The 144,179-nt window shown below is 43.3% G+C and overlaps 1 protein-coding gene across 6 annotated transcripts; it reads right to left on the bottom strand.

The window, feature by feature from the left end:
* Positions 1 to 51,337: 51,337 nt before the first annotated feature.
* FBXW11 (F-box and WD repeat domain containing 11) lies at positions 51,338 to 128,989 on the bottom strand. 6 transcript variants are annotated; one of them, XM_033142814.1, is made up of 15 exons: positions 128,891 to 128,957; positions 115,752 to 115,831; positions 100,572 to 100,673; positions 83,608 to 83,670; positions 81,086 to 81,311; positions 73,091 to 73,277; positions 72,053 to 72,143; positions 62,748 to 62,885; positions 61,398 to 61,516; positions 60,184 to 60,433; positions 58,735 to 58,853; positions 57,738 to 57,848; positions 57,365 to 57,443; positions 56,301 to 56,488; positions 51,338 to 52,301 (listed from the first exon to the last, which is right to left on the bottom strand). In XM_033142814.1, the coding sequence occupies exons 3-14, from the start codon at positions 100,620 to 100,622 to the stop codon at positions 56,327 to 56,329; spliced, it is 1,596 nt and encodes a 531-aa protein (XP_032998705.1). In that variant the 5' UTR covers positions 100,623 to 100,673; positions 115,752 to 115,831; positions 128,891 to 128,957; the 3' UTR covers positions 51,338 to 52,301; positions 56,301 to 56,326. The 6 variants fall into 6 exon arrangements, with proteins under 6 accessions (XP_032998705.1, XP_032998704.1, XP_032998703.1 ...); XM_033142813.1 differs by having other exon boundaries at positions 115,752 to 115,995; positions 128,891 to 128,936; XM_033142812.1 differs by lacking the exon at positions 115,752 to 115,831 and having other exon boundaries at positions 128,891 to 128,984.
* Positions 128,990 to 144,179: the final 15,190 nt, after the last annotated feature.

Raw genomic sequence — 144,179 nt, 5'->3', positions numbered from 1 at the left:
GGTCTGGTTATGTCTGTTTTGAAAGGCAATAACAGTCCAGGACCTTAAACTGAGCTACCTGGTACCCAAGAACCTTCAAATCAGGAATGGGAAATACGTAGACCTCTAGATGTTGTTGAACTCCCAGCTCCCATCAGCTCCGTTTCGCATGGCCAGTGGTGAAGGTTGTTGAGTCCAGCAACAACTGGGCAGCCTCAAATGGAGATATCTTCAAATATCTCAAGGGCTGTCACGTGGAAGAGGGGACAAGCTTGTTCTCTCCTGCTCCGGAGGGCAGGACCTGAACCAATGGCTTCAAGTTATAAGAAAGGAGATCCCAACTAAACATCAGGGAGAACTTTCTGGTGGCAGGAGATGTTTGACCATGGAACAGACTCCCTCGGAAGGTGGTGGACTCTCCGTCCTTGGATGTTTTTAGGCAGAGGTTGGATGGCCATCTGTCGTGGATGCTTTAGTTGAGATTCCTACCTAATAGGGGTTGGACTAGATCACCCTCAGGGTCTCTTCCAATTCCACAATTCTGTTTTTTATGGCAGGGATTGGCCATAGAACATTTTGAATGCAGGATATGGGCCTACCCCTGAGCTGTTACCCCCACCCCACCCCCACCGCATCAAGATGCCATTACTATGGTGAAATAAGTAAAGGTAAAGGGACCCCTGACCATTAGGTCCAGTCATGTCCGTCTGGGGTTGTGGCGCTCATCTCGCATTACTGGCCGAGGGAGCCAGCGTACAGCTTCCGGGTCATGTGGCCAGCATGACAAAGCCGCTTCTGGTGAACCAGAGCAGCACACGGAAACACCGTTTACCTTCCTGAAGGAGCGGTACCTATTTATCTACTTGCACTTTGACATGCTTTCAAACTGCTAGGTTGGCAGGAGCAGGGACCGAGCAACGGGAGCTCACCCCGTCACGGGTATTCGAACCACTGACCTTCTGATCAACAAGCCCTAGGCTCTGTGGTTTAACCCACAGAGCCACCCACATCCCTATGGTGAAATAAACATTACTACAAACCTGTATTAAAAATCTGCTGTGGGCTGAGGGCAACATCCAGTGTCTGCAAGTGGACATCTGCTAGTGCAATGATATTTCCCTTACAGCCTACGGTGCCCCCAGAAATCTGCTCTAGAGGGTCCGCTCACATGCCGGAGCAGTTTTGTGAAGAGGGTGGCTGGGATATATATGGGAAATGCATTCTTCCAAGCCATTGGTGGGCAGACCAATCTTACTATACGCTTGTGAAACATGGACCACTTATAAACGCCATCTCCAACTCCTCGAAAGATTCCATCAAGGGTGTCTCCGAAAATTTTTACACATCACTTGGGAAGACAGGCGAACTAATATCAGTGTACTGGAATAAGCAAAGGTCACCAGTGTTGAAGCAATGATTCTTCAACATCAACTTCGTTGGACTGGTGATCGTCTTCCAAAGCAACTACTCTATTCCGAACTTAAAAATGGAAAGCGTAATGCTGGTGGTCGACAAAAGAGGCTTATGGAAGACAATCTTACTCGGCTACAAGTGATCACCAAAGAAGAAGAAGAAATAAGCTAAACAAGCTATAGCTTAGGGCCCCACTCTCTTGGGGGATCCAAAAAAAAATTAAAGGGGAAAAAACTGGATGTACATTTCCAAAATATAAGATAAAAAACCAAATAAAATACAGCAACAGTGTTTTGTGTTGTGTAGGCTCCTATGATGTACATATTTTGTTATGTGCAAATGCCTTTAGATACCTATTGTGTCCATAAATTACCATGTAGCATATATTCAACACAAAAAACAGTGACAATTTGTTGTTGACAAAGGACAGCTAGACATATAAAGGGCCCCATTACTTTCAGTAGCTTAGGGCCTCATCAAACCTAAATCCGGCTCTGCATGTATCAGGCAAGTTTATTTTCTGAATAAAAATGGTTGCTGTGTTATCCAAAGGGGCTTGGCTAAGGAGGCGGTCAGTTTGCATTGAAGGGTGAATCTAGTTCCTACTTCCTGAAGCAATATTCAAAAGCCCGGTTATCCTTCATAATTTGCAATGCTGTTCTTCCAAGTATTGTGTGCAAAAAATGCATATATACACACACACTAAAACCACCCCACTTTTTTCAGGTGGACAGAACAGAGTCTGCCCTAACCCTTCCCATCTCCCTTTTTCTTTCTCTCACTGTGAAACCATGCCACGGACCTTTTTCTCCTGCAAGACTGTGGCTGCATAGGGATGCGGGTGGCGCTGTGGTCTAAACCACTGAGCCTCTTGGGCTTGCCGATCAGAAGGTTGGCAGTTCGAATCCCCGTGACAGAGTGAGCTCCAGTTGCTCTGTCCCTTAACCATCCAGGGGTCATTTACCTTTACCTTTACCTTTGCCTATACATCATACATGTAAAGCACACACCCCAAGAATCCTGGGAACTATAGTTTGTTAAGGGAGCTCTGTTTGTTAACTGTAACTCTGTAAAAAGTGAAGTACAATTCCCAGAATCCTTGGGGCAGAGTCCTTGGGGCAGAGTGTGTACCCAGCCTAGAATATAGCAAGAAAGATACAGTGGTACCTCGGGTTAAGAATTTAATTCATTCTGGAGGTCCGTTCTTAACCTGAAACAGTTCTTAACCTGAGGTACCACTTTAGCTAATGGGGCCTCCCACTGCCACCACGCCGCCACCGCACGATTTCTGTTCTCATCCTGAAGCAAAGTTCTTAACCTGGAGTACTATTTCTGGGTTAGCGGAGTCTGTAACCTGAAGCGTCTGTAACCCGAGGTACCACTGTACTGTTTGTGTAGGTTTGCAGTTACAGCTACAGCTTAATTCAGGGCCTATGTTGTTGTTGTTGTTCAGTCGTTCAGTCGTGTCCGACTCTTCGTGACCCCATGGACCAGAGCACGCCAGGCACGCCTATCCTTCATTGCCTCTCACAGTTTGGCCAAACTCATGTTAGTAGCTTCGAGAACACTGTCCAACCATCTCATCCTCTGTTGTCCCCTTCTCCTTGTGCCCTCCATCTTTCCCAACATCAGGGTCTTTTCTAGGGAGTCTTCCCTTCTCAAGAGGTGGCCAAAGTACTGGAGCCTCAACTTCAGGATCTGTCCTTCTAGTGAGGGCTGATTTCTTTAAGAATGGATAGGTTTGATCTTCTTGCAGTCCATGGGACTCTCAAGAGTCTCCTCCAGCACCATAATTCAAAAGCATCAATTCTTCGGCGATCAGCCTTCTTTATGGTCCAGCTCTCACTTCCGTACATTTCTACTGGGAAAACCATAGCTTTAACTATACGGACCTTTGGCGGCAGGCTGATGTCTTTGCTTATTAAGATGCTGTCTAGGTTTGTCATTGCTTTTCTCCCAAGAAGCAGGCGCATTTTAATTTCGCGACTGCTGTCACCATCTGCAGTGATCATGGAACCCAAGAAAGTGAAATCTCTCACTGCCTCCATTTCTTCCCCTTCTGTTTGCCAGGAGGTGATGGGACCAGTGGCCATGATCTTAGTTTTTTTTATGTTGAGCTTCCGACCATATTTTGCACTCTCCTCTTTCACCCTCATTAAAAGGTTCTTTAATTCCTCCTCACTTTCTGCCATCAAGGTTGTATCATCAGCGTATCTGAGGCCTATACCTATAATCAATTTCAGCAGTGGTATCATCTCACAATCTACTCTGGCAGGGTGAGACCCAAAGGTTTTACTTGTAGCCAACCTGGTGTCCTGCAGATTTTTGAACAGCAGTATCCATTCCCCCCCCCCCCAGACAATGTCCCTGTGCTGGCTGGCTGGGCTAACGGTAGCTGCAGCCCAAAACATCTGGGGGACACTAAGTTGGGCAAGATTGGCATTCTGTTTCCAAACCCAGCCTGGCTTGTCTTGGTCAGCATTAGGAAACATGATAACAAGACAGTAAAAATCCTTTAAAAATCCTTCTTTGAGGCTGGCAAATGCCAATGCCTTTCTATGGTCCAACCGATGGAAAAATATTCTAAATGTTTATATCAATCCCAAGGAAGTGGCAGTGCTCTTTTATTTTATTTTTTTGCTTGGCTATAGGTATGAGCCACAAGCATGTCTGGAATGTGTTTATTGTGAATGCAATGAAGCCGGGAGAAGAGGAGATATTCCTGTCTGGTGGAACTAGGGGGAAGTCCGACAGCTTCACATTTTCTTGCGTCAGCCAGTAGAATCAAGGAAAGCAATTGTTTCGTTCAACCCAAGTCTACGGCAAAAATGTGCACAGCATGCTTGTCTCCCATCCATGTGTTGGCATTATTACTAACACATTTGCACCATCAAAGCCCAGCATATCTGGGCATTGGCCAGGATTCCCTACCCAATCCCCCCCCCAGCTGTGGCAGCTTCCCTGTCTGCCCCCCATCAACAGGTGGTGGGAAATTATGGGACCCTCCAGACGTCATTTTCATCATGGCTATTTTTTCTTTTTTAAAAAAGCATTTTTATTTGATTTTCCGATACAAAAATTATATTAAAAATATCAAATACATATCCATATACAGAGAGTCCTCCGAATCCCTGGACTTCCCCCACCCCTCCCTGGAGTCCCATTTTAAACATTTAAAACTGCATCTTCTTCCAAACTCAACCTATTATATCAATCCATATTTTCCATGGTAATTATTAGACTACAAAAGAAATAAAAATCCTGCCAATGTTTCCATCTGCTTAAATAACTTATAAATTCTTCCCATTCTCTTGTAAAGTTTTCCAGTCTGTGCCATTTCGGCATAGTCCATCAGCTTGGTATGTCATTCTTTTCTGGTAGGAACTTTGTCATCTTTCTATCTCTGGGCTAGTAGCATCCAGGCGGCTGTTGTTCCATACGTAAAAAGTCTTTTCTGGTCCTTTGGTATGCTGGTACATGTAATTCCTAATTTAAAAAAGCTTCTGGTTTTTTTTTAACAAAGTTATTTTATTTTATTTTTCATTTTGTTATATATCATCTCCCAGAAAGCTTTTACCACCTTACAGGACCACCACATATGATATAAAGTACCTTCTTTTTCTTTACATTTCCAGCAGGTATTTGTACTTGAGAGCCAGTGTGGTGTAGTGGTTAAGAGCGGTAGACTCGTAATCTGGGGAACCGGGTTCGTGTCTCCACTCCTCCACATGTAGCTGCTGGGTGACCTTGGGCTAGTCACACTTCTTTGAAGTCTCTCAGCCCCACTCACCTCACAGAGTGTTTGTGGTGGGGCAGGAAAGGAAAGGAGAATGTTAGCCGCTTTGAGACTCCTTAGGGTAGTGAAAAGCGGGATATCAAATCCAAACTCCTCTTCTTCATCTTCTTCTTCTTCTTTACATTTTAGCCAGCTTAGGTAAAGGCAAAGGACCCCTGACAGTTAAGTCCAGGCGCGAATGACTCTGGGGTTGCGGCGCTCATCTCACTTTATTGGCCGAGGGAGCCGGCGTACAGCTTCCGGGTCATGTGGCCAGCATAACTAAGCAGCTTCTGGCGAACCAGAGCAGAGCACGGAAACGCCGTTGACCTTCCCGCCGGAGCGGTACCTATTTATCTACTTGCACTTTGATGTGCTTTCGAACTGCTAGGTGGGCAGGAGCAGGGACTGAGCAATGGGAGCTCACCCCTTCGCAGGGATTTGAACCGCCGACCTTCCAATCGGCAAGCCCTAGGCTCAGGGGTTTACACCACAGTGCCACCCGCACCCCAACTTTAGCCAGCATAGTAGGAGTTAAATGCCATTGGTACACCATTTTCATATGATTCTCTTTCAAAGTACAACTGGCCGTAAATTTCAGTTTCATGGTTGTTGTTTTTCCCTTATCATGGTCAGTAGCAGATGATGGCAGGTGAGATCCAGGCAGTTGAGTCCCAATTATTGCAGAGAAGAAAAGGTGAGTTATTAGGGTGGGTGATGCAATTGTAACACACCAGCAGGAGAGAGAGGTCATCCTAGAATTTTCCATACCCTAAATGCTCAAGAAAGAGGGGGTTTCCTTCTTGAGTTTTGCTATAGGACAAGGATGCACCTCCAGATGGCAACAAAGCAGTAACATTGGGGCAGTATCGCAGAACAACTAATAAATGTTTTGGGGGTTTTTAATGTGTGGATAGTCCAGTATAAATTTACCACAAATGCACTGTTATTGCATCAGTGAAATATGACAGAATTCACCTGCACATGCAAAAATAAACAGTCTGGAGGTGCCTTATAAGCCACCACTGTAAATTTACCAAAGCATCTCAAAGCACTAGGAATGAAGGAGGATTTCAATTTATTTTGCATTTAAAGAGGAATCTATCAAATGCACCCTTTCTGAAACATGCAAACCGACACACAGCAATGCTTAAGAGATTTGCACTTACCTGAAATTTGCAATGAAGTTCTCCAACCAGTTTGGAAGAAATAATAATTAATGTATACATTAGGGGAAAGGTTTGTATTTAAAAAAAAAAAGACATTGGTGAAGATAACACGGACAAAATATTAGAGGAAATTGCTTGCGAATCTGTGTACATTACTCAAAACAGCATATACAATGTGAATTTTCGTGGGGGTTTTTTTAAAAATGCAAATTGCTGCAAAATGAACTGAATTAAAGATTAGAAAAATGAGAAACTTGGAGAAGTGAAACTGACAAGTCTTTCCAACCCCACAGAACACGTGAGGTAGCTGGAAATTCTGGGAAATTTAAAACAGCTGCTTGAGGCCACAGGTACATGAATCTCTCGATTCCCAGAGTAGTTTAGTAATCAATCCCTCCTCCCAGGAAACTCCAGGAATTGCAGCTCTGTGGGGAGAATGGGGGTTCTCCTAACAACTGTCACATCCATTAATAAACTACATTTCCCAGGATTCTTTGAGGGAAGCCATTACCGTTGAAGTGGTATAACAGAACACTACATTTACGTATGTGGCAGGTGTGACCTCTGTCACTTCCATTCTGTATTGTGTTTTTTCAAATTAGATTTTTGCTGACATGTGTAAATGGCTTAGAGATTTCCGCTGAAATAGAAAGCAACGTACAAGTTAAATAAATAATAATAAATCAGAGAGAGAGCATAGATTTCCCAACATGAGATTCCAAATGTGTACCTGCCCACTCTCTCAGCTCTTACTTTTCCACTCCCAAAAAAATATTATTTTAATATTTCAAATATTAAAATATCTGACCTAATGTTATTGGCTGAAAAATCGATGTGAGTAAGCCATAGGTGCTAGGTGTGACAGGAATGAGGCCTTTTAATATTTAGGGAAGGAGCCTAGAAGATATTTTCACTTTTGAAGTGTTGGCAGGTATGCAGTCGTCTAGAAATTTATTGATATTGTGTAATAGGTCACCTAAGTCATATGATGTTCCTTGTGATTACTGGCTGAACGGCAAACATTTAAAAATAGGAGTATCATAAATAGCACGCACTAAATAGCCTTTTCATGTCTTTCTCGATGAAGAAGCGCCACTCCCTGCCACAAATGTCCTGTCCGTGCAAAAGGTTCATAACATAACAATAAATAGGGCAGGAGCAGAAGGAGAATCAAGCAGCAGATTGGAAAATTCCCATGCCAGAAGGAAATATCTTTAGAAAGTTTTGCATGATTCTACTTAGCCTTTTCTATGGAAAAATATTTCAGCTGTCATTTAAATAATAAAAAAAGCCCGCCCCCCCCCTTCATTTTGGTGTTTGGATAACTCAGCAACGGCTTTGATTTAAAGCTTCAAGCTTTGCTATTTCCCCTATATGAGGTAAGATAGCCATTACTTGTTTAAAGGAGGGGGGGAGTAATTGATGGCTTCGAATGCTCCAAAACGTGTTTTTTGCAGTGCAGTGAGAGCTTCGGACGCTAAGAAAATAAACTGTCAGGCTTCGGCCTTCCCTCTCCAAAGGTGAGAGGAAGTCACTTGCTTTTCCATTTCCTGCTGTACAAATAGCCTCAGCATATCCTTGGTCTGGCCAAGGACTCAACCTGAACTGGCCTACTTTTCTTTCTCTCCTTCCTTCCCCTGCCAGCCTCCGTCCTTTCGGAGGGACTTCAGCACAAGATAATAACATCCAAGAGTTCTCCAGTGTGATCTTTTCCCATATTCCTGTGAGAGATCACCACAGTGGTGCCTCGCAAGACGAAATTAATTCGTTCCGCAAGACTTTTCGTCTTGCGGAAATTTCGTCTTGCAAGGCACCGTTTCCCATAGGAACGCATTAAAATTTAATTAATGCGTTCCTATGGGGGGAAAAGTCCGGGCTGTTCGCTCGCTGCAGCCTTAAAACGCGGTGCGGCGCAGCTCCGGTGCCGGTGCCGGTCGGAAGGGTCGTCGGCCGATCGCGCCCGCCATCTTGGGTCGACTGCGCATGTCCACCCAAGATGGTGGGCGCGATCGCCGACACCCCTTCTGACCGGCACTGGACCGCGCCACATCACATTTTAAGGCTGCAGTGGGCGAACAGCAGCGCTGCTGTTCGCTCGCTGCAGCTTTAAAACGCGGCACGGCGCGGTCCGGTGCCGGCTTATAGTGGTACCTCGCCAGACGAATTCGTCTTACAAAAAACAGCCATAGACGAATTCGTCTCGCGAGTCAACTAAAAACTCGCAAAACCCTTTCATTTTGCGAGTTTTTCGTTGTGCGGGGCATTCGTCTTGCGGGGTACCACTGCACTTCTATAGAGGAGCAACTCACTCCTTGCCATGTTGGATAATAATAATTATTATAATAATTCTGGGCGGCTTACAATGCCTAAAACACCCCATCAACCGTTAAAAAACAAGATATCCTAGATAAGCAACAAACAAACAAACCAATAAATCAATAAAAACCAATAACAATAATAAACAGTTTACAGTTATACCCAAGTTGAAATAACCACCAACCCCAACTGAACATTTAACCAACACCAACCCGACGAAAATGAAACAGAGGAACCAAAATTTAAAACGTTTAAAACATTTTAAAACATTTTTGACAGTTTAGAGCAGGCATCCCTAAACTGCGGCCCTCCAGATGTTTTGGCCTACAACTCCCATGATCCCTAGCTAACAGGACCAGTGGTCAGGGATGGTGGGAACTGTAGTCCCAAAATATCTGGAGGGCCAAAGGTTGGGGATGCCTGGTTTAGAGAGATGGATGCTCCGTTGCTATGGCAACTGCCACTTCCTTTGCGACTTCCTTTCCTGGATAGACCCTACTCCCTGCATAATCTTCTTACATTAGTCGCAGTCACAGTCGCAGTCGCAGCCGCATTAGTAGTTATAACTTGCCCTTTCCCCCAATGTCCCAGGGCAGGTCACAACAATTAAAACACTAAGGTGACCATTTATATATTGACCGAAAAGAGGAAATGCAGGACTAATAATAATAATAATTCTATTATCTATATGCAGCCCACTCTGTGCGGTTCCCAACAGATATTGGAAACATAATAAAATATCAACCATTAAAAACTTCCCTGAAGGGCTGCCTTCAGATGTCTTCTAAAAGTCAGATAGTTGTTTATTTCCTTCACATCTAATGGGAGCGTGTTCCACAGGGCAGGCGCCACCACCGAGAAGGCCCTCTGCCTGGTTCCCTGTAACCTCACTTCTCGCAGAGAGGGAACTGCCAGAAGGCCCTCGGAGCTGGATCTCAGTGTCCGGACTGAACAATGGGGATGGAGATGCTCCTTCAGGTACACTGGGCCGAGGCCATTTAGGGCTTTAAAGGTCAGCGCCAAGACTCATTCCATATCTCTATTTAGGTAGTACTGAAAGCTTCCATGTTTCATTTCTTAGTCAGATGTATTAGGTTCCTATATGCACACTTACTGCGAAATCCTAACCGTGTCTCACATCGTAGAACTTGGTAAGGACCACAAGGATCATGTAGTCCAACCCCCTGCAACGCGGGCATATTTTGCCCAGTGTAGGACTCAAACCCATGACCCTGAGATTAAGAGCCTCATGCTCTACTGACTGAGCTATTCGCCATCTCAGAAATCCTATTGAATTCAATGGGGCTTACTCCCAGGTACACGAGGTTAGGACTGCAGCCTTACCTGGGAAATGAATTTCATTTAACTCAATGGGACTTACTTCTGAGTAGACACGGCTAGAATTGCACTGAAACCCCAAACCTTAAGAATTAAGCGAGGAACGCAGCTGTTTCCTGTTTTCCAGTTGCCACTTATGCCAAAACACCTCAGCTTTGTCCAAATCCCTCAAAAATCTGCCCAAACTGAGGGAATTTAAGCCTGACGGAATATATTCTTGTGGGTTTCCTGGATTTGGTAGTCATTTAGTTGAATGCTGGCTGTGAATTTTCTTAACAAAAACTATTTAAAAAAGAAAAGAAAAATGACCTAAACCTACTTTTATGTCACGTTTTCAGTAATGCAGTAAAGTAAGCAACAAAAAAAATAAATGATTTTTTTTTAAGTGGGGGGAGGGAGGGAGACTGCTCCACCTGCAGAGTTTTTACCAGCTCACATTACAAAGGCCTCTCTGAAGTGGTTGGGGAGCTATTTCCATTGCAAAGCAGCAAGTGTTCTTGAAAGTAACTCAAAGAGCCAAATTAGACAGATTACATCAGAGTATATTTCCCTGCAGCAGAAGGAGCTTTTGAAACACCTGCCTGACATATTTGAAACATCCACAGAGGGTAACGGGAGTATTGACCAGTTTGAGGAATGGTGAAAGCACCAGCAAAAGTACAGTAAAGTGAAAATGTCAGGTGGATTTTAAGGGGGGGGGGGAGAGAGAGAGAGACAGACCCTTGGGTTGGAGCCAGACTAAAAAACACAATCCTGTACAGTACTCAAATTGGCTTGACTGAGGCTGCCACAAAAGATACATTGGTACAACTGCTCAGATGGCCAAGAAAAGCACCAACAGAACAACACACACATACACAAAGGGAGTGGGGTTCTAGGTGGGATTATGGCAGTGCATGGAAGGAACATGCAAGTGCCAATCCTACACTCACTCAGCCCCTGACCCTGTTCACAGTACTCTGATTCGATAGCCTTTTAGTTGAATGCTGGACGTGAATTTTCTTAACAAAAACTTTTTTTAAAAAAAATGAAAAATGACCTAAACCTATGTTTATGTCACGTTTTCAGTAATGCAGCAAAGTAAACAAAATATTGATTTAAAAAAAAAAGTGGGGGGAGGAAGGGAGTGTCAGGGACTGGACTTCTCAGTTTGTATTGTATTATTTTATGTTCTATGGCTTGCCATTGTTTCGTTGATTATAGTTTTGAAATTATTTATTGCAACTGCTGAGTGGATTTCTGTTTAACTTTTTTATGTTGATATTATTATTATTTTATACTATCCTCAAAACAAAATCGAAAATTCTTTCTAGTAGCACCTTAGAGACCAACTGAGTTTGTTCCTGGTATGAGCTTTCGTGTGCATGCACACTTCTTCAGATACCTGAAGTATCTGAAGAAGTGTGCATGCACACGAAAGCTCATACCAGGAACAAACTCAGTTGGTCTCTAAGGTGCTCGTATCTGAAGAAGTGTGCATGCACACGAAAGCTCATACCAGGAACAAACTCAGTTGGTCTCTAAGGTGCTGGTATCTGAAGAAGTGTGCATGCACACGAAAGCTCATACCAGGAACAAACTCAGTTGGTCTCTAAGGTGCTACTAGAAAGAATTTTCGATTTTGTTTTGACTATGGCAGACCAACACGGCTACCCACCTGTAACTTATACTATCCTGTTGTTGTTGTTGTTGTTGTTGTTGTTGTTGTTCAGTCGTTCAGTCGTGTCCGACTCTTCGTGACCCCATGGACCAGAGCACGCCAGGCTCGCCTATCCTCCACTGCCTCCTGCAGTTTGGCCAAACTCATGCCAGTCGCTTCGAGAACACTGTCCAACCATCTCGTCCTCTGTCGTCCCCTTCTCCTTGTGCCCTCCATCTTTCACAACATCAGGGTCTTTTCCAATGGACTCCACCGAGATCGTGATCCCACCTGTTGATCACCAGGTAAGCCACTTTCTACTTAGAAACTGCCATTTACAATTTTGTTACAAAAGTCCCATTATGTACGTAATAGTGTTTGTCAAGTAGTTACTGTGATGTTTGAATGTCTGCCTGATGCCTGGTGACATTTATAGTGCCTCTCATGAGCTTCACGAGGTTCGCATCTTTTGCCAAGTTCTTGACAGCATTCATAACATCCGCCATACATCTCACATAATGTTTAATAATGCCTGCTAAATGCTTCATGATGTTAATGATGTATCCGCCAAGAGCTTTGCGCCATTTGCCAAGTCCTTGACCACATCTGTAACATCTGACTCATGGCTTGTGGCGTTTAAAGGACCAATCTGAAGCCTGATGTAATTTCACAGAACCACACAGTGATAGATGAACTTGGCCTGTAATCTCTTGGTGCTTTCCAGTACGGTTGACACCAGAAGGAGGTGATTCCGACAGAAATGGCTTGTTTTTTTCAATTAACTTTGACAGGTCATAAATAAACCTACAGATCAGTACAGAGATGGGGAACCTGTGGCCCTCCAGATGATGTTGAACTGTAAATCCGATCATCACTGACCATTGGCTGATGGGAGTCAGAGTCCCTGGGATTAGTAACCCTTGAGAGTAACATAGTTGGCAATATGGCGAAGAGCGTGGGTTGAGGAAGACACCAGCTCCTTATTTTGATTTTTGGCATTGCCCTTAAATATTGGGTTGTGTGCTCCTGCAAAAGAACTAACATTCACGTTTCAGAGTTTACCAATTGATATTAAAATATCAGAACTTCCATTTTCTCTCCTCCCCCACTCCCATTTGTTCAGGAGTTTTCTCCTCTTGGGAGCTGGGTATATACTCAGAAAATTAAGCAGTGCTCTAACTCATAGAAATATCTCTGGAATAAGAAAAGCAGAAGGGTTAAAGTAAATACCCTGGATGATGAGAAAGAAAGGAAGGAAGGAAGGAAGGAAGGAAGGAAGGAAGGAAGGAAGGAAGGAAAGAGAGAGAGAGAGAGAGAGAGAGAGAGAGAGAGAGAGAGAGAGAGAGAGAGAGAGAGTGTTCTGGCAATCACAAATCTGAGTTCGTATTATATCACAAAGTACATAAAATGGTGAAATAGATAATCCCAATTCAGCATCTCAGTTTGAGAGAGATTTGATAAGAACCCCATTACATAAACTGCTTTGAGGTGATAATGTCATTAGGATAAAGTCAGTAAAAGGTAACTATATAATCGGAAATTGGCTAAATATATGGGATTCTTCTATAGGTTTATTAAGCCCATATAGATCTCTCTTAAAATCTAACCTGGAAGGTTTGGATTCTGATAAAGGCTTTAGAATACAGAGAAAGAAGAAACTATTCAAATATAAACTAATCAGTTGTAAACTATTCAGGCTATGTCAAAAGAAATTATATGATTGCCTATTCTGAAATTAGAAAATATATACACTCAGAAAATCCACCATAGTTTGAATAGCTTCATATAACAGCTAATCTTATTAGAGAATTAACAGAATTCAAGGTACTGGTTATAAAATCTGACATTTATTATTTGGAATTTATTTTCTGCTTTTGAAATATGGTTAGGAGCCTGAACAGGAGAAAGAATACATGATCGAGCAGCACAAGATGTCAGAAATAATATCCTCATTGCAACCTTGGAGGATCTTTGGAATAAAGCTCACAGGCTCCCCAAAAATATAAAGGGAAACTGTTCTAAAATAACACTGAGGTGACATATAACTCCTGACATGGTAAGTAGAATAAATAAGAATTACTCAAAAACATGTTGGAAAGAATGAGATAATTAACATATGTGGTGGAAGTGCAATTTGATAAAGGAATTATCTATAAAGATTATAGATTTAATATTTTAAAAAAATTGGGATATGAAATTACACCTGAATAAAAAAAATTAGTAGTAGTATTGTAGCCTTCTTGCAGACCTTTCCGTTAACCTTGGGTTCGCGTTGCGCCAAAGGGAGGGATCAAAGGAGTCAAAAGACACTTCAAGTGGATTACTTCAGAGAAAGAGTTTATTCTGCATGCAGAAGGTAAATGCTGTGTTCAAGCACACAAGCATGTACAAAGCTAGTCAGTTTTCAGACAGTTCTTATAGAGGTCTTTGGCTCATCTCCCCATCCCAGGAATCTGCCTCTTGTACATAATATCCTTGTCCATATAAGGAACATTTCCTGTTCTTGCAATCTTAAGGCAAAGGACCTTTAGCCCTGTGCCCATATAAGGAACATTTCCTGTGCCAGCTTGTTTTCATACGCACTTTAGCAAGGCCATCTTATCTTGTCTCTGGCCTAGGCAATTCTTCCTGTGCAAGGTTGACCTTCCACTGTTATCTTCAGGCCCTTAGTCACAGCTTACACAGTAACATGCCAATGCAGATCAAAGTTCACAGCTTACATTTTAGCAGCATACAGGAAAGCTTCTACTTAAAGAGTTTCTAAAAAAGAAAGGTTTCTTAATACTTCTTTTACATTACTGGACTAACAGTACATTGTACCTTTAGGTAAATATATACTGTACAGGTTAGCTAACCCTCTCCTTAAGTATTGGTATTATTAAACTCTATGGATGACTTAAGAAACAAAGGATGCAGAAAATTATTTTCTTATATAGCAGCAGCCACCAGCATATTGCTTGCAAAGAACTGGAGGTCTCAGGGACCGCCAAGTATTAATGACTGGAGAAAGAACAGAAGAAGAAAAAGAAGAAGAAGAAGAAGAAGAAGAAGAAGAAGAAGAAGAAGAAGAAGAAGAAGGGGAGGAGTTTGGATTTGATATCCTGCTTTATCACTACCCGAAGGAGTCTCAAAGCGGCTAACATTCTCCTTTCCCTTCCTCCCCCACAACAAACACTCTGTGAGGTTGGTGGGTCTGGGAGACTTCAAAGAAGTGTGACTAGCCCAAGGTCACCCAGCAGCTGCATGTGGAGGAGCGGAGACGCGAACCCGGTTCACCAGATTACGAGTCTACTGCTCTTAACCACTACACCACACTGGCTCTCAGTATTCCCCACTGAAATCAGTAGGGTTAGCTTCTAAGTAGACTTGGTTAAGGAGTGTGCTATTAGTTGGCTTACTTTCTGAGGTCAAAAGAAACATCCTTCTTCCCAAGATGTAATGTGGTTTTGAGAAGTTCTGAATTCTGAAGAACTGTTTGTGCTTGGTTTCTTTTTGTAAAGATGGTTTAGCTGGCAAACCAAACAGCAAAATTTGGGTAAGTGCACATTTTGAAGGATAGCCGTGTGTTCAGTTTGTATGTTGTTTTGGAAACTGTGAATCTGGTAGATTTTACTTCAAGTGAGACCTAAATCAAATTTGCTCCCTCATCCCTAGTCATGGCAGGAGAGAGAGATGGAGAGATTGGGAGAGAGAGAGAAAGAGAAAGAGAGAACTAGGAAATGTATAAGAGAAAAAGTTGGTTCTTCTCATCTGAAATTGACTCTGGACATGTCACATTAAACTAAACACAGTGAAGTGAAAAAATCAGAGAAGAGGTGATGTAAGTATTGTCACTTACTTGCCAATAGCACAGTGATCGAGGCTGACCACATTTCCCTGTCTCTGCTAGCACTAAGACTGTCAAGAGGACAGCCAGAGAGACGTGGAGAGGCCCAAGAGGATTGGTTGGATGTTCTCCAGTGGGTGGGTTGACTAAACAGGAAATCAAGAGAGCAAAAACCTGGAAGTCAGGTCCATGCAGATCCGGTCTTGGCTTCCAAACTGATGCATGCATGGCTTCAAGCCACCCATCTTAATGGCCTCTTGTTGGCTACCTCTCTTTTGAAAACTTCCAACTGTTTGAGAAGGGGCAAGTTGTCACAACGGGTTTTAATGACACTGCAACGGGTGGGCTGCATGTGGGGAGCGGTTCAAGCATGTCGATGGAAGGAAGCGACCAATGACAGCATTAAAGGAAGGACGCATCGAGCACATGGGTGGTGTGCTGTATGTACAGTTTTGACTGTCCCCCTCACATTGGAACAGAGGGAGCAGGAAAATGAGGAGGGTTGTAGCAAACAATCTCTAAAATGGAGCAGACCCACTTCTTTTCGTGTTCATTGGCTTAACATTTTACTGTTTCCTTCGCATCTGAAAAAACAAACCAATGGGGGGCACCATGTGGCATATTTCCTTTACATCTTTCCATAGTAAAAGCTTTTTATTTTTAAAAAAAATATTACTGGAGATTATTTTATTAAAAGAATGATTTGCAGAAATTCCATGAATATTCTGCCAAACATTTGCGGCCTATATTTGATACAGGTGCTTATTTGTAAGAGGCTGGAGACAGACAATCTTTTAAGACAGCTGAGAGCTGCTTTGCTTCCCTCATGGCAGGAATCCCCAACCTTCGCCCCCCCCCAGCTGTTTTGGACTACAATTCCCATCATCCCTGACCACTGGTCCTGTTAGCTAGGGATCATGGGAGTTGTGGGCCAAAACATCTGGAGGGCCGCAGGTTGGGGGTGCTTGCCCCATGGTATATGCAGATCTCCTTTGTCCTACTGTGTTGCCTCTGGTCAAACGGGTCTGGCAAGCTTTTGAAATATTACCAAACCTACCTCTGGAATGGAAAAATGCTAGCTTTCCGCTTTCACCTAGAGTGGAACCTCTCTCTCGATGGAAACTTCTCCACTTTGCAAATGCAAACCTGTACACAATTTTTAACTTCCGTGCATACAGACATTACATTTTATGAAACTTTGTAACTTTGCTCTTCATGGGTGCAGCCAGAGCACTTGGTGAAACTTTAAATAACAGGTTGCAGACCCAGATCCCTGGCCTGCGGTGTGGGGGGAGGACAAGCATCAGTACTGTGTGTGTGGCCTGTGTTATATTAAGGCTCAACGGTGCCATGTGCTAATCCTGGGTCTGAGTGACTGTGAATTCAAAGTCTGGCGAATATTAGGTTCCCTCAACCAAACCTGTAGTGTATTTCTGGTTTATGAGTAGCCACACAACTACATTACAAGATGCATCCCTCCTGAATGTTGGATAGTCCTCAAAGGGAATATGGGCTGGCCCTTGACCTTTATCCATTTCCAGGTACCTTTGAGCAAATACTTTCTGGTGCCCTCATCACTGCTGAAATTTTCTTTTGCCCAGTTGCTTCTTCCATTTGCCTCCTTTGAGACCGAGAACCAGAAAACAGATCCAAGAATGGTAGTCAGCCAAAGGCACAGTGACATTTTTATTCCGTGTAAATAATACCTAGGCATATGGGCAGAGTGACATAACTTCTGAGTCAAGGGTATCTATGGTAGGAAAAATAATAAAGGTGACCCATTAAGTGCTTCACCATTTTTTCCTAAAGACTTCATGGCTGTCGCTTATAAATCACGGGCATTTGTTTCCAGGCTGGCATTGCTAATTACGGCGCTGAACATCTTTGAGATTTCCCTATGACACAATGGCTTGTTGACTGGAGTTATTTACATCAAATTCTTTCCTTTGGGCCCAAATGTCAGTGATGTAATAATAGCTCTCTACAACAATTATTAAGAGGGGGCGGGCAGCAAATGCTAACCTGCAGGCCAAAAGTCTCATATAATCGTCTTCTTTTGGAGGTGGGGGGGGGGGAGGAAATGCTCCCACCCAGAGATTATATTTGCTTCCTAATCAGGCAGTACGACGATGCCAAACGGATCTGACCCTTTTTTAAGTCAGAGAAGAATTTGTTAAACTCCCAGAAGTGGGATCAGAGCGTGATACATTTAAATCTTTCCAGGCATGTGTCAGCCAGCTCAAAAAAAGAAAAAAAAATTGAACTCCAGGTTCCTATAAAGTCATAAAAGTTACCACTCAGCACTTAACAGCAAGCAGTAGGAGAACAGAAAAGACGGCAGATTAAAGAAACTCCAGAAAAGAAATGTCGTAATTTGCTGTGAATAATCACTCGTATGAAAGCCTTAAGATGTGAGAACTCACCCCGAGGCATCTTAAGTGTCCTCGTGGCAGTAGAACATTGGATTTATAGATGTGGGTTCAGAAGAAATGGCAGCTTGGTTTCACTTTCTTTCATTTCCATTCTGCCACGAGTAGGAAGCTGCTTGATTCTGAGTCACTCAGGCCGGTGGGTTCGTCTAGGCCAGTATTGTCTGCACTGATTGGCAGCAGCACCTCAGAATTTCTCAGCCCTGGAAGGAGTTGAACTCGGGTCCTTTTTGCAGAGAAAGCAGTTGCTCTACCCATGAGTTACAGCCCAGCAGCCTGAAAAAAAATATTCCCATTTGTGGTCCCAAGATTTCCTACAATGCCATGTCTGCTACTCTTTCGTGTGCTTGAACAGAATCCACATCACATTAAAATCATCCGTCAATTTCCTACTGATAACAATGTTTGTGATTGCTCTGCTCATCCCTATTTAGGATTCCAGTTTTTGATCTGGTGGCTACACTTTGCACAGAAACAAGGCCAAGGCACACAAGCATCTGACCTAGGCTTCATTATGCTTTGGACCACTCAAAGACCTGATTTCTGTGAGTATTCACTCCACTCAATGCTAAACAGGATCAGGTTAGCAAATGAAATGCATGTCTTACAGACCTTTTCCACAGACCCTCCAAGCGTCCCTATTTTCCAGGGACATTCCCGGATTTACAGAAGCCATCCCAGTTTCTGATTTGATCCCAGAATGTCCCGCTTTCCCCTAGGACGTCCCTATTTTCATCAGAGAAATGTTGGAGGGGATGGAGTTTTGTGACCCCCAAGCCGAGGAGATAAGGAAATATACAACCTTTAAAAGACATCTGAAGGCAGCCCTGTATTGGGAAGTTTTTTAAATGTTGTGTGTGTGTGTGTGTGTGTGTGTGTGTGTGTGTGTGTGTGTGTGTTGAAAGCTACCCAGTGGCTGGGGCAACCCAGTTAGATGGTCGGGATATAAAAATTTTTATCATCATCATCATCGTTGAATAGGACACCCCTATTTTCATCGGAGAAATGTTGGGAGAGTATGACAGATGCTCTATGTGTCCCTATTTTCCAGGGACAGTCCCAGATTTACAAAAGCCATCCTAATTTCTGATTTGATCTCTCACATCGATTCCTATAAACTCGCAGCATCATTCACCAGTAGGGATGGGAAAGCAATTAGATTCAGGTTCCATTTAAAGGTGTACTTACCTAATTCACATTTTCCCGAAACAAAACATGAACCAAAACATGTCCTTCCTTCGAAATTCTCACTTCACTGTATTTTCTGCAGTGCATTTCTCCAGCCAAGCATCGTGCATGAAGATGTGGATAAAAAATAAATAAATCATCTGTTGGTGAAAAAGAACATGCAAAAATGCTGTATATTAGGCAAGGTTGCACACAAAAATGTGTATCTTAGGAGATACCCTCAGACTTGCAGTCAGATGCTGGTGAATTTTCACAGAGACTTTTCTAAAAAATGCAAACTGATGTGGAAATGTGGAGATCTGAATTTGTGATGTGAAAATGGAGAGAAACCGAAACTGACATTTTCGCCCATCCCTAGTCATGAGCCAGACTGTCATCAGAGTTAGGTTCTGGGCAGCAGCTGGAGGTGAGCTAGAAAGGGGAAACCATGAGACCAGCCAGTAGTCAGGACTGAAGAGCCAGCCAGGACCAAGGGAGAAGCCAGGAGGCAGGAGAAAGAAGCAAGCCAGGATTCAGGACCTGAGGATAAGCAAGGAACGTGACAGAGCTCAGGGATATCTTTTAATACTTGAGCAAGGCTCGGATGGGACAGGAAGTCCTTCTTTACCTTTACCTGGGAGGAGTCAGTTTGGGACCTGAAGAAATACTTAACTGAGAAACTGACCCCTGCAGTTCACTGGTTCTTCTTTGGCGGTCACTCATAGCCAAGTAAGATTGTCTTCCATGAACACGGTTTTAACAATGAAAGGAAGACCTTTCATCGCCTACAGACAGCCACCCAATCTTAAACTCCTCACCCACAATAATACAACAACAGGACTCAATATGGACACTGGTACCAGAGCCTGCAATAAACCCAGATGCCAACTTTGCTGCCACATACACCCGGACAACACCATTACTGGCCCCAACAGCATCAAACATACCATCTCAGGACTATTTAATTGCTCATCTTCTAACATTGTGTATGCCATCAAATGCCAACAGTGCCCTTCAGCTCTCTATATTGGTCAAACAGGCCAAACCCTACGCCAAAGGATAAATGGACATAAATCTGAAATCAGGAACCACAAGACAGAGAAACCAGTAGGAGAACACTTCAGTCTCCCAGGACATTCTGTACAAGATCTCAAAGTAGATGTCTTACTACAAAGGAATTTCAAAAATAGACCGGAAAGAGAAGTTGCTGAATTGCAACTAATTACCAAACTTAAAACCATGGAGAGACCTGGTCAGAACAAAGACATTGGATTCTTATCTCATTATACATGACAAAGCTATCTTTAGCCATCTCACCCCTTGCCTTTTCCTGTAAGACCAATTGCAGTCGTTAAGAGTCGTCAACAGGTTTTCCACACCTATTAGCCTATCACCCATTCCCACCTCCCTTCTGAGTAATACCCCTCCCAACTCTCTCACTATATATAAGGGTCTGGTGACTTCTGTTTCAGTGTATCTGAAGAAGTGTGCATGCACACGAAAGCTCATACCAAGAACAAACGTAGTTGGTCTCTAAGGTGCTACTGGAACCAATTTTTGTATTTTGTTTTGACTATGGCAGACCAACACGGCTACCTACCTGTAACGGTTTTAACAGTGAGTCCGTAAGTGACTGTGGAGGCCAGTTCTGGATCCACACGTCTTTCCACAGTGGGGACATTGGTTTCTGGGCGGGAGTTGATCACGGTGAGGGTTTGCCAAGTGTGCCTTCCTCTTAGCTCATTTCTCCCTTTCATCCTGAGTTTGAGTGTCTTCAAAGCCCATGACACCTTCTGGGGAACCGGGTTCGTGTCTACACTCCTCCACATGCAGCTGCTGGGTGACTTTGGGCTAGTCACACTTCTCTGAAGTCTCTCAGCCCCACTCACCTCACAGAGTGTTTGTTGTGGGGGAGGAAGGGAAAGGAGAATGTTAGCCGCTTTGAAACTCCTTCGGGTAGTGAAAAGCGGGATATCAAATCCAAATTCTTCTTCTTCTTCTTTGGTAAAGGCTGTTCTCCAACTGGAGCGCTTGTAGGCCAGTGCTTCCCAGTTGTCGGTGTTTATACTACAGTCCTTTAGATTTGCCTTGAAAGAGTCTTTGAACCTCTTTTGTTGACTACCAGCATTACACTTTCCATTTTTAAGTTGTGGTGGTGCACTACACTGGGTAGCCACAGTGGGACCCAGCAATTCCCAACGACAACCTTGGGTGGACAAGTTTGGTGGGAACCATGCGCAAAAGCTTTTGCCGTGTGACTGCACTCATATGCGCCTGCCATATTACGAGATGCATCTTTGCATAAACAACAAGGTCATGGAATAGCAGAGTGACAGACTGCAAATTCAACACTAATCCTCAACTATTAAAAACACCATTGTGGCATCTATTTGAAACCAGCCTAACATCTGGAGATCAAGTTGTAAGAGAAGCTGTCAGACTGGTGTCATTTCACAAGGAACAGCTAGGATGCTTGCCAGGTTTTTTTGTTTTTTGGGGGGTTTTTTCTTGGTGAGGCATTAAAAAGTATTACAGATTTTGGCCTCTTCCAAGGGGCAGGAAAGTCACTCCCACCTGTCAGCTCCCATTAACCAGGAGTGCAACCTTTCTTCTCCCATCTCTCAGCTATGTGTTCTAGCTGGGTTTCAGGGGACCCCTTGAAATGGTGAGTAATTTGGGAATACTAATCGAAAGCCCACATCTGCCAGCAATTACACTAATTCGCCGAGGCACAGGGAAATTTTGCTAGCTTGCGTAAAATGGTAAATGCAACATGGCACTGGGATTTGAAGCCTACAGATAAGTCTGTCATTACTTCAGTCGCGCAATGCGCATTGTCAAATGCGTCTGAGCGATCCGGCAGCGTGTTCGCCTCGACGGCGCTCTTTGCTACTTCCCGATGTTCTACCCGCAACTCAGAGGAGGCCCATTGCTCAGTGGCAGAGAGCACATTCCTTTGCACGCAGAAGGTCCCAGGTTCAAATCCCAGCACATCTTTCAAGGTTCTGTGGTAGCAGAACAGGGAACAGTCTCTGGCTGAGATCACGAAAAGCTGCTCCGAGAGTCAACAGTACTGGGCTATTTTTGTTTTATTTTTTGACTGAAGAAGACTCATATAGTGCTTCATCAACAACAAAAAAGTAGTTAGCATAAAGTCTACCACTCCCTAGCTGTCACAGGAGTGTGCCAGTCAGTAATCACACAGTTCAGAGTTGGAGCTTCTTAAGATTTAGTGTCAGGAGTATAACGTATTCCTGGACACCGCAGAGTTAGACGCAGACTTTTCTGGAAGCTTCTGGCTGTTGTGTAATTGACTGGACAGCACAACGCAGGAACTCAGCAACTCACTGGATAACTATATACAGTATTTATTGAAGCAACTAGTTTCCATAAGTTACTATGTACAGACTTTACAGAATAAAAGAAACAAAACATAAAATCTTTTCCTCTCTGTCTCTCTCTCTCTCTACACTGACCACTTTCTCCACACCAACACCTGCACCACACACTAACCACACTAACCACACAGCTCTCACACAGAGCTGAGTCTTTAGGAACTCATTGACCAATCACAGGTCGTTGCTAAGGGTCTGAGAGAGAGCAGATCTGGGCTTTCTGCCAACTAGTTAATTGCTTGGAGATAGACAGATGAATTTCTGCACATAGGCAACTCTGAAATCTCTAACAGAGCTAACTCTATATTAACAAAAACATGATCTCCACAGACTTGGTTGTCAGGCCTAATGAGCAGAGCAGCTCATTCCTGGTGGGTCCTACTCCATGAAAATCAGTTGCCGAGACTGAAAGTTCCTACCTCAGGGCAAAGGAGGGGCAGAAATCCTTGCACTGACAGAACGATCAAAAGAGTGCTATATTGAATTCCTCCCTTAACGATCAAAGAGAACCAATACGAGAGAAGGACTTTTTCAGCTGCCAATTTCAGAACTGTAGAATGGACTTATAGAACTTCCAATCTGGCCATTACATAAAAGCAACTCCCCAACCCATATCAGATGAGCCCTATCATCCAGAAGCATATGCATGCGCAGGGAGTTTGCCAGATGTTCCCAGATACACCTTACTGTTTCCAAACAAAAAAAAAGGCGACCAAGGGAAGCAGATGGAGAGAGGCAGAGGCAGCGTAAAAAGACTGGAATGGACCCGCAGCTTCTGCCTGCATCTGTCTCTGGAAGCAACAGTAAAGTAAAGGGACCCCTGACCATTAGGTCCAGTTGTGTCCGACTCTGGGGTTGCAGCGCTCATCTCACGTTACTGGCCGAGGGAGCCGGCGTACAGCTTCCAGGTCATGTGGCCAGCATGACTAAGTCACTTCTGGCGAACCAGAGCAGCACACAGAAATGCCGTTTACCTTTCCTCCAGAGCGGTACCTATTTATCTACTTGCACTTGACGTGCTTTTGAACTGCTAGGTTGGCAGGAGCTGGGACCGAGCAACGGGAGCTCACCCCGTCGCATGGATTCGAACCGCCAAACTTCTGATCAGCAAGTCCTATGCTCTGTGGTTTAACCTACAGCGCCACCCGCAACAGTAGGGAGCAGTAAAAGAGAAGGGACAGTGGGATAACCTGACCTCCTCGGTTTCATTTGCTTTAAATGCTGCATGTTTCTTATCCTCAGTAGAGGGAACCACACAAGTCTAGCGTGATCCAACACAATCATCCAGCAGGTTAAAATGCATGTGTCTACGGACAGCTGAGGATGGCACGCTGCCCGCAAAGAAAGTGCTGAGGGAGTTCCCGGTGGCCATCGGGGCTCCTTTAACAGAAGATCCATCTGCAAAAGGGCACGGGGCAATTCCTGGCTACTCTTTGCCAGCTTCGGCCAAGAAGGGATTAGTCCCACAATGCATTTCATAGAAATGCTAGCTGAGCATTAATAATGTGGCTGAATTAGAAGCACATGTGGCAGGGAAGATGTGTGATATAATTGGCATGACAGAGACTTGATTAAAGCAAGGCATTGACTGAGAGATTAAATTACAAGAGTGTCGAGTACGGAGGAGGAACAGAGGAAAGAGCAGGAGGAGGAAAGGGAGAACATTGTGTCAGCAGAAGAAGCAAAACAAGGGAAGCAGAGTCAGCAAAATCTGGGGATATTAAGCAAGGGAGGAATATTAAGCAAAGGAGGGCTGCATCATACACTTGCAGCTCAGCTGGGATGAAAAGGAGACTGGAGGTGGCAGAGTCGTTGCAGATCAAGAAGCTCGGCCAACTTCATTTGCAATGTAGGCAAACCTAGATCCCCACAAAAGGGAGTAGCCAGCCACTATCTACTACATAAGGATTTCTTATAATGCAAATTACCATGTATACATTTGGAGAGGATGGCTAGTAAAAAGGAAGCAGCAGCACTCTTTTGGTTTCACGACTCCTTCAATGACAACCCAAGCAGCGTTGCCCCACTTTGTGCTGTATTATTTGTACACACACACATGCACACACACGCACACACACACACACACACACACACAGAGAGAGAGAGAGAGAAGAACTGCATCCTGCAAAACTGTTGTGTGTTTTAAGAAATGCTGAGTGGGAAACTCAAATGAGCTCAAGAAAACAGAGGGCGAAACCATCTAGAGCTCTGCCACCATGGGAATAAACTCCTAGGGGCCAAGGTCCCTTCGCCCCCTCCCTCCCAATAAAATATTTGAGGAGGCTGAGCCTCAAATATATTCAGAGGAGTGGTGGGAGGAACTAGCTCGCTGACCACCAAGGGAAGAAGGCTCAGAGCCCAGGGAGTGGTGGTGGGACAATGATGAGGGAGAAGAGGGAGAAGACTGGGAGATGTCGGAAGCTGAACAGGTAACAGGGCTTAGTGAGCTGGGAGAGTCTAGGCCAGGCATAGGCAAACTCCGGCCCTCCAGATGTTTTGGGACTACAATTCCCATCATCCCTAGCTAACAGGACCAGTGGTCAGGGATGATGGGAATTGTAGTCCCAAACATCTGGAGGGCCGGAGTTTGCCTGGCCTAGGCAGAGAGAAGCCCAGAATCAGACGTAGATGCTGAAGCAGGCAAGGAGGGAGACCAAGAGGCAGAGATGAGTCAGGCTGGTGAAGAGGCACAGGTGTCTCCCCCTCCTGCTGCGACAAGCTTCTCTCCCCGCTGGTCTCCCAAAACCAGAAGAGGCATTAAAAGGATGGAGGAGAGATTTAGGAGGGGACTTAGACAGCTCTGGGGAGACGAGGACCTTCAGTCTCAGCAACTGCTTCATGGGGGCCAGACATACCAGGGAGGAGTTCCTTGCTCATTAGGCCTGACAATCAGCAGATCGTGTTTTTGCTAATAAAGAATTGACTCCAACTTGCTCAGTTTGATGTTCCTGATGCATCCTAGATTTAAACATCTAATGCATCTAATAACAGTTGCCTTCCTTATTGTTTATTTCTTGCTCTGCTCTGTCTGGGACCAGCATGGCTACGAAGACTTTGATCCTTCAAAGAAATTCTCTTTCTGAAGAATTTCTTACATTTTGTAGCAGTAAAGGGTTACTTCCAGTTCAGGGACCAGAGATGGGTGGTGTCAGCAGGAAGGGACACTGTTTGTGCAGTTAGTGGGAATGTAGCACTTAGAAAAGCCAAACCTGTCTTGGCTCACTTCATCATACTCACTGTCAGCATGGCCAAATCCTGCCACCAAGTGTATAGACACACAGATTAGAAAAACTAAACTCAAAGGACCTGATCTATTAGAGAAATTTTCCTTCCTCGGGACAGGCTTGTTACCATGAGCAAATTGTTTGGTTTTTATCGCAGATGCAAATCGGCACCTTTCTATTTCTCTCTCCCAAACTAGCTGTCTTCGTTTAATCTATATAGTTATAAATCAATAGGCTCAGCTGCTAAGTGACAATGATGCATTTACAACGTCCAGGCACTTAAAAGAAAGGAAATGAATAATTACCAGCGTCATCATCAATCTTTCGCAAACCACATAGTAAGTAACAGACTCATTATTCTTAAAGCCAAGCGCAAAGAAAGGCACACTTGGACCATTCCTCTAAAGCTGCCCTTGAAAGGTCGTGAGCAGCCTATGGTTTGAGTGCAACACAACCCCTTTGGGACCTTAGCATCAGTTGTATCCAACACATTTCTGAACTAACCAATGTGCTGATGCAGGCATCTTATCAAGTTCATGGGCGCACTGGAGGATTTGAGATAACCAAACATTTTCAAAACAGAGCTTCAATTAGATTTCAGGCATCATTCAAACTGAGTTACCTTTACTTATATCCTCTCTTTCTTTTCTTTCTTTTCTTATCATTTTTATTAGTTTTACAATAATACTTTCCATTGCAATATCTCCTCTTATAATTATACAGTTTGGCTTTTTAGGGCCCGGACTTCCTTCAGACCTTCCTTGCGATTTTCTATCTTTCATTTCAAACTTTTTCACTATTTAACCATTGCTTTAAAATCAAAAAACATTAAAACATCATACATTCTTATTCTTATCTGCAGTGGTTTTTGTACCTTTCCTTACAAAGCTTCTCACAATCCTACCAACGTATTTGATTGAATACAATTGTCTTTCAAATAATTTACAAATTTGGTCCAGTCCTTGATGAACATCTGGTCCCACTGTTCTCGGATTCTATATCCTCTCTCTTTTTTAAGGGGAACCCCCCCCCCCCCCGGTTATTTTTTGTTTAATGGCATTGGGAGAAATTCAGTGCTGCACAAGAGGAATCGTTCCATCATTTTGGCTTGCCAGATGGCATGATCCTCCTTGCTTTCCCCCAGCATGCTGTCCCAGGGGTTCTTCTGACAGATGCACCCGAGCCAATTTTGGGGGTGCGGGAGGGAGGAGGTGGAGGAAAGCCCATTGAGCAAGTGGAAATCCTCGTGCAGGGCTGCCGTAGGTTGGATCCATGAGCTGAATCCTGTCCATTAAGGTTTAACCAAGTATTGCACTTGTTTGGAGAAGAGCCGTAGCTCAGCAGCAGTATGTTCCTTGCAAAGACCAGAGCTGAGAGTTGAGTTACGGAAGCTAGAAGCCAGTAGGCTGTGGGGATAGCCAGCAGATGGGACGACCAGTAATTCTGGAGTTCCTGCTCCCACTGCGCCGTGAAAAGGTCCGCTGGCTATGATCTGAAGGTTTCTGTTGTGAGTTCTGAAGGTTGCTGGAGTTTCTGAAGGTTTTCTGCAGGGGTCTGGAAGTTCCGAAGATTCCGGAGGTCTCCGGAGAAGAAGATAGACTAAACTAGGTAGCGGCCAAAACTTAGAAGGCCAAATAAAAGCTTTTTAAATAAAATGAAATAAATACAGTGAATGGTGAAGAAGCTCTCAACTGCTCTGTGCGGCTGGTTTCGCTTTCGGTTTCTCTCTGGCTTGTCACGCACCGATGTTCTCTCTGGCTTGTCTCGCGCGTTCTCCACACACACTACAGAGAGCGGAGGCTATTTATTGAAGACTCAAACATCGTCATAACAGTTACATTAACCAATCACAACCTTGTCTCTATGCTAGCTTTTGGGCGGGAAATTAACTACTGACCGTTACATTGGTCAAATTGGCGCGCTTCGCCCAAACGCGGAAGGATCCATGCAGCAAAACTCCCTGCTGGATCCTTTGTCCTTCCTTCCTAACGCGGAAGGACACCTAAAGTAAATCCAAACAAACAGGTGCAGTAGCACCTTAAAAACATATTCCCACAGTAGGCAGCAGGCTGGGCAGATGGGAGACAGAGCCATGCCTGATTTCTGTTGGAATTCAAGGCTCTGGCTATGGGAGAAGCAAGACCCTCTTGGAGTGTTAGTGCTGCGAGCCCCTCCATCGCAGGCTCAGCTTGTATATATGTGTAACTAAACCATATATCCTAAAGACACCACAGTCTCTGCTGTTCCTCGTTCCGAAGAAAACATGAACCCTGGGTGAATGCCTGGAACCCCTTGGAATCTCGCCGTGCTCGGAGACTGGAATCGTACAGCAACACTGAGCTTAGATGTCTTGATGGTCTGACGCAGTGCAAGGCAGCCCCCTACGTCCATATGTTAGCAATTCTGGAATGAGAAGCATACGTTACATCACCTGAGCTGCTGGGTTTTTTTTTTAAGAGAAGATGCCAAGTATTGAAAAGCTCACCAGAAATCCAAGCGAAAATTGTAGCAGTGAGTGACATGGGCAACAGCTGAAGTAATAGAGGGGCTTCATTAAACCAAAGAGAAGGGGAAAGGGTAACATGAAGGCAAAAGAGACGTGAATTATTCTATTGAGTCTTACCATAACAAACACCAGTCACAGTATCTTGGCTCTCTAACAGCGCTTAATAAGAACCTTTTTAGCAAAGGGCGGCGTGTGCTTGTTTTTTGCTCTTCAGATTTCTTTTATTTGTTCGTGTGACGGGCTCGACAAAGCAGCCCCATAGCATCAGTTGTTTAGATTACATCTGGAGCGTTAATCCTAAATGGGGCAACTGTCCCAGGATATCTATTCCATTTGCAGATTGCCTCTGCAGCAGGGATGTTTTCAGCTGCTTTCTGGTCTTGTACTTATTCAGCAGTTTCCAGATACAAAGAGAACTTCGCTAAATGCCAAACGCCGTCCCCAGCCAGGGAAAAAATATGCAGCCAATTTGGAGCCTGACACCGTAGCTGATCTCAGTCTCTCTCAACAACCCTCCAGGAGCCTTCCTGGAGCTTTGCCAGGCCTAGATGGCCAGTGTCCCCGAGAAAAGAAAACTCTGGAGGACATTGCGCACTTGTTCCTTTTGCCCATTTTTTATTTGGATCACAGCTCAGGCTCAAGACAATCCTCTCTGGATCGACCAAGGCAGATGTAAAAATACACAAACCTTTTGGAGATGAACAGATACAATAAAAGGAAATAGACGCTAAAAATAACTGAAAACCTGCTAGATCCTAGACGTTATAGATTGCTTTCACTGCAGTTCAGCGCGACAGAAATTAATTATCCTGGTGGTAAAGTTTCTGAAGGAGCAGGCAGACTGGCATCTAAAAGGTACAACCAGGGCCATCTTAGCCATAGAGGCTAGTGGTGCGGGGAACCACGGCGCCATGTTCTGGAGGGCGCCAGGGAAGAGGAGGAGGCTGGACGCAGCGTGGAGAATGTTAGCCACTTTGGAGAATGTTAGCCACTTTGAGACTCCTTTGGGTAGTGATAAAGTGGGTATCAAATCCAAACTACTACTCCTCCTCCTCCTCCTCCTCCTCCTCCTCCTCCTCCGCCTCTTCTTCTTCTTCTTCTTCTTCTTCTTCTTCTTCTTCTTCTTCTTCTTCTTCTTCTTCTTCTTCTTCTTCTTCTTCTTCTTCCTCTTCTTCTTATTTCAAGGTTTTGGAGGAGCTTCACCAACCATCTCTGGATCCATCAGTCCTACAGATAGGTCATTGGTCACCACCAGGACACCTGTGGGCACCAAGATGGTCTTGAGGTCTTCGTTTGGCACCCACGAAACCTCTGGGCCACCCCACTTTCTGCCATCAGGTGGTATGGGTGATTAATTTTTTATCTTTTGAAAAGTACATGTGGCACTCACTCAAAAATCCAAATCTGCCACTGATCTTAAAGTGTCTGGCAATCTCTGAGGTTGGTACATGCAAGGGTGGGGGAGGAGGTAGGTATCCCAGAAATAAAGTAAGCATAAAAGGGGAGAGAGTATGTTTTATCTCCCAGTAAGCAACATCCCCTTGAAGTTATACTTCCAAAAAAATCCCTGCCCATGGTTAAAATTAGCACATTGGGGGAAAGTCTGCTGCGAACCATGACACTCTAGTTGTCTGCATGCAGGGAGATTCTCATATAAGCCAGCACTCAGATGTGTAATCCCCATCTCTGTAGCCTAAAGTGGTACATTCCAGGAAAAAGGACTTGCCACTTGATTCTTCCTGGACTCTGCCAAGTGTTCAAGGGGGTGGGGGTTGAACAAGAGGGAAGCCTGCATACTGGGGCAGATTCGAGGATACAGGAATATGTATGGAAAAGGGGAAAGTGAAAGATGATAGCCATCTTCAAATATCTCAAGGGCTGTCACGTGGAAGAGGGAACAAGCTTGTTTTCTCCTGCTCTGGAGGGTAGGACTCAAACCAATGGCTTCAAGTTACAAGAAACATCAGGAAGAACTTTCTGACCACAAAAGCTGTTTGAGAGTGGAATGGTCTCCCTCAGGAAGATGAAGATGAAGATGAAGAAGAAGAAGAAGAAGAAGAAGAAGAAGAAGAAGAAGAAGAAGAGGAGGAGGAGGAGGAGGAGGAGGAGTAGTAGTTTGGATTTGATATCCCGCTTTACCACTACCTGGAGTCTCAAAGCGGCTAACATTCTCCTTTCCCTTCCTCCCCCACAACAAACACTCTGTGAGGTGAGTGGGGCTGAGAGACTTCAAAGAAGTGTGACTAGCCCAAGGTCACCCAGCAGCTGCATGTGGAGGAGGGGAGATGCGAACCCGGTTCACCAGATTACAAGTCTACTGCTCTTAACACTGGCTTGGTGTGGACTCTCCCTCCTTGGAGGTTTTTAAGCAGAGGTTGGATGGCCATCTGTCATGGATGCTTTAGTTGAGATTCCTGCATTGCAGAGGGTTGGACTAAAGGACCCTTAGGGTCCCTTCCAACTCTATGATTCTATGGCATATGGAATGGAGGAGACAGTAAGTCACATGCTAGGAAGGAAAGGGGAGAGGATGAAGCATGTTCTCGGAAGGATGAGGAAGGAATACATACACACACACACACACACAAAATAAAAATCTGTTCATCTGGAAGCAGCAGCCACAGCTGCAGCCGCTCTAAATGCTGGGTTTACACCTGCTGAGGATTTGGGCCAAGTGATAGAACTTCAGTACAGTAATGTCAGGACTGCAACCCCCTTCCCCACCCTAAGCAAACAAGCAGCATAACCTGTTTCCTGAGCTGGCTTCAGCCAAGTGGAGAAGGTGCCAAACACCTGAAAATGCCATGTGTTAAATACTGGGCTAATAATATGCCTTCGTCAAGCCAAACATATATTGCCGGTAAAAATCCTTGGCCCCTTTTCAGTAGCGAAACAATGACATCCAGCGGACAGTTCTGTTAATCACAGGGGTGTTGCAGAAGGTGTGTGTGTGTTGATGAATGCCTTCTAATTATAATTTAAAAAAAAAAAAATAGCCCCACCTAATCCTGTTCCCGAAAAGGAAGTTTTCCACCCATTCCTGGCTCTGCTTCATCCCTTGCAAAACTTTACGACTTTCATGCTGCCTGAAGTCGACTCTTTCAGAAACACCTCCCCCCTTTGCCAATTATTATCTTTGTCAGCTGGGTGGTTAACTAACACAGGGAGCACCGAAAAACCCACATTTAAAGAGCTTCGCCCTCAGTTGCCGGTTAGCTCCCAGCTGCAGTTCTAAGTCCTACTCACCTTAAACCCTAAATAGCCAAATTTCCTTGCTGCAAATGGCCATCTAGTCCAGTCATCTGTTTCTGATGGTAGCCAACTAGGTGATTCAAGGAAGCCCCAACCAGGATATGGAAGCAACAGCTCTCCTCTGGCAACTCCTATTCAGCAGCAAGCCTGCTGGGCCCTTGAACACAAAGCTTTTTCATAGAATCATAGAGTTGGAAGAGACCACAAGGGCCATCCAGTCCAACCCCCGGCCAAGCAGGAAACACCATCAAAGCATTCCTGACAGATGGCTGTCAAGCCTCTGCTTAAAGACCTCCAAAGAAGGAGACTCCACCACACTCCTTGGCAGCAAATTCCACTGCCGAACAGCTCTCACTGTCAGGAAGTTCTTCCTAATGTTTAGGTGGAATCTTCTTTCTTGTAGTTTGAATCCATTGCCCCGGGTCCGCTTCTCTGGAGCAGCAGAAAACAACCTTTCTCCCTCCTCTATAGGACATCTTTTTATATATTTGAACACGGCTATCATATCACCCCTTAACCTTCTCTTCTCCATGTATTTAGCTGTCATCGTAGTCCTCTGTTTCCAGTGTCTGGAGGTGAGTGCCATTTCTTAGGCGGTTAAAACAGCACCACTAATGCACAAGTATCAGCAGACTCAGAAAAAAACAAAACTACAACAACACTGGCTAACGCTTTTCAGTTCCTTTCTTAATGTCTCCTGCCATAGAATTCACCATTCACGGAATGCTTACAGGCTAAATCAGAACTTCCCAAACTTGGGTCTGCAGCTGTTTTTGGACTACGGCTGCCATCATCCCTGACCACTGGTCCTGATAGCTAGGCATGATGGGAGTTGTAGTCCAAAAGCAGCTGCAGACCCAAGTTTGGGGAACCGAGGACTAAACATTGGATCAGGGATATGAAAAAGCGGGTGGTTGTGTTGGAATGAAATGGGAGTATCCTGCAGGACAGCACGGCTGGCAGACTGGAACAGGGAGCAAGCGCACTCCACGCTGCAACTCTTTGTTGTGGCAGTACATGGAACTGTCTCCCTAAGTGAGGCACATCAGGCCCGTTTTGCATCTGCTTTTAGACATCTGGTAGAGACTTTTAAAACATTGGTTAACTCTACTGTGCTGCTGCTGCTGCTGCTGGGCTTATTTTTTATTTCCAGCTTTTTAATTTTATTGTTGTTTTACACTGATGGTTTTATTGTCCTTCTTGGGGTTCTTTTTTTTGTTAATGCTTTAAGTTTATGGTATTTATGGCTATTTTTATGGAGCAAACAGCCTTGAGGGACTGGTATGAGCCAAAAGAGCGGGTTTAAATTAACAAAAAAAGTAGCATAAACAGCTTTTGACCTGTTTTGCAGCTAAGAGGGAGTAAAACTGGCTTCCCTCTCCAGACAGCTTCATCACTGGGGTTGAGGGTGCCACGTTGAGCCCCCAATCCTCTCATTTACTTATCCTTTAAGCCAGGGGCGTAGCAAGGTAAATTGGTACCCGGGGGCAAAAAAATTTTTGTCACCCCCCCCCCAGAGGCGCAGGAAGGTCAGGTAGTACCCGGTGTGGAAAATTTATTGTCACCACCCCCCCATTGATTCCCCCCCTGCAAAAATGGTTTTACGTTATTTCATATTTTCTTACAAAGGAATAATAACTAGTAATAATAATAAAAAACTTTTTTTTATATCCCACCCTCCCCGGCCATAGTCAGGTTCAGGGTGGCTAACATCAGATACATAACATTGGTATAAAACCAAACAATAATTAAATTACCTCCTAAAAACACCTCAAAATCAAATTAAAGTCTAATTAGATGGCTTTCCACAGGGTTAGGGTTGGGAACAGTAAGTGCTCCACTGAACTGAAACTTCAGCCTTCACGACATAGGAAAACAGCCAAGTGAACAGCTATTTTGGTGAAGGAGGGTCAAGATACTAACCGATATGCATGAAATTTCATATATAGCTATATAATCCCTAGTATAGTAAGACAAGACCTTTGGAGCAGGCATTTTTCAAAAAAAAGTTTTTTATGAACCGCCCTAGTAGGGCAGTAATTGCTCCTTGATAATTTGTCACCCCCTCCATTATGGAACATGGGGCAAACCGCTTTAAGCAAAGTGAGGCCATCCATTCTGACCTCCCTCCTCTCCATATGTACACCTCTGACATTGGATCATCCAGCCTTTACTGACAAATAATCAAACGAGGAGGAAGTAATGTTTCTCATCACTCTCACAAAGGCAGATTCAGAGCAGTGACAGATTACCAAACAGACAGAGTAGGCCCTGTGTGTTATAGGGCTCCCGTGACAATGGATAAAAATAATACTGATTTGATCTTGAAAGAAAATTGCAATCCAGCTTTCTTAGTTCAATGTTATCCGCTAGACCGCATGCATGTGGGCCTCCCCAAGATTTCGACTGCTTAGGGGCCCCCACAGGGTTTAATCCAGCACTTATTCAGGGTTTGTGGAGGGGGACTATGGGTGATCTCCAACATTAGTCAGACCTATTGAAATCAATGGTCTTATATAACTCAGCCTCCCCCCCCATGTGTCTCTATTTTCCAGGGACAGTCCTGGATTTACAGAAGCCATCCCAGTTTCACCAGAAGTGGCTTGGTCATGCTGGCCACATGACCTGGAAGCTGTCTGCGGACAAAGGCCAGCTCCCTCAGCCTGTAAAGCGAGATGAGCGCCGCAACCCCAGAGTCATCCGCGGCTGGACCTACCAATAATGGTCAGGGGTCCCTTTACCTTTACCTACCGTATTTTTCGCTCCATAGGGCGCACCGGACCATAGGGCGCACCTCATTTTTAGAGGAGGAAACAGGAAATGTTCTTTTGAGGATCAGCTAAAAGTTTTGCAGCTTTTTTTGCAAAGGGAAAAACCCTGTTTTTTTTTGTTTTTTTTTAGGATCAGCTAAAAGTTTTGCAGCTCCTTTTCCAAAGGGGGGAAAGCAAAGAGGAAAAGCCCCATTTTTATGGGGTTGAACTCACATCTCTGCAGCTTCTAAAGGAAAGAGAGCCTTTTCTACAGTTTCCAGACAGATAATCTAATCAGCCAGTCACATGTCGCTGGGGAAACAAACAACCTCCCTCTGCAGCACATTCAACAATGGAGGGTGGGGCTGAAAGGGATCCGGGACTCTTATCTCTCTCCCGATCTCTTGCTGATCAGCTACTGAGCGGGGTCCTTTCAACACCCCCTTTTCTCTTTGTAAAAAGAAAAAGCATGATCCTCTTTTGGCCCCTGGGCAAATTCAGCTCCAGGGACCACCATTCGCTCCATAAGACGCACAGATATTTCCCCTTACTTTTTAGGAGGAGAAAAGTGCGTCTTATGGAGCGAAAAATATTGTAACTCCTCAGACCCCAGTTAATAGAAACAGAAGACGGGGTCTCTTGTCCTTAACCTTAAGCATCCCACATATTAGTTCAACCATTTCCCCCCACAACTTCCTTCCTGACTTGAGAGAGATCCCATGATGAATTGATGGTCCCGGTTGCCACTTTGGGGCAGTTTTAAAACAAAGGGATTTGATGGCTTACACGTTTTCGCTGCTAGCTTTGAGCAGTCCCTAACTTCCCATCGAAGCCTCTCTCTTCCCAAGCAAAACAATCCTTAGCCTCTGCAATTTATCCCCATACATCAACCCCGCCCAGACCTCTAACCATCCTGTGGCAAACGCTTGTCCAATTTCCAAGCCAGGAAAGTTTTCCAGAACAAACCTCCAAAACGTCTGAGGTTTCCCCCATCTCTGCAAAAGCCACTTTCCAAGAGCACACTCCCAGCAATTTTGGACACAGCCTTATAAACTAACCATCATGTAGTCAGGAACATGTCTGGTTATATTTTATAATGAACATCTATGTTCTTGGGAAGCATTAAGCAGTGATGCACAAACCTCAAACGTATTAGAAGCGCTCTGTTTTGATCCGAAAGGCTGGCAAAATGGCAGCGGGGGGCAATTGCTTCCATTCAGCAAAAAGACTTCCTTTTTTCCAGTTGACAACGTCGAAAGCCTCTTCTCAATTAATGCTGCCCACAAGTCTTGTCCTTGGTAGGCTGATACCATTGCTCCAAATGGTACTGTAGAAACTGGGAAAGAAATACTCCTTGTCCATTTTTCTAAGGGCGCATGTGTGTTTTCCTATACTCTTTGTAGAAGGTATATACACACACAGCGCTTTTCTTCTTTAAAAAAAAAAAACGTTTAGGGGTACTCTCATTTTGACTCAAGAAAATCACCATTTTATAGTCGAAACAAAATAGGAAATTCTTTCCAGTAGCACCTTAGAGACCAACTGAGTTTGTTCTTGGTATGAGCTTTCGTGTGCATGCACACCTCTTCAGATACACTGAAACAGAAGTCACCAGATCCTTAAATATAGTGAGGGAGTGGGGAGGGGTATTACTCAGAAGGGTGGTGGGAATGGGTGATCAGCTGATAGGTGTGGAAAACCTGTTGACGACTCTTAACGGCCGCAATTAGTCTTGCAGGGAAAGGCAAGGGGTGAGATGGCTAAAGATAGCTTTGTTATGTATAATGAGATAAGAATCCAATGCCTTTGTTCAAACCAGGTTTCTCCATGGTTTTAAGTTTGAACCATTTTATAGTTCAAATCGGGGGAAATGAATACAGTAAATGTACAAAAGTACAAAGATTCACAAAATGTTTAGGGGTATGCATACCCCTGCGTACCACCAGAAAAAAGCTGTGTGTGTGTGTGTGTGTGCGCGCACATCTGTCTGTCTGTCTGTCTTAAAGATGTGCGCAAACTAAGACATAACCATGTGTAGGGTTGCCATATTTTGAAGAGCAAAAAAGTGGACCAATTTGCTGACTTCTACTTTTAGCTATGTGGGACGCAGGTGGCACTGTGGTCTAAACCACAGAGCCTAGGGCTTGCTGATCAGAAGGACGGCGGTTTGAATCCCCGTGACAGGGTGAGCTCCTGTTGCTCGGTCCCTGCTCCTGCCAACCAAGCAGTTTGAAAGCATGTCAAAGTGCAAGTAGATAAATAGGTACCGCTCTGGCGGGACGGTAAATGGTGTTTCCAGAAGCTGTACACTGGCTCCCTCGGCCAGTAAAGTGAGATGAGTGCTACAACCCCAGAGTCGTTCGCGACTGGACCTAACAGTCAGGGGTCCCTTTACCTTTACCTTTACTTTTAACTATGGATTACTATGATGACTCTCATTTTACATTCCCATGAAAAAAAGGGTGTGTCCTGGAAAAAGAGGGCATATGGCAACCCTACAGAACAATGCATGGAGCATACTGAGTATAAAAAAACAAATTACAGAGATGCAGTTACATATAGCAAAGTTTTCAAGAGGAGTCTATATAACCACCCCATATTGCTGCTGTCTGAACTTTGACTTTGCAGAGAAACGTCGTGCTCATTCCTGAAAAGATCCCATATAAAGCTTTGGCACTTTCGGGTTGGGTGAGCAAAACGATTTCAATCAGGAGGGAGAGATTCTCTGCAAAATTCAAAGACCATCCATATGTGTCTTTGGCAGGGAAAGAGCCCATCAAAAGCCCCTGGAGGAGGGAAAGAAAGGTGGGAAGAGCTGCCACCGTAAAGCAATGGTCAGGAGACAAGACTAAATGCACAGCCCTTCCCCTCTTCTTCCTCTCTGCTCAAAATCACATGGACCCGTAATCAAAGTTACCATTGTGCAGTGGTGGTGAGACCCGCGGCAAGCATTGGCTTGTAAATTTTGTTGTTGTTGTTCAGTCGTTCAGTTGTGTCCGACTCTTTGTGACCCCATGAACCCGGGCACGCCGGGCACGCCTATGCTTCACTGCCTCCAGCAGTTTGGCCAAACTCATGTTCATAGCTTCGAGAACACTGTCCAACCATCTCGTCCTCTGTTGTCCTCTTCTCCTTGTGCCCTCATTCTTTCCCAACCTCAGGGTTTTTTCTAGGGAGTCTTCTCTTTTCATGAGGTGGCCAAAGTACAACTTCAGGATGTGTCCTTCCAGTGAGCACTCAGGGCTGATTTCTTTAAGAATGGATAGGTTTGATCTTCTTGCAGTCCATGGGACTCTCAAGAGTCTCCTCCAGCACCATAATTCAAAAGCATCAATTCGTCGGCGATCAGCCTTCTTTATGGTACAGCTCTCACTTCCATACATAACTACTTGGAAAACCATAGCTTTAACTATACGGACCTTTGTCGGCAAGGTGATGTCTCTGTCTTCATTTCCGCAACTTTCCTGACCCTTCACCACAGTACCTGGAGGGATGGGAGTCCAACCCACCTGGAAGGCCAAAGGGTTAACTATCCTGATCCAACTTTTGACTAAATCTTTGCACAGTATCTACTTGATACACGCCATTACCTGCCAGCAATGCCTTTCTTTCTTTCTTCATTCATACAACAAACATGCCAGACTCTGTGCACTAGTTGCAAGTTCTGGTTCATCTTCAAGCGTAAAAGGTAAAGGTACCCCTGACCATTAGGTCCAGTCGCGGATGACTCTGGGGCATAGCTGTCAACTTTTCCCTTTTTTAAGGGAAATTCCCTTATTCTGAATAGGATTCCTCGCAAGAAAAGGGAAAAGTTGACAGCTATGCTCTGGGGTTGCGACGCTCATCTCGCTCTATAGGCCGAGGGAGCCAGCGTTTGTCCACAGACAGTTTTTCCGGGTCATGACTAAGCCGCTTCTGGCGAACCAGAGCAGCGCACGGAAACAACGTTTACCTTCCCACTGGAACAGTACCAATCTATCTACTTGCACTTTGATGTGCTTTTGAACTGCTAGGTGGGCAGGAGCTGGGACCAAACAACAGGAGCTCACCCCGTCGCGGGGATTCGAACCGCTGACCTTCAGATTGGCAAGCCCTAGGCTCTGTGGTTTAGACCACAGCGCCACAGATTCCCTGTTATCTTCAAGGGTAGTGTCATCTAAAGTACACTCTAACCAACCATCCTGGAGGCTAACAGAGCATCGATAGCTGTAGGCATGCTATCCCTGTCCAGAAAAGGCTATAGTTTACAACAACAACAACAACAACAACAACAACAACATTATGTGCATTTCTCTTTTTTCAACTTGTGTTTTCTACAAATCAGTTTCATTTGTTGTGAGACACCTGCAGTGTTAGGTTAGGAAGAAAAGAGTGGGAAGGGGAGTGGGGAGTGGCGTGGGGTCGGGTGGTTATGCCTCTGTTCTTCTACTTGGTGTAGGTGTGGGGTTTTGTGTCAGCGTTGCTTGTATGGGTTCTCTTACTATTTGCTTGTTGTATTTTCTTGGTGGTGAGAGAGGTTGGGGGTGGCTTAGGGTGTGGTTGGTTGTCTTTGGTTGGCTGTAGTGAGAATTGTTTTTGTGTGAGAGCGGGGTATGTGTGTGTGCATTTTTGAATCAGGTTAGCCAGATGGATTCGTATGCTGTTGGTGGATTCTTATTGTTGTCTTGTTGGGCTGTGTATGTGATCAAGAGGAGCCATACCAGGGTGTAGGCATCTTCTATTTGTCCCCCTGTCAGTTTTAGCTTATTGGTTAGTTTTTCTAATAAGGCTGTTTTCCATACTATTTGATAGCACTGGTCCATGCTTACTCCTGACAGGTCTCTCCAGTGTCTGGCTATGATGTTTCTGGCTGCCGACAGTAGGTGGGTTATGAGCTCTTTATGATGTAAGTGGGCATTATTATCTTGGAAGATGTTTAGCAGGGCCAGTTCTGGAGAGAAAAAGCTATAGTAGATGCACCAACCAAAGACGGACGTAGACATGCCTCCCCACTTGGGCCATTTGAGCTTCAGGTGATCATGAGGGGTCTAGGAGCACCCCAAAAATACAAACCTGCTCCCCTTGGCACCAATTTGGGGCTTTCAATGCCTCTCCTGATAAGGATGGAACAAAGAGGGAAAGCTGGGTGCCATCAGCATATTGGTGGTCTTTCTTTCCAGAGCCCTGCTCCATCTGTATATACACACAGTCCACTTTTTAAATCTGTTAAGCAGGTTCCAGTCTATGAGCAATTTTTACTATCGTGAAGTCCAGCTGAACAATATCTGGTTTCTAATTTTAACTTCTGAGAGGAACTTTTCTGTTTGGCCTGGCCTGGGTGGACAGGCATTGGCCAATGACTGGCGGTGGTGTTAATATGTCAGGAATTTAGGCTGGCATCCCACATCCTCCTGGAGTTGGTGAGGAGATTTATTGCTTCTCGGTGAACTCTCGCTTTTCCTGTCTGCTGCAGAAGATGGTCTGCAAGGAGGTCAGAGAACAGGAGACTTCAAGGGTCAAGGTTTGGAACCATTCCCAAACTATGGGCAACTGGTGAATGAACTTGGTTGCCTGAGTCTGAGCCACTTCCCAGTCCTCAGGTGAAGCCAAGGTCAAGTTGGAAGACGGCTATCTGGGAAATGTCAGGTTGTTTAGTTTTGTGTCAGAGGTCAGGCAAATGTTCATCTGGAGCGTTGCAAAACACAAATTGAACTTCTCTTTTCAGGGTATGTGTGTGTGTGCCAATGGGAGAGTTCAGGATCCTTGTTTTGGCTGGGATGTTTTCTGCCTCAAGGTAGATAAACACAACCACTCCCCCCCCCACCCCCCTTAAACTGTGTTCAGGCAAAAGCATGTGTTGAGTCCTTTACAAAATCAGAAAGGGTTTGGGGTCTCCTGTATGATGTTAAATAGAATGGGTGGGAGCAATATTAGATAAAACCCTCAAATGCATGCAAATATCAGTTGCTACGGGACGAAGGCTGCTCTCAGGGATAAAAGACTTCTTTTTGGTGATGCACAAATTGAAATACTGTCTTCCCTAATCATAATGGTTTCTGGTACTTACACTTGCACAGGGGTTAAATAATATCTTCTGTCAACCAGTAGAGGTTGCCTAGGAGAATAGAGGAGACAGCCTTACTCTGGCATTTAAAGGGTAAGAGAAGAATGTAAGAGATCCAGGGCAGGAGACTTTATAAAGATTTTTAAAATCTTGATACTCTAGAAAGTGGGTGTGGACATTGATGGTGCTAGGAATTCCGAAGGGTGCAAGATGGTGAGGCAGTAAAAATTGCTTCAGAGAATCTGAACCCATCCAGCAACTTTCCTCAACAACTCCACACTTCCCCATTGATCCTTCTGCCATTGTTCCCTACTGGAAGACACCTTGTTAAAAAACAACAACAACATTTCATGACAAATTGACATTTAGTTTGCAGACCTGCCCCAATTTCCTTAGTATATACATCAGTAGAGATTACATTTGGGGAGTTAGGTATCTTTCTTTTCTTCCAACAAAGCCTTGATTTAAGTACGCAGAGACAAGAATAGAGTTTTCAAATTCCAGTGCAAATGATGATTCTTGGCTACTTTGAGCCACAAATAATTTCACCCTCACTACGCCAGTGTGGTGTAGTGGTTAAGAGCGGTAGACTCATAATCTGGTGAACCGGGTTCGCATCTCCGCTCCTCCACATGCAGCTGCTGGGTGACCTCGGGCTAGTCACACTTCTCTGAAGTCTCTCAGCCCCACTCACCTCACAGAGTGTTTGTTGTGGGGGAGGAAGGGAAAGGAGAATGTTAGCCGCTTTGAGACTCCTTCGGGTAGTGAAAAGCGGGATATCAAATCCAAACTCTTCTTCTTCTTCTCAGAAGCCATCTCACAGCATTATCAACAGTCCAGCCCTAAGGTTCTGAGACCACAGAGTGCTGGACCAAATGGGCCTTTGCCCTGATCCAGCAAGCTCTTCTTAAGTTTGTAAATTTAACAGAGACTCCCTCTCCCCTATTAGCCAGAAAGAGAATTCAGAAACCGCATCATAACTTCATTTGTAACGCAGAGCAGCTCCAGATGACTCAGTTGCAATCCTGACATGGTGCAGTGGGAGGGCAGGATCTTGCCATTAAATAGAAGCGTTTTGCGATCCCCATGTTTTGTTCTTTGAGGTTAGCAGCTATGCGACGCCGCAGCCACACGCATCCTTGCCTCGCTGGGGTAGGGTTGCACACAAACCCTGGTTGCGGCCATTGTTATCTACAGCTACAGGAAAACTGTGGCTGAATTGCGAAGTTGTGCCAAAAGAGATCAAGTGAATGAAGCACCCAGTTTGAAAAATTGTACAGGAACAAATGGGAAGACCGGTGAGTGAGTCGGCAGGAGAAGCAGGTTCTAGAGTGGACAAAGGGGAGCGGGGACGAGGAAACAGGAAACAGGAAACAGGAAACAGGAAACAGGAAGAAGGGGGAAGTAAAGCTCCCTCTATGGCTTCTCGCAACACGCCCCACAAGAAACACTTGCCATGTTTCCCTTGTGGTATTGCAGCCACCATTAGCAGTCCTGGAACTGCATCTGCCATTCTGAGCCGAGAGACTGTTATGGATCCAGGAAATATTAAAATCCAACTGCTGTGGAGAAAATGTGTTTTATCAACAAAGCTTTTTAAGAAAAAACCCATTTGATTTATCGTCTAGACTCACAGCTCAGACGAAGGCACTAAGCTGTGCTATCTCATGTGGTCAGACATGGACTTCTGTCTGGGCATTAGTCACTGTGTTTACTTTCCCCCCCTTCCACCGCCTTACTCATGTGACCCCTCCCTACTCATTATTGCTTTAGTCTACTTGATGGATCATAATTTATGTATTATGGGGTGAGGCTTTCATGCCTTTGTCTGTAACCTGAGCTGAGGAATAGAGTTGTTGTTTTTTCCCCCTTTCTTTCCTTTTTTTTGCCTGTCCCTCCTTGCCCGTCTGGTGCTCCCATCAGATGGAATCTTAACGTACGTTTAGAACGTACAGCCGCAAAGCCAACGCCAATAGCTAAGCAGGGTCATTTAATCTTCAGCTTCACTTCCTCCCATTGACAGAGTGTGAATGTGTTAGTGTTGGATCTGTCTCATCGGCATGACTTAGCAACTCCCATCCAGGAGAGAGGAGAGGGTACACCCGTCTGTGAAATGTGCGGTGTTGCGCACACACACACACACACACACACACACACACCAAAAGTTCAAAACAAAATAAAAAATTCCTCCCAGTAGCACCTTAGAGACCAACTAAGTTTGTTCTTGGTATGAGCTTTCGTGTGCATGCACACTTCCTCAGATACACTGAAACAGAAGTCACGAGACCCTAATATATAGTGAGAGAGTTGGGAGGGGTATTACTCAGAAGGGAGGTGGGAATGGGTCATTGGCTGATGGGTGTGGAAAACCTGTTGACGCAACCAAAAGTTAACTCTGTAACTCTAGGTGCAGGCTGTGTACAAAGCATACCTGCACACTGAAAGCACATGGCTTCCTCCAAAGAACCCTGGAGACTGTAGTTTGTTGAGGGTGCTGGGAATTGTAGCTTGGTCATTTACAGGCCTCTGGATTCTTGTGGGGGTGGGCAGGGGAAGAATTCCAGCCATGGCAGGAATATAGGATGCTGCCTTTTACTGAGTCAAACCATTGTCTTCACTTGTTGTTGTTGTTGTTGTTCAGTCGTTCAGTCGTGTCCGACTCTTCGTGACCCCATGGACCAGAGCACGCCAGGCACGCCTATCCTTCACTGCCTCCCAAAGTTTGGCCAAACTCATGTTAGTAGCTTCGAGAACACTGTCCAACCATCTCATCCTCTGTCGTCCCCTTCTCCTTGTGCCCTCCATCTTTCCCAACATCAGGGTCTTTTCTAGGGAGTCTTCTCTTCTCATGAGGTGGCCAAAGTACTGGAGCCTCAACTTCAGGATCTGTCCTTCTAGTGAGCACTCAGGGCTGATTTCTTTGAGAATGGATAGGTTTGATCTTCTTGCAGTCCATGGGACTCTCAAGAGTCTCCTCCAGCACCATAATTCAAAAGCATCAATTCTACGGCGATCACCCTTAAAGATGCTGGGGAATCCATAGAATCATAGAACTGTAGAGTTGGGAGGGACCCCAAGGGTCAACATGTCCAACCCCTGCAATGCAGGAATCTCAACTAAACCATCCATGACAGATGCCTCTGCTTGAAAACCTCCTAGGATGGAGATTCCCCCACCTCCCAAGGAAGTCCGTTCCACTGTCAAACAGCTCTTACTGTCAGAAGGTTCTTCCTGATGTTGAGTGGAAATCTCCTTTCTTGTAACTTGAAGCCATCGGTTCAGGTCCTAGCCTCTGGAGCAGGAGAAAAAGCAGCTTGCTCCATCCTCCACGTGACAGCCCTTGAGATATTTGAAGATGGCTATCATATCTCCTTATATGCAGAATTCATCATACGAAAGGCAGGACTGGATGAATCCCAAACCGGAATTAAGATTGCCGGAAAAAATATCAACAACCTCAGATATGCTGATGATACTACCTTGATGGCAGAAAGTGAGGAGGAATTAAAGAACCTTTTAATGAGGGTGAAAGAGGAGAGTGCAAAATATGGTCTGAAGCTCAACATCAAAAAAACTAAGATCATGGCCACTGGTCCCATCACCTCCTGGCAAATAGAAGGGGAAGAAATGGAGGCAGTGAGAGATTTCACTTTCTTGGGTTCCATGATCACTGCAGATGGTGACAGCAGTCACGAAATTAGAAGACGCCTGCTTCTTGGGAGAAAAGCAATGACAAACCTAGACAGCATCTTAAAAAGCAAAGACATCACCTTGCCGACAAAGGTCCGTATAGTTAAAGCTATGGTTTTCCCAGTAGTAATGTACGGAAGTGAGAGCTGGACCATCAAGAAGGCTGATCGCCGAAGAATTGATGCTTTTGAATTATGGTGCTGGAGGAGACTCTTGAGAGTCCCATGCACTGCAAAAAGATCAAACTTATCCATTCTCAAAGAAATCAGCTCTGAATGCTCACTAGAAGGACAGATCCTGAAGTTGAGGCTCCAGTACTTTGGCCACCTCATGAGAAGAGAAGACTCCCTAGAAAAGACCCTGATGTTGGGAAAGATGGAGGGCACAAGGAGAAGGGGACAACAGAGGATGAGATGGTTGGACAGTGTTCTCGAAGCTACTAACATGAGTTTGGCCAAACTGCGAGAGGCAGTGAAGGATAGGCGTGCCTGGCGTGCTCTGGTCCATGGGGTCACGAAGAGTCGGACACGACTGAACAACAACAACAACATCCTATCTCCTCTCCGTCTCCTCTTTCCCAGGCTAAGCATACCCAACTGGGACCTTCTCCAAGCAAAGCAGATGCTGTATCACGGAATTACAAGCCTTCCTCAACACACTGCATAGACAAAACTGAATCAATGGGAGAAAGTCGACATAGTGAGCTGGCAGTCGTTCTGTTAGTGCAAGCATTTCAGCTTGCCAGTAGGAACAATCCCTCCTCTCCTTTCCCCCCCCCCCACATGCTGTCCTGTTCTCCTGACCCTCCCCAAGCCAATTTGGCAGGTACAAAACATACCGTGCAACTGTCCTGTTATAAGCGGGACATCCCAGGTTGACAGGAACCGCCCCAGTTTCTGATCCCAACCCTGGATGTTCTGTTTTGGGACCAAAAGATGGGCATTTGACCCTTAAGCTGATTGGCAAATTAATGAATTGTTTGTTGGTTGATTATTAAGCCTTGTTTGTCACTTCTTACCCAAAGTTCTCCAAGTGACTTACAACACATTTTGAAATGAAAGCAGCTGAAAACATCCCTCCAGGCATATGGTGCTCACCGACAGCACATCAGCTGGCAAAGGGCTTATTAGTAGGGCCCCAGAAATGGAGTGAAGATATTGAGCTTGTTCCTATAAGGTAAAGGGACCCCTGACCATTAGGTCCAGTCACAGACGACTCAGGGGTTGCGGCGCTCATCTCGCTTTACTGGCTGAGGGAGCCAGTGTACAGCTCCCGGGTCATGTGGCCAGCATGACTAAGCTGCTTCTGGCAAATCAGAGCAGGGCACGGAAATGCTGTTTACCTCTCCGCTGGAGCAGTACCTATTTATCTACTTGCATTCTGACGTGCTTTCGAACTGCTAGGTGGACAGGAGCTGGGACCGAGCAACAGGAGCTCACCCCGTCGTGGGGATTCGAACTGCCGACCTTCTGATCGGCAAGCCCTAGGCTCTGTGGTTTAGACCACAGCGCCACCCGCAAGCCCTAGGCTCTGTGGTTTAGACCACAGCGCCACCCGCAAGCCCTAGGCTCTGTGGTTTAGACCACAGCGCCACCCGCTGCTATAGAAGGCAGGAATCCCAGAGATCGTCTAGTCCCAAGCCATCTTAAGGCTTTGGCATTTGGCATTCAGAGCTCTAGGGGTCTCTCCTGCAAAGTGCTCATCAGGTCCGCAGCTTTGTAGTTTCAGGAATGCTATGGTGCCCAATATCTCTGGGCACCTGAGCAGAAGACAGTTGACCACACAATCCCACCCTCGCTAGTTCATTGGGGAATTCTGCAAGATGTGACTGGCACCAGTTTAGATCGCTTTAAAAGGGGGTTAGACAAAGTCAGATGCATCTTAGCACCAGTCACTGAGGATCATGAGCAGGAAAGGGCTATTGTGCTCTATTCCTTTATTCACTTTTCATTTGAATATTGACATACCATCTGTTTACTTTATGATACATCTGCAGCAGCATAACTGGGTGCCTTCATCTGCCCCACCTGCAACAAAACATGTCTCTCCTGTGTCAAGTCTCTTCAGCCACAGCAGGTGCTGTAAGCTTCCCACAGTTTGACTTCACCCCCGAAGGTGCACTCGTCCATCTGTCTGATCTAGCAAGGTTTTGCTTAGGTCTTTCAGTTCATTCATGGTTTTTTTTACTAATTTTTTGTGTATTAACACTTTATAAAAGGCCACCATTTCTTATAAAAGGCTAAATCTTTGGGAGGGTTTACAACAAAACTGAAAGGGGTGGGGAGGATTGTGAACATTTTGTTTAACTCCCATATATGCATTTGTTCATTTGTTGGAGCATTTCACTTTTAAGACTGAAAGCCTGGTATGTGTTCTTCAAAATATTTCCATATGCTAAAGGTATGCAAGCTTTTGCCAAAAAAACTGGCTATTAGAACAGCAGGCCAGAGTGGTTCTCTCTCTCTCTCTCTCTCTCTCTCTCTCTCTCTCTCTCTCTCTCTCTCAAGTGGGGGAACTGCTGCAGAGACTAGGTATTCACAGAGGAACTAAACCAACCCTAACTACAGTCACCTCGAGATGACCTACAGCTCCTCAGATTACAAAAATGAAAAGGTTGTTAGTAAATCTGAGGCCAATTAGGGGTTCTTTTTCCTGGAGACATGATGAAATTTCCTGAAACAAAAAACTTTTGCAAACTCTATAAAATATTTCTAACTTTGGTGGAAAAATAAATAATCTCCCTTTTTATCTTCTCATTCCTGAGGTGCAAAGCTAGCCCGTTTCTGTTTGTGCAGATGGAGGGGAAACACCCCAAGAAAGAGCCAAACGACAAGGTTCTTGGCAGGAGTGAATCGAAATGTGAAGGCTCGCTTTTTCTTTTCTTTCTGGCTGTCCATTTGTCACTGGAGCAGGAATCATTAAACTATGTGCTATGTGGGTGCTGGTGGAAGAAACCAACAGGATGCGATGGGAGCATAACATGAACGCGAAGTTTCTTAGGGTTAGAGGTTCCTCAAGTCCAACTCTTGTCCTGTATTACCTTGGTAGCCCCCCCCCTCTTTTGCCAGTAAGCCACACTTCTCCTGTACTCACTTTATTCTCACAACCACCCTGTGCATTCAGTCAGTTTTATTACGGCAAAAGCCAGCAGCACAGAAAAACCATAAATCCAAACAGAATACAATCGGCAACAACATCACCAAAAATAAAACAATCACCCTGTGCAGTAGATTAGGTCTATAGCAGGCATAGGCAAACTCGGCCCTCCAGATGTTTTGGGACTACAACTCCCATCATCCCTAGCTAACAGGACCAGTGGTCAGGGATGATGGGAATTGTAGTCTCAAAACATCTGGAGGGCCGTGTTTGCCTATGCCTGGTCTACAGTGAGTGACTCAAGCTCACCTGATCAATTTTTTTTTGGCAGAATGGGGATTTGAGCCGAGATCTCCTCAGCCTGGCACCCAGGTTCTCAGTGGTGCCATCAGGGCAAGACTTTGGGGGCAAACATCAGGGGACCCACTCAGAATGAGGCGGACGGCCAAGTGCGGCAGGGCTGGCTTACCACATTGTGAAGAGCCAGCCAAACAGTGCCCATCATTCATGCCCACCCACCCCCCCCGGACCAGGAAGTCCAGTGTCTAACATGGTCTTATTAAACTGAAAACTATGGAGAGACCTGGTCTGAATAGAGCAGGGATCAGCAACCTTTTTCGGCCGTGGGCCAGTACACTGTCCCTCTGACCATGTGGTGGTCCGGACTATATTTTTTGAGGGGAAATGAACGAATTCCTATGCCCCACAAATAACCCAGAGATGCATTTTTAATAAAAGCACACATTCTACTCATGTAAAAACACCAAGCAGGCCCCACATATAAACCAGAGATGCATTTTAAATAAAAGCACACATTCTACTCATGTAAGAACACGCTGATTCCCAGACCGTCCGCGGGCCGGATTGAGAAGGCGAATGGGCCGCATCTGGCCCCCCCCCCCCGGGCCTCAGGTTGCTTACCCCTTGAATAGTGATTGGATTCTTGTTTCATTACATATGCTAAAGCTATTTTTTGTTATCTGCATACTTACTATCCCTTGCTTTTTCCTGTAGGACTAATTGCTGTCATTAACAGTCGTCAACAGGTTTACCATACCCATTGAGTCAATCACCCATCTCCTACTACCCTTCTGAGAAAAAACCCCACCCCACCCTCCCACTATATATAAGGGTCCGGAGACTTCTGTTTCAGTGTATCTGAAGAAGTGTGCATGCACACGAAAGCTCATACCAAGAACAAACTTAAGTTGGTCTCTAAGGTGCTACTGGGCAATTTTTTATTTATCATGGTCTAGTTATAGTACTGCTGGATCTCCAGCCGTATTTATCACAGATCGTCCCACAAATACACACCAACGATTGCCCAGGAGTGCCACAAGAGACGTCAGGGGAAAAGGGTTCCTTGTCTCGGCTGTTAAGTCACGGCAGCCTGCTTGGCTTGGTCTCTGTTGGTGACCAACTAAACCAGGGGTTGTCAAGGTTTACCGGCCATGGGCCGGATCACTCCTACGGAGATCGTCCATGGGCCGGACTGGCGCAGCGCCAGAAGCTTTTTTGGCATCTGGACATGCGCAGACGCAATTTCCAGTATCTGCGCGTGCGCAGATGTCATTTCTGTTGCCGCTCAGAGTCCCTGCGCCGCGTTGGATTAGCGCAGCGCGTGGGAGACTTGGCAAGCAGGCAGCTCAGTTCAGGGGCGGCTTGTAGGCCAGTAAAATGGTTTTCGTGGGCTGCATCTGGCCCATGGGCCGCACGTTGCCAACCCCTGAACTAAACGCCCTAAGAAAAAGCTCGACCAGGTGTAGCCATCAGATAGCAAACAATTTCACAACTTTCTGAAGACACCTGAAGGCAGCCCTGTATTGGGAAGTTGTTAATGTTGGATGTCTCACTGTGTTTTTATATTGTGTCGTGAGCTACCCAGAAGCTGAACATCCGCTGCGGCTGTCAGCTATTGTTTCTGGGGCACCTGCGCCAATCAGAAGCTGTGCCTTGGTTTTCGAACATTTTGGAAGTCAAACAGACTTCTGGAACAGATTAAATCTGGCGCTTTTGTTTTTACTATTTATTTTGTGTTTTTGTTTTTGAGACTTTTCCAGTTAATTTGTTTTTGTGACTGTGTGGAAACCAGTTCAGCTACTGATTGTGTGACTGCGGAAATGGATAAAAGCCCTCCATCCAAATATCAGTGCAGTAAGATTTTTTTTTTTTTAAAAAAATATTTTATCACCTACAATACTGTCTTATTTATTTTATAGTACAGTACATTGATTGTTGCTTTCATTTTATGGATCGATGGTCTCGTTAGATAGTAAAATTCTGCTGTTTTAGGGGTTGTTTTTAAGTCTGGAATGGATTAATCCGTTTTGCATTACTTTCTATGGGAAAGCGCGCCTTGGTTTTGGAACACTTTGGTTTTGGAACAGACTTCCGGAACGGATTAAGTTTGAGAACCAAGGTACCACTGTATGCCCAAAGGCCCCCCAAAGTCTCATAACTTATAGGAAAGCACTTTCTGAAATTATTGTTCAGACCCGTCACAAGGATACTTTTTGTAAACAGTAGCTTCGAATTTGATCCAACCCCCATGAAAAATGAATATAATCATTTTAGCAATGCTTCGGTGCATGTGGGACTGTGAAGCTGCCATTTGGCTCAGATCCACCAATGTTTTATCAAGACATAACTCTACTTTTACTATCATTTGTGTATATTGGAGATGGTAGGATTGATGACAGAAGCCCATTCAAAGCTACACAGGAAACACAAATACTGTACCTTATTTAAGCCATTCAAAATTAGAACTTGGTTGAAGTATAATAACGTTGGGTTAGTAATATGGACAAAAAGGTGTTTAGAATTTTTTTATTAAGCACATTCCACAGTACAAAGCCTTATATCATGAACAATATCTGTACAATTCAACAGTTGTCCAATAAGCTGTTCATACACAAACTTTCCAAACAGGTAACTGGCAAACATAATTACAAGTTAGAATAAGACTATCCCAGTGCTTTGAAACATTAATCTAGCAGTAACATACAGCTGCTCAGTAATGATTAGCGAAACAAAGTCCAGAGTAAAGCCGGGATCACTATCATTAAATCCCAGGAGCCAAGCTCCTTGGGTGCCAGTCACAAACTCCACAGCTATGTTACACCAAGCACAATCAAAAGTAGTTTAGGCTGCATCTTCAAATACCATTATTTCCCATGGAAAAAAAACATGAATTTCATCTTACACATGCATTTAAAAAAAGGATAGTTTTCCATAAATACCTTTTTCTTCAGGGCTGCAGTAGAAAGTCTTTCACTTGACAGCCATTCAATGACATCGGGGGGAGGGGTCGTCATTCTTACTACAGCTATCGTAAGACAGTTGTGTGACTGTCAACCATATTAAAAACAGAGAACATGGGAAAGGCATCCTCTGATGGATTTGATCATATCCATGTCTTAAGTCTTTGAAGCAGTGCTCCGAGGGGGGAATTCATGAATGCAAAAAGCAGTTGATTTGTAACACCTAGGAAGGCAAAGAGTGGAACACCAGAAGCAGCTCAAAAAGTTGCGCGTTTTGTTCACATCTCACGTGTGCTTTCTTTCGACTGACAAGCTGGCAGGTGTGCAAGTGAAATATCCAGCCATAGCTGTTCCACTAAAATAAGCGATATTCATTCATTGGTCATTTCTTAAAAAATATATTGGTTATCAACATTCCTTGACCCCTCAACCGAAAGGAAAAAAAAAGGGGGAGAGGGAAAGAGAAATCAGGAGTGGCGGCAAAGGAAAAAATACAAAACCATTATGACTAAGGAATGCCAGTATCCATGCCAACTACACAGTTCTTAGACCATCCAGTATTATATTTTATTAGTTAATAATTTTCAAAACTAGCATTAAGAAGAAGCCACTAAACAATATTGCCCAGCAATAACTTAAAAAGATGAGAGAGAGAGAGAGACTAGGAAGTTTGCTTTTGTACAGGGAAGCATATGACTAACTGCCACCACCAGTCATACTTTTAAAGGAGAAGACATTCCAATGACGCGTTGCCATAATCCGCCAGGTTTCTCAACAGAACTGTTAAGGAACACAGACCATCTCTCTTACAAGATCACAGTGGAATTGCAGTTTCTGCTTCAGTTCAACACATAAGCATGGTAAGATCGAGGACTATCTAAATGGATTGTAAAAGCTGTTTCCACGTATGCAACTTTGGCCAACGGCTTAAGGTGGTTCGCAAATATTGCAGCGTGGAAAATCAGAACCACTTTTAACTTTTAATTTCTTTTCTCTTAAAATAAAAAAAAAGTCCTTGAAGTTTAACATTAAGATGTTTCACCTCATTTCTTCTTCTTCTTCTTCTTTTAAAAAAATCCCAATGGATACCAAAATCCTCCTATTCACAGAGAAATATTTCTAAAGCAATTCATCCCAACCCCATTATGGTGCCAGTAGTGAGAATGCCTTGCTGCTTAAAAACGTACGCCTTGGCATCTGCATACAGTATCAGGAGACCCTGACTCCCAGCACTTGGAGGTTACAATGTTTATGTACAATATATCTACATGCTTATACAGTTACGGTATTGGAAATTATGAGGCAAGCACACATGAAGGATTCGACTATACCAAACATGAGGAGGAGGAGGAGGAGGAGGACGGCTGTAGTACAAAGCACAATTAAAAGAAAGGACAGTGCTGTACACCTAAGTTTAGATACTCTAGCCCAATTTACAATCGTTAAATTAAAGCAAATTACTGTTGCAGAAATAAGTAAACAATCATCCAAAATATTACTGATCCATTCAGAAATATCTCTATCAGTCCAATTGATACTCCTAGCCAACAGAACAGGATCCGCATCAGTCATGAAACGTAAAGTCTACAGGAGGAGGAGGGTGGCTTTGCAAGCAAAGCCCTGTACATTCTGGGTATTGTTTGGCACCCAAATTTCACTGAGAATGTTTTTCTTCTTCAGAGTCAGATAAAAGTGCAAAGCAAATATAAATTAGGTCAAGTCCTTCCTTGACACCTGATTTACTCCTGGAAAAACAAGCCATCAGTTCAGTGTATATGGGCAATTTACTCATGAAGCTTTGGATCTTGCATTGCAGTGAAGGACAGACTGAATTTCTTCTAGCTGGACTCAGTGAATTCCTAGTCAGTTTCTCAGAGGAGACCAGACTGAGTGGAGGACTGGAAAAAGTAACTTTAGATATAGACTTCTGCTTTGCATCTACACAGCATCTAGAACCACTTCTGACTTTAGCGGTGGCTGATGTCTTCAGGTGTGTAATTGCCAAATGTCCAGTAGTTCAAAGACTGTGGAATCCTAAAGAGAAGAAGTCTGAATTAATTTCAACAGGCTAAAGTTGCTTACTGTTAGATTTTAGGAAGCGGCGCACACATCTACAAACACCAGTGGTCACAGCTGTCATTTAGGGAACTCTTTGCTACGGATGTTCTGCTTTTTCAGTAGTATTTCACCACTCTTCAAAGACATAGTTTGTCTGGCAAGTATTTTTTAATTCCTTAGGGCTGGCTTGTTTTGGGTACTTTATTTGGTTATTTGCCATCCTGTTCACTTCTAACCAATACATTCTGTGGCTGATATTTGGCTGGTGAGATGGTTTCTTCCCCGGCCTCCAGCCATGCTCACCTGCCCTGCAACTGATGTCGTATGACAGGGGTCAGCAAACTTTTTCAGTCATGGGCCGGTCCACTGTCCCTCAGACCTTGTGGGGGGCCGGACTATATTTTGAAAAAAAAAAAATATGAACGAATTCCTATGCCCCACAAATAACCCAGAGGTGTGATTTAAATAAAAGCACACATTCTACTCATGTAAAAACACCAGGCAGGCCCCACAAATAACCCAGAGATGCATTTTAAATAAAAGGAAACATTCTACTCATGTAAAAACACACTGATTCCCGGACCGTCCATGGGCCGCATTTAGAAGGCGATTGGGCCGCATCCGGCCCCCGGGCCTTAGTTTGGGGACCCCTGTCATATGACGTCAGGTGTGAGCCAGGTAAAGCTGTGGCTGCAGAGCAAGAACATGCTCCCAATTTTTTTTGTCAAAAGCAGGAATGGTGTGTGATGAGGAACAAAAAGCTACAGTGGAAGGGGAAGTCAGGAGACATCTATAGGACTATCTTGTATAAAAGTGTCTTTGTGTCCACACAAGACAGCTCTGGATCTAGGAATCAAGAAAGATTCAACTGATTTAAAGGAAGACCTTTTTAATGCAGGCAAGAGTTAAGTTCTCTCTGCAATATTACAGTTATACAAGTGCAGTGCTTTATCGGCTCTCCTGAAACTAATGCAACTTACTGCAATTAAGCACAAAGTAATTAAACCTAGTCTTCTATTTCTTTCTTCCCAAGAGAGGCAAGCTTTGGTGCTCAGTTATGGACATGGGAGTTTTGCCGCTAAGAGGCTAAAACATTTTTTTTATTTTATTTTCCACTAAATTGTTTAAATAGCGGATTATATTAAGATTATCATATGGTAACAATTTTGATCCTGTTACCATAAAAAAGGAATTCAACAGAAGGCAATAAAATTCTCTTATGGCCACGAGCCCCAGGGTTGTCAGAAATGATCAACTTTAAAAGGCATGTTCATTTGGGACACCGAGAAGGGGAAAGGTGCAGGATTTGGTTAAAAAGTTAGAAACCTACATTACTTGAGCAGAGCACATAAAACGGCTCCTCTATCATTAGTAATATTTGTTATTTTACAGCTTTATAAAACGGAGCAACATTTCTGCCCTGTGATGTGGGAAACACTGCAGAGAATAGGAAGCTGCTTTAAACAGAGCCTGATCACTGGCAGTCTGGCACAACCCACTTGGATTGGCAGTGGCTCATCCCTCCAGGGTGGGGAAACCTGCGACCCTCCAAACGTTCTTGGACCCTAACTTCCATCAACGCCAGCTAGCATGGACAGCAGGCAAGGATGGTTTATTTTTATTTATTTCTATACCATCCTTCACCTGAGGATCACAGAGAAGTTTACAATATAATAACACAAAAGTGGGCACCGTATTTTTCGCTCCATAAGACGCACCTTTTTCCTCCTAAAAAGTAAGGGGAAATGTCTGTGCGTCTTATGGAGCGAATGCGCTGGCCAGCAGCAGGATCCCTCGGCTGCCGCTGCAGTCGCGAGTGGAGGGATGCCTCTGCCGCCGAAAAAATGGCTCCCGTCTGCCCCTCCACCTGCCTCGCTGTAAAGCAAGCAGAGAGAGTACACAGCTCCTGTCCCCAGCATCTCCTCCTCCTCCTCTTCTTGCTCCAGTTCCGGAGTCACCTCAGCGGTGAGGCGAGGCAGCTGCCCACCACAGGCACACACAAATGTGAGCTCTCCCCCTCTCTTCCTTCCTTCCTTCCCTCCCTCTTCCAACTTGAATAAAATATTGGGGGGGGGGGAGACAGGTAAGCCCCACCTCACATACCGTATCAGCCTTTCTCAACCTGTGGGTCCCCAGATGTTGTTGAACTACAATTTCCATCGCCCCTAGCTAGCGAGGCCAGAGCTCAGGGATGATGGGAGTTGAAGTCATTTGTTAATGACAGTGATGATGGTTCTTAATGCCACTGTTGACTGCTGTTCACTTTACATGGTTGAAATATTATGCTGATATACCGGTTGTTTATTAAATAGTTCAGTACAACATTTGATTCAGAATATTTTTTTTCTTGTTTTCCTGCTCTAAAAACTAGGTGCAGTAACATATTAACAAGCAAAAACGTTACCCCCACCCCAACAGTTTAAAAGACCATAGATTGTTTAATTAGCCAAAGGCCTGGGAGAAGAGGACTGTTTTTGCCTGGCGCCTATTGGAAGTTGCAGTCTTACATCTGAAGGGTTGCAGGTTTCCACCTCTGCTTTAAGTGAAAGGATCAAAAAGTGAAACCTCCAGCTTCAAGGGGACGTTGCTTTGCTACAGAGTTTTGCACTTTTCAGACACCTCTCACTCTCTGCTTAAGGGATACACTGCTTTATGTTTCCAGGGCAACTCAAGCGTAAACCAGGGTTTGGAAATTGCCCAAGGCCTGTAACAGCAAAGAGCTATTGCCTACAACTGTGTGCCCCCCCCCCCATTCACAATTATCTCCTGTTGTATGTGATCCCCACAATCATGGCAGATCACGCCTCTCAGCTGACTGGTGCCCAATAGGAAAGCAGGGGACTGAAATCCCATCACTGGTGATTGCTCCCTCCCCCAACACGTGCCTCTAGCCGAGGGGTCAGCAAACGTTTTCAGCAGGGGGCTGGTTAACTGTCCCTCAAACCTTCTGGGGGGCCTGACTATATTTTTTTTTGGGGGGGGTGAATGAATTCCTATGCCCCACAAATAACCCAGAGATGCATTTTAAATAAAAGGACACTTTGTACTCATGTAAAAACATGCTGATTCCCGGACTGTCCGTGGACTGGATTTAGAAAGCAATTGGGCCGGATCCAGGCCCTGGGCCTACCCCTGCTCTAGCCCATGGGTAGGCAAACTAAGGCCTGGGGGCCGGCCCAATCGCCTTCTAAATCCAGCCCGCGGAGTCTGGGAAACACTGTGTTTTTACAGGAGTAGAATGCGTGCTTCTATTTAAAATGCACCTCTGGATTATTTGTGGGGCATGGGAATCCGTTCTTTCTTTTTTCCTCTCTAAAATATAGTCCGGCCCCCCACAAGGTCTGAGTGACAGTGGACCGGCCCCCTGCTGAAAAAGTTTGCTGACAGCCAAATAGCGCACTGTCTCAAGGAGCCTGGGAAAGGGGACATTAGATCCCCATTCCTTACAATTACTGTCCTCCTCATAGAAGTATGCCTCTCATTTGAGGCATATACTCTTCTTTGGGGAAAGGCAGGGTAGAGAGGAGAGGTGTGTTTATCACTCACAAGTTTTTGAGCATACCCTAGTGATAATTCGCTTTGTCCTAGGGGCAGCGCCTATTCAAGTTATGTTAGTGGTGCGTGAAGTTGCAATTATCGTGGATAATCTGCTTCCAGCCACCACTTTATAAAAATGGTTGTGGAAACACCAACCAAAGGTGGTCTACCCACAGCAAGGAATGCAACAAGCAAGCAAGCACCACTTTAGAGAACAGAAATGGCGCCATGATGGTTTTCCAGTTGTCTCTCTCAGGCTTCCCCAGCCTGGGGTGCTCCAGATGTTAGGACAAACAGCCAGAATCTCCACCCACTGGGAATAGTAGGGCACAGACGACAAAAACCAGAAAATCAGAACAATTCACTTTTGCCAGGCCCACTACCAGGGATAGTGGATTCAAAAAGGGTATCCTTTTTGCTTAAGATAGCAAGGCTTACCTTGGAGAGCAGTACATTGCAGACTGTTATCTGGAGATGTAAGTGTATGTTCTTGATGGAGAGCGTGTCTCATTTTGTGCATTGGGGGGCACATTTAAAAAATCCCAAATCAAAATGGTATCATCATGGGAACTACTAATGATCTGAAATTCATCAAATTGGAGTCTAAACACACGTCCTGAGTGTTCCTGGAAAATGGCAAAAGAGTTAGTGGTTAAGAGGGCAGAAGACTCTGTTCAACGTGTTCATACTTGCACTCAAATACTCATTTCTGCTTGTAGCTGGAAGGAAATATGAAGGCGACAATCATGAGTTTTATAAAATGTTAGTCAAACTCAGAGTAGGCCCCATTGAATTTAATGTTAAGTTAGTCACATTCATTCCTGCACTGCAGGGGGTTGGACGAGGTGACCCGCAGGGTCCCAATTCTACAATTAATTTCAGTGGGTCTACTCTGGGTTTGACTAACATCAGAAAGAGTCCCGTGTCATAAAGGATTTCTTAAAGGAAGGAGGTAGCAGGTAGATTATCATTCAGAAGACAAAGGGACATTTTAGAAACGAACCAGGAAAAGTTGGATTTCACACAGACAACATGCCAAATATTTGCTTTCAACAATTACTGCATCCATTTAATTAGTTTATGTAATTTGTGTACCACCCTGCATGTGAAGATCACAGGGCAGTTCACGATCTAAAATGGTAACAGAAAATGCACAATAAAAACAGGGCACACCAACAATGCCCCCATTGGCTGCCTACAAACATGTTTAAAAAGGAATAGAATGCTAATCAGCAAAAAGCCTGGTTAAGGAGAAACGTTTTCACCTGGTGCCTACAGATATGTAATGAAGGTGCAAGGTGAGTCTCCCTGGAGAGGGAATTAAAAAGAAACACCAGAGAGCCACTGCAGAAAAGGGTCATTCTGGTGTTGCCATCCTCTGGCAAAAACACACCAAAATTTCCTCTCCATTACACGGTAGTAGATATAGAAACAAGCAGACAAACGTATGGTCAACATGTACTACTGTTGTACAATGATATCTGTATAGTTAATGTACATACCACCAATGTACGTAAGCATAGTGTACTTGCTGGGGCACGGGGGTCAAGAGCAGCTTGCAAGTCCCAAACTTTGATTTTGCTATGAAGCGAAGAGAGAAAAGGCAGTGAGAAAACTACAATACCTGAAGGCAGCCCTGTTTAGGGAAGCTTTTAATCTGTGATATTCTAATGTATTATAATATATTATAATATTTGTTGGAAGCCGCCCAGAGTGGCGGGGTACAAATAATAAATTTATTATTATTATTATTATTATTATTATTATTATTATTATTATTATTATTATTATTATTATTCAACACCCTCCGAGTACTAAGAACCACAGAAAACCAACCTCCCAAGTGAAAACAGAACTTTGCTTTCAAACACATACCCATCATAGGCTCCGCTTACAATCCTCTTGTTATCAAATCTGATGCACCTAACCAGTTCTTCGTGTCCTTCTAGCACTCTTAAACAGGCCCCGCATTCGATATCCCAAAGCCTGAAAGAAGGAACACATACAACTTTTTTTCCAAACAAAATAAAAGCAACAACGCATGTGTTCCTTCTTATGTACCTTTTGCAATTTCCATCACAGCTTGACCTGATTATTTCTGGAAAGTCTATACTCAACACAATATTGGTTGTAGGTGCTGAATCCTTTGGGGGCCACGGTGGACAGATCCCCTGGAGTAGGGCTCACTACTTCCCTCTAGCATCAATGGTTAAGCTTGATTACTTGGCTCAAAACATGCAGAGCTTGCATTAAGACCATTTTTCAAAACGGTAAGCAAGTTTCCATACAGCTTTTCCCTGTCCCAATTGCTTTTGACCCTAGCACAGTCTCCCCCCCTGAGCTGATGCTGCTGGGGAAACCTAGCCAGGTGGACAGGGTATAAATAAATTTGTTCTTGTGGTTGTCATTATTATTATTTGGCTGAACTCTGTGCAACACTGGCCATACATAACAGGCCAGCAGGTTTGTGCATGTGCAATGGCATCTTCCTCTTCCAGAAGCTCACCTGCGGCCAACTGCTACTTGCACCAGGGGATCAAGTTTGTGACAAACAGCTAACCATACTAAGAATGGCCGAGAAAAGCACACAGATTCCTGGTGGTGGTCTGAAGGCACGAGAGGCTGCTGCCTAATTTAAGCTAAGCATTCCTGAGTTTGACCAGGCCCTCCTGGGAGCTAGATGCTTATCACCTGGGTTCCACAATGGAAGAAAGATAGGACATAAAAAACAAAACCATTAAAAAAATGAAATCCAGCAAGATAAGACGACAAAAAACTGGAACCTGGTGCTTGGGCCAAGTCAAATGAAAGGGGGATTGCAATGAAACAATACTGTTTCCATTTATCTTCCCAGATTCCACCCACCCCTTACCTAATGGTGTTGTCTGATGATCCACTCACAACAAGCCGATCCCTATACTGTAGGCAGGCAATGCCTCGCTTGTGCCCATTAAGAGTGCGAACAAATTCACATGTGCTTGTGCTCCAGACCTAAGTGGAAAGTAAATATTTAACTACAAAAGATATAATGGCAATTTTCATACAAAATAAATGAATTCCTATGCCTTGTAGAAGACATGGACCACGAGATTACCCTGAAAGTAGCTAAATACTGTATAGCAGCCATAAAGCTCAGAGAACAAGCGGTGTTATCGCTATGAATGGGGCCCTAAATGGCAATTTTTAGGCCCTATTTTAATGCCCCAATTCTAATCTATATATTTTAAATGCTGCTGTATACGTATATATGTGTGTATTCTTTTTTGTTGTGTAAATTTTAATGTATTATTTTTGTATTATTGATTTAGTAAGTTGGTCTGCGATCGTAAAAATAAATTCATTCATTCATAATGGCAATTTGGCAAATTTTGAAATTCTGCATTAAAAGAGAAGAGATGAAATGAGATGACGGCAAAATACAGTTTTCATACCAGCCAAGCAAAAGCCCTTCAGGAGAGGTTGTGCTTGGGGAGAATCTCAAGGGCTAGGCAGAGAGAGCTGGAAGGTCACATTCTGCCCCTGGGCAAGAATAAGGTTTTCCCCACTCCCACTTAAATTGCTCTACTTAACCTCATAACAACAGTGTGCTACAAAGGGAAATATCTAAAAAAGCTTAAAGCCATTAAAGCAGCCTTTCTCAACAGCGAGTTCCCAGATGTTCCTGAACTACAACTCCCATCATTACTGGCCAAGCTGGCTAGGGATGATGGGAGTTATAGTCACAGAAGATCTAGGGGCCCCTGGTTGAGAAAGGCTGCATTAGGGGAATGCCGGACTGTGATGTTTGGAGCTTTGAGGGTTAAAGAAGCTCAACAGTTCGCTCCTCCCACAGGGAGGATGTGTCACAACATCCGGGTTATCTGCTGTATGCAATGCCTTTGTGATTTATGTGACGCACCGTTTATTTCCGAGTCAGTCCTGCTTTCACTTTTGAGCGGACATGTCTTCTGTTAGCCCCGGAGAGCAGCTCCATGATTTATATGCTTGTAAATAAAGCTTACTTGCTTTAATCAAGCCAGACTTTGTGGAAGTTTAATTGCTGGCACGAAAGGTACACACACCGTTGCGCAAGAAGAAGTAAGAAGTTTCAAACACTCTGCTAAAGCACTGGAGAAGCAGGAGAACGCAGAGGAAGCGTTGCTGGACACCACTCCAAGTGCTAAACTGGTTTTAGGGCTTTTCCAGTTAAAACCAAAAGCCACACAATCCTTAGAAACTACTTTAATGGGTGTTTCAGCAGCACGTTAGCCAGAGACCAAACTTATTCTTCCCATAACTCCTTTCTGAATTTGCAATTTTGAGAAACTGGTTGTCCACTTACTTTAATGGTCCTATCACCAGAAGCAGATACAATATACTTGTCGTCGAAGTCAACAACGTTAACAGCCGCCCGATGGCCAACTAGTACGCGGCGCAGAGTGATGTCAGTCGGTGAGGCCATATCCCAGACAGCAATAGATCTGTCCTTTGAACAGGTCACCATTAAGCCATTGCTGAAGCGCAAGTGAAGCACAGCCTCGTTGTGATGAATCAGCGTGTTGAGGACTTCGCCTGTGTTCACATCCCAAACTCTGCAAAAGCACATGTACACACATCAAATCATTTGGGATCAAACGCTATGCAATCAAAAGCTAGTCTCATGGGTGGCGGTAGTGGTGAGCCTTTAACTGTTTCAAACCACAAGCTGCTAATGTCACACTATTCCTGAACACTTATTTTCTAACCTATAACAATTAGATATCATCCGTAATAGGGCATCATTCTTGCAAAGACACACCACACCGTCCATCTCCATGTCCAAGCGCTCAGAAAGCCCTGTCCACTTCCAGCGGTTAAGCCCCATTTGTTGTTTGAAGTCACTTTTACAGGGCTGTTAGAAGACAAAACCGCATGACATGGGGCAGACCCAGGTCTTGAAAGCGATGTTGCTCTCAAACTGCTGTAAGCCATCAGGATGCTGTAAGGCAGCAGTGGTGTGTGGGAGAGGGTGCTTGGCCCTTCCTGTACGGAGCTTCTGTAACTGTCTTCCCAAAGTCTCCCCCAAATTCAACATATTGGCCGTATTATTGGGAAACGTGGCTGGCAGAAGAGGGCTATGTCTTTTCCTCGTGCCAGCCCATTATCCACTGCCAACGGTCCCCATCCAACATCATTTTAGGTGTCGCACAGAGTCCGAAGCGTTTCTGCAATCGTAACAACAGAAGCCATAACTCACAGCATTTAATTCATCTGTTCTGGGGGTTTCCCCCAACCCTCCACAACAGATTTACCGGGTCACGCAAGGAGAGGAGGGCAGGGAAGTTCCACTGCTCAGCTAAAAGTCATTGTGCTGGCAGAACTGCTCAGTTGGATACAGTCCTTAATTGGCTTGCAAATCCAAGACTGACTAGTACCAGGAACACGGGAGAATCTAGAGAATTCCAGATTTAGGTGGGCGACCCCTCTTTTCTCAAGAAAGGTTGTACCTTTCACTGGCTGTGGATTTTCCCTTTGTATCATCCTTCTCACCAGTTTCGCAGCTACAAAAATGCTCACCTCACAGTGGAGTCAGAAGATCCAGTTACAATTACTCTTTCATCGTATTGCAGGCAGAGAACGGAGCCAGTATGGCCTGTTAATACTTTCAAACATTCCAATCCTGTTTTATCCCAGATCTGCCAAACAGAAACCCAGGAGAATTATATGACTGCAGAATCACTGTCTGTAAAGCCATGTCGAAATGAGTCCACAGTCCCTTCTGTCAGGAGAGGACATGGGTTTCCCCAATTGTTTCTTCTATACCTTCTATGCCTCTCCGGAAAGGCAGAAATACACAATTCACCCGAGTATCTGAATTACAGTGTTGTGCAGAGGGAGTATTTTTTTTTTAAATAATAATCACAGAATCATGACTGCCATTATTCCTTAATACCCCAGCATTACAACATTTTAAAGAAAAAATATATTCTGGCTCCCCTTGTTACAAATAAGCTTGAGAACGCATGTGTGGTTTTTGCAGAAGCATCAGAAACTAAAACTGGATAAGATGGTGCAAAAGTGAATCCATTAAGATCTATGGTCCTCTAATGCCCCAAAGTCCCCAAACCTCTTTTCTCCTCCTTCCCAAACACTGTTCATGTGTTTTCCTTCACACGTTCCCAACTGCATGGGGAGCATACTTGTTTCCCTTGCATCTTCTGCCACATTCCTAGCAGCTTGGCAATGCCACCCTCCCCATGTTGAGGCTCAGCGTCCGCAGAAAGGAGGCATTCACTACTCTCGTAGGGTGCCCATGCCGCTTAGAACCCTGAATGAACAGTATGGGGAGTCTATATGAGCCTCCCCACTGTAGAGTTTCAGCTTTAGCACATTGAGGGGCTGCAGAGACAGGCCACCAGAACACAATGAAACGGGCAGTGCCAATGAGCATGTTCTCATTCTCCTCTCTTGTGATGAGGAATGCTTAATTCAAGGAATGAGGCAGACTACAAGCACAGACTTTTTGTGCATGTGTTTTTCCATTTTTTTAAAAAAGGTATATATTGTATTCATCTGTGTTATGCTCTGACGTGCTCTAATACTGTGATAGCTGCCTTGGGCATTCTCTTTTAAATTGAATAACAGGGTTTAATACATGCTTAATCAATAATAAATACATAAACCTCTGGAACAGAAGAGAAATTTTAAGAATTAGATCCTGCTTTTTCAGATCTGCTCTTTCTGCTTTTCACAAGAAGAGGTTCGATGGGCAGCATGTTGCATTCTAGACTAGCTCAAGACTTCTTCAGCTTCAACCAAGCAATATTCTACTTTTGTGCAGCAATGAATCATAGAATTGTTTGGTAGATGTGAACAAATGATCTCACCAGAAACAACACAAAAAGTAGTCAAGAAAGGCCTTTTTACCTTAATGGAGTTGTCCCTTAAGCCACTGATAATCTTCTCATCATCATACTGTAAACAGTAAACACCTTTACTGTTTTCAGAACGGCACTGAATTCTTTGCAAGTTGTGCCTTCCACATCGCCAGTTAGACTCTATAGTCTAAAAGAGACCAAAAAATGGGGGTGGGTGGGTGATGTAGAATCCCGACACGATTTCATATTTAAGACTAGGTTGCAATTCTATACCCACTTACCTGGAAGGAAGAGCCACTGAACATAATGGAACATGAGTAGACATGTCTACGACCAGACAGGAAGAGGATTGTGCTGTAAATTATCCCAAGCCTTCCCTTAACCCCTTCCCAGAGTTGTCATATCAGGTAGAAAGCAGCATCTGAGTTAATGAACATAGAATTCTGTGGCAAAAGACGATTCAATCTGCAAACTCAGTTTGTCCAAAGGAAAAATCACACGTCTACAGGCAAGTCACTGCAGTGTGAGATACCTGAATGCCAGAATTAACATGGAAAGAGGATTTGTGTGTTAATTTGAACAGATTGACTGTTACAGCAACCTGAGAGGTAGGAGGGATTTTAAGACTGGGAATCCAAACCAGTCAGCTTTTGCCCAGAAGCGGCTTAGTCATGCTGGTCACATGACCCGGAAGCTGTCTGCGGACAAACACAGGCTCGAGATGAGCGCTGCAACCCCAGAGTCGTCCGCGACTGTACCTAACGGTCAGGAGTACCTTTACCTTTTACCCTGCTGCTGCGTATTTCTTTTTCAACCCAAGTTGCACCATGGGGATTAAAAGCAGTGGATTTAATGGAAGGGTCGTCGTAAGCCCAAGCTTAGACCCTCTATTGAAGGTTAATTCCTCTGGGCAATGCCACAGGGCTGTTGTAAACCACTCAGAGCCTACCCTGAAATATTCAGTGTGGAGCCATAGGGCTGTCATGGTCACTGTCTCACAGCAAAAGTCCCTTCAAACCTGAAATACTGGGACAGTGCACTGAATGTTCTTAGGAATTTGCATAATCAGGACTATTTTTAAAATGTGTCTGTTTTAAATAAAAACTGAGTTAGAAAGCGCACAACTCTAACTGAGTTAGAAAGCGCACAACTCTTCTTTTTGCTGCTGTATTTTGGAGGCTGGCCAATCTTGGGTTATGCTAAAATCTTGAATTTCTCCCCCAATTTCTATAGGCAACTCTCACTTCCATTCCTGGGGACATATGAAAATAATTTAGGGCTGTATTCAGCACTGCAGCTGGGCTTGCACAAGAGACATCTGTGCACCCAACAAAACTTGCTCTTCTTCTCAAGTCCCCTTCACCACCCTATGTACCTTCACAATTAAGTCAAGGGGGTGCTGAGGAACGCTCCAGAGCAGATTTTGGGAGTGTGAGGGGCAGGGAAGAGGGGAAGTCCCATTGCACAAGTGGAACTCTGCTTGCACAGTGTTTCACGCAGCCCTTACTATTGATTTATGCATCACCCATCCAATTTGCTGGGAGGTTCACACAGACACATAAATAACTTCCAGGTGTGAACTATGAAATGGTTCTCTGTACCTTTTTTATATCTATGTGCCTCTTTTGTCATCCTCTTTTGCTCAATTCCCTGGGAGGGAGAAAGAGAAGGGGAGTAATGGAGCACAATTCAATGGAGGAAGAGGCATAGAGAAATAACTGCCTCCTGTACCCCTCTGTACCCCTCGTCTTGAGTCTTCACTAGCCTTTTCTGCCTGGCAAGTAGCATTCTGTTGTGCCATGGCCACATCTTCTGCTTCTTCATCAGTAACTTCCCACCAGACGGCTAATTCCTCTCCCTTCCCCAATTACCTGGTTTTCTTTTCCATCTAACTCAATGTTCTGTGTCTTGGACTGTTTTGTGGGGTTTGCAACTCCCTACAGAGGTTTTACATCCCACAAAAAATTGGGTTTTGTAAACATTACACTATCCCCCAAGCCTACTTAGGTGCAGCAGTGGTGCAGTTTTGGCAACAAAAAAGATTTTAACTCCTCTCCAAACGTTGCAAAGAGAGGGAATAGAGGTCAGAGCTTTCCAAACTGTGTGTCACGACAGATTAGTGCATTGACTGCAAGTGTATAGGTGTGTCTGCAAATTCTCCCTGTGCTCCTCCCAGGGCCGGAAAGGGGTTAGTTTAACCTCTGGCTTGCTAGTAAAACAGAATTACTGTGTCACGAAATGAGGCATGTCTAAAGAGTGTGTCACCAACATGAAAAGTTTGGAAATCTCTGCAGTAGTTATATATTTACTAGTGTGGCAAATAGCCAAACAGCGTGGACATTTACTTTCCCTCCCTCTCATGGGGAAACACTCTCATGGGGAAACACTGTTTTACCCATAATTCCGGATTGTGCACACCTAACTTTGTCTTAAAACAAGTGACCTTGCATTGTTTTCTGCATGCGAACACACAGCCAAGGAGAAACCTGTAAATTTCACAGTTGCTCCTCTTTGTCTACACCACTACAACTGAGACAGTTGTACAAAAGGCACAGGAGTTGCATGACCACAAGTTCTGGATTGTACTCTTAGGTAGTATAAACACTTCCAGGAAATGCATTTATTACAAAATGGGAAACTTGATATAAACCTGTCTTTTCTCCCCTTCAAACAATTGATGGAAACATAGATTTAAAATAAATTCAGTCCATGTTGGATGGGCGTAAAATAGCCCTGCAAGACTCAGGTTGTACTCAACACAGAAACCCAGTTGATAAGTATTAATTGGCTAATTCATATGGCTATACATATGTGCTTCAGTTGTTTACAGCTCCTAACACCGGCCACGTGGACACCACTTGAATCGGTCAAATATTTTGGCATGCCACTGATTCTTGAGGTATTGCACATAAGCGCCTGTTCACCAAATAAAAAACCAGTCAAAACAATTCTACCTAAGGGTTTAGGGAGAAACATGCTTTCCATTTTGTGCAATTTTTCAGATTTTTAAAAAGCTCCTTTATAAAGTTACCAGAAATAAATGTGGGCTGCAAATCAAAGCAACTGGAGCGTGTTATTCATCCTCAGGCCAGAGAGCTGTGAATCAGTAAGATCCATGCAGGTGCACCGTTTAATTCTATGAGTAGATGTGATTTCAGAGACACATTAATGTGGTGTTGCTACTGTGGGAAAATATTTTGTATTTTTGAGAATTTGTAAAATCCCCTCTGCCGTGTCAGTTGCCAGTATACTGGGAAAGTAGCCACAATACACAAAAAGTATACAGCTGCACAGAAATTGGCAGGAGTAGAAACATATGCGACTACAAAGCAGAAGGATTTGAGGGAACTAAATATAGCTGAGTGGGTGGGCCCTTTGAGGACCATCAGGAAAAGGCCCTGCTGAATGCAGCCCTCTGTAACCAGGCACATTGGAGGCTGCAGGTATGAAACCTATTTCTAATATATGCAGATCTGATGCAGGCATAACAGGCCAATCACAAAACCAAGAACCAGGAGCACCTAACACTGGTGCACTTTCATTTTGCCATACTTGTGACTGATGCCTTGTGACGCCTCATGGATTGTTTCAGCATATTCTAACTGAGGTTGCCCTTGAAGACTGTACAGATATATACTCCATTTCTGAATCCCGATGCCTGGCCTTTAGAAGGAGTTGGGCTCAGGTGGGGCGTATTCAGTCATCTTCTTGCTGAACTGGCTAAGCTCTGGTCCAATTCCAAGGCTCTGGGTGCGATCTATGAAGACCGAAATGGCATCGGCCTTAGGGAGCACCTTTTCCCACACGAGTCTTCCCCTCGCGTTAAGATGTGCATTAAGATTTCAGCATCCTCCATATTGAAAATAGCAGAATTGTGGAGGGAAATTATGCAAAGCTTTCAGACTTTATAGGGGTTATGGAATCCATCTTTTTCTTAGTACAAAATTTGAGCTGCCTGATTGCTTATTTTATTTATTTCAGTACTGAGTGCATGCAGTCCTAGCATCAGCTATGGAAAGTGACCGTTTCCCTTGGATGGTATTTCCAATTTATCAGCCTTGTAATTTACAACTGCCTTCAGCAGTCTAGGGCCACTGCTGTATTATGTCCTGCTGTACTGTACTGCTGTACCATGACAATTACACGTGGGTTTTCTTTTTCTTTTTTTTAAAAAAGGCTTCTAGCCAGACATGTAATTCTTACTAAAGTAGGAAGTCTGCGTGTCTGGACCCTACTGTTTCAGTGCAATTGAGGGTTAATATGACATAATGAGGAGATGCGGGTGGCGCTGTGGGTTAAACCACAGAGCCTAGGGCTTGCTGATTAGAAGGTCGGTGGTTTGAATCCCCGCAATTGGGTGAACTCCCGTTGCTCAGTCCCAGCTCCTGCTCGGCCAATAAAGCGAGATGAGCGCCGCAACCCCAGAGTCGTCTGTGACTGGACCTAATGGTCAGGTGTCCCTTTCCCTTATAGGAACAAGCTCAATATATTCACTCCATTTCTGGGGCTCTACTAATAAGCCCTTTGCCAGCTGATGTGCTGTCGGTGAGCACCATGTGCCTGGAGGGACGTTTTCAGCTGTGATATAGTAAAACAATAGCATCCCACGGGATGGCTGCTTAATCTGTGTGCAGCTCTTAACTTTCATTTTTGGTCCCTGCCCTCGATAGCGCCTGAAACAGCTCCACAGCAGCTATAAGAGTGTCTGTGGTGGCAGTGGTGGAAAGAGGAGGAATTCTGAGGGCAAGTAGGGCCGAGATTCTCCAATCAAGTGTTCACAGAAGTGAAATTCCATTTTAGTTTACTTATTCCAAGGAAGCATATTGGCCATGGTGTTATCTTTCCAGCATGCCTGGAAATATGCTGAAAATCAAGCAATAGATTTGCCCAGAAATATGCTGAAAATCAAGCAATAGATTTGCCCAGAAATCCTTGTAATGAATAATGCTTCAATTTCTTGGTCACTTTTGGATCTATCTATCTATCTATCTATCTATCTATCTATCTATCCCCATTCTTCTATCTTGTCTCAGGGGACGGAGGGAATGTAGGTGGATATTTTAACCCTCCCTTCCTTGGGTCCAATAAGTGGAATCTTTTTAATAGTCTGGCCACATTCTCTATCCCCGCTTCAAAATCTTGCAGCGGAGGGGAGAGACAGGGAGCTTCCATATGTCACAAGACAGGAGAGCAAAAAATAGTGTTTGTAACTGCTCATGAGGAATAAATTATATCTGTACTAATTCTAAAGGAATAATGAAGAATTTGGCCCAGCATCATGGATAATATGGAAAAGGCCCAGGGATTTAGAATTGGGAGATCAACAGTACACCTGGCAATCTGCCTATTAACACAGTCTGCTAATAAGAGTCAAATTGTACTACAATATTTTGGGACTGTGTCCAAGCACATGATTAACTGAACCAAGTCAGATTTCCACAAAAACAAGTTTTGCATACCTAAATAAAATTTCCTGGGAAGAACCCAAAACTAGTCTTCCCTTTAAGGGAGTTCCTAAAACAGTTAAATCTGACAGGTCAGCACAATGGATCCAGGCAGTACCAGAAGTTATTGGACCACCCTGAATACAAGAAAGCCTCTTCATAAAACTATTGCCCTCAACTGCCTGCCATTGTGGAAGCAGAGAAATCATTTACCTATTTCCAATAATCGCCCCCTCCCAAACACAATGGAATGTTGTGTGTTTTAGGCACAACACTGTGTTCTTATAAGACTTTTGCTGGGGATTAAACACACATTGATGTCAAGTCTACAATATCACTTGCCAACTTCTAGTTGCAGCTGCATGTATTTCTGGCCCCAAATTTAAAGAGGGGTCAAAAAGGCCAGGTTACAACTCTACTATGCATAATTCCTCACTGCCATTGAGTTTAACAGTTTCCTTTTAAACTGAATCAGTGCACTGATGTAGCTAATCACAATAAATTAAACAGTCTTCCGCTCACATTAGTAGCAAGAAAAATTATGTGCCTCAGATCTCTGTGTCCCCCCTAGAAATAGCTGCTCCACAGTAGTGTAATTTTTGTTCCTTGGTGATCTGTTGATGTCCAAGCCTAAGCATCTTTTGAAAAACTTTCTTTTTTGTTAGCTTCTAGCAGCAGGAGGGGAGGGGGTAGGAAAGTTTCTTAGCATTTTTCATGTCTGATTTACTTCTATTAACATTTTTAAAATGAATTAGTGGCCCCAACCTTTCGGAAACTGTGCAGGTTGCAAATTTAAACAAATAAAAAAAGAAGATTAGACTGCTGGGAAATAACAAATATAATAAAACTATTTGTATTACGTTGTACCTCAATGGCATTTTTTTTACTGTAACCACTAAACAGTAGGGCTGGGCGATACCAGCTTTTCAACATCATGGTGTATCGCCAGCCAAACGTTGCGGTTTGGCTATATAAATGTGCTCTTTCGTGGGGGGGGGGGCGCTAATGGGTTGCTGCTTTTATTTTTATTTTGTGCTTTTATATCTTGATTTTACTCTGTGAACTGCCCTGAAACCCCCGGCAATAGGGCAGTACAGTGGTACCTCGACTTACGAAATTAATCCGTTCCGAAGGCGCGCTCATAAGTCGAAATCTCCGCAAGTCGAAGGCGCCGCCTCGGAACGGGGGGGAAATTCGGAAGTCGAAAAAAGCGCATTCAAATTTCCGTAAGTTGAGGTATCGTGCCGCCGCTTTCCCTTCGCAAGTCAAAAATTTCGGAAGCGGCGGCCACTTTTTCGCTTCCGGGGGTCATTCGGAAGTCGAAAAATACGGAAGTCAAGTCGCTCGTAAGTCGAGGTACCACTGTATATAAATTCAAATCAATAATAATAATAATAATAATAATAATAATAATAATAATAATATACTGCAATGCTGAAAAAACAAGATGCCTTGGCCCCTGCTTGTGAGAAACCGGGTGAAACTGCCCCAGCTCTCACCTTGAGAGCTGAGGGGGTTTCACCCAGGCAACTTCTTTGCACAGCTCAGCAGGGGATCGAGAAGGTTCCCCCTCCCCAGCTGAGACAGCCCCGGTGCATTTCATGCAAGCGGGTGGAACACTGGGGCTCCTTTAACTGCTCGCTGCGGGGAGCGGCAACCGTGCTCCCCTCAGCTGAGCAGTTTCAGCGAGCCCCCACCCTGCCGGAGCCAGCGCCAAGCCGGGGACTCCTTTAACTGCTTGACTGAGGCAAGGGCAGCTGCACGCACCTCAGTCAAGCAGCTTAAAGATGCACAGGGAGGCACAAGCTGTATCAGCGCCTCGCTGATACAGCTAGTTTCTCCCTCTGCGTCGTATGAGGGCAGAGTGGGGTGGCAGTCGCACTGAGCGATATGTCGCTGGTGAAACCGCCGCCACTCCTGAGGCCCTCTGCTAGCACTGCCTGCTGGAAGAAGGAACTATTGACTTCCTCCAGTGGACGCTGCTAGCAAAGGGACTCAGGAATGGTGGCGGTTTCACCAGCGATATACTGCTGAGTGAGGCAGACATCGAGGTCTGCTTCTCATACCAGTCCTGGGCGATATATCGATATATCGCCCAGGTAGAGATGTGAAGGCCTGGGGAAAAAACGGAAAAATTCGGGGGGAAACGGGTTTTTTCCTGAAGACTTTTTTGTTTTTTTCTGAAAAATTGAAAAAAATAAATTATGGAATGTTTTAACACGATGAATAAAATATTTTAAGATAAGGGGTTCAAATATTTTATAGATCATTTCTAAAAAATATGTATCAGATTATTCTTATTTCTGTGAGGACAAGCAAGTCCTACGTTACAAACGGAACTCTCCAATGCAAGAACAAGATACATTTCTTCCTTTAGGAGGTGCTGTTGTCACCAGAAAAGAAAAAGGTTTCAGTTTTGTTTTTGCATCTGTGTGGTATGCATTGGTTCTGTTCCTCTTCACTAGGCTTCAAAGCACTGGAAGAAAATATAGAGCAACAAAAAGGGCCTGAAAGTATATACTTAATTACAGCTCAGAAAATGATTCTGATTAAATTTCATGCCCATTCATTGAAACTTAGTCCCACTTCCTTCTTCAGTTCTTTTTATAAGAATGTGGTTTTTTTTAAAAAAAAAAATACTGTGGAGAGGAAATATGAATAATTGTTACTTCTGGATTTTTTAAAATTGTTTTGTGGAGGTTTTTTTGTTCCACATAAACTAGTAAACAGTTCAGGAGATTGTTGCTCCATTTGTTACAAATACAAATAAATATTATTTTAAAAGTAAATTCTGTTTGTAATAATTGTTTGGATACACTTTATTTTTAATACGCTAGTTGTGATAATTTTATGCCCATTAAAATTGTCCATAGTCATATTTTATGTTTCTAAAGTAACAGAATGACTTTCAATCTGGAAAAGAAAAAAGAAGTGCTAATGTAGCATTTTTTCCCATTTTCCCAAAAATTTCCATTTTTTCCTGGAAAAAAAAAACTGGGTTTTTTCCAAGCTTCAAAATTTCTGGAAATTTTACATCTCTACGCCCAGGCCTACTAAAAAGCTATAAATACTCTCCAAGAATAAACCGGCTCTCCCAGTTTCTAAACCACTGCACTCTCCCTTGCTTTCACCACCAGAAAAGCACAAAGCACAAAGGTTAGATAGAACAGAAATTCTCATGATAATAAAGCTTTGAGACCTATGTAATCCAATTATCATCAGGCTTGCGATATGCTATGAGAAAGAAACGCCTAATGAGAAATTTGATGATCTAAACTTATATTTCTAATACTTTTTTTTTTTAAGCAGGAATAGTTACTTGGCCCTATTCTAGCGACAGGGCAGGATTAGTGGCTAAGCTAGATTCTCCTGTGCCCTATTTGAGTAATTGTAACTGAGTAAAGAGATTTGCAAATATTGGAAGCTTTGCTCTGTTCAGCTTTTGGTAAGGCCAAGAGCCCTGATCCTCTGGGCACAGAAATGCTGACGTATACACCAAACTCAAGAGAGAACAAAAGAACGCACACATAGATCTTTTGCCTCTGCTGTAATAAATGGAGTGGCCACCATCTGCAGACCAGCTCCATGTGCACGGAAAACCTGGATCAGCATACATTAGCTTCTTCTCCTCCAACTCAGTAAGTTATTGTGAGTTTATCACATCAACTTACTTACTCTGCTTTGATACTTTCACATTTCTCAATTCCTTACTTTACGGTAACACTTCTTAAATCCACAATTCTTTAAATCCACGGCTGCTCGTTCTCATAATTCTTTTTTTAAAATACTTCTACCGAAGATCCTTATAACACCGAAACACATTTCTAAAAAGCATGGCAAAAGAATGAAGTTTCATGAAAACGCAGCTTCAAACTCAGTACAGTTTAAAACAAGGTTTTCGAAAACATACCTCTATATCTTGTATTATCTTTGGGTACAGTGACCTGTAAAATGAATTAGGAGGGCCATCTGTGGGTCTGTTTTTAAACAGGTACTGATCCCTATAATAATAAAAAAGAGAGAGGTGAAATTTTGCGTTTAGAAACAACAAGCCTTGCAAAATGCACTAAGGCAGGGGTCAGCAAACTTTTTCAGCAGGGGGCCGGTCCACTGTCCCTCAGACCTTGTGGGGGGCCGGACTATATTTTGGGGGGAAAAATGCCCCACAAATCTCCACAAATATGCCCCACAAATAACCCAGAGATGCATTTTAAATAAAAGCACACATTCTACTCATGTGAAAACACCAGGCAGGCCCCACAAATAACCCAGAGATGCATTTTAAATAAAAGGACACATTCTACTCATGTAAAAACACTCTTGATTCCTGGACCGTCCGCGGGCTGGATTCAGAAGGCGATTGGGCCGCATCCGGCCCCCAGGCCTTAGTTTGGGAGGGTTTTAATGTTTAATAGATTACTGCATTTTAATGTTATGTTGGAAGCCACCCAGAGTGGCTGGGGAAACCCAGCCAGATGGGAGGGGTATAAATTATTATTATTATTATTATTATTATTATTATTATTATTATTATTTGGGGACCCCTGCACTAAGGGTAAAAGGCAAGAGCAGCTGTAGTCCTTAAAGCTGCCTACTTGACAAGTCAACTGTTGCTATGGCAAGAACAAACCACGAGCAGAGGATGTCCAGTTTGAAAGCACGTCAAAGTGCAAGTAGATAAATAGGTACCGCTCTGGTGGTAAGGTAAACGGCGTTTCTGTGCGCTGCTCTGGTTCACCAGAAGCGGCTTAGTCATGCTGGCCACATGACCCAGAAGCTGTACGCTAGTAACACGAGATGAGTGCCGCAACCCCAGAGTCATCCACAACTGGACCTAATGTTCAGGGGTCCCTTTACCTTTAATCTTTCCACTAAGAGTTTAAGTTGACCAGATGGGCCCCGTGTGTCTGTTCTAAAGCAAAGGAGCAAATTTTGCACAGATACTTACCAGCCCCTTCTTTCTGATAGCCCCTTCCAAAGTGGATCGGTTCGTACCATTCTTTCAATAAGCTTCTTCCATAGCATTCCTTCTGAAATAACTCGCTGCCATTCCTTACACACCAGCTCTGCCGCACAGAGTGACCTGGCATCAAGGTAGGAGAGGATATTTTCTGCTATGTGATCTAAGCCTTGCTCTAGCAAGAGAGAAAAGAAAAAGAAAGCACCGTCAGTCTTTTCATAGCCAATGACTCTCTTGCCTGCAAATGTACTGTGCATGCTATGAAGCTGTACTGCCTCAGGGGAAAAGTCACACACAACAGATTTAGCCTTTTTTCACATATTTATATCCAATTTATTACTGCACAATTTTGGATAAATGCAATGTAACACTGACTATATAGCAAATTGCACAGCACTGTGATAGACTTTGAGGAGCTCTTAGGCCTATGGGACAAAGTGCCTATGGATCCAAATGATGTTATCTGAAAAAATGCCTGGGCTGGGATCCAAAGAGCTACTTTAAGCATGCCCAAAGGCTCACTTGCTCCCAGTGAAGTTTTTACATTTTCTCCCTAAGAACAGATCCCATCACCCACCCACCCCCGAACCTGTTTTGAAAGTGGCTTGCCACATGGCTAGGAACTTGCCACTCCAGTTCAAAGCTCCATACTGCTCTGGATCCTGGCCTTCGTTCTTTATGGTAACATTGGTTACCAGGCTTCTAAAAAAACATTTTATCAAAGGCATGCCCACAAGCAGAGGCTGGATCAGACCAGCATCTACATTCAACTAGAAGTCTCAAGCCATTTTCTCTCCAGACCATTTGTCTAAAGTAAAATAACTGGGCACCCACACACACGACATCCACATACATTACATACTTGTTGGTCTTTTCTTACGTGTCTAACCTTCAGTCTAACACATTAGTATATTTGCCTGGAAGAATCAACATGGTTGAATTAACCCACCACGTGGACTGCCTGTGTTTGATTTTTAACAACCCTCTTCCCAGGAACCTAGTGAGTTATGGATAGAACTTGGCAAGCTTATTATTTTCTTGGCTTTTCAAACTCTTTTACTGGTTATCTAAAAAACACGGTATTTTACTAGTTAGAACACTGAAATGCTGGTTGGCCAACAAATTGAAAAGCCACCCAAATTGTAGAGCAGAGACCCAAGTCTCTCTTTTTTTTGAGGGGGAGCCCCAAGGTTCTCCCATATCCTACAGATAACTATTTTGTGGGGTGAGGAGCCCCCAAGCACTTTTCCAGCAAGAAGTCCTGGGATAAATTCTTTGGGTCAGGAAAATGTCATGGTCTTCTCCAGCAGAATTAGGAGACAATTGTTCAAAAGGATTAAACTGTTACTGATATTTTATTAACCGCTTAACATAGTACTAGGGAAGGCAGGTGATTGACAGTCATGGTATTTCATTCCTGACACATTTTTAGGGTAACACTGAGAAAGTGTGGAGGTGGATATAAAAGGAAAGTGTTCTCCTGATCTCTTGAAAGAGATTCGGAGCTCTTCGGAGCATTTGTTCTTGATGCATTTTCTTCTGTCTCTGCACTGCTTGGCTGGAAACTTATTTCGGGAGCAGGGGACGCCATCCTTGCAGTTAACAGCTCAGCAGCTGGTGCTACCATCCTGAACTAGACACGCTGCTCTAAAGTTTCAACTTGTACAAGCCTAGCAACCAATAATATGTACTTTCTAAGCCAGCAAAGGAAAACCACCACATAATTTGGCATTGGCTGCAGAATTCAGTAGCCTGAGAATCCCGGCTTTGATGTTTAAAGAAGTTTCAAGCCGTTACGGCTGCAAAGACAAGCTTGGTAAAGTGTGGCTAATGCCCCGTTGGAAGCCAGAAAAGAAGCTAAGTATGATTTGCAGTGGTCAGTGAAGAGGCTTCCGAACTATAACCCTTTCCAAGCTTTGAAGTGTCAGAATAAAGGAAGGATGGCATGAGCCATGTCTGTTCAATACGTGGCCAGTCAATTTTCCTTGATGCACAGAGTACCCACAACCCTGTGTCAATACTACTCTGGCATCTGATGAGGAAACTATTGTGCTCTTGCACATTATATAGTTCAGGGGCAGCCGAAATCAAAGGGCAAAGCTTCCTCCTCAACACAGATGGAAGACAAAAACAAAAGTACCAACCACAAAAGCTATTCATAAGAAGTGTGCCAGCGGCATCTAACTATGGTGACTTTATTAGATGGGAAGACGGAAGTGGCAATGAGCTTTTGAGAGATGACAGAAAAATTTTAAAAATGTTAACAGCTTGTGCATTTCAAAAACAGTTTAATTTCCTTCAGACTTCACAAGCATCCTCTCTCTTGTGGTGAAGCAGAATTGGCATGGAGCAGGTCAAAACAATTCTATAATCCAAAGTTAATGGATGAAACTAAGACTTTATAATGGAAGCTAGCAGCAGCTCACTTTCCAATAGCAACATTCAACCTTTGGACACTTTGGTTGCTTATATAGGCTGAGATTGCAGTTTATGAGTAATCAGAGCCCAAATTAAAAATCTAAACACTTCAGTTTCTACAGTTCAAGGTAGACCAATCCATCCTCCTATAGATATTGGCCAGCCATTATAATGTATGGGAGTCTACCTATTCTGGCCAGTAAGAGGCAGACCTGCCAGAATTGTTGACCAGATTTTAGTTATATCCTTTCCTGCCTTCTCCATCTTTTATCTTAACGGAATCGTTTTTAAAACAAAAGTTAATGAACGATCCCATGTGGGAAAGAACCAATCAGAACAAATAAATCCTGATGACTGATCTAGTGTGGTGATTTATCCCATGTGCAACAGAACTAAAGGATGTATTTTTACTGAAATTAGTGTTCACAGACATGTGTGTGCCTGGTTTGCTGTACTACTAAGAAAAGAACACACACTGCTGGTGACATGGTTGGCTTATGACAATATTTAATATATTATACTTAGTATTACATACAGAAACAGGAAACAGTATTCCATACCTAAAAATTACTGGTTTTTCCCCTTAAATATAACTTACTTTAGTTTATTAGAATTCTTGATTTACCTTATATGCTCAATAACTCTTTCCTAAGGCCACAAAAGACCATCACTGCTTGAAAGTTACTCAATACAAAAACAGATAAAAGCTAAACAGGACAATGGAAAGCCATCAAAGTTGACTAGGCAGGTTATATATAGCCCCAGGTCAGTTTTGCTCCTTAAATATAAGGAATTTTTATCCTTCTGGTTCAGTGTTAGAAACTCAGATATATAAGCTAGGTGCCAAATATCTTCTTACACCAGCGTTACAGTCATCAAAACAGAATGTCTAGTTGCCATTTTGGGGCCAGACAGCTCTAAAGTCATGTTTTTCAGTATGTGCAGCTAAAATATCACAGACAGACATCAGGTGCCATCCGGGCATCTTCACTTGATCACAAGTGGTTGATAGCCAGGTGCAAAATGCGCCTGGTGAATTTCTAACACTGTTCTAGTTATAAAGCAAGGGTGGATAACTTATAGCCATCCAGATGTTGTTGGGACTTCAACTTCCATTTCCCCTACCCACTGGGAATGCTGGCTATGGCCAATGGGAATCTGGTGTCCAACACAATCATCTACTATGGTAAAGGAAAGAACTGCCTAGTGACAGATACAGTTGGTACCTCGCAAGACGAATGCCTCGCACAACGAAAAACTCGCTAGACGAAAGGGTTTTGCGATTTTTTAGGTGACTCGCAAAACGAAATTTTCTATGGCCGTGACTCGCAAAACGAAGCATTCGTCTTGCACGGTACCACTGTACAGTAAGAAGAACCGCTCTCAATCTCGCCGCCGGGCTCAGGCTTGGGCTGGGACCGCGGGGAGGGGGCGATCTCCCCGCTCGCTCGGTGCAGGCGGCAGGAGGCTCCAGCTGGGCCCAGCCAGGCCCAATCCCCCCCTGCTGCTGCCAGCCCAAAACACTCGGCTTCTCCCTGACTGCGGCCCCGCTCCCCACACCCGGCTTCCTCCCGCCGCCGCAGCCGCTCACTCACCGCTCTCAATCTCGCCGCCCTTCTTGGCCGTGGCCACCTTGCCCATGGCCAGGCGGGGGCCGGTTCGGGCTTGGTCCCATAGGAACGCATTAATTAAATTTCAATGCATTCCTATGGGAAACCGTGCTTCACAAGACGAAATTTCCGCAAAAGGAAACGACTTGCGGAACGAATTAATTTCGTCTTGCGGGGTACCACTGTATCTCAAACCATTAACTTACACCCTGGTGTATAAAAAGGTACATTTGGGTCACCTAGTGCTCTATCAGGAACTCAAGGGCAAAGAGCTAACTCAGTGAACAAAATGGTCTTTTCAATCCAAGCCTGCTAGGTGCAAAGAGAGATTGAACTGTTGCAAAGTGCCTTTTCATAGAGCAAACTAAGCAGTGGAGAATAGCTAAAAATGCAAAAGGGTACAGTTATTCAGGCTGCAGCACTCCTTCTCCACAAGACATTGTTTCTGTCTGATGTTCTATGAAAAAGTACACTGCAGGGAAACTTTCAAGAAAATATAACCCAGCAGAAAGAAAAGTTGAGGCTATCTAAACACAACACCTGCAGGGTCAATTCCAGGCTCTATTTCAACAACATCTTATTCACAGCATGACAATACATCTTGCCTCGTTTGAAGCATACGCCTTCATCGCTAACCACAAACTAACTTGACAAGGACAGACTATGCAAACTAAACATTCTACCGCCATTTCTTGAAAGTTCATATCATAATTATCACTTTTTCCACTCAAAGGAAGCCAGAGACCACAACTATTTTCCATCTTGTCTGCATGCGGACAGGTGCAAAATCCAGAATGGATGGAAGCAAGCGAGAGCAACTTGAGCATTATTTAAGTTTATACGAGACTATCCTTTTCAGAACATTTTATTTTAATGTGGCATTAGCCAATTATGGGATTAATTCAGAACAGCTGACAGGATAATCGGCCAAGGCCATGTGTGTGCCATAATCAAGACTATGCAAACATCTTTCCCCCCCCTCTTGATTTGTAAGATTTTAAGATTGCCCCAGAACACAAATCTTTCTATGCCACTTGGTGCTCGCTCACAGTGCTAGTAATACGACACCATCCTTACAATCACAAACTAACCAAACACGTCACAGGAAATGGAAACTGCTCTTCATACAGAATGCACAATTTGTATCACATACCAAGGTTTCGTGCAGCCCAAATGATAGGCATTTCATTGCTCAGTGAAGATAAACCAAACAAAACCTTTGCAGAAAGTATATTGAAAGGCCAATGGGCAGCTGTTAGAAGATCCAAAATTCTAGTATCTTCCCTCCCCCAAATGGGCAATGGAAATTTTCTAAAGCACATGACTGAAGATTCTAGATACTGCAATGTGAAATTAAAGGCATTTAATATTTCATCAAAGCTGGCACGTGTTATATGGTAAAATATCGCCAGAAATCAAGGGTGTTCCAGCAATTCCAAGTGCCTTTTGCTATGGATCAGGGGTCGGCAAGGTTTACCTTGCCTGGGCCGGTTCACTCCCACGGAGATTGCTCCATGGGCCGGATCAGGTCTGCACAGACACGATTTCCGGCGCCACAGAAGCGAGTCCCTGCTCCACGCTGGTTTAGCGCAATGCGCAGTGACTCGCCGAGAGGGCGGCTCGGTTCGGTGGCGGCTTGTGAGCCATTTAAACGACCCACGTGGGCTGCTTGTGGCCCATGGGCCGCAGGTTGCCGACTCCTGCTATGGATGGTCTAAAATTTTCATACCAAAGACTGGAAAACAGCGGGGAAGGAGAACAAATATTACAGCTGCCTTTAAAAAGGCGTAAGGTTTCAGGACTACTAAACTGGCATGGTCCATATATGCAATGCCCATGTAGCCAGGAAACAGGCACAGGCCAGCCTTGTAAATAAGCCCACAGAAGTATTAGCCTGCAAAAAGGCCCTCCCACCTTCTTAGCAAAGATGGGTAAGTGCCAACTAGGATTTGGGAAGGAAATGGGGGGTGGGGGCTACAGGTCCCTGTCAAAAGCCCTCATGCCTCCTTCTCAAAGCCCAGGGTCTCGCTTGCCTGGCTTTGGGAAGGCAGCATGAGGGCTGTGAAGGGAGGGAGGGTGTCAAATGTTGCCGAGGGCAGCTAGAAAAGGCCTCGAGGGCCACATGTGTCCGCTGGGCTGCTTGTTGGACCGCCCTGGCTTAGGGTGCAAGCTAGATCCAGGCTATGGAAAGAGCATGGAAAAAACTATGGAATCAGGAGTGAGAAAAAGTGACAAAGGAGGCTAACAGCAGGTACCCTTATGTATAGCAGAGAGAAGGAGGAAAGGTCCAAAAATTCATTTCTTCAGGTAAGCCCATTATCACCCCTACAGGCCTGTGCTTGACTAAATGTTTTAGAAAGATATACTAGAAATAGATATCTCAGGATGCCTCTGGAGGACCCACACCATTGCTCTTTCTCTTTACATCACCTCTGTAGGTAAATAATAGCCCATACAATTTTAAGAAAGGCATGCAGAGGTTTCGGGTGAACAAAGCAAAGCAACTTCCTCAAGGTCACATAGGGAGTTTCTGCAGACTCAACTAAAGTATGCCAGCCCGTTGCCAACCACAAGGCTACCTTTAAAAAGAAAAAAAATTACCTGTCTGGTGAGCCTAATACTGATGAGTCTAACCGCTTACCAATTTATACAGCTTTGACCTTCTGCTTGTTTTTAGATTCAGAACCTGCTTGCTTGCTGCATCAACCTGCCACTCTCACCGACAGCAGCCCATGCAGCACTTGTCACCTATCCTTTTCACTTATTCCATGCCATAGCGAGTTTTGCTATCCATTATGGCTTCAGAGGCAGACCCTCAAGCTTTTGGTACAACAGTAATACCTCCCCAAATCCCACTCTTCTCCCCATGCCATAAAAAGCTCTCTGCCCTACAGCATCCTGCTAGGTTACGGGGTCCTTCCTCATGAGACAAGGCCGTGAGATACACAGCCAGTTTCTCATGCCTGTTTTGTATTACAGTTTCCAACTAGCTGGGATGTGTGAGCAAAACACACAGGAATCGTTACTCATATGTCATTTATGAGTGCCTCTGGCCCGTGTCTGGGATGAGAGGATTGCCTGGGCACCTTAAGTACACCGCTCTGAGCTCCATGAGCAGGATAGAAACAGACAGCATGGTCAGACACCAGAACTGCAGGAAAGTTAATTTAATGCACTCATTGCACAATGGTCATAAAAGTCTTCAAGTTTACAAAAGGAAGCCAAGCATCACTGCAGCAGTCCATTCCTTGCTCCCCTTTTATCTAGGGTTTTATAATATTCAAAGACATCCATATCAAGATTATACTAGGCATGAAACAGTGAATATATCTGATCAATATGCTGGGGAATAGGAAGGCCCATATCAGCATAAATAAGTCTAAAACTAATTACAATCCAAGTCCTGATGGCTGTCAAAGGAAGTGACAACAACTTCAGTGGGCTTATCTGTCTAGGATCAAGGAGGTGTTACAACTATGCACAATAATAGTGGGTCTCATACTGAGCAAGTGTATGAAGCATTTTCTTTAACTACTCATCCAGTTGTGAAATAAAACATTCAGAAATAAAAGTTACTAAGCTAGTTTTAATACAATGCACCTGGTGCATGAAAACCAAAATAACGAGGTCAGTTGAAAAGGTATGGACCTTGTTTTACCTCTGAGACAGTTTTTAACAGTAGCTAGGAAACACAGCATTGAAAAATGCAACACAAGTCTTGCATGTAAGTTTGAGAAGTTTAAAATACAGTTTGCACTTCAGATTTTAAGACAAACAAGGCACATTCTATGTTTAGATGGAACAATACTGGCATCCAGTGGCCGCTGCAATTATTCAGACATAGCTGACTATTGAAATATGCAAGGTACTGACTCCATTAACTCCATTAGATCATAGCACACACTCATTTTGTATATTTTTGTATATTCCCCCTTTTAAATGTGATACAGCTTACCTGGTAAAGCAGTGATGAAATCCCTTTGCAACATAGGCTTTAGGTAAGAATTAATATGTCCATGCTGATAATGACACATTCGTGAAATAAGGTGTTCCACAAATTCAACCTGATCCGATTCAGACCACTGGTCAAAATATTTAATACACAAGTCTTTTTCCTTTTCGTAGTTTCCTTCAGATGGTCGTTTCCTTGAGACTATCACAGATGAAGTTCCATTGCTTATCTGTTTTTTTAAGAACACAAAGTTAAACCATATCAGCATTTCAAATTCTACATTTGGGGAAAAGGTTAGATATAACTAAAATCAACAACAATCAATCAATCAATCAATCAATCAATCAAAAACAAAACAGCTATTGGAACACCTTTTTGCACTCTGGATCAGAATTTTGGATCTGCACACATTTGGTACATTCTTTTGACATTTCATTTCTATGTGGGTACTATTATGGATTTCAGCATCTGAATTGCTGTCAGTTGATCTCCCCCCTGCCCCATAAAGGAATAAGTTGTGCACATTATTCCAGCAGTTGTTTATGACCAGTTTCTTAAACAAACAATACTTTTGATTGACGTACGTATATAGTGATAATGACAAACTAGCTAGTTAAGTGGCTAGATACAGATAAGTTTGCTGCCTTTAAGATATACAGCATGAACATGGCACAAGAGTTTTCACAACAACTTGATCCAATTTCATAAACTGAAACTGTTGCAAGAGTTGCAGTCTGACATAACAAGTGTGGTTTCACGTAAAGCTAACCTGAACAAATTGGGTCAGCTACCAAATCAAGTATCTAAGTGCATTAGGAAATTGCATCAAGCCAGGCATCTATCCTAACTTGACTGTATTCTGTGAAAAATGTTCTAATCTCTACAAATTGTCCACAAAATAAAACAAGATTCAGCAAAGACAGGAGAGCTGTTAGGGTAATTTCCACAGTTATTAATCTTAGGGTACTAAAAACAGCATGTCAGCTATATTCCTAATCTCTGATGAGAATCTCAATCATTTGCACTCACAGCACCACCTAGTGACTGCAAAAGGCAAAACAGATGCCCAGAATCTGAACAAGGAATCCAAAATTCAAGATCCACAAAGATTAATTCACAGTACCATGTATAAAGGCACTAGACAAAGCCCATTGTTGAACTTTGGCGATAGCCCACAGGGGCCTCAGACATCAAGCAATAACACTGACAGTCCACCTCAGAACTCAGAAAAAGCCTCCTGGAACTTATAAATATGAACCTTACAACTTATTCAAGGGTTGTAAACGAAGTAGAACAAACATTAGGGGAGACACATAACATCCTTGTAATTTACATTTGCCTAGAATGAGTAGCAATTCCTGATATACATGCAGGGCATGCGTGGATAACCAAGTGGCAAACTGAGCCTGCGACTTTTCCATAACCACACAGCAATATACTACTGTATATTTCTTGGCCAAGAAAATACAATCCATCAGCTTGCAGCTCTGAGTTGTACCCAATACTACCATTCCAGTTGTGCACAACAGAACTTCTTTCTCCTCTGGTACCCCCTGAGCACACTCCAAAATCTGCATGCAGGGAGAGGAAGGGAAAACTCTGCAGCACAAGTGGAACAGTGCTTGTGCGGTGTTGCATACAACCCAAGGCCTTTCAGCCTTAAAGAGTTAGGGTGACGTGCTAAAAGTGTACTCGCTATAGCTCTGCACGCTCTGCGCTGTTCCGCTTTCCATCTTATAGCCAGAACAGCTAGTGTCACACAACCACTACACCCCTTGAAGCTCACCCAATGATAAATGCCAAGTGACAGTGGCATGTTGAATGTATCCATTTCCAAAACGGCTGCATTTGTAGCTGAGTAAAGTGCCATTAGAGATTAGGGAGCCCAAAACAAAGAAAATAAGGATTTTGGCCAACAGAGCAGTGATGCTGTGATTATTAAAACCTCCAGGAGCATACCTTCCAAAAGTGAAGATGAAACTTAAAAGTAATTATATTATCCATCTGCGTTTCTGTAACTGCCACCCTGTTGTAGACCACCAAGAAACCCAAAAGTTTAATTACCGTATTTTTCCATGTATAAGACTAGGTTTTCTTCCTAAAAAATAATGTCCAAATTTTGGGGGCGTCTTATACATGGGGGCCATCTCCCCCCCATTTTCATAAATCAGAGTCCCCCAAAATAGGGGGTGTCTTAGAAGGATACGGTATACCCAAGCCATAACTTCAATATTATTATTATTATTATTATTATTATTATTATTATTATTATTATTATTATTATATACCGCCCTATACCTGTAGATCTCAGGGTGGTTCACAACATGAAGCATTCCTGGAATGGAGATACAGCCCTGAATTTTGTCTGGTAGCTCTTGCATATGCCAAACTTAAGAGCATACCAATAGCATCTGAAGACACTATGGCTGGGGAAATGCCAAAGGTAATCCCAAAACAATAATAAAAGAAAAAGAAGAGAAAGGTGACATCAATTTGCCGCATTTTGAAGAAGCAGAGAGGCCTACCTGCCACAGTGTGTTTTTCTTTGGAGACTGATCTTCATTCTGATCCTCCATTACTGATGTGTTCTATGAAAAGAATACACTTATAAATAGACATATAAACTGAATTTTCTTCTGCATTTATTATGAAAATTTTACACCAATTTCAGAAAACAATTCAGAACACTATACAATACTACTCATAGTTATAAGATACATGCAACAGTTTGTTTCTAGATACTGATACCCAGCTATGTAGATTCACCATGTACTGATGTATAAAGTATGTCCGCAACTTACACACATTTAATTTGTGTGCATTTAGCAATCTGCATGTGGCAAAAAATTAAAAGGGGGCCAGAGAGTAGGTGGGGTTCCGGGAAAAATGACTTTGGCAATCCCACCCAACACAGATCCCAATGTGTTTTGACAATATGAAATTTTGGCTCTAGGCGCAACCCCCAAAATGTAACCCCCACGTAAATTGCAGGCTTATTGTTTTAGTAAACCAAAGAGTAAGAAAGTAAGAGAAATGGAATTTCTTTGATCACTTCTCATTTGGTTTTTTAGTAGAAATAGTCCATTTTAGACTTCAGTCTCTCATCCGAGAATAATGAAAAAAATGTTAAGTGACACACTTCCTTGTATGAAAACAAAGGTCTTTTAAAAAACGTTGAACCTGTAATAAAAAGTTATTGAACTCTGAGCCTTTGTCTATATAGTACGACTTCCTTCCTACATATCAGATTCTTCGACCTATGCATATTTCAGGTGAGAAGATAAATGCAATTGTGAGTTGCATCCAACAGCATATACTGGTGCTGCTAACAGGGCAGCCTGACTTCAGGCCCAGAGGTACACTCCATTATCTTTCAAGACAGACAGATGCCAAAAACAACTGCAGTTCCAACTCATGAAGCAGGATTTCTCTTTCTGCTCCTCCCTGGTGAAGCCATCTGCACCAACACCCACATCTTCTCTCAAGGGTCCTCCAACCCTCTGGAGCTGATTCTGGGGGCATGTGGCAGCGGGGGCTGTAGGGCAGAGGAGAAGTGGAAATCTTGCTGTGTGAGAAGGAATCTGTTGTGCCTTACACAACAACACTGTCCCAAGGCCAGATTCTTCTCTCCCAGATCTCCTTCTCTGGCACTACTTTGCCAAAGATCTCCTCCCAACCATTGGCTATGAGACCTCATAATGCATTATTGCAGAGCAGCAGACCAATGATGGAGAGGCAAGAGCAGGGTGCTAAGGGTCAAACTACATGTGAAGTTAGTCGTGATGTGCTTCAAACAAGCGTGCTTATTTATTGTCTTACATTTGTACAGTGGCCCAACAGCACATGTTCTCCGAGTGACTCGCAAAATGAACGAACAAACCACAACATTGAAAATACAAAACAACAAAAGCTGCATCAAAATTGGCACTTCCTGGCAGATATACAATAAAACATGAGTCATAAACTGGGACACTCAGATTTGAAAATAATAATAATACTCAAGTTGAATATAAAGGTCCTCAGCTTGGACAGAAAAGATGCTTTAACCTTTCTGGAGAAAAAGCAGCCGCAGGGCTGCAATCCAGAACATGCTCCTGACTGGGGTTCTCTGTTGGTTTTTAATGAAAACCACTCCTTCCTGGCTTTCTTTTCTTTCTTTCTTTTTTGCTCCCCAATGCAAACAGCACCTTTCGGGGGGGGGGGAGCAACCAGGTTAGGAAGGATAGAGGCTTCAGCCGAAAACTGGTGAGGGGCCTACTTTGAACCCTGTAGCTGCTTTTTCTTCAAAATAACAAAAGGTAGGTTAAGCATGCTTGATGAAACAAGACTAGCATCTTATGTAATTTGGCCATAAAAGCCAAACCAGAATCACAGTCCCAAATGGAGATATGTTTCTGTGGAAGTGTTATGGTTGATTCCGCAACACATTTCTTTTCTTTTTTTCCATAATCCTTTTTATTGGTTTTACAAACATACAATATATTTTACAATTTATTACATATTAATCATTTAATATTTTGGCCTCCTTTGGCCAGGACTTCCCTCAAACCTTCCATATGGTTTCCAAAATTATTCCCTTTTTGTTTTTATATTTCTTCCATATATCATTGCTTTAATATTCATATCGAACATAATCATTGCTTATTTCCTCTTACAACAATATTTATTATTTACTACAAAGCCTCTTGCAATCCTACTAACGTATTTAATTGTGTATTTTCTCTCAAATAATTTATAAAAAATTTCCAATCACCAATAAATTTCTGATCTCGCTGATTCCGCAACACATTTCTCCCTCTCGTCAACAGTTGTGGGCTCTGTTCTTGCAACACCAAAAATCTGCGGGAAATATTGGCCTATTGAGGAAAACCAGATTTATAGGCACCCACTCAAAATTTACCAGTCTGTCCAAATATTTCTTATGTGTATAGCTGACTATGTCAAAAACTAAATAAATTATTCTGCTCCAAAGATAATCCAAATTCTGCAAAAGGCAGATCAATCATGAAAATAAAGCAACTTTTATTCTTTATTTACCCATCCATCTATTACTGCAATCTAAAAGGACACTGTTCCTTCCTTTGGGAGGAAGGGTGGAATAGAAATTTAATAAAAAGATTAATTAAACGAGTTCATTATTTATTTGCCGTACTTTCCAGAAGGGTATACCTGGGCTAAATCAATTAAGAGCAAAATGAAAGTACGCCACAGTTCTTTGGAATAATTTTTCATCATACCAGGGCTTTGACTCTGACCCCTTCTGTTTCCCTATGTTGAGATCAAGATGTGTTTAAAGCAGTGGTTCTCAAAAAAATTCTATGGGCCACACTTTAAGAATAAAATTTTGCTTGCACAACACCTAATTTTTTATTGATAAGAAATACATTGGGAAACAAAAATAAAACTCCTAGCAGTGTTTAATTTATAACAAAGAACACAACTACTTTATAATACGATCATGGAACATCCAGGAAGTATAAAACAATGCAGCTAAGAACACGAATCATTCCAAAAATATAAATATAAATGAAATATAAATATAAATATAAATGAGCCTCTTACATATGTACCTTAAGTAGGTATACTAACTCAATGAGAGATGTGAGTTTGCTTTTGCCAGGTAATCTCATATTCGTCAGAGTTGAAAATCCCTGTTCACAACAATATGTCATGGACAACTACAGCATAGCAATGCTCTTGAAGAGAGGCATGGATACTGTTTCTGGTTGTACAGGTATGTGTACACACACACACACACACAAATTTTTGATTTGACACCATACCATACTGTACTGAAATGTTTAAATGTTTCTCTGATTGTCCTTGAATCTTCCCACCACGCCATCCTCTCCTGCCACACCAATGTGGTGTGTCACACCCTTTGAGAAACACTGGCTTAAAGCACAGGAGCCTCTGGCTCAAGATAGGGCTGATTATCTATGGGAGGATAATAATAATAATAATAATAATAATAATAATAATAATAATAATAATAATAATAATAATATTGAGAGGCAACAATTAAAATGTGCTAGCCAAACCCTGGAATTATAATGGATGCTAGGCATTACGGTACTCTGACATTCTGCAGTGTTCCTATGAACAGCAGGAATGGGGAGGAATAGGAGTTCTTTCAGCCAAAAATCACAGTGCTTTACTGAGTTATCCCACTAGTTGTGTGTGTTTATAATGGAATTATCAAGACTGAATAGTGGTTTAACGCAGAGCCCTTGAGGCCTTTTTTGGTGGGGATGGGCATCAATTTTTGAGTTTGCTCTCCACACACACACCTCCACACACCACATGCGGAAGACAAGGCAGTGTGCGGCCTGCAAGTTCCATGTCCAAGTACTCTTGTGCCCCACTTGGTATGAAAAGTTGGGCTGCCCTGGTATACTGTATGACCGCAGGCTAGAGAGAATAAAAGAATCAGGCAAAACCAGTTAGAGAGACTGGGCGTTTATTCCATGTTGAGAGTAAATAAGGCAATTATACATTTCCACAGCCTAAAGAATTATGGCTACAATGCACAAATTTATGCTTATTAAAAAAAAACCTGTCTAAATACAAGTTTATGTTTTACTGAGATATTCGTGATTGCTCTGTTTTGTTGTAATCATGGCTTTGCCGGGACTAGTTAAGCTTTTAAGGACAACAAGGAAGGTTCAATTACAGTAACACAGAAGACAATGGAAATGAGATTGGTTATAAAACTAGGTGTTTGTTCATTCATAAGGAAGCACTTTCCTGAAGGACACAACTGATGTGAAGAGGGGCACTGCTAAGTTCTAAGGATATTCATATCATATGGTTGGAAAGTACCTCTCCATTTCATCTAGTTACTCGTTTTTAGGAAAAATAATGATCCGTGCTCCACTGTACCTGAGGAAATGTGTTAATATGTACCTAAGCAAATACCTCGTTCCCTAAAAACAGCCTCTAGAATAAATAAGTCTCTATTCATTTGCGACGAGTGAACACTTTTGAATGCTGTGAGGGGAAAGTCCTTTGTCACCATTAGCAGCTAATATCTGAAGAACGCCAGAAGTTCACAGAATAGTTCTACTAGTGCAACTTTCAAACTGTATTAATCAAAATTTATTTCAATGTGGACACGAACTATTGTAAAATAGAAATCTTGTCACACGAAAGAAGAGAGAAGGTGGCAGAAGAAAACGGTCTGTAGGGGGCTTTTGGCCACAGTATGTTGACTAGATGAAAAACGTAAATGTAACAAATAAAAGAAAGGGCCGTACTAAGGTAGCGCCGCCAGTTAGGGAGCTGATGGGAAGAGGAAAAAAATAAAGAGGAAGGAAGGCATCACACAAAATTTGAAGCTGAAAAAGCACCCTCAGAAATACAAGATATTATTTCTCATTTGGATGGCAGAATAGCTTGGGAATAGTGAAGTACAGCGCGCACACACACACTTATACTGTAATTAATTGAAATGTCAAACATGCTCTGTTATGTATTGAATTTTAAGGCATACTGTACAAATTTAAATGCCAGTCTTGCAAGCAATTATTTGTATCTGTAAGCCCTGAACTCCTTGACTGCCTCCCCCTCTTCCTCCAATGACCCTAGCTTTGCCTCCTTTCCTCCTCTTCCAAGTAAACTTCTCTACCCCCAAACTCCATGCCTCCCACACCCCACATGAATTCTGCTGAACGGGGCTTCTACATTGGACAGGACACCATATTGATTGCAAATATGGCTGACACCTCCCTTTCTAAGATACTAAGAGCTTCTGGCTCCTGGCCACCACGAGGAAAGTAACCAATCCCCAGCATGTACATGTCAGTGCAAAGGCAGTGCATGATCTGGATGAATGGACCAGACTGCTCCCCAAAGAGTGCCTGCTAAGTGGGAACAAGACACACTCCCCACACTTAGAGATATACGCTCCACAACTGGAAGGAAGAAATCCCAAGGCAGGTACCATACTGCTGCCACTGTTTACATGTGAGGCTTTCTGACTCCCTTCAGCATTTTGGCACGTGGTCCTTTAAGGCAAGGAGGAAGAAAACTGTATGATCAATCTTGAAAGCACAACACAACTTGGGGAAAAACACAGGGGCAACAGCCTGGAGACTGCATGCACACGAATCTATCCATACATCAAGGATGTAATTTTAAATTTCACTAGGCCAGGCATGTCCAAAGTCCGTTTCAGGGCCCTAATGCGGCCCCCCGGCTGGTTTTATCTGGACCCTGTGGCAGTTTAATCCTTAAAAAAAGTTAATTCCCAAAAAAGCTCAACAACTTCAATCCTAAAAAAGTTCAACAAATTTGGTCGGCCGTCACGCATGTTCACTTCATCAAATCTGGCCCTCTTTGAAAAAAGTTTGGGCACCCCTGCATAGGCGATCTGACAAATGCCATTTGTAAGTCCATTAAATACCACAAGAAATTATGGAATTCTTACTTTCTGTGGCCAGCACAGCACCAGCACCATCTGATCTAACAACAGGAAGTAAAAGGCATGAAGGCCTCTGGAAAGTGAAATAACGAAGGATCCTTGTCAAACTACCATGAAAAATATAGAAGTGAAAAAAGGGAAGCCCATTTAGCAAACCAAAGGTACTAACTATTCATATTTTGTGGTTAACAACGGAACTGTATAGTCTAAAAACTATTTAACACATTTGTGAATCTTAAGCATGTTGTTCTATTAAATGTTTTATATGACTAGCTACAGAGACCATCAGTTATTGTACTCTCATATGATGAAGAATACAACTGAAGAGTGGCAAGGTATCCACGAATACCTCATCTAATCTAGAACTGGCTCAACTAAGCAGCAAAACCACATTATAGATTAAATTTTAATATGTCAAAATCAAGAACCAGGCCTTAGTTAAGATCTACCATTTTCAGGTATCAATAAGCATACCTCATCCAAACTAGTCTACCTGTAAAGAACAAGAGCTGGGATCCTGAGTCTACATACCAGCCAAGGGCTCTCCTCAGATGGTGCATCTTAAGACAATAAATTGAGAATATACCGGTACTTCTCAAAATTTACCAGACACACTATTTTCCTCCCTCCACTGGTACCCACTATTTCTTGTTTTCTCTGCACTTTCAATAGAAAATACATCTTTACTTTGTCTTCTATCTAAATTTGTTCTAGATTAATTTTCTTTTCTCTCCAAACCTCTGGCTCTGTATTCAAAGAACAGCCACATAACTGTTGCAAAAGTTATCATATTTTTTCTGTGTATAAGATGACCCCATCTATAAGACGACCCCATTACTATTTTTTTGAAGCAAAAATTTAAAAATAACTATTTCTTGAGTTGTTAAGCTTTTTTTGGGGGGGGGGGAGATTGCCCTTGAGTTGTTGAGCTTTTTCTGCAGATACAGTCATACCTCATGTTACGGCCACTGTGGGTTACGTCTTTTTGGGTTGCGCTCCGCGCCAAACCCGGAAGTAACGGAATGGGTTACTTCCGGGTTTCGGCGCTTGTGCATGCACAGAAACACTAAATCGCACTTTGCGCATGCACAGAAGTGCTGAATTGCATCACGTGCGTGCGCAGACACAGCAGCGTGAGTTGTAAACGCTGCAGGTTGTGAATGCTGCGGGTTGCGAATGCACCTCCCACACGGATCGTGTTCGCAACCTGAGCATCCACTGTATCACCCAAAGTTGTTAAGCTTCTTAGAGTGGAGTTGTTTGGCTTTTGTAGGGGAGGTCACCGCCGCAACAAAACATTGTCTTAGACCCGGAAAAATATGGTACAGTACTTCTGTTTCTTTTAGGCCACAACTTACTATTGAACCAACTTACTGCCTAAAATATGTAGTGCAAGAATTGGACCGTGGGTGGGGGAGCGCACATCCATTGGGCCATTACTACAACCACCTTGTTTCTAAGTCCAAATATTGAAACATAGGCTGTGTTGCTAATCTATATTCAGCTATTTTGTGCTTCTGGTTCTTGATCTCCCTTTCCTTTATTCTTCTCTTCCTCGGTGGCAGGCACTGTGATCTGCAAAGCCTAATTTCTTACAATCGTCATCAACAGGGCGGAGACATGGATCAAAATATGCCAAGGAAGCTTAATCAATAAACTTAAGCAGCTTGTTTCGGCCCCACTACCTGAAAATCTGAACGATTTGTGAACATAACATACTTTCCCATGCAGTGTTTTGATTTTGTTCCTTCTCATTATTCTTGTACACAACAGCTCCCTAAGGCTTTGAAGCAAAATAAACAACTGCTTTCAAAGGTCACTGTCCAACACTATTCATTGGCATACAGTAAACACAATATCTGCCATTTTGTATGCACCAGGTTTCTTATAAACACACATTTAATTATATACCGGAGTAGCAACTCTTCCTTACTATCTATGCAATTAGTCTCCAAAGGCACTTTTTACCAGAAGAGCTGCTGCCATCAAGAGAGAGAATGGGTAAAATCCAAACACCTGCTGGTTGTGCATGGGGAGGGTGACTTTCCACCTGCTTCCTTGGGCAAGGAAGTGATGACCCCCTGAAGTGGCACCCTCCGAGGGTGACACTGCCACTCTTATGTGCGTGATGTGGAAGCACTTTCCCCAAATGCATGAAGTTTGAATAAGTGAAAAATTGAACCCAAGATTGTGGATTAAAGCCCTACGGCAGGCATGGCCAAACTTGGCCCTCTAGCTGTTTTGGGACTACAACTCCCATCATCCCTAGCTAACACGACCAGTGGTTAGGGATGGTGGGAATTGTAGTCCACAAACAGCTGGAGGGTCAACTTTGGCTGAGTCTGCCCTAAGGTTTGCAAAATACTTTTAACATGTGAAGTCCAACTGAAACATAATGTTGGAAAGCTTCCAGGCAATGAAATGGCCCTGATCTCCAAAACAGCACGTGCACTAAAATTCATTTTTTGTGTGTGCTGCAAATCATTGCAATTACAGGCATCATCACTAGCTGTCATAGACAGCTGTGACAAATCTTGCAGACTGTAAGTGCGAGGGATAGAACTTATTTTTCTCAACTGATTTCGTAGTTCCATGTCAGTGGAGCTTTCGGCCTGGTTTTGGCACAGAAACTGCTTTGATCGCCCGGTAGAGGCTTGCCTGGCGTATCCATTACATATCTTCAGGCACCAGGTGAAAACAACAGAGGGGAAGGAAAATATTTTATTTATTCTTATTTAAAACATTTATAAACGGTATAATACTTTTTCAAAAATATCTCAATACTGTACAACACAAAACTGCAAAGAATATAACTAAAACAATATACAACATAAACCCAGCAAAATAGTAGTATAAGAGCATATAAGAAAACAAACAAGAATTCAGGGAATTTATAGAGACAAAAATAGGGTCTGATCTTATAGGTCAGGAAAAGCTTGGGCAAAAAAAAAATGTATCTTTACAAGAAATGTGCCTTTTAGAACTGCACCTTACTGTTTTTTTAAAAAAAATCCTACAACATTCAGGAGAAACAAAATCCAGGATGTCATGACCTTTTCAAAACCAGATTCCCTGCAATTAAAAATGTGATGTAAGTGCTGAATAATCTTAATTTTTGGTGCATGATTATAAGAGAAAGAATGGAGTGGAAATGCCTAACTGCAAGTTTTACTCACTCTATGCAGTCTTTCCTAGCAAACAGGAATAAAGGGTCTCTTGAGAATCATAACTACTAACTCAGTAAAGCAACACAAATCCCAAAAGGACAAGTAACACTTTTAGCCATTTATATCAAATCCAACACATATAGTTAAATACGTTTTATAAATATTAACACCCTAACCAGTCTTCAAAGTACAGAAGAATGCAACCTCAAGCCTTTTTGCATATGAGTATTATTTTCGAACACAGAAGAGGGGATTGACAGACATGAGGTTTCAAATGCAGGTAGAAGAGAAAGAATTAAATTCAAGCTTTCTGGATTGTATCCAACTGTGTCCCGCCATTGATGGAAGGTTCTTTGATCAATTAGAGGTGCCTCTGAGCAATAAGGGGGGGTCACAAATTCCCTCTTTTCTCCTGCAGGCCCTTGCATCACGTCTCATTGCTGTTCCAAAGGGTCCCCCAACCCTCTGGAACGTATTGGCCTGGCACAGGGAGCTGCAAGAGGGAAAGTGGGATCAGAGAAAATTGTCTGTACCCACCCCGCTTTCCATTCACTGAAGCCTCTGTTGGTTCAAAGAGTATTCTGCCACAACTGATTAAGAGGACACAAATGGATACCATTTTCTGTATATCTGAAGAAGTGTGCATGCACACGAAAGCTCATACCAAGAACAAATTTACGTTGGTCTCCAAGGTGCTACTGGAAGGAATTTTTAATTTTATTTTGTTTTGAGTATGTATCATGCTTGCTCGCAAACTAGCAGTAAAAAAGAAGAAGGTATATATTTGTAGTTGAGAAGTGGGAACGGGGTAGAGGTCTAAAAGTTCCTTAACATTATCCAATAAAAGTACATTTTCGACTGCAATCCCATTATCCAGTTCATTACATCTGAATCACACCCAAGCTTTTATGACTTCGGGGCAACATATAGTGGGTTCTTTCATTTGATCTTCAGAGTGAAAGGTAATGGTGAAATGACTTAGTGGAGATTTCGTCTGCAGGTTTCCTGAATCGAAGTCCAACACTACCCATTATATCACAGTGGCCAAAACCAGTGCAATAAAAGGTGCTATGCATAAAACTGACCTTTCCCCCTAAAACAATTTACTTTTTTCCTAATCTTGATCATCTGCCTACAGTTGATTTTATCTTCCTAAATTTTACATTTCTTCAACCTTCTATTTTAATTTGGGGAGCAAGCGCCAAACAAACACAGAAACACAAAAGTGCAAAGAGAATTGTCAGCCTAAACACCACCGTACTGAAGGGGCCCTCACCACGGTATCAAAGCCTTTGGGGGTGGGGACAGCACATTCATTCATCCAGGGTCTCGCATGAGCGAGCGAAAAGCATGAATGAGCCATATAAAAGCATGCTTCCTGCCCAAACAGCCAGCCAAATGGGGCAGACATAACAGCAGTTCAGTTTTGTTCAGCATAATATGAACAGTCCAATACCGTTGCAATAATTTAAAGTGAGAGACTTTTTACCACTTTGGGGAACAAAATGGGACCTGGCCATTCGAAGTTTGACCCTGGCTTTTTAAGAAAAACACTGTTAAAAGAAATACACAAAACTCTACATACACAATGTATACTAACTTAGATTAAGACTAAATATCTTGCCTGAGCACCTGTAAAATACTCTCTTTTGTTTTTCAGTGCACAGAATTTTCTATTCATCTTCCTCTCTGTTGTATTTGAAACTTGAGGAAAGCAACACCCCTCTTTCCCGAATGGGACAAAACCTAGGAACTGAAACTGAAGTTGACCTAGTTTTGTCACGCAACGGCTGAGGCAAATGTAGGTCAGTAGAACATCAAGTTAGCTACAAGGTAGAATACCAGGTTATCGCTCAGCACCTCCCAACTTTACTCACACACACCTCGAAACCAAGGATAAAAACAACTACTTGCTTTGGATTTAATTCCTGTATTTCTTTGCTGTTTAGAGCACTTTACTATTTTAAAATATTTATTTAGCACTGAGGTGTCAGGCAGTGTGCAAAGCCATGAAACCAATATAATTGCTGCCCAGAAGGCATATGATCTAAAACTGAAACAGGACCAAAAAGGAGACTGGACAAACTTCAGTTGGAACAGGCTGGAGAGTATTAGCTGGTAGAAAAAAACTATGGTGGCTTCAGAAAGTCTTTATGAAAAGAAAAAAGTATTTCTGATGCTGAAATCACACGTGCCTTTTATTGTTTTCATCATCACTCAGGAATCTTTCACCATTTCTGTTAATGCAAACTACCCAGGTCACAACTTACTGTCTTCCCTGCCTTAAATAGATTCCTTTCAGCTTTTGCAGATAAAGCCACTCCTTCCCACCTACCAATCCTGGTAAAAACCAATCTGGATTCTGATGAAATCTCACATAGATGTTTCTAATGCACCCCATTGCCATTTAGGCTGAATCCAGAGACGTCAAAGAAGCGATTCAGTTAACATGTTGTAAACTCATACAGGGAAATCCGGTAGGGAAAGACGGGGTTCCACAGCGCCATCTGATGTCACAGTGTTACACTTTTTCTTTACCAATCTAGCTGAGTCCTTAGTTCATTGTCCAACTTCTGCTCAGCAGAAACTGCTGAAATCAGATTCACCAATGACTTCTCTCTCTTTTTCTTTTTAAAAGTATTGCTAAGCAGCAGTGTGCATGACCTATTGAACAGGAAAAACAAAATCCACCTGCAGTTCCAAGCAGCTTCAATTGTGGCAGAAGAAACTGGAACTGAGGCAACTGAAAAGTGACAAGGTTTTCCAACCACATGTCAATAAAAGTTTAAAAAGTGCAAGAGACCATTCCCAAATGTATACAACACTATGGGGAAATGGTGGGAGGGCTAAAAATGTGCTTAAGCTGCAATTGTATATCCATCTTCCAGTATGGCCATAAACCAATTTTTTAAAAGAGGTACGCATTTAAAACTGCATCTCTGTCTTTCACATGGGCACATTACAGCAGGGAAAATAAATGTAGATACAGCCCAGATCAAAGAGTGTGAAAACAGCACTGCAATTAGCTTCTGATGTGAAGTACCACCCAAACAGATCACCTTAAGCTATGCCCTATGACAAGGGCAGGCAGACCATTGATTTGTTTCTTCGCAAGACTGCCTTATACAGTATTTAAGGGCTAAGAGCTCAGAGACAACACAGACATACGGTAGTAACAAATCTAGTACAGAGATTAATAGTCATCAAGACTTGCAACAGGTCTGTAGAATGCTATAAAACGAACTTCCCATTAGAAACCACCCAACAATACACTGAAGCTCAGAAGCTGGCACTTCTGACTACCACAGCTAGGTAAAGCTAAAGGGACCCCTGACCATTAGGTCAAGTCGTGGACGACTCTGGGGTTACGGCGCTCATCTCGTTTTATTGGCCAAGGGAGCCGGCGTTCAGCTTCCAGGTCATGTGGCCAGCATGACTAAGCCGCTTCTGGCGAACCAGAGCAGCACATGGAAACGCTGTTTACCTTCCCACCGGAGTGGTACCTATTTATCTATTTGCCCTTTGACGTGCTTTCCAACTGCTAGGTTGGCAGGAGCAGGGACCAAGCAACGGGAGCTCACCCCGTTGCGGGGATTCGAACTGCTGACCTTCTGATCGGCAAGCCCTAGACTCTGTGGTTTAACCCACAGCGCCACCTGCGTCCCCCACAGCGCCACCCGCCACAGCTAACAACCCCTAAATAAAGCTATTCTCTAGCCATACTGGACACCATTCACCACTGGAGACACCTTTCTTAAACATAATTTTCCCAACTACATGATATACTGTTTGAGGTAAAGCAATGTCAACTAAATGCAGGTACATGTAGCCAAATTGTACCTACGATTCTAATAATCTACAACTAAGATGGTAATTGCTTGCTTTTTATGTGTTCTCAAATTCTTTATATTACATTTGCTTTCTTCATCATCACACTGCTTAAAGTTGACATTTTCACACTGCTCAAAGTTGACATTTTCAAATGACCGCAAAGTATTTATCAAAGTCAATTAAGATATCTGTGTGTGCACTTGGGGGTGAATGTGTAGGAATAATGGTTCCAAATGCCATTTATTTATGATCAGCACTGAATTTTATTTTGCATTCTCTTGCCCAATTTTGAAAGATCCTTAGGGGAAGAATCTTCTTTGAATTTTACTATTCTGAATAGCTGGCCATCTTCACAATTTACTCCACTCTACAGATTTGTGTTTAAAAACACACAGAAAAGGTCTCAAAACACTTCAATGTTACACCACAGAGAATGACACCATAAAAACTCTGGTTCTGTAGTTTTCTCTCAGTCAAATGACACCTTCCTTGTTATGTACAGAGCGTCATGTACAGAGATCAATTTATTTAATACACAAATATGACATAAGCTCACAGATAAGAGAGATGATGAGAGCTAAGGCTTAGATACATAGCTAAGCAATTATAATAAAAAGATAATCATTTACAAAGAAGGAGAGTGATAATAGAAGGTTGCTTTTCATGCATACAATCTCACATTGCTAAGCAGTCCTGTATTGTCATCCATAGCATCCCAAACTCTGAAGCATGCTTGCAATAGACTTCCACCAAATAACATAGCCATACATATTTCAAGGGCAGGCTCATGCATTTTCAGGTAATGATCAAGGGTGGATTTATCATGTGTGGTCCAACACATATCAGTTATAATAATAATCATCATCATCATCATCATCATCAAATTTATTATTTATACCCCACCCATCTGGCTGGGTTTCCTCAGCCACTCTGGGCAGCTTACAGCATATCTAAAAACATAATAAAAACTTCAAGCATTAAAAACCTCCCCAAACAGTACTGCCTTCAGATGTCTTTTAAAGGTTGTGAATTCTTTATCTCCTTGACATCTGAAGGGAGGGTGTTCCACAGGGAGGGTGCCCCTATGAAGAAGGCTCTCTGCCTGGTTCCCTGTAACTGCCTGGTATGTGTTAATTCAATTTTTGACGTTTGCTGAATTTACGGTAGTCAGGAAATTAACATACAAGCCTCCCATACACTAGCAGAAGTAGTCTTCAAAGATTTGGCCATCCAATGGATAAAAGTTCTGCTGGTCAACCCCAAAATTGATATTTAGTTTACTATTTCCTTTGTAATGACTGAAAATAGAGAATATTTTTCCCCTTGATATGTAACAAGTTTATTATCTGATGTTTAACACAGCTAGAAGGTGTCAGTTCAAAAATATAACATCAGTTATTTACTCCTGTGCCACTATTTTCTATACATAGCGGACATTTTGCATAAGGTGTACTTTTCAGTGCAGGCTACCAGTGCTACAAAGCAGACTCAAACATTACCTTGTACACTTACTTTCAAGAGATAGTGTGGTATTATATTTCTACCATATCAAGATACCAAATAATGGATTATATTTGCATTTCTCTAACACATAATTTAACTGCTGATAAGCACTTCTGCAATGGAAGCATAGTTAGAAGGAACAACGAGGGTCATCTAGTCCAACCCCCTGCAATGCAGCAATCTATTTACCCAATGTGGGACTCAAACCCATGACCTCGAGATTAAAAGTCTCATGATCTACTAACTGAGCTATCCCAGTGATGTTAAGAATGACAATGGGACAGCTTTCTGGCTGCTTTAACATTTCTATAACCTTACTGAAGAAGAGAGCCATCTGAAGAGAGAATATACAGAAGGAAATCTATTTTATTTACACAGAATATGATAACTAAATGAAATAGAGTGGTAGCTCGGTTTAAGAACAGCCCTGTTTACGAACGATTCGGATTACGAACTCCACAAAACCGGAAGTAGTGTCCCGGTTTGCGAACTTTACCTTGGTCTAAGAACGGAAGCCGAACAGTGGAAGGGCACTGGCGGCAGGAGGCCTCATTAGGGAAAGCGATCCTCAGTTTAAGAATGGTTTCGGTTTAAGAACAGACTTCCAGAACGGATTAAGTTCATAAACTGAGGTACCACTGTATGAGGGTCAATAGCTGTATTTTAAAGGTTTTAGTTCTGCCAATATCCAGGGAGGTCATGTAACACGGGGGGTTTGAGATATGGGTCCGAAGGAATGACACTGGTGGAAGCATCCACAAAAAACACCAATTGTCTGGTTGTTGTTGGGTTTTTTGTTTTTTTTTAGTAAAGTCTCATATCAATAACCTAGGTGCAAATAAGCTAGAGAGAAAGAAAACAAATGTTAGTATTTCGTTGTGGTCTGGTTAACAATTTAGACTGGAAACCTATTTGATTTCTTTATCTGTATGACTCATACTGTATGACTCACGGAAGAAGGAGGGCTGTATCCTTACATTTCCAGGAAAGCCTCCATACAACACACCAAATCACCATGTCAAATCCAGTATGTCACATACAATTTGCATCCAACATAGAGAATTACTGTCAGGGAACTGTCCCCGGCTCAGCGCAGGGTGGTGGAAGGGCTCTCGGGATGCTACAGAGAGCCCCGGCCCCACCTGACCGACCAGCAGCACCTCCTCTTCCAGCGGAGAAAACAGTAAGGTCTCCAGTGGGGAGGGGTAGGCAGCTCCAGGTCTTGAGAGCAGAGGCTCTGGGGATGTTGGAGAGACCCTGCACTCCCCTCACTCAGCAGGCGAGGAGGGAGGCACACCATTTCCGGTGCCCCAAGTGCGCAGAGGGGTGAAACGCAAGGAAGGGAGGTGGAGATTTGGGATACCGAAACTCTTATGTTGGGGTCACAGCTGGAAGGGGCCACTCCCGGATTTTGCGAGTGACTGATACAGACATGTACTTGTAGCTCTGCACTGTAAATAGTATGCACAATAAACCTGTAAAAAGACAGGTCGGAGTATTGCCACGGACCTTACCATTACAGATTTACATTATGATCAACATTCCACTATTCTACGTGGGCATAGAGGATTCATGTTTCAGAAGACTTGGGGCAACTCATATTTATGAGATTTATTAGGGTCCACAGAAAAAAACATCCCTAAAAACAATAGTTATTCTCCTCGAGCATTTTGAGATGCAGGGGTTGGGGAGGGAGAGACAGAGAGAGAGAAGAGGGCTGCCTCAAATCTCAAAGCACAAATACAAGTCCCATCCACCTGCTGTGGCCTAACTTAGGAGAAAGTTCTTTTTCATACTTGCGAAAGACCAATTAAGCCCACACAGTGAAATCCTTGAATTCCCATACTTAGTTCAGCTATTTCCACAAATAAAGCCCTCAAAAATTAAAAAACGCCACTACTAGATGCTATTATTTAGCAATACCTATACAAAACTAAATGTGCCATTGTGAAGAGAAACCAGAGCTAGTGATCTTGCTATTTACACATGCTCTCGAGCTCCACAATTAAAAAGAAATAAATTCATTCATTTGAAAGAAGCTCAAGGCATTTAACTGGGTTCCATGCTAGCACTATTGTAAGAATTTTAACGCTGGCAGAAAAGAGCCCCTGATTTCTTCCATCTAAAAATCTCTTCTCTCTGAACATTACAAAAACTTTCTCAGGAACATTTGCTGTATACAGTACATGGAGGATTCAACGTAGTCGAGAAAGGAATTAAACTGATGTATCAATGTGTTTGCTTGGCGGATTTATTGATTTATTTTGTATTTTCACACCACCCTTCATCAATTATTCCAATGATTTTAGTGTAGAAACTCACAAACAAAAACAGGCAGCATGCAAGCCTTATTTGCATCGCAACTGGAGGCAACAGGTAGAGCAAAATGCGTACTACTTTCAAATTATGAGTTTTATCATGCAGAGCCCTCTTAAGGAGGGCTCCTACAAAAACTGAAGAGGATCATACAGAAAACATTCAGAATATTTAAATTGAACCCAGCGAGATTTTAACAATGACCACAGCATAAGCATAACACATTTACAACAAGAAAGAAGAAAGGCACCTGGAGACATCTGACACTGGGCATGCTCTGCAGGCATCTCAGTGCGCACATGCTCTCTACCAGGTTGGAGCAGCCTAGCCACAAAGACCTTGGCACAGAACACTGCAGGGTGACAAAAAGGAAGGAAGAGAAGAAGCAGTTAGATGCCACAAGTTACTGAACGCAGGTAACTTATTAGTATGTTAAAGTGGATATGTAGTTAACCAAAGGTAAGCAACGAAAAACATCTAATCCCACTCCAAACTGCTTAGCCAGATCATCAATCATGGGCTGAATCCACCAAACACTACAATTGCATACATAACCTATGCTATCTGAAGCATAAATTGGGTTGAATTGATACCAAGAGATTGTCCACATTTGAGCATTAATTAGCTGTTAATCTACTTTTGCTCCATTCACATGAGGCTAGTGTGGTCCACAAATGCCTACCGGTATATTTGAATCTGTGTATGAGAAACAACTAATACCGGGTAGGTGTTCCCTTTGGGGTGTGTCCCTACCTTCTAATTTGTTGATTCTTTTATGCCAATGCATGTGCACAGACAGCTTTTTGTTTTGTTTTGTTTTAAAAACCCACTTATGAAGTGGGCAAGTCAAGCAACTGTAAATTTGCTTGTGCAGTCTTCTGGTTTTCTACAAATCATGAGGGATCAAAGGCCGGGGTAGAGGGGAGAACCTCCGTTCAGGAGCAAACAGGAAATAGTTACGAGCACAGGCAGAAAAAAATGAGAGCGTCAAGGAAGTAGTGGGCATGGACAGGGGAATGGCAGAAAGTGAAAATTGAGTCACCCTGCCAAAAACACCCAAATAAAATCACCTGTGACCCCGAGGAGAGTGATTTAGAACCCAATTTCCCTCAGTTTTTCAGATTATCTCCTTATCAGGTAAGCATTGAGACAGGTGTTGTTTGAGGGTATTGCATGTGGACTATGCAAATTAAAAGGTAATAAACTCTGGTGTAGACAAGCCCCAAGTTAGTTACTCTTGAATCTCACTGATGTAAATGGATCCTAAATTTGTCAAAACTAGTTGATTTCTTACGGGATCAAAATGCAACTAATTTTATCCGCCAATCTACTGGTTTTCAACAACCCCAATGAAATGGAGCTTGCAGAGTAGCAATTCTTAGTGATGCAATTATCTAGTAACTTTTATTGGTCTAACCACCATTTATGAGCTTCAAGAGGAAATAAATTAGAACAGAGCCCTTGAAAGTGGAGCTCAGAGTGCTCTTGAGTGTTAATCACTTTTTGTACAAAGCCACTCCCAATACACTACCCCCAAAAAGATAATCCCAAATCTGGCATTGGATACAAATGAGGAACTTGATTCAGTGTTTAGGGAAGTTTTAAATGTGTGACAGTTTAATGTATTTTTAATCTTTGTTGGAAGCCGCCCAGAGTGGCTGGGGAGACCCAGCCAGATGGGCGGGGTACAAATATATTATTATTATTATTATTATTATTATTATTATTATTATTAATGCTTAAGTTTCTCACTTGCTGATCTACTGTGCGTAACTTGTCGTTGAATCAATTAGTTTCTCTGCAACTATTTCTAATGATTCCTTCCAAGTCTCATATACTTAACTTGGAATGAAAATAATTGAATAGTGCAGGCAGTTATGATGAGCCTATTACATAGCTCTTCTGTTATTCTGACAAAAAGTGTTACTGTTTAAAGAAAAATAAAAGTTTGTCAAAGTTGATGTTGAGGACTGAGCCCTACTAAGGATTTATTAACTTGTACTGCACATAATCCCAATCAGTTGTTAATGAGCCAAACAATTTAACATCAGATTACATAATTTTGCAAGTAAGCCTACCCAGGTCACAAATACTTAACAGAGAGGCAACTTAAGGATAATTCATCCTGGTCATAAGCTAAATGAGTTTAAAATCATAAGACTTTAAAGTTTCAAAATGGATCATAGGCTTTCAAATAAATCTAAAACCAATTCCCCCCCCCCAGTATTAAACACCAGGGAAGCTCTGAGCATTGAGTGCCATGGCTTTAATTTAAACAGGCATATTTACTTATAGTAAATAGCGTTTTCACCACCTCTGACATTAGCAAATATGTAAAAGTTAAGGCTATAATACAGAAATCTACCTTACACTTGACAAAATGCACTGAATGGGGTATCTCTTTTGCATTGCAAAGAACAAACCACTATACCATAAGCTGCTTTTGAAACGGGAGTTTCAAAAGTTTATTGTACTGGAAGAAACTGGCGCTGCAGTTTTGAGAAATGCAAATCTAAAAGTGATAGGAGTGGTCATTAGGAGGCAAGGTGTCATCACTCAGCTCTATCTCTCAATTACATCTGGATTGGGAGAAGACATGCAATCCCTGGATTGGTGCCTGGAAGCAATGTTGAGATGGATGAGGAAAAACAAGCTGAACTTGAATCCTGGTAAGACGAAGGCACTGTGTGTGAGTGGCTCCTGTGTCTGTGAAACTGGTCAATTTTTTACCCCGGATGGGTCAAATAATGCTATTGCTTTGTACAAGAATGCTTGTATTTTAAAATACTGCAAATAAATACTGCTGACTCCTATCAAGTACTTGTATTCCAATTTAAGGTCACAAGTCACATGGTCATAAGCAGGCCATCAGGTACTACCATTTACTTCTAATTTTAGTGAATAAGAGGGCAATAGCTTCAGGAACAAAGTCTGGTATTTAAGTCCCTGCACAACTTTGGTAAATTGTTCATTAATTAAATAAAAGTGCTAACCCATGCAAGGGGGGGGGGGGATGTTGCTATCACGTCTGTTTTTAAATAAACCAAGGAATTACCGGTAACTCTGGAAGAGTTCAAAGGCTTATCCTGTGTACTCAAAACAGGCAATCCTTTCCCCAATTAGTCCAGATCACAGTGGGCCACAAGACAAAGATGGTTCTTGCACAGATGTCAATGCAATAAAGTCAAACCAAGCACTATAGCACAGGAAAGCAAAGAGGGCATCACACCACCCATCAGTATTGCTGGTCAATCTTTCCTGGAAAAACATGTCTTCCCAGAACAACATATGCTGGCCAGCTAGCACTTATTTATTTAAGCAACTACTGGCATACATTTCGCCATATTGTACAGCATGGTGAACTGGTGCTTCATGTGCTGGTCAGCATTGTTGGCTAAGTAAGTCTAATCACTACAGCCCTTTCAGTATGGGGGGGGGGGAGAACATAGGGTAGATCAGCTTTCAGTAAATTTTGCATTGAACAGCAGGAAGCAAACATGTTAAAGGTTAACACAGTTCAACAGCAAACTATGTGTTTAAATGTAAACATTAAACACGATCATTTCATGCTACATTTATGGAACATGTGTACTCTCTGAAAAGTGATCCAAAATTGATTACATAATTTAGGGAATTTGTTATTGCAATCACAACATATTGCCATAAACTGGACATGCTTCAAGTGGCGATCGATGCACAACCCAATGCATTCCTGTCAGTACAGGTCATCCTGTTTCTGACTATGTGATTAGCAACTTTCTTCAAATCAAGTCAAAATGTTTTTTTTAAAACAAAAAAACAAAACCCTAACACAGAACAATAGTTTTGCTTTCCAATAGTCGACTCATGGGCAGACATTTTCTACAACATTAAGCTAATTTTTGCTCTCGTGTACTTTGGTGTGCTACTAACACTAACCTTCTGCATCTTTTTAGACTGACAGGATTATTTCATTGTAATATAGGCAGTTCATTTGTAGGCAGCAGACACACTACTTCAAGCTAGAGCATTTTGGCATTTAAGCTCAGCAAACGCTTTGAATAGTAGTGCTCCTGTAAAAAACAAACTGAAGATGCCTTACAGTTAAGTAGACCACTGGCCCATCAAGACCAGTACTGGCAACTCTGTTGGCAACCCGCTCAGGCAACCTTCTATATTCTGCTCTCCAAGATCATTTAGTTCACAGATGGACTCCCAATTCCCATCAGTCCCATCTAGCATGAGCAATGGTCAGGGGTGGCAGGAGTTGAAATCCATTATCATGTGGAAAGCCACAGGTTTCCTGCTCTAACTGGAGATGTTGGGCACTGAAGCTGACACCAGCTACTTGCTAACCAGGTTCTCTATCAGTGAGCAATGCGTCCCCCTCCCCCTTCTTGCAAAATGGGAAAAAAAAGAGGGAAGAAGAAAGCACAAACCTTAAATTTGAAAACAAAGAATTGGAAGCTTTTAACAACTTGCACAGCTCTGATAGAAGTCGAGTATCATAACATCTGTGTGTTTCATCAAGCCATTACATTCCTTCACAACTTTAGCAATATGCTAAGATTCTTCTGGTCTGATGCCATCGCCTCCCCATTTGTCTCCAGGATGAGACTGGAAAAAGTCTTTGGGCAGGGAGAAATGGACAGCTGAGCAAGAAGAACCCTGTGCTCATTTGATGAGCACCTCCTTTTACCTAGAGAGAATTAACCTTCCTTAAGGATAATGTCCAGGGAGGTTTTTGTTTAACCTTCCGTGGCTGATTTTTGTCTGCTTGGTTTTTAAGTTTTAGTTGAGCCCCTCGATTTCACTTGACAGAAGTTCCAGTTACAGGTGGGTAGCCATGTTGGTCTGCCATAGTCAAAACAAAATAAAATAAAAAATTCTTTCCAGTAGCACCTTAGAGACCAACTAAGTTTGTTCTTGGTATGAGCTTTTGTGTGCATGCACACTTCTTCAGATACACTGAGACGGAACTGTGAGGATCTGAAAGGGTTACACACAGATCTAGCTACGCCGTCACACAGGAACTGACGCGTTATGTTATGCTTTGTAATATGAGACTGCTGTAATTCTTAGACCGAGTCTGAAGTCTGTGTGAGAAGGTTGCTTTCGTTTTTGCTTGTACCGGAGAGGAGCCATGAACGCCTCATCTCCGGGCGTTTGATTTATGCTACGCTGTAATAAATCTGCTTTGCTGACAGTGGAGGAGTCAGTGTACGTTTGTTAAAGACTGCTGATTAACAAAGACGATATTGCAGGAGGTTTCGCTTCAAGAACGCTGTGTATTTAAACTCTGCTATGAAGGTGAAAGTATTTTGGAACTGCGTGATCGGGAAGCCTGCCGGACCCATTTTGGTGATTTATGGCTTCTGAACGCAGGGGGTTTTATTGCTCCTGACCCCTCGCAACACAGTGTATCTGAAGAAGTGTGCATGCACACGAAAGCTCATACCAAAGAACAAACTTAGTTGGTCTCTAAGGTGCTACTTGACAGAAGTTGTAAGTGGTTCATTAGAGTGCTGTTATTAGGAGGCAACACACTCTCAGCACTGCATCATTTACATAGTACTATTAGTGTACATCTCCTCTGCAGAACAACTAACAAAAAGAGACATATTTTTGCCCATAGGACATAATCACCTAACTTTTGACATTGAGGAAGGCAACAAGGAGAGACAGCTGCGAACAAGGGATGAATGCAAACAGTATGCATGCAGCATGTAAATACACACACTTGTCCACTGAGGGATAAAGACTGAAGAGAAATTAAGCTGGAAAAGTGGGTTTTGAGGAGGGATTTGAAGAAGGGAAAAGAGATGGCACCACACAGGCATTCTGAAAGGACGTTCCATACACAGCGGAGCAGCAAAAGGATGAGCAAAGACAATACGTATTTTACATGTGTGCAATTCACATTTTACACACACATGGTGTCCCAGTCAAAAGAAGTTTCGCTTAACCAGTAGTGGAAAAAAGACTTCTCTCCCCTTAACCCACTCTAAAGAAAATTCACCTTGAAAATGAGGGAGGGTGGGGGGAATGATGGATTGCTGCTGGTCACATCTGTGGCAACCTCTGAGTTCATATCATTATGGCCATTTTACAAGGACTGAATGTATTGCTCCATGGCAGGAAGGAAAATTGCTCTAAAACTGAGAGCAGTAACAGATGTGGCTGCAAGTTGGCTGCATCATCAATAGTTTTATAAAAAGCCTACAAGATATAAAAATCAAATATTTCTTAAAACATCACCAAGGACTTAAGCAGCAAGGAGTGCTGGTTCCTTTCATGGGTGACAGTATATGTACCCTTTTTCCAGTCTACTAAGAAAGCATCATTCAATTTGAGAGGTCTCAACCCTTGGCTCATATGGACCAGTCCTGTAGCAACAGCAACAGACTGCATCTTGCAGGGAACAGGGCTGCTGGTTGAGATCTAAAGAGCTGCTTAGACTCACAGAATGGGCTTGCATGAAAATTTAGGCTTCTCATTCTTCTTTGAAAACAGCTGACACACACACCCTACATCATGTGACAGTGCTTTTGAAATCCTTCATGGTTTTCAAAAACTCAGTTTGCCAGGCACAACGGCAGGCTGCTGAAGTGTAAAGCCCTCTTGGGCTCATGGAATTAATCCCACAATTCCTTGGATCCCTGCCCACAGCCTCTGCTTCCTAAGGAGCCTCTTCCAGCTACAACGCAGTTGCTACAGGGAAGAGATTGAGAAAGGCCTGATGGTGACAATACATTTCTGGGCATAGAACTCCGATGTAACACATTTACATGCCTTGCTCTCCATAGCAAACTTGCTACCCTTGCTGCCATGTACTCACAGACACCACTCCCATAATCCACTTGGAGGGAGGGATGTCTGAAGTGAGTAGTCTGCTGTATACAGTGGTACCCCTGGTTACGTACTTAATTCGTTCCGGAGGTCCGTTCTTAACCTGAAACTGTTCTTAACCTGAAGCACCACTTTAGCTAATGGGACCTCCCGCTGCGCCACCAGAGCACAATTTCTGTTCTTATCCTGAAGCAAAGTTCTTAACCTGAAGCGTTATTTCTGGGTTAGCAGAGTATGTAACCTGAAGCGTATGTAACCCGAGGTACCACTGTACTTATAGGCTTTCCTTATGGCGCTGTTGTCTAAACCACAGAGCCTAGAGTTTGCTGATTGGAAGGTCGGTGGTTCGAATCCCCATGACAGGGTGAGCTCCCGTTGCTCAGTCCCCGCTCCTGCCAACCTAGCAGTTCGAAAGCACGTCAAATTGCAAGTAGATAAATAGGTACCGCTCCGGCGGGAAGGTAAACGGCGTTTCCGTGCGCTGCTCTGGTTTCGCCAGAAGCGGCTTAGTCATGCTAGCCACATGACCTGGTAAAACTGTCTGCGGACAAATGTTGGCTCCCTCGGCCAGTAAAGCAAGATCAGCGCCGCAAACCCGGTCATTCGTGACTGGACTTAACTGTCAGGGGTCCTTTACCTTTACCTCTAATGCTGCAAACCAGAGCTGTAAATTGTGTGGGTAGCCTACATGCATGCAGCAGACTCTCCTGCTTCCAACCTCCCCCAATGCATGAATGGCAAGGGCGAGGGAGCAAATGCAGCTCCGTTCTTCCCCTTCCGTGATTGCAAATGCACAAGGGCAAAATGCCTGGAAAGCGCCACTAAAGTTCAATACGGTTTTCCCCCCCGACAGCTGAGATGGCCGCAGACAGATGCAGTCCCCTAATAATTCTAACTGGCCCTTGGTGACCCTAGGAAATTTTTGTCAAGATGTGGATTTTGTATACAAATGTAGGTATTTTGTATGTTGTGCTAGACTGCATGTGCATTGCAACTGTGAAGCCTTGACTGCTAAATGATGACAACCTTGATTTGGGGGCTGACCACTCATGGGAGAGCTTATTTCTACCTCGTACTGGAGGTAGCTCATAACTATATTAGAAACAAAAACCATCGTAAAACCTTGGAAAACCAGCAGTAAAAAAATACAAACACCCACCAAACAACCCAATTTAGCAACAGCAATTTCATTTCATTGGTCTATGTAGGAAAACAGGCTTCTGGAACTCACACCACTGTCCCAATAAAAGTAACTCCCTTCCGCTCCCCCAACTCAAGGCCAAGGAATACCACACCAGAAGTCATGTGTGAAACATAGGAAAAGAAGTTCCAGACTCATTTTGCATATACGATAAGCATATGTTCTTTGACACTTCTGCCATACGACAACAATTCTATTTTCATTTGCTGACAAGTCACAAGAGTGCAGAAGGTTAAGTATGGTACTTAGCCACATTGTTCTCAGGTCACAAAGGGCAGTTTTGTTCTTCAAAGTGAGGCTGTTGTTTTCTTCCAACATGAGCATCATTTAGTAGACAAATACCAGGAAACTACAGCAAGTAAGCAGAACCATCTTGGGTTTTCCTCTTTAGCTTCCAGCCATCTTCACTGAATCCAGGATAGTGATTTAACACTGAGTGAAATCTTGTGCGCATCTACTCAAAGTAAGCCCCACTGAGTTCAATAGGGCTTGCCCCCAGATAGGTAGATCTAGGATTGCAGCATATGGGTCAGTTCAACTTCAGCATCCATATGTATTTCTTCATTAATCCTTTCATGCAACAATGAACCAGTCAGTTCAACTAACGGTCCTATGTTGTGTTCATTGGGGCACAATAGCAGGGGGAAATTATCTGTTTTTCATTTTGTTTACTTGGGTTTCAAGTTCACCCTATCCCTCCTGTTGATGGGACAGGAGATCAACGCTTCCTTCTTCTGTGCAATCTGGTTTTTTAGGAAACCGAAGACCTTTGTGCTGGAACTCCCTGTCAGTCTCATGTAAGTGACCTGTTGAGCATAAACAACTACCTGACATTCAGAAAATACCTGAAGGCAGCCCTGTTTAGGGAAGTTTTTAATCTGTGATATTTTAATGTACAGTGGTGCCTCGCAAGACAAAATTAATTCATTCCGTGAGTGCTGTCATACAGCAGAAATTTCGTCTTGCGAAGCACGGCCGGAGGAAGCGCAGTTTGACGGGGGGGAATCGCAAAACGTTTTCGTTTTGCAAGTCGTGGCCATAGGGAAATTCGTCTTGTGAGTCACCCTTTCGTTAGCGAATGCCTTTTGTCTAGCGAGTTTTTCGTCTAGCGAGGCATTCATCTTGCGAGGTACCACTGTATTTTAATATTTGTTGGAAGCCGCCCAGAGTGGCTGGGGAGACCCAGCCAGATGGGCGGGGTACAAATAAATAATAATAATAATAATAATAATAATAATCACCAATGAGCCAGACCCAGTCGCAGGTATTACACATTGCAAATAAGTAAATTTGTAATCTTGCTCCCACACAAACTAGAATTTGAAAGCCCACTTTAAACCCTGGTTTAGTTAAACTGGCTTCTTTGGAAGCAACAACCCAGGATGCCAGCCATCACTTATTGCAGTGGTTTTTAAACCAGTGTACCGTGGCACCCTGGGGTGCCTTGAATGATGGTGAGGGGTGCCACAGGCAACACTGGCCTCTGTCCTTCTTTCCTTCCCTCCCTCACCTGATGCTCTCTCAGGTATTTGCCTCCCAAAGGCTTGCGCAGCTGTTTGTTGCAGCAGCTCTGGCTACAAGCTCCCTAGGCAAATGGTGCCTCTGGTGCTGGCCAGGGGGTACTTCCCAGGCCCCTGTTGGGCGGTGTGAGAAGGCACCTCTCTTTGGGGCGGGGGGGGGGCTCAGCTCAGAGACCAGGGGTGGCAGTTGTGGCTGCCCAGAGGACTCCCAAGGAGAGGGGAGAAGAGAGGCGGCTGAAGGAACACTCCACAAAGGAGGGTGTTCAAAAAGGGGCGAGGGGCTGCTGGCTCTGCAGGCAAGGGGTGGCATAATGGGCTCCTGAGCTTCACAGGGGTGCCGCAGAAAGAATGTAGTTGGTCAAGGGAGCCATGAACTCCAAAAGGTTGAAAACCTCTGACTTATTTGTTAGTCTGAGCTGCTCACACAAAGGGAAAAGCAAAGCATGAGAGACCAGCAGGTTGCTCATTCACAGTATGCCAGGATAAACCAGGAATCCTGGATTTACCTTGATATGCATACATGGACATGGTATATTTCCAAGCCAACTAGAACACCAAAATACCATTACAGAATATGGGACCCTGCAGTCAAAATCTCTGTTAAGCTATTATTTGCTTTCCCTCTAAAGTACAGACAAACTTCACAAGAATCAGTTTATACCTGCTGCTCTAAGCAATTCAATATGAAAGGTTTTAGACTATTTATTCAAGTAGCTATTTCAAGAGCTATATTTCAAGATTAGTCTTAAGTCAATAAAAAGTCAAGAAGTGATGGTCTTAGCAGCAATATGCCAGCAACCCCAAAATAATAGTTGATGTTCAAGGTCAACTACGTTCATCAGCTTTAAGGCACATGTTTTTGTCTTTCTAGAGCGTTATTACTAAGGATGTTTCTATTATTAGCTATTCAACACAGGAAGGTACAAACTGACAGCAAGGTACTCAATGAAATGTCATTGTTTTCAAAGCGTTCTTTCTAAATTGAGGATAGGCAGTGTGGTTGCCTCCAGATGTCGTGGACTAAAACTCCCATATTCCTTGACTACTGGCCATCCTTGCGAGAGCTGATGGGAGCTTGAGTCCAATAACATACGGAGTGCACCATGTTGCCTACACGGGTTCTAGTTTCATTTGCAAATCCAAGGCAACAAAGAAACAAAACCTCTATGTATGTAAGAAGAATGGAAACTGTAAGATTGTCTGAGTTGATAGAGTATTTGCATTAAAACTTTAACTTTGCAAATCACCTAATGCAGTAACGTTTCAAAGTTAAAACTGATATAAAAACATACGTTATTTGCAAAGGGTCGTGAGCAATAAGGGACCAGCAGCAGGAGTCATATTGCCACCAGAAGCTATCAGTCAGGAGTCATGCTACCAAAATCTAGGAACAGCTCAAACAACAATGGGTACATTTCTTTCCTTGACACAGCTCAACACTCTGGAAAAACTAGAGCAAGCTGAGAAAGGCACCGTGACCCCTAAACCCCTTAATCAGTAGCTCTTAAGCATGGCTAGTAACCCAGTTTTTACATCACATGAAATCATATGTTGATGCTTTATCATGAATACTAATGTCATTCCCACTTTGCTCCTCCTTTAGTGCAAGTGAAACCAGTAATTGCTTGACTTGCTGTGTCTGAACCAAGAATTCTGGTTTAGTTTGATTCAACGAAACATGATCAGGAAGCAAAGAGCAAACCTTCGCTTGTTTGGAACAATGCAAACCATGATCCCTGGTGTGAACATAGTGCTAACCCAGCGTTGGTGGTTTGCTCCTCTCACATGCAACAACTGAATGGACTGTTCATTTCTGTCATACAGTCTCCAAAACTAGGCTCCCAAGGCTCCCTTACAGGTCAAATGGCACACACAATAGTAGCTGATTCATTTCTTTAAATGCAGGCCACACCCCTACAGAGCATTTCAAAGGAAAATGGGGCAAACAGGTGAGGAAAGTGGCCCACAACAGTCAATCATCTCTCCATACCCTCTCTTCTCAAATGCTTTCTTTCTAGCTGAGCTCGCTGGTTTTCAGCCAAGCTCTGACACTGAAGAGCACCCAAGAGAGACAGATTGCAGAGAGGTAAGTCACAGGCCTGTCACCATCATGTCTAGTTTGGCCCCAGGCCCAGACTCATCATTGCATTCTTTCCCATGTCTGTCTCCTGCTGTCACTGTAGTGTGTGTGTGTGTGTGTGTGTGTGTGTGTGTGCAAGCATGCACAGCTGGACAATGTAAACCCACACCTGGCAGATCACTCCCAAAGACACAAGAGACACTCCATCCATTCCCAGACTGCATGTGACCAATTTAAGAGCAGCCTCTGATGTTTTACTTCTACTTTAGTGCTCTGCAATATGAAAAATGATTCAGCATGTACAAGTAAATAGAAATTCTTTGTGACTGTACAATGTTATACAAGAAATGTGGCGTATAATTGTCAAGGAATCTATTTTGCCCACAGCTGTATTTCACTTAATTGATGGTTCTGTGCTAGAATGTTTCCATGATTGCCAGATTATTATTATTATTTTTTAAAAAAAACCCTGACTTGTTTAATCCTGTCTAATTGGCATGTATGTGTTACCAGGCTCAGATTTTTAAGAGCTCTAATTCCATAAAATTTAAACTGAATGTACAAACAATTAACCCTGAGCCATCAGATGCCGGCTCTAACAACAATACAGGCCTTTATATAACAGACATGCTGCTATAATCATGACAATAATTCTGTAAGATAAACCACTATCATTATTCCCATACTGCCAGGAGTGGGGCAGAAGGAGGGAGCCGCCTGAATATACAAATCCTTGTACTGTATCTATAAAGTATATGTAAATTTGTTTTCCCCAGTGAATCAATTGTGTTTTCTTTAAGCATGCAAGTAAATTTTCTTCATCAAGAAAAAGCTAGTTCCACAGGTTGCAAAGTGAAGATCTGGGTTAAATAAACCTTGGAAATTTAGAGATCAGGGTCGGGAACCTCGGGCCTGGGGACTGAATATAGTCCTCCTGCAATCTCTATCTGGCCCTCTTGAGTTTCTCCAACTGCACATGCTCTTCCCAGGCTACACTCCTCACTCACAGCTCTTCCCTGCCTCACACCCTACCTGTGTTTTTGCCTGGTTAGAATGTATGCTTTCAATTGACTCTTGCTTGCCTGGATGGAGAATAAAGAGGAGTGTGATTGTGTGTGTAGAAACTAGCCTATTGTACAAAGGTAAAATTTATACACATTGCTCTGCTCACATTTGCCTCTTAACCCACTCTTTCATATGTGCCAGGAAAGCTTGCCCAGAAGGCAATGCAGCCCTGAGACTGAAAAATGTTACCATTCCTGCTAGACCTTCATGCAAAAGCATGCTTATCTAAGAAGTATAGCTTCCTGTACTTCAGGAATTAGTTCAGGGATGATGGCAGTTGTAATCCAATAACATAACCAAGTTTCGGAAGCTCTGATCTAGAGTACAGGTAACCTGCCATTTTAGACAACAACTTGACTGGATTTGATTCTGGAAAAGCTTGGGATGTAGCAAATTAATGACAATCTTAGAAATAAGTGTGTCTATCCAAATCAGGTATGGAAAACCTTTTGATCTCCAGATGTTGCTGACTACAACTCCCATCATCCCTGACCACTGGCCATGTTGGCTGGGACTGATGGGAGTTCTAGTCCAACAATACCTGGAGGGCCACGGGTTCCCCAGCCCTGTCTAGAAAAAACAACAACAGAAAGGGATCACCTCTAGCACTTGATTCATTCAAGTCCAGCAGTGACTTTAGCATTGTTCAAGGCTAACACAACTGCAAAAAATGCTGCTGTAAACACGGACCATTCAGATGGGAAATGGACTAGGAGTACTACAGATAAACAGTGATTCCTCAATGATGATGATGCCCACTATGGGCAGCTTCCAAAACATTTAAAAACATAATAAAATGTCTATCAAGGAATCTGAACAAGTTATGGTAGGAACAAAACTCAAAGCACAGCCAAGAGTTTAGAGTCTACAAAAACACAGCTAGTAAGCAGCAGGTTTTTTTTAATGCAGCCTAGTGATTCATGCTATAGAAGGAAGAGGGAGGGGTGGAGGAAATCAGTGAATCAGCAATTTTGGTCCAGCAACAGATCCAGCTGTCACAGCAAAAGAGAAAAGCAGAAAAGCGCTAAGCACTTGGAATGGAGGAAAGCAGATTTTCTGGGAGCAGCAGATGCTTCATCCTATGTAAGAACATGCATCTAAGAATGACCCTAGGCAAAAGCCTAACATGCTCTAAAATGGGAATGGGGCAGTTGTTTCCAAAATACTGTACCCTTTGAAAATTAAAGAGTCAAATGCCAAAACAGCTTTTAAAGTAACTATATGCATAGAAAAGATTTCTGCAACCCCTATTGGAATTTTCCATTCTTTTGCAGAGTAGCCTTTAGAGGCTTCACCCCAAAATAAGCAATTTGCTCCTGCCCGGGGGGGGGGGTTGTCTTTCAAACTGCAAAAGGTATTTCAAAACTCACCCAGATGCAATCATCAGATACGGAAAAGTGCCAGCACAGGTCCGTTTTCCAAATGCTTTGTTTGGCTTGGCATCTGAATCAAGCTATTCTGTGTTTTAGAGTGCCTGTTCACTCAATTCACCCCCTTATCAAATGGAGTTACTTACATATATGAGGATCAGTGTCAAATCGAGACCAGTGGAGAAAGCACATGTGGCTCAGAGAGCAGGAGATCAGAATGGTATTGTATAAGCCAGAAATAATTTTCTCAAATAACAATGAATGGCTGGGGGGCGTGGGCGTGTAATCAAGAACTGTTCTTTCTTAGACCTCTTTCAGTACCAGTAGTAAGGATTGGCCTGGAGGCAGGAGAATGATTTTGTATGAAACAACTTCCAGAATAGTAACTGCTGGAAGTGAAAACAATTCATTTCAAGTTGCCACACTATTTTTTTACACTTTATAGTGTGCAACTGACTTATTGTAGTGAAAAATGAACACAAACCTAAGTGCAGTAGATTTTACCACAAGAATTTTGCATAAATAGGACCAAATCTCAAACACCGGTGGGAGCATATATAAAACTAATAAAAGGCCTGGAAAAATGTTTCACTACAACTGAGTAGTTTTTTAAAATGGTGAACTAGCAATTTTTGTGAACCTGCAACGCTAAATCTTTAAACAGGAATATATTTTCTCACTTTCTCCAGCCCAGGCTAGAGAATCATGCAACGCTAAATCTGAAGTTTTAAAAATGTTTCCAAAATGAAAACTTGGTCACTGCTACCAGAAAAGAAGGGTTACACAAGTTAGCCTTGTACAGAGCTTTGTCTAAACAGCTTTTAAAAATAGAGCTGCAATCCTAAATACACTTACTGGGAAGTAAATTCCACTTTAGAGAGATGGGCTTACTTCTGAGCGAACACTGTTGGTGACTGTAAGCTTGTCAAAGTTGTTCCCAACTCTCCAAAGGTAAGACAAAACATGTCATACCACTGTACTTAAAAATCAAGCTGCTTTCATTTGGCTATAAGTTGCTTTTGTATGCCATGAACTACCAAGTTTATGAACACTTTACAACCAGCTGTTCAAATTAAAATGATAGTAAAATCCAGCCCTCAGACTACAAAGTCATAAACTAGACCTCAGCAGACTTTCCTTATTTATTTAATAGAATCACATATTTTACTCAGATCTACCAATGACATTTCACTGGAGATAAATGATTTAGAAATCTTATCCATGAGGAAAGTGGTATAGTGAAATAAATACACTGAACAGACCTGCCATCATATAAGGCTTAAATGTTTTCGTAAACTCTATGCAGCCAGTTTTGGTTAACCAAACTCTGCATTTGTAACACTACTGAGTACAGGGAATTTCTTACCTGAAACTCTGTTTCTGTGCTTCAGATCCACCAATCCAGAATGAATGGAAATTCGAATGGGGTTTCCTTTTCACACTTGTCTGTCAAAAGAGAGCAGCCAATCATCTTCAGCTTGGTGTATCTACTTCTTTTCTTGAACGAAATCCCAATATGCACTCCTAATGTTGTTAGAAAGACAAGGAAACCTGTACAGCTAGCAGGGTTCCGGTAGCCATTAAATCAGATGGTCACCGGATTGGTGGATCTAAGACAAGAAACTACATTAAAGACAAGAAATTGTACTTCCTCATACCTGAGACAACCGATCCTGAGCAAATGACCATGGTTATGAACTATGCATGCAGCTATGACATCTCAAACAACAGTACAGGCCTAAGGAAAGCATTTCAATAGGATTAAAAAAATGTTATTTCTCCTTAAAATACAAACTACCTATAGATAATCTATGCCAGACCCACAAACTATAGCCAGGAATAAAAGAGTTAACCTGAGTGTGCTTATGAACTTTGGTGTGACAAGTAGGATTTTTTTTTTTTTCTTCTTTGAAAGGGCATTCCTCCATGCCAAATCACAAACAACTCCTGAAATTTCCTTCTATTTCCCAATAGGCATTCTATATAGCACTATATAGCACTGATCTCTATATAGCACTGCAGAAGATGGGGGCTACTGTTCAAGATACGCCAGCCCAAAACTCCCTTGGGCTCATGGAACCAGTTTCTATGTTCTCTGGATCATAGCCAATGCACAATTTGTTACATCTTTCTTATCACAATGTCATTTATGTACCCAAGATGCCTGTATTAAGCAATAGCATCTAAGACTGCATTAAGACATTGTGCCCAATAATTTGACTCTACATCAAAAAAACAGCTTAAGTAAAAGTGGCAACACTTATCTCTGGAAATTTAAAAAGGGAACAAAATGGCACCTTCAATAGAGAATGCAATCATTATACACTGTTATACATGGTAATAATGAAGGAAGCAGTCCTATTGTATTTATTGACTCAGACAAACTAATTCTGTTTAAACTATGAATTTTAATTATATCATTTCCCAGTTTGCATACAACCAGCTAGGCCTTGCTACCTGCCCTTGACAAACCTTCTGATGCCTATTTTTTCTTATTGGCAACACAAACCTTGCTTTCGATCAGGTGTGGGGAAACTCTGACCCTCCAGATATTGCTGATCTACAACTGCCATTAGCAACAGCAAGCATGACAAATGACATGGGATCATGGAAGTTGTAGTTTGGCAATTTCTGGAGGGCCAAAGGTTCTCCAAACCTGGTTTAACTGAAACAAACAAACACACACACACACACACACTTCAAGGCTACATTTCAACGCAATGTAGGGTCAGTGGCTGTCAGTGCACTAGAAACTTACTAGTACTGCATAGGTCCTTGACAACTGTATCAGATTTAGCTCCCTTGTCGGATGCTGCTTAGATTATCCAGATTATAAATGTTCACCAAATGTTTGTTAGTGTACTGCCCATGAAGATGACAAATGAAGCCTCATAGAAACTCCTTTGTCAGATACATCAACTCAAGATGAAGGAAAAACACTGAAAAGTAGCAGCTGCCACTCATTGCACTCTGTGCATAATCATTTTAGATACGGTACTCCTTAGCGATTAGGACAAAAGCCTGGTTTTTACATTCTGAAGCTTCTCTTAACAAGAGAACACTTGGAATGGAATATTTACAACAGAAGTATCATAGCAGATGCGTTTACACAACTAGCCACTCAAAATCAACCAATATATGTGGGTTGATTTAAGTCACTAGTAAGATTAAGACAGAGCAGGTAAAGCTAGCACACAAGACTGCATGGATGTTGGGTCATCAGAGAATCTGTTTAACCACGATACATTTATTGTCAAAATTAAATACAGTTAGGAAACATGTTATGTCTTTGTTTTCTTCTTACCACTATAAACTGCAGAGGGTCAAAAGCTCCACCCATTCATGGAGAGGGAAACAGCACATTAAGTAGGAAGGTGTGGAAAGAACGGCATCCACACCCATACCTTTGCTAAGAAAGAAGAATGGAAACTCATGGTTTTAATACATATTCCCCAATTTCTCAGTTACGTGAAGTATTCCCATCTGTGTTCATAGAAAGACATGTAGTTACCTTTATAAGGATACTGCAATTGATACTTCCACATTTTATAACCTTTTGTCCAATAAATAAGCCTTGACACACCAAAAAGAGATATTCATTCAAGTCTGCTGCAGATTATCCACAAACCCCATCAAGTCAAAATATGCAGTGTCTGCAAAAGTACAGCACTGCTGAATCAGACCAATGGCCTACATCCTGTCATCCTTTTTTTTACACAGGTCACCCATCAGTAGGGCCTGAAAGCAGCAGGTCTCCCCTGCTGTTGCCTCTTAGCAACTGGTTTCATTTTCAATTCTTGGCAAATAAGAACAACCCTGCTGGATCAAGCCAAAGGCCCATGAGGACCTGAGTGCAATAGCACTCTCCCTACTTACAATTTCTAGCAACTGGTATTCAGTTGGGACGCAGGTGGCGCTGTGCGTTAAACCACTGGGCCTAGGGCTTGCTGATCAGAAGGTTGGTGGTTCAAATCCCCGCAACGGGGTGAGCTCAATTACTCGGTCCCTGCTCCTGCCCACCTAGCAGTTCGAAAGCACATCAAAGTGCAAGTAGATAAATAAGTACCGCTCCAGCGGGGAGGTAAACGCCATTTCGGTGCGCTGCTCTGGTTCACCAGAAGCGGCTTGGTCATGCTGGCCACATGACCCGGAAGCTGTACGCCGGCTCCCTCGGCCAGTAAAGCGAGATGAGCGCCGCAACCCCAGAGTCGGACACGACTGGACCTAATGGTCAGGGGTCCCTTTACCTTTACTTACAATTTCTAGCAACTGGTATTCAGTGATATACCGCCTAAGATGCCTTTCGTATGTGCTGTGTCAGGAAGATTTGGGGCATCACACGGCAGGACAGAGTCTCAAACAAAGATATGCTCTCCCAAGCGCACATTCCCTGCACGTTCACACTTCTGTCCCAGTGACATCTACACTAGTTTGGTCATGTACACAGAATGGAAGATGGCAGGATCCCCAAGGACAAGCTCTACAGGGAGCTGGCTTCAGTCACTAGTCCTATGGCAGACCAACTCCCATAAAGATGTTTGCAAACTTGACATGAAGGATGGCAACATTAACCCCGCCATGTGGGAATCCCTTGCTGATGACTGCATTGCCTGGAGACAGGCTGTCAGGTCGTGTATCCACAGCAGTGACTAAAGGAGGAATGACCACCGGAAGGAGCACAGACAGAAGGAACGCCATGGTGCACCTGTAGTAAGTAAACCAAAACACTTTCATCTGCCTCAGTTGGTCTCTACAGTCACAACATGTGCTAAAACTCTTCATCGGCATTCTTCCATTGTCTCCCGAGACAGATGGATGCCAACTCATTCACTCAATGCCTCTGATACTGGAGGGAGTACACAGAAATCCTGATTAGCAGCAATGAACTTCATGAACTTGTCTAATCCCCTTTGAAAGCTGTCCAGGTTGATGGCCAACACTACACCTTGAGGGTGCAAATTCTATAGTTTAACTTTGTGCTGTGTGAAGAACTTCCTTTTATCGGTCCTGAATTTTCCAACATTCAGCTTCATTGGTTAACCCTGGGTTTGAATATTTTGAAAGTAAGAGGGAAACATCTTCATATCAACCTTCTCTACTCTGGGCTGAATTTTATATACCTCTGTCACACTCTTTCCTTCTACACCCTTTTTTAAAAGCCCCAAATGATGCAGATAGCCTTCCATTATGAAGAAATTGCTCCTGCCCTTGATCATTTTGGTTACCTTCTTATGAATCTTTTCTGGCTGTACAATAACCTTATTGAGATATGGTGGTGACATCTGTACAGAGTATTCCAAGTGTGGCTGCGTCACAGATCTGTATATTATTATATTGGCAAAATTATTTTCAATCCCTTTTCTAATGAACTCAAACATTCACCCTTTTCACAGCTGCCATACACTAAGTCCACATTTTCATTAAATTATCCACCATGGCTCCATTATCTCTTTCCTGGTCAGTCATTGCCAGTTCAGACTCCACTGGCATACATGTGAAGTCAGAACTTTTTGATCCAATGAGCATCACATTATACAGTACTTTCTTACACTGAACCATATTTGCCATTTTAATGCCCATTCACCCAGTATGAATAAGTCCTTTTTGAACAGCTGACAGCCCCTTTTCATTTTAAATACCTAGAAGGCACCAGTCACACTACAAATCCTTGGGAGATCTCACTTCTTACATCATTCCATTGTGAGAATATTCTGTCTATACCTACTGTCTGCATCTTGGTCTTTTAAGAGATCTTCCTGAGAGGGTCTGTATAATGACTGCTAAACTTAGTCAAGAGTCTTTGGAGAAGAACTTTATCAAAAGCTTTTTGAAAGTCCAAGTACACAATGTCTACTAATTATTCACATGTTCTTGACACTCTCCAATAAAAATTTAGATACAACTTACCTTTGTGGAACCCACACTTTTTCTTCTTCAGCAAGACTTGTTCTTCTGTATGCTTGGTAATCTTAACTTTAATAATGATTTCCACCAGTTTTCCTGGAACAAATGTTAAGCTAACCAGTCTCTAAATACCCAAATCCTTTTTTTAAAAAAACAAATGGTGTTACAATGCTAAATAGCAGTTATTAACCTGTCTGAGCTGTTTTAATGTGACTAAAGTTCATGGCACTCATCACATTTTGTAACAGGAAATTCTGTACAGCTAATTACCAGTAGTCATTCTGTGAAGCACTTGCTTTTTCCAAACCTGAATCTACTATCAATATATCTCATTGGCCGATCCCAAATTTCTGTGTTACGAACAAGGAGAGAAATTCTCTCTATCCTCTTTTTCCACATGATGCACAATTTTGTAAGACAGCCATCCCCACCCAGTGCCTTCCAGAATATATGGACTACAAATCCCATCAGTTCCCTTACTTTGTTCTACTTATTAAATTGTAATGTGAGGCACTGAAGCTTTAAGAGCCAAATATATAAAGAAACAGTACTTCCTAGGGATAGTCACCTGAAAAAAGTTAGAGCTTTGATTTTAGATCACCAAATCTTATTGGTATTTTACACATTCATATTTTTACTAATTAATTTCATAAAACCATACATATCTACAAATGGTAACATTTCAGTGGAGAAGCAAGTGCAGCAGAAAATTTTCATTCCCACTTCACTGGTTATGACCAAGCATCCCAGTGCTAAAACACATTCAACTGTTAAGTAAATCTCATTGATTTCACTGAAACATACTTTCAGTAAGCATGCCTATGATTGTAGGCTAACCTGAACTTATACTCACCTCCATAGCTCCACCAACCATTTGCAACAAGGAGTCTGCCAAGGTGCAATGAAGTGCAGCATCTATAATTTGCAATGTAACAAGCAACCATGTTGCTACTTGTTTAAGCAGGGAAAGTGTTTAAGCAGAGAAATGCCAAACACCATGTTGACTGGCAGTAGGTTCAGGACAGACAAGTGCCATTTCTTTGAATTTAACTTGCAGAACTCACTAACACCAAGTGCAATTAGGCTGCAATCCTAATTCCACTTACCTGGGACTTGCTTCTGAGTGGATGCAGTGAGGATTGCACTGATAGACAACTTAAAAATCCAAATCAAGGAGGATAGCCATTGTACTGCTGCTAGGTGATAGAACTAATCAGAATATCCAAAACAGTGACAGTATACACCTAAGCACTAGAGGCAGGGAACAAACCTCATGCCTCCTCGAGGACTCCCTGAAAGGAGACTGATCTTTGGCCTGATCCAGAATGGCACTTCTTTTTGAGATATAAAAATTACCGGTATAATTTCCACCTCAGATAAATATAACAGTGAGACTATTTTGCCCATCATATCTGCAGTGATTACAAAAACAACAACAACCAGGTACTACTATAAACCACAGATGCCTAATACACAGAAGAACAGCTTTGCTTGAGCAATCCAGTCATAATTTTAAAAGCAAAAGTATTTATATACAGTGCATTTTTAAATTTATCTAATACATCACTTTCCCCCATAGATTTCTGTGATACTTTGAATTTCTATATCAGGCTGTCCTGTCTATTGCAGCATCCACAGGTCCTGAAGGAGTGTCAATAAGTCTCACTTTCATTGCCTCATACTAATGCATATTATTCCAACTTAAGTTGTTTTATGTCTGAGCAAGAGTTAAGCTGAATTTGTAATTGTAACAAAAAAAAATGAAACATGGACTTAAGTTGCCATATCACATAACTTTAAATGTGGTCATCATAGGTGTGGTTAAGTTTTGCTGTAATACAAAACCTGAATTAGAACTTGCTAGGACGTACAAGGGGTCACGAAGAGTCGGACACGACTGAACGACTGAACAACAAGGACGTACAAATATATCATCGCCACCCTCATTTAACTTTTAACAGAGACCAAGAAAATTAAGCCACTGATGGAGACTTTGCAACATTGTTTTGTCTAGAAATGCAAATAATAGCTTGTCACATCTACTTATCCAAAATAGAGATAGCAATGAAAGAATATCCATCCTTACTCTCAGGTACACATCATGATTAACATCAATTATCTTTGTACTAGACTACCTGCAAACCCCACATGGGATTAGCTGTAACAGAATGCTGTAGCCAGCTTTTTTGCTAGCACACTGTAAAAAGGCAACACTGTTCCCAGAATTTCAGAAACCCACAAAATGGCAGACTAGCGGTAAATTGTTATTTGCAACTATCAGCTCTTTCTGATAGTTTTAAACTAGGCTGCTACTCACTGACATACAATGTACAAGAACAAAGTACTACATAGGTTTGATCTTTGAAAGTAACTCCTTTCTGGTTACTTGGCAAAACAATTTCCTCGCCAATGCTGGACAGACAGAAAGATAGGAGGAGGATGGAGACGGGTACATGGAAGAAGGCATTTCAGTTATGGTTCTTCATTTGTTTACACATTTGTTAATTACACTCTTGCTGGGCAACAACCTTCAACTGTTTTAGAGACACACAGAGAAGAAAGTAGGAACTTCATATAATGCTCATTTTACATATATTCCCAAAGCTCTCCTTCTCCCCAACCATATTTCATACAGATAGCAAGATGTTCAAGATGGCAAAGACTTGTGAAACATACAGAAAAACTAAGGTCATAATATTACTGTCAATGAATTATGTTGAATTTCGGTCCTGAGACAATGGATATATGCTCTGCTACAGTCTGTTCATTTTCGCTATTTGCTAATTATGGAATAGTGCAAATTATGAAATTGCAATGCAATCTTCAACAAGTGCACTTCTGTTCACGCAATGGGACTTTTCCTTCCTCTCCCCCATCCCGCAATCCCCTCATCTCCTTCAGATCTGCTCCAGAGGGCTGGGGGACCATTCAGAGCAGATTTTGGCGGTACAGAGAGAGGGCTTCAGCGGGAAGGCATCCCACATAGAAATTGCAACTTTGTTCTGCTTATGCACAGACAATGGGTAAAAACCAGTACATTTTCTTGCTACAGTTAGAGCGCCTTCATGCAAAACTGCAACCTAACAGAATATGGAGGAAAATTTGAAATTAATGGAAATATATAGGCTATTGCAAGCTATGACAAATATACAAGTGAAAAACAATATTGCATAGGATTTGCCGAATGAAAACAAAAACTGAATACAGTACAGCCATTGATTAAAGATCTGGAAACAAGAAAATGATCAAAATGAAAAAGAATGCTTAGCAGAAATCAAGACCAATGTCATAACATCAACTACTCAGTTCATTAAACATAGGGGGGGAAATACTTGCCCTATTTTAAGTACAGACAACTCCCACTTTGCACGTATTCAAGACATGCATGACCCCTGACACATGCGCCATTTTTGGCCCCGGAACAGGGTGAGGCGGGCTTATGCCTGTCCTGCTGATGCACGCAATGACCCAGAACACCATCCCTGTGCAAATGGGGACCTGCTTGGAGTCCTCTATCAAGCTTGGGGCAACTTTGATTCATAGTTGCTTTGTGTGGCAGCTCAATACACTAAGGACCATCTGCATGCAAAAACACACTACCATGTAGAGATCAACCTCTGGAAAAGGTTTCATATATAATAGGGGTGGCATAATTATGGTACAAAAATCTTTCACCTAAGTCTCCAGTAATCACTGCCACATGAATTCTACATATCGATTCTCATCATGCACATGACCATCACAATCAGCTTGATGGGAGTGTTAGGGAAATGAATCTAGGCCCTGGTTAATCAGCAGTAGCAAAGTGTACAGTGAATTGTGTTGAGCTAGTTATTATTTTCCTAAATAAACTGATTGTTACTGTCTTTTCCCATTTTGACTCATTTTTGTATGCTCTACGTCAGTGTTTTTCAACCACTGTTCCGCGGCACACTAGTGTGCCGCGAGATGTTGCCTGGTGTGCCGTGGGAAATTACTTTATATATAGTCAATATAGGCACAGAGTTAATTTTTTTAACATTTTCTAATGGTGGTGTGCCTCGTGATTTTTTTCATGAAACAAGTGTGCCTTTGCCCAAAAAAGGTTGAAAAACACTGCTCTACGTTACAAAACAATGCTTATGCTGTGTTGTTTCTGTGTGCACATCCACTGGGAGCTGAGAGTTCTCAGTGTCTATATTTTATTTTAGATATAACTGAGATTAGTTTAGTATTTAGCTCAATCAAAATACTGGCTGCATATAATTGGACTGCCCTTCCCCTCAGAAATCTGACCTTTGAGCCAGTCCTACACATTTGAAATTCTCTCTCTCTCAACCTAAGCAACTACAGCAGGCACTCAGGTTTGATAACCAAGCATTCTTTATTTCCTGATGGGCTGGGTAGCAACAGATCACAAGTGCCTCTGCTGGGATTATAAGGAGTGCAAGATCAGGAAATGGGAAATAGCCCAAGCATCACTGTGGGGATCTCTAGGAGGAACTTTTTGATAGGAAGGGCACCAGGTGACAGAGGAGCAAAACTCACTCACCCAGCTCACATTTTTCAACTGGAGGGGCACTAGGCAGTAAATGGGATTCACTTGGATAAGAATACTACAGAAATGCATGTCTGAACATCAGGTTCAAAAGGCTTGCTTTTCGCCTTCCTAAAAATCCAAAGACAGTAAAACAATGGATGATATCTAGTGTTAGTCACAGAATAGGGCCTCTAAAATTAATGGACTTCAGATTATGTCCATCGATTTCAATGTGTTTACTCCAAGCATGAAAATCTAGGAGATCACCAAAAGCCTATAATTTTTGGCACTTTTAGAATAACAACTTTAATGCTTAAGATTAACAATGGCAAAATTAAGCCACCTAGAACTGGCTGCTTGATTCATCATACCTGTCTATGCTAATTTTACAGTACACGTTTTCACAGAGGTGTTTTTTAGAAAAAAGTACTGCTATGTTATCAAAACTGCAGAGCAGCAGTCAACACCAACACCACACTGTCAAAGTTCAAACACTTCCACAAATTATTCTTCATATTGAGGATTCAATTACTGAAAGTAAATGCTGCAGCCATCTGAAAAACTCACTGAAGACTGAAAAAAAACAATGCCTTGATCCAGTGTCACATTTCATATTACAAAAAGAGCTTTCGACTTGCAGTCCGAGACAAATGCAGAGTCTGTTTGAGTACCTTACCTATCTTAATGTTCTATCTCAACGTTCTGATTCTGGACTCCCACACCAAATATCCAGCAATCATACCAAAAAGAAGCAAGTGGGAAAAATCTGCTCCAAGAAAATGTGGCTGTGCTTACAGGCAATATCTATGTAGCGTAAGTTTGATCCGCACCACAAAACAGCATCCAACATACTACCCTAAAATTCAGTTCACTTATTTTGAATCTGCAATGCTGTTTGTGAGTACTTATTTTACACATTTTTTTTCTCTTTGAGTTGTCAAACAGCTATGACTTCCCGGATATAATGTGCAGAAAAGACTATTAAGGTTTTCAGAGCAGGACAGAGAACTTCCTCCTCCCTATGGCACTGTCATGACTCACTTACTGGGATTTCCTCATTCTCCTAACTTTTAATAGCACATCTGGATGGGGTGGGGGTTGCGCCAGTACAGAATTTCTTGGGAGTGGGGAAAAAGCTATTACCCAGCAACGAAACCCAGTTTGTCCAATTGGTTTCCAGGCTGCTCCAGGTGGGAGGGTTGCTGTCCAGAAAACAGACTGGACCTTATAAGGTAACTACTGCAAGTTGTTGTACTGTACTAGTACACTGATCCCAATGGGTGAGAAAGGCCAGGCTAAAAAAGTCACCTGTATTAGGATTCAGTCCCTCCCACCCACCTTGCCACAGCCTTCTGGAAGGGAAAGGTGCTAGCTTGCTTCACTCAAGTCACATAAGAGGGCATAGTTTAAGAGCAGCTCTCCATTATGGTATAGATCATTCCTAGCACTAATTTTTTAAAAAAATAATGATGCCAGACACCAAATCTGGTACTCTGTGGGTGCAAAGCAAGTGCTCTACTGCTACTATATCATAGTGACCAGCACTAATGGATTAAGAAATGCAAGAACCCACAACCATAACATTACTGTGGTGTTTGGCCATGATTAGAATTCTTAAGACAGAGTTTACATGTTTCCTAAAACTAGCAGTTTGCTTGTCAGCTTAAATAGATCCCAACTGCTGTCAAAACCCAACTGTAGCAAAGTGCAGTGTTTAGTGTCAACAACTCAGTAAAATGTTCATTACATATAATTCATAGCACTCTCCTGATCATTGCCAAGTCACTTCACCCCATTCTTATTTTAAAAAAATGCTTCTACTTAACCACATTTTACTATTGGGCCTTTGGGTTTGTTACAGCAATGTTACTCTCTTCATTTTCCCTGTGGCCATTTTACTGCTATGTGCTTTTCCATCAATGTTGAATCCTGCAGTCTTGCCCTTGCACTTCACTAAACTATACAGTATTGCTTCTGTAAAATGAATGGTTCTACTGAGGAAAATTCAGCACATTAATGTAAAATGAAGATAAACAAATTTAACATTCTACATTTATTCTGCACTTTCTGAAGTCCATAAAAGGAGCTTCTGCTTTAGTATTGACACACAAAAGGAAACAAAATTTCCAGGAAAAAAATAAACAAATAAGCACATTCTTCACATTATCAACCATGTTTGTATATATGGCAACAGGAAAGTAACTAAAAATGTAATAATCAGGAACTGGCCCCAGTTTAATAGCTCCAGAACACATGTGAAGGGTTGTCCCCATCACAGAGACAAATGGAAATTTTATTTATACACCTTTCCCTGACAAAGAACGACTGCAACTAAGGACTTCTTTGGTTGTGATCCATACTTGAACTCACAAAACCCGAACTGATCTCCAGGGAATCTCCATCAGCAAAGGCAGATTTGTAAGGTAACAAAATTTCTTTGTTTTGTATAAACAGTATTCCATTCAAAACAGATTTCTTTCATTATTATGTTAATTGTAAAACAAAACGAACATAGTATGTTGAGCACGCCACATTTCAGACCACTGCATACTGTGCATATACAACAAAGCTCCACAATACCCCATGACAGTTATTTCCCTTTTTCAGCTAAAACTGTCAAAGTGTTGCTTGCTAACGAGTCTTTTGCATTAAAAACAAACAAACAAACTCAAAGTACCAAAATAAATAAGTATGTAAGTAAGAAGAACACTAGCTTGCTATCTTTCTACAGTGGTAGAGCATAGTTTAGTAGCCATCCAAGACAAATGTACCCAAAGAGAACTAAGGCTATCAACTGATACAAAGGATTTAAAATCAATTAAGCATCACCATCTTAATGTTTATATGATGACCAATTTTAATTAACAAATTACAATTGAAAGTGCACGCAATCAACAACATTCAATAAAGGTACTCTAAAGCATCTCTTGAAGATGGTCACTTATAATTATGAAATCTTAAGTTACCACACTCCAAGGGGGGGGGGGAGAGGCACACTCGCCATCTTTAACCAGCACATCTGTGCAAGCCTCTCTGCATGGCAAGTAGGCCACTTAGGAGTCCTGAGGCCCAACCTCTTTGCCTGTCGTTCACCCCAACAATGATATTTTGGGGAGGGGGGGTCAGGGGTGAGAGAAGGGGCCGAATCTAACCTGCTAGCTGTTCAATCGCCCTGATTGATCGATCAAAGCTTTGCAGTCCTAAAGAGCCTGGAAACTGAAATGTACACACAGCAACAGCCCAAGCCCATCGCCCCTCCAAACCATGCCCCTTGCTTTGTGAAACTGGGCTCTTATATTGCGAGACAACTTGCCTCGCAAATGTCACCTTCAGCATATTCTCTCTCACTCTCCCTCTCTTTTTAGGGGGTGAGGAGCGACGCATGTACCCAGGGGCCTTTCACCTGCATGGATGCCCAAAACCTTGCGTGGCTTTCATCCTGCTTGCTTGGGACAGTAATAATAATAATAATAATTTTTATTATTTGTACCCACGCCCATCTGTATGGGTTGCCCCCAACCACTCTGGGTGGCTTACAACAGGGCGGAGGGGGCGAGGGGAAACAACTTGGGTGTAGAGGTCGGGGTGGTGGGGAAAAGAGGGGAGGCAAAAAGGGGCCGGTCGCTCTCCACCCCCCCCCCCGCCCCTCTTTCCCAGCTGACACATAACGGGCAGCGGCGAAAGGCGGCTTTCCGAGGAGGCCGGCCCTCCCTTTGCGAATGAAAGAGCAGGAGAGAAAGAAACCTGGCCTGGAAGTGCGAGGCCGGCCTGCCTGTCGGCCCGCCCCCTCCTCTTTCCCCCCCCCACCCTCCTCGCTCCCCACTGCGGGGACGAAAGAAAAGGAAGGAGGGAGCGGAGGATGCGCAGGCGACTCCGCCGAAATCCGAGGCCTACAAAGACCAGCTCCCACCGCGCCGGCGCCTCCTATTCCTTCTCTTTTCTCGGTTCCCACTTCGCGCCCCCCCCCCGACGCCGCCCGGTCGTGGCGTCTCCTCTCCTCGCGAGGCCTCGCCCGCCTCTCTCGGGCCTGAGGGAAGAAGGCAGAAAGGGATCCGGCGTCGGTTTCGGCCCTTCATACTCACCATCAACTCGATGGTCTTGTCCTCGATCACCGACTCCGGCTCCATGGCGGCGGCGGGTATGGTGGCGGCGGCGGCGGCGGCTCCTCCTCGGCGAAGGAGGAGAGAAAAGCCCGTATCGACCCCCAACCACCACCACCACCTTCTTCTTTTCCCTCAGAGGAGGAGGCCGGCTGCCGATAGATCGACCGACTGACCCGCCGCCGCCGCCTCCTCCTCCTCCTCGGCCGCGCGCCCGGAAGAGGAAGTGACGCAGCAGGCCGACGCGGCGCGCGGGCGGACGAAACGGGCAGGCGGTTGGCAACGGCGGCGGCCGTTTCCCTCTCAGCAGCCGCGTCGGAACGGCCTTTCGCCACCAAGGGGTGGGGGAGGAGGAGAGGCACTACGGCTCCCAATAGGCTTTGCGCCGGCCGGCGGGAAAAAGAACCACAATGCCCGGCATGCATGGCGCCGAGGGGGGGGGGAGTGCTTCGCGCTCCTCGCGGCGGAGGGGCTAAAGGAACTACGTTTCCCGGCATGCAAAGCGGTGGCGAGGACGGTTCCCCCCAACGGCGGATTTTTTTTTTCTTTTAAGAACTTGCTCGAAGAAACGTGCTGCGCCTTTACTTCCTCCCAGCCGCCCGTGGCGAGGCCCTTTTTTGGGGTCCCGGTCGCGAAGCTTGCTGCCGGCGACGGGGAAAAGGCCAGCCTAGGCCGCAGGTGCCGAAAACGCAGGCGCAGTTGAGCTGCCTCATGGCGCCTCAGGCCGCTGTTTCCTCACAAAAGGCTCGGTCGCGGGTGCCTTTACCTCAGGCGTGAGGGCCCCGCGTTCGTGTATGGCAGCGCTAGAGAGTGGGGGCGGCTATTCTCTTTAGTATTATTGCTATTACTGTTTATTACATTGGTATACCGCCCACCTTCCGTAATTTACCGTAAATCTCGGGTTGGTTCTCAGCATAACGCTTCTGAGTGTATGTTTATCGGTTCGCTTATTTCATTTATATTCATCCTCACAGGACTGTTTGCAGCATAAGCGTGTGGGAATAGTTATTCCCCTGTGAAAATGGAGGCATCCTTTTCCATCATAATAATACTCATAATTGTGTTATTTATACCCCACCCACTCCACTGGGTTGCCCCAGCCACTTCTGGGCAGCTTCCAGCATATACAGGTGAAACTCGAAAAATTAGAATATCGTGGAAAAGTCCATTTATGTAAGCAATTGTTTTCATTAGCTACTGGAGTTTAATATATGAGATAGGCTCATGGCATGCAAAGCGAGATAAGTCAAGCCTTTGCTTGTTATAATTGTGATGATTATGGCGTACAGCTGATGAAAACCCCAAAGTTGAAATTGTTAATTTGGGGTTCTCATCAGCTGTACTCCATAATCATCACAATTATAACAAATAAAGGCTTGACATATCTCGCTTTGCATGTCATGAGTCTATATGTTGTGCTACAGGTATTAATAGGGATGCCCTTTTCCATCATAATAATTTATACCCCGCCCAGCTGACTAGGTTGCCACAGCCACAGCTTCCAACACATAAAAAACCAGAATAAAACATTCAACATTTCTTTAAAAATTCCCTACGCAGGGCTGCCATCAGACATCTTCTAATATAGTTCCTTATCTCCTTGGCTCAAGGGTCGCAAAACTGCATAACCTCCGATGCAGGAGAAGAATATTTATTTGCATCAGCTGCTAGCCATAGCAATAAAATAAAATATAATACTGAAGACAGAGGTTAAAAACTTAACTATAGAAAATACATTTTGGGGGTTTACATCAATAATCAAATAATAGATCTTACTCTAATTGCCCCCACATTGCAGTTTTTGCTGTCATCTGATCATCTTGATCTGCCAAAAGAAAGGACACAGTAGCAATGGTTGAGCAATCCGGCATGGACAATAGTAGAGGGGTAATAACCTCACTCTTCAAATCTTTATAAAGTGTGCAAGCCAGAAGCACATGAGCCACTGACTTAATACTGCCATGTCCACATGGACATAACCGCTTTTCCAGTGGAATTTTTTGAAATTGACCCTCAAGTACAGCCTCAATCTTGCAACAGTGAAAGCATGTGTCTGTATTTTGCAAATAGGGTGCCAAAGTGTCAAAATGACCAGGTGGAAAATAATCATGCCATGGACAAATTTTCCTTATTGTGGCCAGATTATTCTGTCACTCAATATCATATAGGCACTGTAATTAAATTATTTGCTTTACCCTCCGATGAAAATATGGATGTCATAAAGAAAAGCGGGATGTTCCAGGATCAGATCAGATACTGGGACAGCTTCTGTCAATCCAGAACTTCCCTGGAAAATAGGGACACCTGGGAGGGTCTGGAAGTGACCCAGGGTGGGTTGCTCCACAGTAAGAGTTGGGTATATGCTGTTTGTACATCACCCTCGTTAATCAAATTTAAATACTGCTCTTCAGCGGAAGTTCACAGGGCGGTTTACGGTGTAAAAATCTGAAATGAAAATATCCAATGCATAACACAAGGCAACGTGAAACAACAGCAATTCCAATCCTGTTTTATAGGCCCCAAAAGAACAGAAGAAGAGCCCCAGTGGATCAGGGCATATTCCAGCATCATGTTCTCAACAGCAGCCAGCCAGAGTCTCTCCACATAGCTTACAAAAAAATATTGAAAGAAAAAGACGTCACAACTGAAATTGGCACAGCTACGCCTAGGCAGTGTTTTCCTAACCTTATCCTTGCCTGGAGTCATGCCAGGCAACAAAAAGAAGGAAGTACAACTGGGGGGGGGGGTGTCCTGATCCAAGATGGGTCGCAACCGGTAAAGGTAAAGGTAAAGGTAAAGGGACCCCTGACCATTAGGTCCAGTCGCAGACGACTCTGGGGTTGTGGCCCTCATCTCGCTTTACTGGCCGAGAGAGCCGGTGATTGTCCATAGACAGCTTCTGGGTCATGTGGCCAGCATGACTAAACTGGTTCTGGCCAACCAGAGCAGCGCACAGAAGCGCTGTTTACCTTCCCGCTGGAGTGGTACCTATTTATCTACTTGCACTTGGACGTGCTTTCGAACTGCTAGGTGGGCAGGAGCAGGGACCGAGCAACAGGAGCTCACCCCGTCACGGGGATTCGACCGCCGACCTGATCAGCAAGCCCTAGGCTCTGGATTAGACCGCAGCGCCACCCACATCCCAAATGGTAGAAGATTAATAAATGGGTCTCCAAATACATGTTTGGGTTAAAAGCGAGTTCTGGGTTCGAAAATATCTGTTCCAAAAATGGGGCTGAAGTGGCAATCAGTATATTTCTTAAACATTTCCTTTTTCAGAGCTGTATTTGCCTTGAAGCATAATTTTTGTCAGCTCATTTGCTCACCCAGTTGAACACACAGTTTTGCCCAGATTTCTAATGGTGCATTTACCGTGTTTCTCCTAAAATAAGACACCGTCTTATATTTTTTTCGCTCAACAAAACACAGTATGGCTTATTTTCAGGGGATGTCTTATTTTAACCGTGTCACATCGGTACGCTGCATAGCCACGCCTCTCCAGGCTGTTTTAATGGGAGGTACCACGTCACTATGGCTTATTTTCGGGGTATGGCTTATTTTTGGGGAACGGCTTATATTTCACAAATGCATAGAAATCCTGCTATGGCTTATTTTATGGCTATGTCTTATTTTAGGAGAAACAGGGTAGGAGCACTCTGGAATTGGAACCATTCACCACGCTGGCCCAGTGCACTGTAAACAGTCAACTTGAGTTGACTTTAGTGTGAAAAGAAAAATGCTGTGGAAATCTCCATATTGGGAAGAAGAAGAAAAAGCGGCCTAGGCCTCTCCTGGTGAAGGTGGATTTATCAAAAGATGAAGGAAGTGAACTGGACAGTGTTGTCCTCTAATATGGAGTGCAAAAGCAGCACTATCGCCATCAAGTGTATGGTAAAAGCAAAAAGAAACGGGTCTCAATATTTGTGCTAAACGTCAGGTCCAGGGTCTGAAAAGGTTGAAGGTGACTGGCACCTGGGTAAAAATGGGCAGGCTACAAATATTTTTATTATGGCATGAGTCACGCTTCTTAAAGTCTTTGGCAGGAGGAACTTCAGAGATTCCACACCAAAAAGGTGTTCCCCTCGCACTATAAAGGAGCAAGGGAAGGAGTCTCACAGTTTATTAATTAGTCATATGTTACCTGGTCCAATTATGATACACATACACACTTGAGATGAATCAAGAAAAGAGTATTGTCATCTACTACCGTACAGGAAATTTGTCTTGAAATTTGTGCATGCGCAGACACGCAAAATGATGTCATGCGCAGAAGCACCGAATCATGTCACACACATGCGCAGACCTTTCAGGTTACAAACGGGGCTCCGGAATGGATCCCGTTCATAACCAGAGGTACCACTGTATCAAGCTATAGACTGCTAAAATGTTGGTCCACAAGCCATTCTAGGACATGGATTCACCCACAAGTGAGAGCCACATCTCAGTTACAAGTTTTTCTCGAAACAGTCACTGAAACTAAAACTACCATGTCTGACTCATCCTTAGTCTGCAAAAACAACAGAACCACCTTACAGGGAGGCAGTTCCCAGCATCATCGGTCCATAACAGAGCTGGAATTTAAACCTGGGTAGCCACATTTCACATATCCGCTTCTCACATCACCCTGCCTGTATCCTACAATCTGATGGAGGGCATTTGTTTGTTTCTGCACAAACTCTAGCCCAGTTTGCATGTTGCTTTGTGCCAACCCATGTCTCCCAAAGAGGCAATTGAGGTTCCTTTGCTCCTCCACAGATCATTTTGCTGCTGCGCAGTACTGAGCTAAGCTATGGTTTGGCTTAGTGTGTCATTCAAACCCAGGCTCATGCTCAGCTCTCCTAAACAACTCACAAACTGTAAACCGGGTCAGCAACCAAAGCCCATGGGCCACAAGTGGCCCATGGGGGTCATTTAACCGGCCCATGGACCCCCGCCGCCCACTTGGTTGGTTCCAGTGCGCTGCGCTAAACTGGCGCGGAGCAGAGCAGGGACCACCTTCCACGACGCTGGCCAGCTTCCCATTCAGGAAGCTGTGCATGCCTCCACGCCGGAAGGAGCACCGGAAATAGCGTTGGCGTATGCGTGCGAATGCACACACTCCGGCCCACCTTGGCGTCTGCAGCACCGTGAACTGACGCAAGCCACAAAAACTTTGCTGACCCCTGCCAGTGTAAACCATAGGACAAGCCTTGGTTACAGCTTGTGATTTGTGCGGAGAGAGCTAAACCATGAGCCCACATTCAGATGATGAAGAAGAAGAGTTTGGATTTGATATCCCGCTTTTCACTACCCGAAGGAGTCTCAAAGCGGCTGACATTCTCCTTTCCCTTCCACCCCCACAACAAACACTCTGTGAGGTGAGCGGGGCTGAGAGACTTCAAAGAAGTGTGACTAGCCCAAGGTCACCCAGCAGCTGCATGTGGAGGAGCGGAGACGCGAACCCGGTTCCCCAGATTACGAGTCTACCACTCTTAACCACTACACCACACTGGCTCTTAAGCAAAACCATGTCTTAGTTCAGTACAGAACAGAAGCAGAATGAGCTGGGAAGAGCCAAGCTGCCTACCAGTGCTATTTTTCTAGGAAAAGAGGAAAAGAGGTGCCCAAACCCACCATGAACACCTCCCTTTTTCTCTTAGAATGGCAATGGCACACACCTGAGAGGTGCCAGAACTCCGTTCCGCTGAGTTCCAGCTGAACAAAAGCCCCACTCCTAACTTTTAGGCCCTGTTCACATGATTCTTTTCCAGGCACTGTGATTAATACGGTTATAGCTTGTTCATCGTTTATATATAGAATACCGGTATTTGTGTTTCAGGGCATCTGCACACAATAAGGAGAAAATTGCATTATCGACAGAGTCCGTTGGTATTTTAAGACAGAATCACATGACTGAGTAAACTTAAATCAGTTATCCCTTCCGTTTCAAAAGAATATACTTTTTCAAAAACAAAAACAACCCTCAAGGCAACAAAGAGTAACAGTAAGTATGCTTTTAAAAAAGGAGAACCAATACAGGAAAACATTTTTTTAATAAATATAATACCTAAAATGCCATATCTACTCTGGCAATTGAAATGTTTTGGGTCCCTATTCAATGACTATTTGAAATTATCCACCTTCGCATTTAATCTAAACTAAAACATTTTTAGGTATCCACTGTTATTCTTAGTTGCACTAAATCCCTAAAATGTTACATTAATTTTTGTTCCCTGACATGGTGAATGGCTGAACTATCCACAATTTGACATTATAAGCCTATGATCCTGTGTACACTTAGGTGGGAGTAAATCCCACTTAATTCAATATAGCCTGCTTCTGAGAAGACATGCATAGGGTGGTGCTATCGAAAGAGGAGATTAAGCTCCACGTCATAAAAATACTTTATGTTATGAAGGAATTCTAGTTGTACTCCTCTGTGGAATATTATTGTCTACAGAATATTATTCTACAGTTGTAGAAAATTATTGCCTAGTATACCATGAGCACCACAGCTGCTGTGATCTGATGTATCTGGTTCAGAACAGGGGGAGGGCTGAGCTTTCTATAGAAAAAAAATGTAGGTTAGAATTTAATTAACATCCTTTTATGATTTTTGCCAAGTGTAAATGGTTCTTCCTGGTTATTACAATGACTCCTTTGCCCAAATCAATGGCCCATCAAATTCAGAGCCCTTCCTTTGTGTAAGTCTTGATAGCTAAACCTGCCACCCAGAGTGTTCCTGCTTATTTCTTTGTTAGGGATGTAATCCTATTACCTATGGAGTTCCTGCAGGAAATTACTTCCAGAGGCGTAGCCATGTTAGTCTGTTATAGCAGAAAGAAAAAAGAGTCTTATGCTACCTTAAAAGACTAAAAAATTATTATGGTGCCACAAGCTTTCATGGACCAGAGACCCCTTCAGATGCACCAGACAATAGCTTATGCCACAATAAATTCATTAGTCTGTAAGGTACCACAAGGCTCGTCATTGTTCAAGAAATTACTTTACATCTTAGACGATCAAGTAATGCTGGGGCTCCCTGAGAACTGAGGTCTGGAGTTAGCTGGAAATTATGTCACCCGTCCCTTATTTAATCTTTTTCTTTCTTTCAAGTTTGTCCCATGACTTTGGGCTTTGATCTTCTGGTTTTTGTTTTTTTTTTTAATTTGCTTTTGACCAGTCTAGAATTTCTCTAATCCCAGGTGCCCATTTTGAATTTGTAGGTCAGAGAGTCCCAGCTTTGCTTCTGTCTGGGGAAAGCTAATTCTTACTAAATTGTTTGATTCGAATTCTTTTATGAAAGCAACTAAAGGTCTCTGCAGCTTGCCTGTGCGCTGACTCCCATCAGTGCCCAGGCAAAGTTTTGCTTTGTTTCGAATGCCTTTCCGTTTTCTCAGTGTCTGAATTCTGCACCGATACCTAATTTGCTTAAAAGAGATTCCACTGGTGGTTTTAACTTTAGCAACATTAACCTTTACGTTCAATGATGTTCCATCTGTCACTATATTTAAAATATTGTTGTGCGGATAATAATAACTGCAGTCAATTTACACAGCACACTCATCCATCCTATATATCTGTTCTCCATGCTTGGCCAAGGTTTGAATGAAAATGGAGGTTTTCACCACTGAGCTTGTGGGCAGGGTTGCCAACCAACTCTTCAACATCTCCATGGTAAGAGTAGAGAGACCACTTGCCAGGCTCTCAGTATGATTGCTGGTGACCTCTTCTGAGCTACCCTCTCCCACAGAGTTGGTAAAGGAATGGAGAATTCAGACCAGTGGTTTTAAATACTCCTAGCTTAGACCTGGTCTATGCATGTAGTGAGAGATTTCACTTTCTTGGGTTCCATAATCACTGCAGATGGTGACAGCAGTCACGAAATTAGAAGACGCCTGCTTCTTGGGATAAAAGCAATGACAAACCTAGACAGCATCTTAAAAAGCAAAAACATCACCTTGCCGACAAAGGTCCATATAGTTAAAGCTATGGTTTTCCCAGTAGTAATGTACGGAAGTGAGAGCTGGACCATCAAGAAGGGTGATCGCTGAAGAATTGATGCTTTTGAATTATGGTGCTGGAGGAGACTCTTGAGAGTCCCATGGACTGCAAGAAGATCAAACCTATCCATTCTCAAGGAAATCGGCCCTGAGTGCTCACTAGAAGGACAGATCCTGAAGATGAGGCTCCAGTACTTTGGCCACCTCATGAGAAGAGAAGACTCCCTGGAAAAGACCCTGATGTTGGGAAAGATGGAGGGCACGAGGAGAAGGGGACTTCAGAGGATGAGATTGTTGGACAGTGTCCTCGAAGCTACTAACATGAGTTTGGCCAAACTGCGGGAGGCAGTGAAGGATAGGCGTGACTGGTGTGATCTGGTCCATGGGGTCACGAAGAGTCGGACACGACTGAGCGACTGAACAACAACAACAACATGCATGTAGCATAATGAGGAGGTAGAAACTTGGGTCTGTACCATGGACTGTGCCACTATGCATGTACAAGTGGGTAGCCGTGTTGGTCTGCAAAAGTCAAAACAAAGAAACACAAAAAAATCCTTCCAGTAGCGCCTTAGAGACCAACTAAGCTTGTTCTTGGTATGAGCTTTCATGTGCATGCACACTTCTTCAGATACACTGAAACAGAAGTCACCAGACCCTTATATATAGTGAGAGTGAGGAGGGGTATTACTCAGGAAAGTGGTGGGAATGTGTGATTGGCTGATGGGTGTGGAAAACCTGTTGATGACTGTTAATGACTGCAATTAGTCTTAAAGGAAAAAGCAAGGCACTATGCATGGGGTGCCTTTATTGGTTGTAAAATACTTCCCACCAAAGAGGGGTGAGGGAAAGAACCCTAGCCTGGCATATCAGGGAGAAAGGCTCGAATCCTGCTCAATCTGTGCTGTGCTAATTTGATACTTACACAAGAATTGAGTGATTTCCACACACACCCACACACTCATTGTTTACATAAGGGAACATTCAGAAACCGTCCAGTAGAGATGGGGGAGAAATCAATCCAGTTTGTATTTAAAGGTGAACATACCCAGTTCACATTTTCTGAAAAAGCATGTGAACTGAAACACAGCCAGCCTTCGAAATTTGCACACTTTCAAATTTTGCAATGCAATTCTGCCCCCAACTAATGTGCACAGAGGAGCATATACTAAAGCAGGGGTCAGCAAACTTTTGCAGCAGGGGGCCGGTCCACTGTCCATTAGACCTTGTGGGCGGCCGGACTATATTTTGAAAATAATAATGAACAAATTCCTATGCCCCATGAATAACCCAGAGATGCATTTTAGATAAAAGGACACATTCTACTCGTGTAAAAACACGCTGATTCCTGGACCGTCTGCGGGCCGGATTTAGAAGGCGATCGGGCCGGATCCGGCCCCTGGGCCTTAGTTTGCCTACCCATGTACTAAAGTGTGCGTATAAATTATTATTATCTCTTCCCCATTTCATCCTCACAACAACCCTGCGAGGTAGGTTAGGCTAAGAGATAGTGACTGGCTCAAGGTCACTCCCGGTGGGCTTCATGGCTGAGTGGGGATTTGAACCCTTCTCTCCCAGGTCCTAGTCCAACACTCTCACCATTACACCACAAAGGCTTGTGAAAGTTACATACTAGTGAAACGTATTAGGGAAAGCAACATACAAAACATGCTTCATTGATTGGTTTGCAAAAGGCAAAACTGCAGACAAAAATGTGTATATTAGTAGGAATTCACACTAAGAGGTTTATGAGGATGTTACACACACACACACACACACACACACACACATCACAAAGGAATATGGAGAACTGACTTTGGCTGGAAAAATTAGAACCTTGGAGAAACTGAAAACGGCAGATTCTCTCATCGCTGTCCTCCAGAGCCCGGCAGTTTAAGTGGGACAGTGCATCCTAACACCTCATGTTGCTAATGAAAGCCCATGCCAAGGGCACCAGATACTTGCTTCTCCTGCTGCTCGGCAGTGCTGTCAATTATCCCGTTTCCCCCGGGAATCTCCCTTATTTCAAGCTGTTTCCCGCTGCCACCCCTTATTTTTTATATCCCTTTAATTTCCCGTTTTTTCAAAGGAAGCAGCTCCTCTCCCACCCCCTGCTGGCCAGGGACTGTGAAGACCTCGCCTCCTTGCAGCCTCAAAGCAAGCGGGAGCCATTACCCACGCTTACAAGCATCATAGCCCACGGGCAGCGTTTCCAAAATACAGTAAGCCTACTGCGCGCGTTCACACCAGTGCCGCCCACTTTTGCTTCTGGCTCCGCCCACCACTGCCATGTGACTGTCCCCGGGATAGGTGATCCTTTATTTTCAAATCTGAAACTTGACAGCTATGGTGCTCGGAGTTTCATAGAGATCTTTTCATCTTGGTTAAGTATCGGTGGAATACTCCAGGATGAAAGAGGAAAGGACCCACTGAATAACGCGCACTCACCAGGAAATTCTGACACACAGATTGACAGCAGGGTTGTGGCAGGCTGGCCCCATCTGATCTCGAGAGCCGTAAAGTGCATTGTTAGCAGAGACTTGTTTTTCCAAACGCCCGTCAGCTAACATGGCTGTTGGCTCCTGCTCCCGGCCTGCTAGTCATGATCCTTTATCCGTTCCATCGGTGTGATGTAGGCTGACAGCTTGGAACTTGCTCTCCGATGTGCCCTGGCAGCGCGAGAAGCTGTTGGATGGATTGGTGCATTCATAAGCATAGGGAGAGAAGGCGAAGGCAATTAAAAGTTCAGGTGCTACTATCAATGGCCAAGGTCACTCGGGAGGAAATGAGATGACATCGACATTGCAAGTGCTGATCGCCTGAAGAATTGCCAGAGATCGCTGGCAGACACTGCTCTGAGCTAGCAGCCGGGCGGACAGACACTTGCTAAGCACTTCTTTTAAAGTAGTTTTTTAGTCACCGCTCAGCAATCATGGGCCAACCTTAGGGCGAGTCGCTATCCTTCAGTCTGGTCTGCCTCACAGGGTTGTTGTAAGGTTAAGATGGGAGAAGAATGTTGCATCTGAGGGCAGCCAGTTGGCTTTAGGGGCACACACATGACACACCCACAGCTCTCTCACAACCATTCCCTGTCCCCTCAGCATCACCTGCTGCCTAATAATAGGCCTAAAGGTAAAGGGACCCCTGACCATCAGGTCCAGTCGTGTCCGACTCTGGGGTTGCGGTGCTCATCTCGCTTTATAGGCCGAGGGAGCCGGCGTTTGTCCGCAGACAGCTTCCGGGTCATGTGGCCAGCATGACTAAGCCGCTTCTGGCGAACCAGAGCAGCGCACGGAAACGCCGTTTACCTTCCCGTTGGAGCGGTCCCCATTTATCTACTTGCACTTTGACGTGCTTTCGAACTGCTAGGTGGGCAGGAGCTGGGACCGAGCAACGGGAGCTCACCCCGTTGCGGGGATTCGAACCACCGACTTTTTGATCAGCAGGCCCTAGACTCTGTGGTTTAACCCACAGCGCCACCTGGGTCTGACCCCAAACTATTCAAGCACTAGTCAAAACAAAATAAAAAATAAAAAAATTCCTTCCAGTAGCACCTTAGAGACCAACTAAGTTTGTTCTTGGTATGAGCTTGGTATGTGCATGTTATCTGAAGAAGTGTGCATGAACACGAAAGCTCATACCAAACAAAAAAAACCAACCAACAACCAGGCTTAGTTGTCAAATTCAGTCTCTTCTATTTTGTGCCATCTATTTTGCCTGAGGAATGTGTCGACTTCAGACAACAACAACACATTTCAGCAGCTAAGTTTGGTACACAATCAAGCATCTTATAAACCTTCAGAAAACCAGCAGTGCAGTCCTTTGCATATCTACTCACTGAACTCAACGGAACTTACTCCCAGATATGTGGATAATAGGATGGTAGCCCAATTTCCTGATTTTAAACCTAAAACAACAGTGGCTGTGATTTTTTTAAGGTTGCACGCGAACTTTGTGTATCAATCAGCTACAGCCTCTGAAAACTAGAATGGGGAAAGCTATCGATACCTGTTAGGAAACTACCATAGAAATAAAGGACAAGCAGGTGGAACAGTTATAGAAGTGCCCACCTTGTGGACTTGCATAATACCCAAAGAACTGCATTGCTATCATTTAACGAAGAAGAAGAAAATCATGATGCAAATTGTAGAATGGTAGAGTTGGAAGGGACCTAAAGGGTCGTTTAGTGCAACCCTCAAGAACCCCAAAGCTCTTTGCTGGAAAAGTCTGAGCATACAGCTGCACAGTTGTGGACGAGAACCCTACCAGAATTATGGCACACTGCAGATTTAAGGCCTGCAACCAACCCAATTATACCTTCCAGCAGACTTAGCTTTAAAGAAGTTATTGATCCTTGTGTCAGATCTTGGGGGAACCATTTCTTACATGGCTCCTTATTCTGGATTCAGTGGCTAGTGTCAGAAACCGAGGGCAAACCATGCCTTTCTGAAAACTGATTCAAACACCATCCAAGTCCAACCCGCCGAGTCCTTACCCCAGAAAGACCTACCCAGCCTTAGTGTAGCAACCCGGCCCCTTCCTTCAGAAAGCACACAGAACCACTGAACAATAGGAAAGATTGCCTTCCATCATAAGCCGCCCACTATGACATCACCAGACTTCAGCTTGGAGGAGAAGGAGGGAGACAGGTGCGAGTTTTGCTCTTAAATTGTGCCTAGAATGGAAGGGATAGGCAAACGGCTGGGTGGTGAACATCAAGTTGTTAACCCGTCTTTAGTTGCTCAGCCCTGCCTTCTCACAGGTTGCCAGAAAAATAATAATCACACTGGAAATGACACACTTATTTATATCTAGTGTGCATGTTTATATGTATGTATGTATGCATGCAGGACAGATCCTGAAGTTGAGGCTCTAGTACTTTGGCCACCTCATGAGAAGAGAAGACTCCCTGGAAAGGACCCTGATGTTGGGAAAGATGGAGGGCAAAAGGAGAAGGGGACGACAGAGGATGAGATGGTTGGACAGTGTTCTCGAAGCGACTGGCATGAGTTTGGCCAAACTCCGGGAGGCAGTGGAGGATAGGGGTGCCTGGCGTGCTCTGGTCCATGGGGTCACGAAGAGTCGGACACAACTGAACGACTGAACAACAACAAATGCATGCAGGAGGGGTGGGTGTTAACAGGAGAGTAGTACCTCTGGCGGGGGAGACATTGTGCTCCCCCGGGGTAGTTTGTCCACCTTTGGTCCCCACCCTGCACTCAGCTCCCACTTGTGGCTCTCAGAAGCTGTCAGCATGCAACAGTGGCCACAGCCCAGGAAATGGCTTCGACTGGAAAGTTAAATTGGGTGAGGGTAGCCGATGGGTCTCAAACCCTCGGTGAGTTGGGGACTTCCCTGGCATGCAAAGACAGGCTCTGGTGGATTGAGCGCATGATACCAATTGTGGGTCCAACAGTTAAGAAGGCAATTTTTGTACTTGCTGTAGATGGAAGCGAGGGACAGATAGGGCTCGTCAACCTGGAAAGGTAGCCCATCTAGGAGAAGGAAAACTCTTGATCCTAAACCTCCACTGCTTTGAGGGACATCTTCGAGAGAAGGAAAGGTTAAGGCGTAAACCCTACACAAATTCGGAGTGGAGTCCCCAAGACAATTGGCTGGCAGCCTGTACACCTCCTGCCAAACAACAACTGCAGCCAAGTTGGTGCCAGATGTATTGGGTCTGCTTTCCTTTGGACCACATAGTGAGGCCAAGAGGGGGGTCTTGTCATCTGGGCAGCCCAGGACCCTCATACACACTGCCCAGGTTTGCGCCCCTGGGAAGTCACTTCGGTGCTGTCTCTCGAGACAGATGGATGCCAACAACATGCACGCAGAAACGCTCCTTTCACATAGGAAAAAACCAGCCTAATGTGGGGAGAGCTGCATTCTTCCTTTGGTGTACACACATACACATGCATGAACACTGGCACCAAATAGCCGTCAATTTACTCTTTCACAACTTGTAGCTAGCAAAGCTGGCGGCCTGGACCCAGCCTAGGAGTGATAATAATCACCACGTGCAAAATAAACAGGTTGTTATCAGCAGTGATTTTTACTTTTTTGAGATCAGCTTTGAAAGGCCAAAGATTTGGCTCCCTTCCCATTCCACCTGAAATTTCTATTCTGTGAAATTCAAAAGCTTGCATGCTCTTCCAATCAGTCTAAACCAGGGGGGCCCAAAGTTTTTTCAAAGAAGACAAGATTTGATGAAGTGAACCTGCGTTGAGCTTTTTTAGGATTGAAATTGCTGAGCTTTTTTTTTAGGGTTTTAACCTAGGACATATACTGCTACAGGGGCCAGATTAAATCGACCGGTGGGCCGGGTTATAATTTATTATTTATACCCCACCCATCTGCCTGGGTAAGGCCCCCCCAAACGGATTTTGGACATGCCTGGCCTAAACTGAAGGTGATGACAAAGGCAGAAGGAAAGAGAGCAACCTTATTTCAGCTCAGTTACATGAATGGAGGACACCACTGAACATGGTGGTGTTCAGTCTTCCAGAGATGACTTGTTTAAAAAAAATGCCCTCAGATATGGTTGCTCTTGAGCTTGTTTGGAGGTTCTAGCAGGGGAGCGCAGCTATCGTATACACTTGACCGAAGAACGGTACACTCCTATCTGGGATGGTCGTCCTCTTCCACCGAGCGCGCAGCTTCGGGAGGGACGCACATGGAGCGGTGAGGGCATTTAATAGGAAGGCTAACCATGGTACTCCAACGTCAGAGGGTAAAAAGGATTTGGAGAATGGAAGAAATATTTAGGTTTTTATGAAAATGTGTTGATTATACTATTTTTGAAGTTGGAATTAGAAGTAATAAGAGCAACAGCTTTACTGAGTTAAGAGAAGAAAGGATATAAGAAGACTTGGAACATGATGTTTTATTTGATAAGAATAAGTTTTATGATATAAGAATTGTTGATTATAATTGCAAGATTAAGATTAGTTGTAAGGATTTAGATTTTACAATGTTACAAAGTTACTAAAGAATATTCGAAATGAACGCACAAGAGAGGGCGAGAGGTCCCAAGTAAGATTTGGAAGAAGTGAAGGATTTTTAAGTAATTGTGTTGTTTTTGTGTGTTGGGTGTATTGTGTTGTTTTGTATGGGATGTGGGTGTTTGTAATTGGTTTAATTTGGAAAATCCCAATAAATTTTTATTTAAAAAAAAACCAAACAGATCTGGTTGCTCTTCTGTTCACGGAATGGGAGGTGCTTTCTGCCAACATCCCCTTCCATATTCTAGCCCAGATCATTCCTGAATCCCTGTCAGATCAGTTTGGGGA

This window comes from Lacerta agilis, chromosome 3, assembly GCF_009819535.1.
Source record: "Lacerta agilis isolate rLacAgi1 chromosome 3, rLacAgi1.pri, whole genome shotgun sequence".
Taxonomy (NCBI): Eukaryota; Metazoa; Chordata; class Lepidosauria; order Squamata; family Lacertidae; genus Lacerta; species Lacerta agilis.
Note: the sequence above shows the minus strand (reverse complement) of the source record. Positions and strands in the feature narration are given on the sequence as shown.

Coding starts and splice junctions, on each gene's coding strand:
- FBXW11 (XM_033142812.1), bottom strand. CDS start 128,935: ATGGAGCCGGAGTCGGTGATCGAGGACAAGACCATCGAGTTGATG. Junction 57,444..57,737: donor GTAAGCGGAGCCTATGATGG/GTATGTGTTTGA, acceptor TTCGCTTCATAG/CAAAATCAAAGTTTGGGACT. Junction 56,489..57,364: donor TATGCTTACGTACATTGGTG/GTATGTACATTA, acceptor GCCATTTTCCAG/GAACACTCAGGACGTGTGTT.